The sequence below is a fragment of the Hemicordylus capensis genome, chromosome 1, assembly GCF_027244095.1.
Source record: "Hemicordylus capensis ecotype Gifberg chromosome 1, rHemCap1.1.pri, whole genome shotgun sequence".
Lineage (NCBI taxonomy): Eukaryota > Metazoa > Chordata > Lepidosauria > Squamata > Cordylidae > Hemicordylus > Hemicordylus capensis.
The window spans coordinates 145,875,000-145,995,312 of record NC_069657.1 but is presented as its reverse complement, the minus strand read 5'-3'; the positions used below and the strand labels follow the sequence as shown (position 1 = coordinate 145,995,312).

The following is a 120,313-nucleotide window of genomic DNA, read 5'->3' as shown; positions in this document are numbered from 1 at the left end:
ACATGGCCAATTTTGGGTTTTGTATGCAGGCCTCCTGCAGGGGTTCTCCACTGTATGACCTCTCTCCTCCTCTGCAGCACTCACATCACTACTCCTTATGAACTCTCAGTGGCTATGATCTCAAAAAGCCAATACTATTTTGGGGCTTTCACTGTAGTAGCTCTCAGCAACAACAGTAAATTAAAAACTCCTTGTGTAACTCCTCCTGAGCATACAAAGCAGTCTGTTGCTGTGAGCTGCAGTTAAGGAAAGAATTGGTTGTCTTCGCAGCAATAGTGCCAGAGGATTTGGGGGTTGCAACTGAGCCTAGTGGCCAGATATGCACACCAAGCGGCAATTCATTTTTTAGCATGTGTGTGTATGTGAAGATCAAGTAAGTTTAGGAAGGGGCTGAATAGGATAACATTTGAGACTCATTGCTGTGAGTATCACCCGACTGTACCAGAGGAATGGCATAAGGAACTAGTTGCGCTCTAGCAGCTCATACATGCAACAACATGCCCCAGTAGGTAATGGACTATTATCCGTGACATTTTTCAGTGTTACCTGATGCATGATGAGATGTAACATGATGAGATATTGGCTGCCACCTGCTTTCACAGATGATAAATAGATACTGGAAGAGTTAGTAACTGGGGGAAGTCCAGGTGGAAGCTGCTTTTCTGTGATGTGATCCCACACGGCTGGGGTCTGCATGTGAATGATACAACCATATGGGTGGTGGATGACCTGAGTTGGGAATGCCCAAGGTTGCAGAGAGGTGACTTGGGATCTACGGCAATATATATAGTTTTGGGTCCCTCCTCCTGCACCGCACCCCCCAAATTTGGGCTATGAATCAATACACTGGAAGCATTCAGCTTTGTGGGATTCCAGGGCAATTTGCCCCCCTTCACTCCTTGTGCCAGTTGTTAGGGGGGAAAGACCTATGCAATCTGCCCTGCCCACATGGCTGTAGTCCCCTGCTGTGTGGAATCATGCCATAGAAAAGTGGCTCCCATGCAACTGCGTGAAGGGCACCACAACAAACAGGGATTCTGTCAACAATATCAACTCCCCTTATGTCTGTTGCCGTTTGTGCAAAGTGGTAATAAGCATGATTGCTTACATGATCAGAAATAAATGAATTCTATTCTCATGATATCTCCAGAGAGATTCAAGTCCCAGCAACACTCCCCCATGCACCACAGCATTGCTATCATCACTGCATTGCTTATTAGAGCTGTACATGGGTGCAACAAGAAAAGGATGCAATGTCCCTGGTTCAGTCTAGGGCAAGACAGTGTCAGGAAAGAAATGAAGAGCTGTGGCTGCCTTCCAGGCAACCAGTTCTTTGGAGACAGACGGATCTTCATTAACGGTAAGCCCCCTCCCACCTTCCAATAATATTCAATGCAATGCTGATATGATGCGGCATTGCATCAAATCTATTAATAGATTTTATTCATTATCAAAATGGCGGACAGTTTTCACTGGAATTGTTTCTGTTGAAAAATGCCCCAAGGCTTAAATTGCATCAGAACTGATTATTGATTTGATGCAAAGTGATGCACAGCCGTGTTGCTTATGGCTGCTTGGTGACAGAGAGGGATTCTTTGAAAAGAGAAATGTTCTTACTGTTAAAAAAAAAATTAAATCACTGAAAAGTAGGGCTGGGGGGAGCGGGGGTCGATTGGCCCCTGCAAGCTCCAGCATGCCCTGCACGAACGTGCAGGGCATGCTGGTGAGAGCACCAGAGCCGGGAGGCGGCTTTTCTCCTCCCCTCTGGGGGTCTCCTTGTGAGTAGCCGCACCGCGGAGCCGCGCCTACTCACGATCAGATAGCCCGGGTTTGCAGAGCGCTCACTCGACAAACCCAGGCTAATGGGAGGGGTACTTGAGCGGGTTAACCGCTTGAGAACCACCGGGCTCACAGCCGAGCCCGGTGGTTCTTACGATTGGCAAAAATTGGGCTAGGCTCTCCTAGCCCGATTTTTGCCGATCGTCAGAATAGCCCCAATGCCAGACAGAGCAGCCACATTCCAAATACATAGTTTGGGGTAAATGGCCTATAGGTTGCCTCACTCAAATCTTAAAAGAAAATCCTAATGGCACTCTGGCAAGTTCTGTTGATTCCAGTAAGGCATCCAGTTAAGGATTTAGGATTGTCATCTAAGACTCGATATCTGGACTGGACTGCTTTAAATACATACTGAAATAGCCTCAGGAACATATTGAAATAATAAGAGAGAATAACTGGGGGTGCAGAATTAGCAGTTTTTTCTCAACTCAGATCATACTTAGCAGATGTACTTCAAGCCTAAGTATCTCTAGGAATACAACTTATCCTGGGTAACAGTAGAAAGGGTTTCCCTTATTACCCAAATCTGCTTTATTGTGAAGTGATCAAATTGCTTTTTATCCCACCAGTAGGATCCCTGATAAACTTGTTCTCAACCTTCTTTATGACTGTTTTTTAGATGCATGAAGATTATAACTCACCCCCAATCCCCTTTCATCTGAACTAAACCTTTATGGATGAAGCATCATTCTTCCACTCTTTCCAGTTGCGTTTCCACCCTGGTGATCAGACACAGATGGCTGTAGTAGCCTTGGTGGTGGAGTCAAGGTCCTGGTGGCCAACAGGTAGAATAGCATTCTGTTGGTCTTGTTGAACTTTTCTGTGACTTTTGATACTGTGGAGCATACCATTCTTTTGAAATGATACAAAGGCCTACCCAGTGGTTTTACTTTTTTTTTTTGTTCATCCTCATTCAAAGGTCAGTCATTGGTAATGCTAGGTTGGCCAATGGAAATGTGCATGTGGCATTCTACAGAACTTGATGTTCTCACCAATGCTTTTAAACATCCACGTGAAAATTGATCTCTCCATCTGGGAGAGATCATCCAGAGTTTGGGGTTGGGTGTCATCAATATGTTGATGACACTCTGCTCTATTGTTCACTAAGCATCCGTGAGCTGCTGCCTCAGACCTAAACCAGGGTCAGTAGATGAAGGTGAACAAACTGAATCGGAGGTGATGCTGGTGAAGGATTGTCAGGCCTTCAAGATGGTTAGGATGCTGTGATAGGGGGTAGGGTGGAAGTATCCTCATCTGAACAATTTTGGTCTGGGGTACTCTTGAATTCAACTTTGCTCCTGGGCGCTTTCCAGATTACACCCTGCAACTGGGTCACAACGAGTGCTTCCACACTTCCTGTGTTGTGACACTGCAGTCCCTACACCGACAGCAGGGTGCCGTTCATATTTCCAATGACTGGTTACGAATTTAGTTGCTGCAATATAGTGCTATGATGTCATCTATCTGGCGTTAAAAAGTTGTTTTTTCGGGTTGCTAGTTTTCATGAGACTGCTCTCCCTGCTGTTTAGGTTTTGAAAGCAATTTGCCTGAATGGAACCATTTTGCTGCTGTTGAGCGGCTAGCCTGGAAAGCGACCTGGATAAGTAAGTAGTGGTAGACTGGGGTATTTTACCAGAAGCATCTGCTACTTAGGCTCTGCTTCTTGCTGGAGGGTAGGGACCTCACTATACATATGGATAATTCTGTAGCCTCTTGGAGTGACTTCTGAAATGTGCTATATCAGCTGTCTTTACTGCAGTTGCACCAAGTCTTTAGAGCAGGGCTGCACAACATCCGCCCTCCTGCAGATGTTGTACAACTCATATCACTTTATTGGCCACTACAGCTGGAGATGAAGGGAGTTGTAGTCCAAAAATATGCTGGGGGGGGCAAAGTTGAGCAGGCCTGCTTTAGAGTAACCTCACAGTTATGATCAAAGGATGTCCCTCTTCCTGTTTTTAAAAAAGCTGTGAGGTGTCTTTGGGCTAGCACTTAGCAGTCAACTGGTGGCTTTATTAGCAGCCTGTGATTTCTTTAGCTAGTGGCTAAAGAAAGTTTTTGATTGCTCACTTGATTGTTATAAATTTATTGTTAATTTTATTTTAAATGTCTTTTACCATTTGTATGCCACTCTCTGTGCAGGAAAAGTGGCATATAATGCTTCAAATAAACAAACACAACCATTTCCTGCAGTCATATTTTCCATATCCTTTAAGAACTTTGCTCGCCAGTTTGTTGATTTGATTGTAGCTACAGTAAGTAGTAGTACGAAGGCTCACTAGAGGGGGATAGGTTTAGTCCCCATGCCACACATACTTTCACAGTCCCCCAGATAAATGAATGGATGCCATTCATTTCTATGGAGTAAAGCCCTCTATGTGGGGGTGCTCCAGGGAGGCCTGTGGCCTCCTCCCAAGGTCTGCATGCAATGTGAAACCACTTTGAGAGAGGAACCCTTTCTGCACTACCTGCCCCACTCAACGTCTCTGCTTGCTGTAATTATGCACATTTCAAGTATTTTCTGCACTTTTTCTGTCCGAATGACTGTACGTGGCTGAGCACGAATTTTCAACTCCCAAATTTCCAACTCATGTCATGCTGCATTAGCAGCTGACCTCCCAGCTGCTTCATTTTGAGAAGGAAGCATCTCTGCTGCTGCTTCTTGCCAGATGGATGTAACAACTGTTTACCCCTGAAAGGGAAACCTCTCCCGAGCCCAGTTCTGCCTTCCTGGTGATGCTCTGAGGATCAAATGGGTGCCCCCCCGCCCTTTGCCACTAAATGAATCTCCTGGGACAACTGGGCTCAGGGGATGATGGTGGCAAGCTGCATTCTCTCCCTGATCCCAAGACACTCCAGCTCCCGCCGTGTTTTTAAGGCTGCTCTCCCCTGAAGACATCACAGAAGCTTGTGCTAAACTGAAGGGAAGCAAGCAGTAGGGTGCTTTTCTTCTTCAGTCATCCAAACTCTCAAGCCAGGGCTAGTATATGCACAGAGCTCTCCGACATCAGGAATATGCAGATTGTACAACTGTTTGCATGCACAAAATTACATCCCCATCTGTTTCTGGGTGGCCTATTTTTCAGCACAAGTAGGGGTTCTCTATCACTGGCACAGAGCACCTTCTATTCTATGGGACTCTCTGTGATGAAGCGCTCCATGTGGACACAGAATTTTGCTAATTCATAGTGCCTATTATCTTATTTTCTTCATAGACATAGCTTGCTGGTTTGAAACCCCCAAGATTTCCCCCCAGTTCTAATGCTACAAGGTGACTTCTAAGTAGGGATCAGCAACTAGAGGCCCCTGGCCAAATCCTGTCCCTTGAGAGGTACCACTGATCCCTTCAGATGCTGACCTGGCAGAAAAGAGCTGTCGGGGGAAACGTATCTATGAAAACAGATCTTGCTGGCTGGTCATTCTAGGGGTGGATCACTGGCCCAATATCCCTTATATAGTAGCTCTCTGAGTATATTGAGTCGCTTTGTCAGGGAATTATAGCAGCCACAGTGTGATCTGAGAGATACTGGGCAGCTGCAGGCTCAAGAGGTATTGGAACCCCAGAATTCCCTAACCAAGATAAGAACACTCGGATCGTACATTTTTTGCCCAATGGTGGGTTAGCTCATAGATAGGTTTGTGGCAGCAAAAATTCCAAGATAAGGACTGATTTAAAATGGTTTCCCCTTATTTCTGTCTCATGTATGTGATCCTAGAGTCTGGGTGAATTTAATAAGCTCAGCCCGGGTCTTATCACAGCCCAATGTCCAGATTCTGTAGTTGAAACTCTCTATAAAAGGAATATATAGAGCCTGACTGTTAAAATGACACCCAGATTGTTCCTATCCACTGTGTCAGCAAATGCTCAACAGCTGTGGCACTTCTGTTGAGGATGGGAATGGCTTGAATCTTAAAGTCTAGAACCCCATGAATTCAGAGATTTCCCAAGAAATCAAGATAATAGCCTGTTAAGCACCTGGGCTCTTGAAATCTCCATGGCTAAACAGAAATAACTTGGCAATTCTCTCCTCTCCCTTTCCCCAGTATCCATTCCTTCTGCCAACATGCGCCGCTTTTAGGACTGCCACCCCTTTATCCTCCAAAAGTTTCTTGCTCAAGTGTTTTTCTCACACTACCTAGCAACACCAATCACTGCCAAAATGTTGACAATTCCATGACAACATTATGGAGTTGCTTCAGAAACAGAAGTAATGCAAATTAAGAAAGTTTGCCTAATTGCCTTCAACCTGCCTAATGCATTCTGGTCACATAATTTCAGTTTCTCGTTGTACATTTTGTATGTTTAGCATTCAGGGACACTCTGGTCTTAGCACAAGGATTGTTTTGTGGAAAGAAGCAGGAAACGTGGTGTACGTCCAGTGAATGAAGTTTCGATTCTGACGACAAGACCTGAAGGCACCAGGCCTCATGCAAAGAAGCCAAGGATTCATCTCAGGAGATCGCTGGTTGCTATGCAAGCGATGCAAGAGGGTTCGAGGTCAGAGCCCAGAAAGGACAGCTACTCCTACCTTAGCTTCCATGCTGCATAATGTCTGAACCCCGTCATTTGGCTAAAGAGAATACTTGAAGTGAATGGAAATGACTGAGCTTCCAGAATGCTTAAGACAAAAGTTGTGAATGGGAAAGCTGCACTCCTTTTCCCCTTAGAAAATTGGGGGAGGGGAATACCTTCTAGTCCAACTGCTCTAAAATCCTCAGAATATCCTATGAAGGTGAGTGCCCAAGAGAGCAGAGAAAGGCTTGTGCTATAAGTGCTAAAGGAAGGCAGTTTCGTTATTTCGATAAGATAGTGGGCAGCACAGTCAGACACTATTTCTTCCTCAGGAACAGCTACAGATGGCGGCGCCTGGAGGCCGCCTTCCTGAAATGAACAGATCCCCCACCAGCTTTGGGAAGGGTCTTCTCCGCACAGGGTCTTCTCCTCCAAAAGCCATTTGTTTCGCGGTGAGTCTTTTCCACCAGGTTTTCTTTCACCTATCAATAAGCAATGGGGTGCCAGAGGCTGAACGGTGGGGCAGGTGCAAATAACACCTCTGCAGTCTGAATATTTTTGCACGGCATTTTATTGGGAGAGGGACTACTATGCCTGCCTCATTACAGAAGTGGTGGAAGGATAGGCAGGAAGGAAGGCAGGGTCACCAGCCCATGCTAGGAGGGGCACACTTAACTAATGGCCCTGCTATTAGTCACCCAATCATGGGTGCCAAAGAGTTCCCAATTCCTGCCTCCCCTCTCCCCAAATGGGATCAAGAGGTCTGTCATTTTAAGCCTCACAGGCTCTGGAATGTCCTCCCAGGCCTTTCAGCTGGCCCATCCTGCATCTTCTCTTCCCTTTGTCACGGAAGCAGCAGGAAGCCCATGAGCGAGCTATTAAAAAGACAGAGACTTATTCCACCATGCTGGTTGGAACTCTCATTTTGCTTTTCTCTTTATGCTGGTTATAAGCATTTTTAAAGGATGCTGGTACTAAAGGCAACATTACATATTTTGGGGTGCTAGGACTATGCGCAGAACTTTGCTGCTTTATCGTAATTTGGAGTGGTGGCAAGGTTGTGGCTTGTTATTGCAGACACACTCAGGAATGCTGGCACTATGGTTTCTTAGTGTAGGGTCTTAAGGGGCATTGGGGTTCCGTTGGAAGGCTTATTCTTTTAAGGTGAGTCAGGAGTGCTGGTGCTGCGATCTGTCAGTGAGAACTGGCGCATCAATTTGGTTGTAGGGTGCTTGGAGGTGATGTCACAGTGATGTACTACGATAGGGTCTCTTGGGGCATTGCAGGGTGGGGAGATGGTTACAGCATGTTCTCTGATGAGCACTGAGAATCCATGGGGTGGTTTCACCTGGCACTAGGCATGCACGCCAGGGATCACCACGGTTACTCTATTGATCTATGAGCAGAGAGTTGGGTGTGCTCATTAGCTCCTAAAAGGATCACGCGCCACTAGGATGTCACTGGAGAGTTTGCAAGTACTGAGCAAGCAGAACTAGCTTGTTAATTGTCTTATATTCTACTGCTCTGTAAACAACGGTTACTGTAGGCTTGCATGTGGTCCTTTTGCTACTTTAGGTTTGCTGAGGAGTCGGCTGGGGAGCTTGCCTGTTAACTGGATTCTTACCAAGGAGCATGGAGTTTGCATACAGGGGTTCAGTACGGGAAGAACTAGTGCTCAGAGTTGGCAGCGACTACGTTGTTATTGTAGGATCACTGGTGAAGCACTGGCTACTAGAGGCTGCAAAAGATCTGACCCAGGCCCTCTCCTCCACTGGTTCTGGAAGCATGAGGTAGGTTCTCTCCAGGGACTGCCTGGCCAGAAACCAACAGCCTTTTCCCCAGTGGAAGAAAGAGACGGTGAAGAGGCAGGAATATGCCTCTTTTTTATGGTGGTGGTGAGGAATAATTCAGGAACCAAGATGGAAGGGGGATTAATTAGAACTGCAAGTCAAAGAAAAAGAGATTACTCCACAGACAGCGCAGAAGAAAGAGGTGAAGCTCTGCAGTTAATAGACTCCCTCTCCTGCAAAGGAAGAGGTGAGCCCAGACAAGGATGTGGGTGATGTGGGCGTGGCACTTACCAGAGATGGCATCAGATGGTGCCACACTCCTTCCTGAGGGACACAGCAGCCACTTGAGAAAGACTGTAGGAAATAGGGTGTTTGTGTAGTGCAAACCCCAGAGGTGAGTTGGGAGTAAGGGAAGGATAATTTAGGAGGGATAAGCAAGGCTCCCTCTCCAGAGCTGGCCCAAACTCAGCTCCAGACGGAGGGGGCCAGATCTCCAAGGCTATTTGAAGTGAGAGAGGAAGTGGGTGACGGGGTAGTGTGGGGAGTCGATGCCCAGGACCTGGCAGATGCCTAGCAGCTTGAGGCAGGCCTCACGGCGGCTAGAACTGGCACAGGCCACATTGCAATAGGGCTCCTCGTACTCGCTGGACACTAGCTCGTCATCAAGCAGGTTGAGGCGGATGACCCCACGCTCATGCAGGGCCTGGAGCGTCTCCAGGCTGGCTGTGGACTTGAGGGCCTGCAGGTGCTGCGACACCAGGCACATCACTCCCACCAGGTGAGTGCGGGGGCGAGAACGGGCAGGCAGCAACGGGGCCACCCCACAGGCAACCATGACCGAGGCCAGCATGATGTCTGCGCCGTAGATCTCCTGAATCCAATCGCGCAGGTAGAAGCCGCCCATGCGGGGGTTGATTTCGATGAGCTTGGGGCCGGCTGCTGTCAGCTTGAGCTCCACATTGAAGACGCCGTCGGTTAGGCCGCAGCCTAAGCAGCACTGGTAGGCCGCACGGATGAGTTGCGCCTCACGGTCATGGGGCAGACAAGTGGGCATGCAGGCTGCCGTCTCGGTGAAGTTGGGCACCCGGGTGGGCCCGTTGTCAGACACAAATGCCCCCAGCATACGCCCTTCGTACACCACCAGATCCACGTCGTGCTCAGTGCCAGAGACATACTCCATCAAGAGCATGGCATTGCCCCAGCCTAACCCTATGCCTGGGTGGTCAGAGTCCTCCTGCAGGTCCCTGGAGATCTTGTCAAAGTGTAGGTGACACTGCTGCGCATCTTCCACCAGCTTGACTCCCACAGCCCCTGCCCCATACTCTAGCTTCATGACCCCAGGAAAGCTGAGGTGGCTTGCGGCTCGCTCCACATCAGCATGGCTCTCCAGGTGACAGCAGGGCACGGCATAGAGGGCCGCGGAGGGCCAGCGAGCCCCCTCCTTGCGCCGCCGCAGCAGGTGCAGGTGCGTGCGGCTCTTCTGCTTAGCCACGCGCATGGCGGTGGGGGAGCTGCAGCGCAGGCCCAGCCCCTCGCACACTAGTGCCGTTAGGACCATGCAGTCATCCCAGTAGGACAGGCAGCCGTCCAGGTGCAGGCCCCGCTCCTGCACAAGTGCCAGCAGCCGCTGGGCATGCTCCTCGTCCCTCTTGTGGTCCGTGGTGTCATAGTGGATGAAGGTCTGCACCAGCTGGGAGGCAAAGTGGTTGGGATCGGAGTCCACCAGGTGGATCTGAGGATGGGAAAGAGGAGAAGAGAGAAAGAGAGCAAGAGGGAGAGAGAGAGAGAGAAGTGGGAGAGGAAGCAGGTTGGGGGAGAGGGAAGGGCAGACACAGAAGGGCAGAGATGCAGAGAAGGTGGGAGAAAAATCAGAGATGCATCACTACTGACAATATCAGAGAAGGCAAACTCCTCGGGACCAGACACAGCATAGCAGCCCCCCTCCTCTCCACCACATGCTGTGTATGGGGGTAGCTGTCTGGCCAGCCATTCTTCAGTCATAGACATAGAGGGAGGGGGGATCTGAGCTTTCTCTAGATGGGAATGGGGCCATAGCTCAGTGGCAGAACATATGCTTTGCATGCAGAAGGTCCCAGGTTCAATCTCTGGCATCTCCAGGTGGGGCTGGGAAAGACTCCTGCCTGAACCCTTGGAGAGCCGCTGCCAGTCAGTGTAGACAATATTGAGCTAGATGGACTCATGGTCTGACTCAGTTTGAGGCAGCTTCTTATGCTCCCATCCCTGTTTATGCAGCCACTGAGGAAGGAGGAAGTCCGCTGGCCTCTGAGTCTGGGTGGGAGGAGCGGAGTGACCCAGGCTGGGGAGAAAAGGATCAATGTCTTGAGAGACAACAGCCGAGCCAGTTCGTGGCCTGGAGGGTACACAAGTAAGTCACAGGTCCATTCTCCATCTGGTCTGTGCCTCTTTATCTGGATTCAGCTTGGGTCAGGGAGGTGCCCCTATTCAGCTCTCTGGGCTTTGTGAAACATAAGCCAGGAGTGGAGGGGTCGGGCGGCCTTAAGTCTTTTGCTGCTGATGCTTTGGGCAGGAACATCCAGCAACCCCATGATGTGGAGACTGCCAAGCAGATCACCACCCCTTCTTTATATTAACAAGAGCCAAGCCATTTTCCAAGAGGAGCTTGGGTAAAGCCCTCGGGCTGTCCCATTGTGAAGACTGCAGCTGTTGACATAGGCTATGTGTGCCAGAGTCAATGTGCTTCGTTCAGAGCTGAAGAAGGGAGGCAAGACTTCCAGTGGGGGCAAACTCAACCCCTAGCCCCATAGGTGTAAGCTGACACCAGGACATTTGTAACATTTTCAAGGACAATGGTATGAGACACTGCTGGTCAAGCCACCGTCTGGTTTCTTCTACCCAATTAATTCTCATCTTATTCCAATAACACCACCACCCTCTACATATTATATATTCTCTGGACCAGAGAATATTCTCAGAGAGACCCACATTGATATGCTCAGCTGCTGGGGCCCGGGTAACCTAGAAATCCCTGACACGAGGTCTAGAAGCTAAAAGGCTCAAGACAGCTTGTTCTTGAAATTTCACCGGATTCCCACCTCCTTGAAAGGAAGAGACCATCAGCGCAGCAATTCCTCTGCACTGAGAAGGGGGCAGTGTTTGTATCCCGAGTTGGGGGGGAAACCAAAAATATGGTGCTTTTATGGAGTCTGCTGGGAAGGGTGGCTGGATGAGGAAAGAGACGTTACTGAATAAGCTGTTGGGAGCTTCCTGGGCTGCCTTGGCTGCAGGACCTCCACCCTAGTTTCTGGCAGGGCTCCTGCACTTTCAAAGAACTGCATGACTTGTTGGAGATGCAGTGATGAAAACACCACAGTCAATATGGTGTAGGGGTTAGAGTGCCAGAATAGGAACGGGGAGACCCAAGTTCAAATCCCCACTCAGCCATGCAACTCACGGGGTGACTCTGGGTTAGTCAGCCTAACCCAACTCACAGGATTGTTGTGAGGATAGTCTAACCATGTACACTGCTCTGGGCTCCTTGGAGGAAGAGAGGGATATACATGAAGTAAATAAATATACTGCTGCTGGCCATCTCACTATTCAAAGCCAGAAAACATGTCAGAAGCTGGCAGCAATGCTACGTGGCAGTGGCAGTTTCCTCCCAGAATGGCTGGGTTGGGAGGCAGGCTGGGATCCTGGAAACTTGAACACCTGCACAGTGAATTCAGTGGTCCTGTGTCCTGTTTGTTTCCTGTCTCTGTTTATGGACACAGGATGTGACAGGAGGTAAGAACTGACCAGAACTCATCTCCACCCCCAGCGACTCTTCTGGGCTGGGCCTTGCTTTGCCCAAGGGACTAGCCCCCAGAACAGCTGCAATACACGAATGGGGAGGAGCCAAAGCCAGAAACGGGACAGGCAGGCTTCAATTATAAGTGCACGGTGAAACGGATGCGCCTTTTTTGATTGGTCGGGGGGGCAGTCTGTGATTCTCTCCCCTCTCTGTCCTTAGATTGCACCCATAACGTTTATGTACTATGGACAGGGGCTGCAGGGGTGCTGCTGCTCTAGCTATAGTCCATCCTGCAGCCTGTGGGGGGCTGCATGGGTCTGGTTTCCGCATCTTACTTTTAGCCCGTAGTCCCTGGCTGCCTCCCAGACGAACTTTTTGCTGACTCCGCCGGCCCCAATCACCAACACGTGTTTGCCCTCCATCAGGTGGCACTGCGCACGACGCAGCATCGTCTCCACCAGGGGGCGTGCCGCCTCGCCCGCTGGTGCCCCCACCACCCGGCCCATGGACTCAAAGACTGAGCAGGTTTCCAGGCACAGCTGCGAGTTCATCTCCAGGGCTACCAGCTGCAGCACCTGATCCTCAGAGCTCAGGAGGAAATCCACACCTGAAGGAAGCGGAAACCAAGAGTATTGTCAGTCTCCAAGCCAGAAACACCAGCAAAGCCTCACTGAAGATCACAGAAATGCTGGAGAAGTCCTAGAACCAACTCCCACAGGATTCCCAAAAACCAGTGGATAAATAAATAACCTGCCTGAAGTGCAGCTGCCAGCTAGAATCCATATTCATCATAAGTGGCCAACAAGTTACCTCCAGTAAATAGTCAAGTAGTCCTGGCTAACACCCAAATCTATCTATGGTCAACTTCATCAGGAAATGGCACAACTTCCCTAAATGCCTGCCTGCAGGCAGTAATGGGCTGGATGAGGGATAATAGACTGAGGTTGAATCCAAATAAGACAGAGGTTCTCATTGTAGGGGACCATAATTAAGGAGATGGGGGTAGATCTGCCTGTTCTAGATGGGGTTAGGATCAGGTATGCAGCTTGAGAGTACTTCTGGATCCCATAGTCTCCCTGATACCTCAGGTGGAGGCAGTGACCAGGAGTGCTTTTTATGTTTCGGCTGATACGCCAACCGCACCCTTTCCTAGAAGAGGATGACCTTAAAAGAGTGGCCCACATGCTGATAACTTCCAGGCATGACTACTGGGTGCACTCTATGATGGGCTGCCTTTGTACATAGTCCAGAAACTGCAGTTGGTGCAGAATGCTGCTGCCAGATTGGTCTCCATTTTACTCCTGTTCTGAAAGAACTACACTGGCTGCCAATGGGTTTCCGGCAAAATACAAAGTGCTGGCTATTACCCATAAAGCACTTTTAACGGCTTGGCCCAGGGTATTTAAGAGAACGCCTTCTTTGTTATGAACCCTGCTGCCTATTAAGATTGTCAAAGGAAGTTCATCTGAGGGTGCCACCAGTTTGCCTCGTGGTGACTCAAAGGCAAGCTTTCTATATAGCTGTCCCAGGGCTGTGGAACACACTTATTGTTGAAATTAGCTGCTCCATCCCTGGTGGCTTTTAGGAAACAAAGATGCACCTGTTCAGCCAGGCTTTTAGTTGCATTTTTACTGATCCATTACTTTAAATTGAATTCTGTATATGTTTTAATGTTTGGCTGTTTTTATTTGTTTGTTAATTGAGTTGAGACTTTTGTAAGGATACAGGTGGTCTAGTATCCATGGTCCCAGCACCCGCGGTTTCGCATATCTACGGTCAGGCAATATAGACCCAACCTCATTCTCTGCGGTTTTAAAAATAAGCAACATTCACCTATTCATAATTCCTGGGTGGCTGGAAATGACTTCCAATGTCATTTGGAAGTCATGTGAGCCATTTTGGAAGGGTGGTATACAAATCAAATAAATAAATCAAATAAATTTGCAGCCATCATTTTGCAGCACAGAACCATTTTGTAGCTCTTTTAAAAAAACATTCCCAAGAATTTGCGGGGGGGTGGGATTGGAAGATTTGCAGGTTTTGGTGTGCCTTTCTGGAGAGTTGGGAGGCCTGGAGAGCAAGGTACTATGTTTTATTTCTACTTTTTTGGCCCTTTTTTAGGCTCATGGAACTTAACCCCCTCCAACAGACTCAAGGTCTCGTTATTCACAGGGTTTTTTATCCGTGGTTGTAGGCTGGAACGGAACCTCATGTATTAAATAAATAAATAAATAAATAGGCGAGAGGGCAACCTGCTTCTATTTATTTATTTATTTATCATATTTTTACACTGCCCAAAACTTATGTCTCTGGGCAGTTTACAACAAGATTAAAAAGTAAAACATTAATTAAACAAAAATAAAACAAAACAAAACAAAAAAATTTAAAAGCAAGAAATTTAAAACACAATTTAAAATCTTAAAACAATATTCTAAAAACAACATTCAAAACAATCAAAACAATATCAGTTAAAAGCCTGGGTGAAGAAATGTGTCTTTAAGGACTTTTTAAAGGATGTCAGAGATGGGGAGGCTCTTATTTCACTAGGGAGCACATTCCAAAGCCTCGGGGCGGTGGGGTTCATTACGAAGAAGCCGTTCTCTTAAAAACCCAGGGCCCAAGCTGTTTAGGGCTTTATAGGTTATGACCAACACCTTGTATTTTGTTAATTTAGGCATCATGGCTGATAGCCACCGATAGAGCTGTCCTCCATGAACTTGTCAAATCCTTTTTGTAAACCATGGAATCTAGCAGCCTTCACCACATCTTGAGGCAGTGAATTCTATGCACTAATTCTTCACTGCATGCAGACGTACTTTCTTTGATTCACCCTGCATCTGTTGACAGAACGTCTGATTGGGTTGACCCCAGTTCTCGTATGATGGGAGGGAGAAAATACTCTCTATCCACTTCCTTGATACCATGCATATTTTTATAAACTTCTATGGTATGTCTCATTGGTCATTTTTCTTCTTCTTTCCAAACAGAAAAGTCCCAAATGCTAAAATCTTTCATTGCAGGAAAGGTGCGCCAGCGCTCTGATCATCCTGGTTGCCTATCTGTCTGTCTGTCTATCCTCATATTTATATACTGCCTGATATCTCTCTCTCTCTAGGCAGTGTCTTTTCTGCACCTTTTCCAGCTTTCTGATATCCTTCTGAAACGGGGCAACCAGAACTCTACATAATATTCCAAATGCAGCCACTCCCTACATTTGTATAACGGCATTATGATACTAGCAGTTTTGTTTGCAGTGTCTTTCCTGATAAGCACAGCATGGAATCAGTCTTCTTCACCACTGTACCCTGAAGACCACAAGACTGAGAAAGGACACAGCCGCTGTGCCTTCCACTCTGCTGCCCTTCAAGATTCTCCTCCCTTGCCTGCTATGAGGCCAAATCTGTTACAGCTGGTGGGGGAAAGAGGGCCGGCAAAGGAGCCAGGGAAGAAATAGGAGGCACAGCAGCTGCAGCCTCTCTTGGTGCTTCTGGCTGACAGCTGGCAACCCTACTCCCAGGAGCAGCTGGACCAGCCTATCACTCTGGAAAAGCTGAAGGGTTAGTCACTGAGAACAGCATCTCTCACCAAGGTCAAGCACCAGGGCCCAAGTGAGCCTTAAGGACAAGGTAAGAAGGGACAAAAGAGGGAGGAGACCTCAAAAGGTGCACTGAGAACACTGTATGAGGAGGACCCAGTGCATTTGGGGTTGCAAGACTCCTTTTTGTGGGCAACTGACCCAATTTCTCCAAGGAAAAGCTAACGCAATCTGAATGGTGGACTCAGTGGCTGGCATGAGGTGTAGCCCTCTGTCGCTGGAAGGAGGACTTAGGAGAATTGTAGGTGCACAAGGAGACTCCCTGTCTCTACGCTGAAGGCGTCTTTGCACAGCTGAGTGGATGCAGAGGGGGAAGCCATTTTTGCATCACCCCCACCCCACAGAAGCCCTTTCTGCTTTCTACTGAGAGTCTCACGGGAACAGATTTGGAGGGAGCGGAGTGATGCAAAAATGGCTTCCCCCTCCATGCCCGTTTGGCTGCTCAGAGGCACTGAAGGCTTCTTGCACACTGGTGATGGAGGGGTGAGCATCATGCCAGCCACGGAGGCTAACGCCCTATTAAGACATCTTGTTCCACATGTGTACAAGTGTCTGTACTAGTGTATGTGCTTTGGTGTGATTAACTGTACAGGTGAAACTCAGAAAATTAGAATATTATTTAAAAGTCCATTAATTTCAGTAATGCAAATTAAAAGGTGAAACTGATATATGAGACAGACGCATTACATGCAAAGCGAGATAAGTCAAGCCTTAATTTGTTATAATTGTGATGATCATGGCATACAGCTCATGAAAACCCCAAATCCACAATCTCAGAAAATTAGAATATTACATGGAACCAAGAAGACAAGGATTGAAGAATAGAACAATATCGGACCTCTGAAAAGTATACAGTATACTGTGCTTGATTGGCCATCAAACTCGCCTGACCTGACCCCATAGAGAATCTATGGGGCATTGCCAAGAGAAGGATGGCAGACATGAGACCAAACAATGCAGAATTGCTGAAGGCCGCTAATGAAGCATCCTGGTCTTCCATAATACCTCATCGGTGCCACAGGCTGATAGCATCCATGCCACGCCGCATTGAGGCAGTAATTGCTGCAAAAGGGGCCCAAACCAAGTACAGAATACATATGCATGCTTATACTTTTCAGAGGTCCGATATTGTTCTATTCTACAATCCTTGTCTTATTGGTTCCATGTAATATTCTAATTTTCTGAGATTGTGGATTTGGGGTTTTCATGAGCTGTACGCCATGATCATCACAATTATAACAAATTAAGGCTTGACTTATCTCGCTTTGCATGTAATGCGTCTGTCTCATATATCAGTTTCACCTTTTAATTTGCATTACTGAAATTAATGGACTTTTGCACAATATTCTAATTTTCCGAGTTTCACCTGTACATATTCCCCTCAAATGCTAGAAACAGATAGGAAGTACACTTACTACTGTAAGTGTGTTGAACATAATGTGTGCATACAGAGCTGTACATGAAAACACTGTGCATTTGTGTTGAACGTCATGTGAATCTATGGTTTAATTTCCCTTTTGTTTCAGAATACTGGGCTGAACACTGAGGCTGTGCTCTATATGATGATCCATCCATTCATTCAAAAGATGGGGAAAGAGCAAAGCAGGCACTAATGGCAGCAGCCCCTGAATGACCAGTCTGGGGCAGGAGAAGAAATCTTCCCCTCGAGCTGAGCCCAAAAGCCCACAGCAGTACTGTATTTTTTCCTTAAACTGGTCCTCATGAATCTGTTCACTTGCAAGCTAAGCAATAGCACAGACTGCTGTACCCAGGCGGAAATTCTACTGCATGGAATTGAAGTGGGAGGAGAAGGTTTTGTGCCCCATAGGTCAATGCCACCTGGCAGTGAGTAAGAGGGGATGGGACCAGTTTTCACAGTGATCCAGTGGAAAATAAATCAAATTAGTGGATAAGGAAAAGCAAATTGGGAGTTTCTGATACAGTGGAACAGTTCAACATATAATTAATGGGTGGCAACTGGGTTTGTTTGCTTTTCTGTTTGTTTTAGGAAAAACAAATGCTCAAGGAGTTCACTGATGGAAAGAATTCAGGAAGGCATTTCTAGCAGCAATTTCCAGAATGGTGAGTCAGGACCCATTAGCAGGTTGTAGAAACCTCATGGATGAGTCACAACCAGAATCATGTGTTGAAGGTGAAGGCCAGCAAGGAGTCTACATCAGAGGCACTTCAAAAGACAGAAGTCCACTGAGGGATGAGGGTCCCAACTTGCCACTGACTCAAAGGGGGCTGAGAGCCCCATGGTTACAGCAGCCAGTGTCTAATGTAAGCATAACGTCATGCGGGTGCCTGAAACTGGCAGCCACCAAGGGTCAGTTGTCATGTAAGCAGCTGCTAAGACAAGGCAGACGTAACAGGACACTGTGAGCCTCTTTTTAGAACATGGAAACTGGAAAAGATGGTTCCAAATGAATTTATAGTACTTTATAGCCTACTTTCCTTAAGGAACGTAAGCTTATGAGGCCACCCGGCATGTATGTATGTCTGTGTGTGTGTCCTCCCCTGCCCTCTGCCCCCGCATCTACTTCGCAATGCCTTGAGCAATATGAACCAAATTGGGTACAGTTGTAGGGACCCATAGGGTCACTTCAACAGTGTAGTTTGTGGTGATGTCACCCACCCCAATTCAAGATGGTGGACACGTGAACATTTGAGGCGCAAATGGGCTAACTTGTGAACCACTTAACTGATTTGAACCAAATATGGAACAGTTGTAGAGACACATAGGGAAACCTCAATGGCATAGTTCAATTCAAGGTGGCAGACACGTGAATGTTTGAGGCACAAGTGGGAACCGATTTGGACCAAATTTGTTACAATTGTAGGGACACATAGAGATATCTCAAATGCATAGTTTGTGATGTCATCTACCCCAATTCAAGATGGCAGACATATGAACATTTGAGGCACAAGTGGGCTAACTTGTGAACTGCCTAACCGATTCGGACCAAATTTAGTCCAATTGTGGGGATAGGGAAAGGAAAGTAGACAGATTAGTTCTTACCAGAACTACTTGTTTTGTTTTTGGCTGCTAGTGAACTCTTTCTACCCAGTGCAGTTGCTTCAGACTGCTGCCACACAGGGATTGAGCTGCCCTGCCATTTGTGCAAAAAAGGCTCTGTAATGATAATGACTGACAGGAAAGCTCACCAATCATATCAGTTTGTGCGCGGCGACCACCTCTTTGCTCAGTTGACAGATCGGCCTCCATCTCCATGAAGGCTTTCATGGCTGCCTCAGCCTTCTCTTTTATCTGCGCATGGATGGCTGCAGTCTGGGCCTCGTCCTTCAGCCCCCATTGCTGCAGGCTGCTCTCCAGCGTCTGGGGCACTGTGGCCTGATGCTTCAAGGGCTTATCTGACCGGCCCACACCACACACTACCTGGAAAGAACCAAGAAGTGTCAGATCTTTTTCAGCTGCTGGCATCCAGCTGGTCCACCTACTCACCAGAGTCTGAACACTTCCATTTTACAAGTCTCTGTTGTACTTTCTTTTGCACTTTCTATTGTACTGGTTACTTTCTGCTCAGAAGGCAGGCTATGCTTTGTGCACGTGCAAAAAGACTTCCATTCTGTCTTGAATTATGCTGAGGTACAGCTGAAGTACTCCCTCCTCAGGAGAAGATTAGAGATGGTAACGAGTCTGGCAGTTGCTGATATACATAGCCTATTTCCAAGCCAAAATGTCACTGTGATCTGCAAGCACCAACCAGATTTTGCTGATTTGTGCCTGTTCCCCACAAAACAGTTCAAAATTGTAGGGAAGGTCCTTGATATGCCAGAGAGCTAAGTCCTATCCAGACATTATGTTGAACACTCATACAATGAGTGTACGCAGATACAGTTATTCACACTGTATGCTGAACACAGGTCCAGCAGTACACATCCTATCTGTACCCATGTCTGTGACCAGGTTCACTTTTTACAATGAACATGGGTACGGCCATTCACACAAAAACATGTAGAAGTGTTCCGACATCAGCACACTTGAACACCGTCGTGACTGAATATGGCTCTAGTGTAGGCCAAGGGACTGAGCTGCAAAGCAGGTCTTCCCCAGGTCAAATCTTGCCTCTGCCGTGAACTCATCAAATGGCCTTAGATAAGCTACTCTGTCTCAATCTCAACTCCCCAGCTGCAATATTGATATAATAATATTTACCTCACAGGGTCATTGTAAGGATTACATCAAGATATTAAATGAGAAGTGCTTTGAACCCTCACAAGTGCTATACAAATGCTCAATATTATTGTCTCCACTCTTATCAACCAGCCAATTCCCTCACCTGACTGTGGACAGAGGGAAAGACTTTGGTGTCCCCACTGACCTGTTTAGAAGCACTATGCTTTTTGTGCCAGTGATGGCTCCCTGGGCTTTCTTCCCCTCATTTCCAACTGAGCTCATGGGTCCTGTTACCTTGCTCAGTAGAGGATGGTCCTTTCGAGATCTGCAGACAACAGCACATATTCGGACTGCCAGATTGGACCGCGGAGATGTGTTGCCTGGGAATCAGAGATGTAGGGCAGGGGAGCGAAAGAGAAGAGGGACAGAATATATCAGAAAGGCGAACTGATGGGAGTGGGCCACATGGAGAAGAATGAAACGGTTAGGATCAGAGAGCAAGAATATGTATTTCTAACTTGCCTTTCTTCCATCACAGAACTCAAGGCGACATACATGGGGATCTCTGATGATCACCCATCCAGGCATTGGCCAGACCTAGTCTGGCTTAGCTTCAGGAAGAGGGTTCTTCGACGTGGTCTCTGTCTTCTACACGGGCGATGCGCCTGCGCAGAGACCTCGTCGGAATCTAACAAGCTCAATTCTCCTCCTTTGGGCAGGAACCCCGACCCCAGCCACATGTGTGTTTTAATTGTTTTATGTTAACCGCCCAGAGATGAAAGTTTGGGTGGTATATACGTTTTCCAAAAATTTAAACAAACAAAGAAATAAATATGGGGCTGCGCCACTCCTCATGCCCTCAGTCTTTCGTCGTCATTGCTTCAGTAAATATTGTGGAGTCTGCAGCTCAACAGCAAGTAGGATTTTCTATATCCCCTTGTTTTCTCTCTGCTTTCATTTCTTCCTTAAGAGTTTCCTGAAAGGTCTGACACATTTGTTCCCTGATGATCCTGTCATGTCCCCTACCTGGGACTTGTCAGTGGTATGGCCTGTTACAACCACCGTTCGAGCCTTTGGCCTCCATTGATCCTCGTCTTCTCACCTGGAAGGTCGCCTTTTTGGTGGCCATTACCTCTGTCAGGAGGGTCAGTGAGTTGAGAGCCCTGAGGGTTGACCAGCTGTATCTTCAGTTCCGTAAGGACAAGGTCATTCTTCAACCAGATGTCCAGTTTTTGCCCAAGGTGGTATCTGTTTCACTGCTCATCACCGCTTACTTTGCCCATGTTTTTTCCAGATCCTTCCATGGATGTGGAGAGGAGGTTACATGGTCTGGACATTAGAAGAGCACTCTCCTTCTATGTTCAGAGATCTGCTGAGAGGCAGAAGTCCTCTGCTTTGTTTGTTCTATACGATGGGCCGCATAAAGGCTACAAGTGTCAGCTCAATCTATGTCTAGATGGATTGTGTCTACGATTGAACTGTGTTACCAGCTGGCTCATAAACAGTTGCCTACAACAGTTAAGGCTCATTCTGTTAGATCTGTGGCAGCCTCAGTGGCCTTTGATCGTGTGGTCCCGTTGGATGCGATATGTCAGGCTGGTACCTGGGCCTCACCACATTTGTTTATATGTCATTATGCAATTGATGTCAGAGCAGGACATCATGCAGTGTTTGGCAGGAGTGTCCTGCAGTCCATTCAGCTAGTATGCTTGTGTTTGAAATAAAAACTTCTGGCAGATTACATATTGCTTCAGTTTCTTCCCTTCTCCTTGGGTGCTAGCTTGTTATACGCCCATTTGTGTAGAAGACAGAGACCACGTTGAAGAACTACAGGTTACTCACCTGTAACGTTGGTTGTTCTAGTGGTCATCTGTACTTCTACATGCCCTCCCGTCTTCCCCGCAGGGTTCACTGAAGCTTGAGTCCATAACTGAGGGGATGAGGAGTGGCGCAGCCGCATATAGTGGCTGGGGGCGAGGTTCCCGCCCAAAGCGGGATAATTGAGCTTGTTAGATTCTGATGAGATTTCTGCGCAGGCGCATAGCCTATTTGTGTAGAAATACAGATGACCACTAGAAGAACCAACGTTACAGGTGAGTAACCTGTAGCTGTATCTCATGTGCCCTCGGACTATGCCCTGGGATGGAAGAATCTGTTGGTCTGGAGTCAAGTCAGCAAAATAACCCTGGAGGATTCTGAGATTACAATATGGTAACCTGCCCACCCTATCAATGCCACCAGTTGTCCAGCTTTTCCCATTCAACAGATTGCTAGTGCAAAGCATCCCTTTCAAACTCTCAAGGTCAAGAGTGAGCAAGATGTGTCCTGAGATGAAGCAAAGCAAGTGAAAGGGACAATTGGTCTCTCTAAGGGTCAGTGGTCAGAATTACGACTTTTGAGCTGGAGGGTGGTTCACTGTGTGAGCTGACCTTACTGGGAAGTGGCTAAAAGATATACTTACATGGGGAACTGTTTGTCTCAGGAGGTCCAGGCTGGACCATCCGAGCAGTGGGAACAAAGGCCTCCAGCAGGATACTCTCTTCCTCCTCCAGGGTCTCCAACAGTGTAAGAACAGCTTGTAGGACACAACCCTGTTCTGACTTAGCATGGAACGACACAGCTTGGGCTCCACTCCAGCGCCAACCTGAAGGTTTCACCACTACCTGTAGGAAGCATAACAGAGACAAGCTTAGGCACAGACAAAAATCTTACATTCCTCCCCAAAAGTTGTCTTTTCTATTCCTAAACGACCTGTGTGCTCACTGCCCCTCACAGCCATTGCTGTGTCTTTGCATACAGGGTGTGGGCCACTCTAGCTCTACAATAGACTCTTCTCAGTTTCTTGCCTCTTCCATCACTAGCTCAGGGCTTCTCACCTGACTGTAGGACTCCATGGCACCACCTTGTAAGAAGGCCGCAATTTCTTCCTGCAGCAGGTTATCTTGCCCCTCACGGCCACTCAGCTCTACCATGCGGACACGCTGCTCCTCTGTCACACTACGCAGGGGCAATGGGCGCTTGAAGGTGAAGGCCAGGGTGGGGGGCACCGCTACCCCTGCCTGCTGGTCCATGAGCTGACGTGTCAGCAGCTTGTCTTCCAATAGGCGTGCCAACTCTCCTGAGCCCCCTGTTGGGCAGTCAAGGTCTCGGGCTAGTTCCGCTGCTGATTGGCCCTGTACCTTGCACGGCCCAAAGCAGCCTGTGAAGTAGCTGACACGACGTGGGGGTGAAAATTCTTCCAGCGTTGTACGGCCACCGAGTTCAAAGGTCACAGCCTTGAAGACCAGCAAAGATGACTCTCCCGGGTGCAACTCCGATGGTGCTTTGGAGAGCCAGGCTGGTGACAAGCACAGCAGCATGTTCCCTGGGTTGAGGGAGAAGGAAGACATGAAATGCAGCCCATGGGTGTGTAGGAGAGATAGACACAGACTACAGACACGCTTGCCTTGAGCTGACTAGGGTAGCAAAAATGTACCTTCTGCTAAAGTTTTGGGAGGTGCTGCCAACATTTGGTGGCCTGTACAACACTCGTGTCAGAGTAATTAGCAGCAGCTGGGAGATTTGGCACCCTGTGTGCTTTCAGTGCTAACACCCAGATTATCTGCCCTGACAACTGCCTTGGAGCCAGCAGGGCAGGAATGGGTCCTATTCTTGTTCGCTGGAAAGTGTTACTCTGTCACACTTTTCTATTGGACACCACTGAATTGAGAGAGACTGAGCAGGGAAGGGGAAATGCAATAATCTGTCATGGCATCATTTGTACCTCTTCAGCATTTTAGACAGTAGTCAATAGTTCTGATGCACTTAGTCAATCAATCAATCAATCAAAGCCAGGCTGCCCATAGTTTGGATGGGAAGCTTGGAGAGTTTATCCAGACACTAAGTCCAAACTTGCAATTTTGTTGTTGAGGGTTAGTCTCACAAGTCTTAAAACAGTCAATAATGCCATAGCCAGTCCGTAGTGGAAGAGAGAGAGAGAGAGAGAGAGAGAAGGGCAGCTCCCAAACAGAGAAGTACAAACAAATTTTTATGCAGAATTTTTTCCATTATGACCAATATATCTGTAATTTAAAATTTCTGTTATGGCCATATTTAGGTTTTCCTGATTGGAAGGCTGCCTTTTCATACTATGGGTCTCAAAAACTAACCCCCTTCAATATCAGGAGGGGATCTGGGAAACTACAGGCTGGTCTGCTTAACTTCTGTGCTGAGTAAATTGTTGGAAAGCATACTTAAGGACAACATTGTTAAACATATAGAAGTACAGGCCTTGCTGAAGGTGAACCAGCATGGCTTCTACAAGGGCAAGTATTGCCTCACTAACCTTTTGGAGTTCTTTGAGAGTGTCAACAGGCATGTGGATAAAGGTGATCCAGTTGACATAGTATACTTGGACTTCCAAAAAGCTTTTGTCAAAGTTCCCCACCAAAGACTCTTAAGGAAACTTAGCAGTCATGGGATAAAGGTGACAGGATCATGTGTGGAATGGTAACTGGTTGAAGGACAAGTAACAGAGGGTAGGAATAAGTGGACAGTTTTCACAATGGAGTGAAGTAAGAAGTGGGGTTCCCCAAGGATCAGTAACGACCAGTGCTCTTTAACTTGTTCATAAATGATCTAGAAGTTGGGGTAAGCAGCGAAGTGGCCAGATTTGCAGATGACACTAAACTATTTAGGATAGTGAAATCCAAAGCAGACTGTGAGGAGTTCCAAAAGGATATCTCCAAACTGTGTGAGTGGGTGACAAAATGGCAAATGTGGTTCAATGTAAGCAAGTATAAAGTGATGCATATTGGGGCTAAACCCCCCCCCCACAACTTCACATATACACTGATGGGGTCTGAGCTGTCAGTGACTGTCCAGGAGAGAGATCTTGGGGTCGTGGTGGACAGCTTGTTGAAAATGTCGACTCAATGCGTGGCAGCTGTGAAAAAGGCAAATTCCATGCTAGAGATCATTAGGACAGGAATTGAAAATAAAAATGCTAATATTATAATACCCTTATACAAATCTATGGTGCAGCCGCATGTGGAGTACTGTGTAAAGTTCTGGTCACCATATCTTATGGACACTGTAGAACTGAAAAAGGTGCAGAAGAGAGCAACCAAGATGATCAGAGACCTGGAGCACCTTCCTTGTAGGCAAGGCTACAGCACCTGGGCCTTTTTAGTTTGGAAAAGAGGCGACTACTGGGGGACATGATTGAGGTGTAGAAAATTATGGAGTAGAGAAAGTGGACAGAGATAATTTTTTCTCCCTCTCACACACTCATACCAGGGGTCATCCCATGAAACTGAAGGCCAGGAAGTTTAGGACTGAAAAAAGGAAGAATTCCAATCCATGGAATTCTCTGTCACAAGATGTGGTGATGGGCACTAGCTTGGATGACTTTAAAGGGGGCATAGACAAATTCATGGAGGACAGGTCTATCAATGGCTACTAGTCCAGTGGCTACAGGGTACCTCCAGTCTCAGAGGCAAGCTGCCTCTGAATACCAGTTGCAGGGGAGCAACATCAGGAGAAAGGGCGTGCTTTCGCCTCTTGCCTGTGGCCTTCTTACAGGCAGCTGTCTGGCCACTGTGGGAAACAAGATGCTGGACTAGATAAGCCTTGGGCTTGATCTGCAGGGCTGTTCTTATTTAGTGCATGAGCAATGGGTGCAGAAGTAAACTTGCTCCAAGAGAATCATGTTTGCCACACAAATTAAACTAGAGAGAGAGAGATACACACGCCAAGGAACAAAAGATACCAAAAAGAGATGGAACTGTAATAAATAAATATAAATGCCAAAGGCTTCACAACAGCATGGCATACTGATATGCTGTGTATCTGGGGATTGAGATTGGTGAGGCTAACAGCACTGACAGAGGCTCATCTCTGTCCCCTGCGCCTAGGGCTGGCACTCTCTGCTCATGGGATGAGAAAGGCCCCGCTCTGCCCCCACTTTCCCTCCCAGTCACATCCCTTCAGCTGTGTGACTGAGGTGGGGTTTTTTTTTCAAGCTCTTGAGAAATGAGCGCTGTGGAAGATGGAGGGAAGAAAACACTGCTCCTCTTCCAAGCCCCTCCAACCCACTTTTCCTCCTAGAGGGCTGAGGCTGGAGCAGGGCCACCAAATTATCCACTTGGAATGCTCAATTCAGAGCCTCAAGATTTTTCTTTAACAACAACTACTCTACAGGGTGGGGGAAACTGGGACAATCTCTGCCAAAGCATCCTCCTGCTTCTCCTTGGCTTTCTCTCACTGCCAGCCACTTCACTTTAAGAAAGTGCCTGGAAGGAACACCACTGCCCCAGTTTCCTCAAAAACATCTCACCTCTGACAGCAGTGACCCCAGACCTACCCACTCTCCCTCATACCACACCTAATTTAAAGGCATATAGAGCTCTCTTTCCTGCTCTTTTGCAAAAGACCTTCATCCTTTGCTACTCTACTTCCCCAGTGGTGCAGGCCTCAATTTTCCTAGGCATCAACCCTTTTCACATTCACCATTTGAGCCTGGTCTCAAGTTATTCTTTCTGTGAATGTGGGGATGGGGAGTGAGACCCTGCCCACTGGCCCTGCCTCTGGCACCCCTTTGGCCTCATCTATGAGGGTTGTGCCTGTTGAGCCATGCCCACAGTGGTTGTGTGTTTAGTGCTCTTATGCAAGGGGCTGGGATCACCCAGGGCTCCAACTTCCATGGTGCAGGCAGGTATGTCCCTTTGCATAAGAATACTGAATGTGCAGCTGCTGGGGGCAAGGCCAATAGGCACCTCAGCTGCTGGAGATTGCAGCTGCTGAATGTGCAGCTGCTGGAGTGTGAAGCCAGTGGGCACCATCCCACTTAACCTGTTCAGTTACTGCAGAAAGATTAACTTGAGAACAGGGCTATGGCGTGCTGTCCCTGCTCTGGACCTCTATGCATTCAGTAGACTGCACAAGCAGGGTCCCAGTAGTGAGCTGAGACATATGTGCATACAGTGCGCATAAGTTCTATAGGAACATAGGAGGCTCTCTTATACCAAGTCAGACCTTTGGTCCATTTAGCGGAGTATGGTCTACACTGACTGGCAGGGGCTGCCCAAGGTTTCCGACAGAGGTCTCTCCTAGTCTGCTAATTTGGCAAAGAGGCACCTTTTAATGTGGTGATTATCTTTATTGAGCAGGGGGAGAGTAACTGGCCCTATCCACGCCCAGCACAGTACCTCCAGTGACTGTTGCTGGTGTCTATCTTATGTTTCTTTTTAGACTGTGAGCCCTATGGGGACAGGGAGCCATTTTATTTATTTATTATTTCTCTGTGTAAACTGCCCAAGCTATTTTTGGAAGGACAGTATAGAAATCGAATTAATAATAATAATAAATAATAGTCCTACCTGGAGATGGCAGGGAGTGAACCCGGGACCTTCTGCATGCCAGATGCTCTACCACTTAGCTACGGTCCCATCCCTGAAGGGAAAACTCTTGCAGTAGATGGTGCACACATGTAGACACCCATGCAAACCAGGGTGAACCCTGCTTAGCAAAGGGGGAAATTCATGCTCACTACCACAAGACCAGTTCTCCACCCTGTCTCTCCCATGCGGGCAGGAGCAGAGACAGCACAGGGGATCTTGCTCTCCTGCTCCACAAGTTCAATGTCATATGTGCAAAGATAAACTAAGAGGGGAGGAAGCCCTTTCTGCCACACTTTGCTGCTTTCCCTACACATGCTGCTGCTGGAGGAGGGAGGGCACATACAGAACACACACCCTGCCTCTTTGGCAGCTGGGACAACAATAGCAATGGAGAAGGAAAAACTGTCTCTGCTCCAGCCGTTCCCTGCCATTCACATTGACCTCAGACTTATCAGCTGCACTCAGAACTGCTATCCCAATGCCCTCCCAAAAATAGTTGATACAAAACTAGAGCTTCACTGGGCACATCTGAATGTGGGTATGAGGGTGCAAAAGGCCTTGGACTTGCATAGACACCCCCACATTCTCATACGTATACAAGAATTCTTGTATGTTTATGGCACTGGAAGCTCTGTATGCTTCAGGCAGGGAAGTGTGTGAGGGAAGGACAAATTCTCTCACAAGAGGATAACTGGTGAGGCTCTGGGCATTAAGTGAAGCCACAGTGCCAGAAGCCCTTCACCTGCAAATCTCTCTTCAGGTCCACTTTCTTTCATCTTGGAAATTTCCCCCTGCCTCAGATGCCCATATACCTATTGTTTGGAGCTACAATGTCAAATGTCATTTATTGTAACTAATGTTTTAACTTTTTCTGTTTGTTTGTTTGATTGCTTGTTGTAAACCACCCAGAGACATGAGTTTTGGGCGGTATAGAAATATGTTAAATAAAATAAAATAAAAGTGACGAGACAGAGGAAACTATTCATGAGACCGTTGTTGGGGACAGCTATCTGGAACAGTTTAATTCTGAAAATGCTAATTCTAAAAATGCTAATGTGCTGGGTCACACATTACCTCCAGAAAACTACAGCACTTTTGGGGCACTTTTTAGAATAAAAAAGATTGTTCAGATAAGCTCTAAATCAAAAGACATGTTCACAAGAACATATGCCTAAGAGGCACATGTGTCTAAGCAGAAGCACTTCTTCTGTGCAAAAACCAGCTGTGGAGCAGGGGGCAATCACAATTTGGATGGGATTATGTGGGGAGGGGGAGGTTAAGTCTCTCACACCATTTCCCCACTGAAAATCACCCCCAAGTGGAAATTTGCCCCCAAAGTGAAATAGCCACTTCTAGGGTAAATTACCACTTTAGAAAATGATGTGACAGGAAAGAGTTAACCTCCTTCTCTCTCCTTATGTGCCACCGTCCTGACCAAGACCACCCCCACCCACCCCCGCTGTAAATATCTGGCTGTTGGGCAAAAAAAGAGGCATTTCTGGTAGAGGGAAAAACACCTCTTTGGCAGGTGATCCCATGAATGTATGTTTGGCCACACCTTTGGTTTTATTGTCCCCATAGATGGGGCTATTTTCACACACACCCCAGTGTGTCTTGAAACACAAGAGCTTATTTTTTGACAAAATGTACCCCCTTTTAAATGGCAACATATAAACATGGTGCAGTCTGTTGTGAATGCAATGTGTGCTCTTTAATGGCTAAGTTTCCTTACACTAAACCTTCCTCACACTAGTAGTAGCAGTACTAAACACAGAAATGGGGCCTAATTCCTGCCCAATAGCTGCTTCTGTGTTTATTGTTGAGGAAAGGAAACCCAGCAGTCTAACATGTTTGTCTATTCACAACTGAGGGCCGATTTGGATGATACTTTGTCTGCTGGCTGGCCGGCCACATAGGATCAGGGCGTGTGCAAGCCATGAGCATGTACAATCTTTCCCTCTCTCATGGCGTGCCAGGGCACCTCTCCCTAAACTTGTTGTGGGGGTAGTTTTTCCAATATGGGCTGAATGTAGAGGATCTGTCCCCTCATATGATTAGGGAAAGGCACCCTGACATGTGGGAAGTTGGTGGGGTGGGAGGACATGAGCACTCACAGCACACACTATCTCATATGGCTAGCCAGTGGACAAAGCACTGTTTAAACCAGCCCTGATAATAGCCCTATTCAGACGTTGCATTGTACATATGTACAAGTGTCAGGCATTGAACAAGGATGGTATGTTTCTCAGATTATGGGAAACACCTATATTGGGCAGCAGCGATATAGGAAGATGCTGAAAGGCATCATCTCATACTGTGAGGGAGGAGGCAATGGTAAACCCCTCCTGTATTCTACCAAAAGACAACCAAAGGGCTCTGAGGGTGCCAGGAGTCTACATCAACTTGACAGCACACTTTAGTTAAAATTAAACAGCAGTTAAAGCATCATGGATGATCGATTTTATATATGTTTATTTTAAAAGTGTACCTGCGTACAGGGCCCCTCAAATGCAGGAGACATTGGGAAGTGTACTACTATATGGGCGGTGAACATAATGCGTGAATAACTGTAAGAGCAGGGCCAATCAGATGGGAGGCCAGGAGGGCTATTTGGCTGGGGCCTCAAGCTTAAAGAGGGCCTCAGATTTATACATGTGTTAATTTTTTGGCATTTGATAAGTTTCACAACTTGTCTGTATGCGCATCCCTATTGGACGAAAATGTGACACACTTTCTCCGCCTTTTTGGTGCCTTATTTTGTTTTCATGTGTCATCATATTTTTTTTATTATTATGGCTAGGGCTTCAAAAGGTGGAAGTGGCCCAGGCCTCTCTCGACTTCTGAGAGGGCCTGTGTTTGACCGTACAGATCTGAATGTATGTACACTCTGCAGAGATTACATGTGTGTTGAACATGTCTGAATAGGGCTAATATATATTTTATCACTGAAACCTCAGGCACTTTGTATGCCCAAGTAAAGTGTGAGCTAAGAGTCCTGGCAGAAGAGCTACGAGGGCGTTTATTGATTTGGACAAAGAGTTCAGCGTGGGGGATTGTGCCTTATGCATAAGGCTAGAGAAAGTTGACCTTCTGCTTCATTCCAGCCCTTTGCTTTTATATGCACCTCAGCCAGAGGGAAATCTGAGCAGCTCAGCTGCCACAAGAGCTCTGGTTACCACCAGCCCCATCTCGGCCTTTGAGAAGAGGCGGGAAGAATGCCAGGAATATGGAACAGCAGCTGCCCAAGAGGGTCTGCAGGATGCCAGATATCTTGGTCCAGACAGGATTGTAACTAGAGAGAATGTACTGATGAATTACAGGTACCAAGGTTAGAACACAGCAGTGTGTTATAATATGAATACAGAAAGAGCACCACAGTTAACTGAATTCTAAATAGTTCATGGCCCTAATGCATCTAGAGCTATCCATGGCTGTCCCATTTAGTTGGATTAGGGCCAAGGGCAGTAGCTTTTTTTGAAGCTACGTACGTGTGTGTGTGTGTGTGTGTGTGTAAATAAAACATATTACAATACTGAATTCCCATCCTTTAAAGAGGAAACAGTCTGTGATTTATGCAAGCTTAAAAAAAAAAAGGCAAGATTAGAGGCTCACTATTTATTATGGATTATAGTTTGTAAAGCTTCACTTGTCCTTCCCTGTATAATTGGGTATAAACAGTATTTGGCAAAGAATAATTCATTCCACATATGTAAATGATGGCACTACATTTAAACAGTGATGACATCAGGGCTTAAGTATCAGTCCCTATCCTTAGGCAAACTGTGGGAGTTGCTATGACACCTGCAGAACCTGCACAGGGGAAGCGACAGAATCTACAATGCTCCTCTCACTCAGGTCCTGCAGTAAGGACATACGAGAGAGGAGTTACGATCATTTGTTACTGCAAGAAAAACAAAGGCAGAAGCAGACAAGGAGGCTGTTCTTACGTAGCCGAGCCTGGGCTTGCCTGCCCATGAGAACCGCCAGGATCCACGTGGAGCCTGGTGGCGCCAAAACTAGCGCCAAAGCCCAGCTCTTAGTTTGGGTTAACGGAATGAGTGCACTGTTAACCCAGGTTCCAGGATTGTGTGTCAGCGCGGGCTGCTTGCAAGTCGTACTGACTCACGAGACGAGCACCTGGAGAGCCAGCCTCCCGAGGGGGGAATCCCCCAGTGCACCGCACTTGTCTCACAGTGCACTGTCGGATTCCCCCAGCCTCTGGAATGCTGTGCCGGTAGCCGCCATGGTGACCATGTGTGCGGTGGCACGGCCGGGGCCAGTCCAGATCATCTGCGGGGAAGGAAGGCTTAACCCTGCCTTCCTCATACCTGCCCATCCACACAATTGTGTGAAAAGCCCCAATAATTTTTAAGAGAGTTGAAACTGATCTGAGAGCTTCACTTCCCACATATTTTTCTTTTGTCTCTAGTCACACTGGTTTTTCAAGTATTTGAACTATAAAAATATCTGCCAAATTAATCAAACTATAGTTAGTTAACAACCCAGGTTATCAAACCACAGGTCACTCCTGGTTTGTTTTAAGTAACCATAGTTCCCTGAGAGCAGACATAATGGGCAACTGGCTAGTTAAAAAATGAAAGCAGGGGCATTTAGCTGCCTGTTCTCACACACAAAACGGGAGGGAGGAGGACCATGTGAGCCCAAGGCTCACTTGCTCCTTGTAGGCTAAACCATTATTTCGCATTCAGTCCAAACTGGGCCAGCATCCCAGCCAGGAACAGGTTAAGACTTCAGGAGGATTCAAGCAGCCTCTTTAGACACCCTAGGGATTCAGCTTCTGCCTCTCAGAGTGTTCTGCAGAACAGGCAATTAAACCATTCCTGCTTGTTCAAAAACAATTCCACTTAACTACCTCTTATCATGAGTAAAATGTACACAATAATGAATAATTAAGATGTCATGGGTGTGTCAGTTTTGCAGGTCCACTGAAGCTGAAAATTCTGGCTCCAGCTACTAGTTGTACGCCTAGGAGGTATGCAGACTCACCTCAGAACAACGTCTCCACTGGCTTCTTAGACAGTCTGGCAATGTAGCAGCAAGCTTGCCTCTTCCATGTGTTTCTCCCTATTCTCCTGGTCTACCTAGATTAAAGCTCTACTCACTTGTTCATATTAAAGTGGGGGGAAGTAAGTCTAGCAGCTTTTTTTCTGGCAGCAAGATGCTGTACTAGGTAACATCGTTTTGAAAGCTAATTTCCTGTGGGAGGTTTGGTCTAGCAATCCTATCAGTTGAATTGATACACAAGAGGATTCCTTCACCAGCTGTCAACAAATGGTAAGGATGGATGAATGACCCAGTTGGGTGGAGGTGAAGGGATGTGACCTAAACTTTTTGGGCATGACTTTAGGATACAACTCACCAGGACACTGGTTGCCACCTTCCAGAAGCACAGACAGGTATGAAGTGGGGGAGCCCAAGACACAGATGGTTATGTCTGATGGCCCAAACCCTGGAAAAGACAAGAATAGAATCCATGGCCTGTTCCTTATCCTTGAACTGGGAATCCTGACATCCCTCCTCTGTAAATCCATCTTCTGGGATTTGAAGGTATGATAACTGAATCTGCCCTTGTAGCCACAGCCCACATCTCAGCAGGATTCTACAGCTGCTGGATTCAGGTGAGGCAGTGATGCCACCATGTTTTTCTGCCAAACTTTACTTGGGTATTCTCTGCTGTATCACAGACTAATGGCGAAACTGCAGGTCATTCACTCCTGTAAGGGCAGGTAAACCAAGAGGTGGTACCATGACAGAATGCTCAGAAAATGGACACCATGCCCCCACCCCATTCTCATATGCTTTGCTCTTTGGTGGCTTCACTACTTCAGTCACCACCCTGAATCCACCCTACACATTATTTTGTCAAATGTTCTCTATTAAGACAGCCCAAAATTCAATGTTTCAAGTTGTTAATTGCTTTGTGGAGGTGTCATGTACTGGCTATACACAAGTGGTCCCCCAATATAGGACACTGCTGTTACCATCCTTTCACTGAATAACTAAGCAATGTAGAGCAGGGATGGCCAGCTAGAGGCTCTTCAGCTGTTGATGAGCTACAACTCACATCATCCCCAGCAGCAATTACAGCTGAGGATGATGGGAGTCGTAGTCCAACAGCAGCTGGAGAGCCTCAGGTTGGCCACCCCACTTTGGAAAACTCAAAGTGCTCCACATACATTATCTTGTGATAATCCTCACAACAACCCTGTACGGTAGGTTTGTATCATTATCCCCATATGCAGATGGTAAGATAGAGTAGTTTGCCTAAGGCTACCTAGCAAGTTCATGGCAGTGGCAAGATTACAACCAATAAGGCACTTATCTGTAGCTCAGTCTCTTAGCGGCTACACTGCACCAGCTGTCAAATGCTTCTCATTCTCCCTGCCCACTAAGGGGTGCCATGCTAGTGAGCTTTTTGAGAATAGTTTTAATACAAATGGTTGCACAGCTCTGTTTCTCACAAGCTGGTCATTCTGCAAAGCCCCAGAGAAGAGCAATGCCACCATAACACCAACACCACAGAAGCCTACAAGAGATGTGCAGAAACATTTTGTTCCAAAACGACACTTAAAATCCCAGCATGTTTTAGGCAATGCAGTCTTTCTACGGGGGAACATCTTGCAAAATACGATGAATAACATATGATGAATAACGTGCATTTTAAATTAACAACTCCTGGAAGTAACATCACAATACAATGACTCCTAGACTTCAAAGAGTTGTTGGAGAGGAGCTGGAAGTGAGCCACAGGGCCCTCCAGTCAAAGGCAGGCTCACCTGTTCGGGGCTCCTTGGTGAGGTCAACAGTCTCTGGTAGTCCCTCCTGCTGCAAGGTGCACTGCAGCAGGTCATAGTAGTAGGCAGTCCAGGCCCGTGCCTGGGCATCCTCAGGGCAGATCTTGCAGTCCAGGGCCACATCCCGGCGCCAGGCACAGCGCAGAGGGCTCAGGGGTGGCAGAAACCCCTGTTCTGCCCAGTCCAGTTCCTTGGGTGTTGGGGGTGGCTCTGTGTGGATCTGGTCCAGAGACAGCTGTGCACAGAGAAAGGCAAGGGATTGGGAAGTGTTCTCAGGGCCAGAGAAATGATTAAGCTGTGGAGTGGATCCCACAAGAGGAAGGCAGGGGAGAAGGCAATTCTAAGTAGTAAGCACTGAAGGTTTCATGGGTGTGTGTGTGGGAAGAATCCCGTTGCTTCTGTGTAGCAATGGCTAGTTGAGCTGCAGTGACCCAGAGGCCCAAGGAGGCTAGGAACTCACTGGGACTAGAGGACTCTCAAGAAGAAAGGCAGGAGATAATATTAACTGAGTTCTGCTGTAGCTTGCCCTGCACTATTGATAATGACCAGCATACCTCCATTTTCCAGCAGGTTGGAATGGACTGTTAACAGGATTCCAAGCAGGTGAATGGATGTAGTGCCTAGAAGCAGCAGCAGAGGTAAGCAAGGGCTGAGACTGTAGGAAACCAAGCTGTGGGCCTCACGGTCACTTGAAAGGACACTTCACCACCACTGCCAATATTTATATACTGCTTGTCAACCAACATTCTCAAAGTGGTTTACATAGGAAAATAAATAAGAAATAAGATGGTTCCCTGTCTCCAAAGGGCCCACAATCTAAAAAGAAACATAAGGTAGACACTAGTAACAGCCACTGGAGGAATGCTGTGCTAGGGGTGGATAGCAACAGTTGCTCTCCCCGCTTACTAAATATAAGAGAATCGCCACTTTAGAAGGTGCCTCTTTACTGAGTTAGCAGAGAGCAAACTGAGATATGCAGATATCTAAGCAAGTGGATGTTTGTTGGCCAGAACAAGGGGAAGCATACAAGGCAGGGGGAGAGAATAGCCAAAAGCAGGACTGGACTCACCATCATTCAGGGTGGAGACGCTGCAAGAGAAGGGGGAAAAACATGGTAAGTGAAGTTATTTTGTGCAGCTCATTACTTACATTGTCGTCCCATCTCCAACCCTGTCAGGTTCCTGGATGAACATATGCACTTTATGAATGACACAAGTGCCAGTAAAAGGTTACCATGGAGCTGCCCTGCCTGGCCTACTGACCTTTCTAAGTCTTTGAGCAAGCAGATACCTGGCTTTTCATTCGCCATCTTGAAATCTTTCTGAATTAATTTATACTGAAAAGAAAAACTTACATACAGTAACATGCAACCGTTATTTCTCAGAAAACTCTATTCACTGCTGTTTGCTTTTGTAAATGTAACATTAAACGTTCTCTGCTAAAGGTGATTTAAAATAACTGGTCAGACATAAAAGATTATTTTCATATCAGTAATAATATGACTTTTGCTGCCCATTTTGCAGCCCAGCCCAGGTTGTGGCCAAGGTAGCCTATTATTACTCCACCATAGCAACACTGCTGGAAGAGACCTTGCAGAAAAGAAACTGGTGAATGAGGGAAGACATTTAAAAGCATGAATAGCCACCACCAGGGGTGTGTTTGGGAGCTTTACAGTTCTGTCCCCATTCCACTGAGAAAGATGGTGCTGTGAGGGTAGTAAGAAAATACTTCTAGTGGATATTCGAGCTTCTGGATGAGTTTTGGTGCCAGGCAAGTGCCCTGTTTTGTGTATTCAGGCCAGGCTGTTTGCTGAGCAGTTCCCTGGGGATCAGTGAACTGTGAAATTCCCAGTTATTCGAGAAGATTAGGATAAAAAAATGAGGTTAGGATTAAACTAACACGCTTCCTCACTCACCCACCCTTCTCAGTCTACTACTGCTGGCTCAGAAGGTTCATGCAAGGCTCCCATTTCTCTGCTCAGTCAATGGCTTTCCTGTCCCACTAGATAACATTTGCCCTGGGCCCCAAGGGATTGCTGGGGGGATGCCAGCAATGGCAGCCAGAGATGTAAGTGCCCAAACACCCTGAAATCTTTAACAGTCATAATTGCTTGTGAAGTGCACACTCACCTCGTTACCTTCTCTGGCCAGAGGTTTTTTGTAGCATTTTAAAAATATATCTGCAAAACCTGTTTGACCAGGGATGACAGTGGAACAAAAGGAATGAGTGTGTGTACACTGCAGGCAACGACAGTGCTTTTATTGCACCAATTTCAGCTCTTACAAAACTATGACATTTCTTTTTTCTTTTAAAGCCTATTACTGTTTTATATAAGTATAGTATAATAAATATGTTTTATTGTAGTGTTGTTTTTATTTCTTTGTATGCTATTTTTAAATTTGTTTGAACTTTTTCTGTTTGAATTTTGTAGTTTTTTGGACCTAATAAAGTAAAAGGTAAAGTGTGCCGTCAAGTTGACTTCAACTCCTGGCGCCCACAGAGCCCTGTGGTTTTCTTTTGTAGAATACAGGAGGGGTTTACCATTGTCTCCTCCAATGCAGTATGAGATGATGCCTTTCAGCATCTTCCTATATCGCTGCTGCCCAATATAGTACCAGTGGGGATTCGAACTGGCAACCTTCTGCTTGTTAGTCAAGTATTTCCCCACTGCGCCTCTTAAGGTGACTATTTTGGACCTACTAGGCATAATAAATTTTGATGATGATGATACGTCCTCCACCTAAGGGACTATGGATTTACTTCTGCTTAAATATTGGGTAGTGTCCAAAGGTCAGGATGTTTGGAAATGCTGAGACTCTGATCATGTCATGGAGCATGGATTGCAGCTTAAAAAGTAGAATCTGGCCATGCTTACAGAATCCTGATATTTTTCTTTTTGGTCAGAAAGCACTTTTCTAGTCTGCATGGCTGCAGAGAAAGATCCAAAGCAAATAGTTTTTATTAACCACTTATGAACTACTAGAAACAGGATTCCACTTGTCTATGTGATGCTTCTTCACATAGCACAGGATCTAGCGGCTCCTTATGGGCTACAGTCCCTGCCCATGGCATGGGTATAGATACTTGTTATCTATAACTGTTTTTTTGACTTCTAACCCACCTTTCCTAATCTGGCAAAAGCAGAAACAAAATGCAAAAGGCTGCAAAAAACAAACAAACCCCACACTGTAAATCTAAATTGTGCAACCAACATTAAGTGTGAAAAGGAAGCTAATATACGCAAGTTTCTCCATTTACCCAATGTATGCTAATAGCAAAATTTGGGACTGCAGGCTTTACCCCTATGTCTACCTTTCCTACCGGGCATGACGCTGCCCTGCAAGATTGTATCATGATGCCAGCTCATCCGGTTCTTTTCTTGGGACAGACACAATAATCTCATCCTTCACGTTTACTAACATACTGCATCAACCCTAGAGGTGGTGCATTCAATATGTTACAATTCCTGTACCTTTAATAATTGTGCAGAAAAGATATTTTAGCAAGTAGAGCTTCTCCCACTGCAGTACTGTTTTGTTGGGAGGTACTGCCACAGTCAAAAAGTCTACCTTATAGAAAGACATAAAAATTAAAGAAACAAGAGTTTCACAATGCTGATTGTCTTCAGAGAGAAAACCAGCCTATGAAATATCTTCATTCTGATGCTCTTAATTGTGAATATGATTTTTTCCACCCTCATTCCTGCCTGTAACATGTACAATCCCAGTAATTAAAGACCAGCTGTGTATCTTAGACCATCCAATCCACTGAAAAGTGGCATTGAGTGGCAGAGCAGTGCAGTGGCTAGTTTATTTAGATGTAGGTAACTTGGGTTTGAGGATACCATGGACAGCCAGGAAAACAAACAAATGGATCATAGAACAAATTAATCCAGAATTTTCACTCGAGGCACAAATGACCAGGCTCAAACTATCATACTTGGGACACATTATGCAAAAACTCAGCTCCCCTGAGAAGTCCACAATGCTGGGAAAAGTTGAAGAAAAGAGAAGAAGAGGTTGACCAGCAACAAGGTGGATGGACTCAATTACGACAACAATGAATGCACCACTGAGAGACCTTAAAAGCCAAATTGAAGACAGATCATCCTGGAGATAATCTATCTACGTTGTCGCTAAGAGTCGACACCAACCTGACAGCACTTAATCAATCAACCAATCAAACTTTGGCTTAAATCCCTTCTGGCCATTGGAAAGTCACTGTCTCTCAGCCTAACCTACCTCACAGAGTTGCTGTGCAGCTAAATTGCTGTTCTCTGTTAAGCAACAGCACCCCCAATATAGGGGTCAACTTTCTGGGCCTGATTCGTAGCAAAGAAGGGTGCCGGGAATCGCACTGTGATGTGCCGAGCAGCAGGAATTTACTGGGGAGCAGAACTTCTGTGTCTCCTGGCTCTGGAAAGTTACAGATAAGGTAACTGAAGCATGCAACTCAGCCACACCCATTCGAGACAACATGGTAATTCAAATAAAACGTAGCTCTGTTTATTTGCAATATAATTTGCATTCATCATTGCCAGATGATTCCAAAATGACCTGGTGAAGCAATATTCGTATTAACTGCATGGAGCCCGGTGATCCACCATTCCCTTTCTGGGCCTCTTGAAGCAACATGAGAACCACTGAAGGTGTGAGCTAAAACCGTGTGCCAGAGAAGTGCCTGCTGGCTCTTTGCCTGCTGGACTTTTCTTTGGCCTGCAAAGGCATCACTTTCTCTCTTCATCCCACCTGCTATTGGTTACTTCTCTCATATATTAGGATAAGTACCCAGGAAACAGTCAGAATCTGGAATCATGTTACAAACATGTAGAGCTATTTCCACCTATAAAACACTGGCTTTAGCTACAAGGTCAGATTCCTGTTAGTTAGAGACAATTGTATCTCAGTACCTAAGAGGGGTTGCACCCGTTCACATAAACATATGAATTGCAATCCTGCTCACAAGCTGCTAAAATTACACTGACTACAATTTTGTTTCTTTAGTTATTTATTCAATTTTTATACCGACCTTCCGAAATGGCTTAGGGTGGTTTACAATGGGATTTAAGCAGCAAAACTGTGCACAGGTTATGCTGCTTAAATCCCATTGCAGTCAGTGGAATTTTAACAGCCTGTGAGCAGGATCGCAGCCATGTCATTCCATGGATGTGGATGCATCTCTGCATCTGGGACACAAATCCAGGTTGTACCTGTAATACATCACGGCCTGGTACCTTGGAATTGATTGAATAAACGTTATGAGTCTAGTGTTAGCAGAAAAGTGCACCTTTAATGCTTTCTTCATCATAATTATGATATGATACATATGATTTCATTATTGTATATAAATGGCTTAAAAATAAATAAGCTCAAGATCCGCCACTATTGGAGAAGATTGAAATATTAAAAAACACATTTACACTGATTTCAACTTACTACTATCTGATTCAGTTGCCTATGCAAGGAAAACTGTGCACTAGCTTTGGCTACAAAATGGAAGAAACGGGCATCTTTAAATTCCTTCTTTATCAAGCTTGAGAAAGGAATCAGCACATCTGAATAGCCTAGTCGGCAGCAATACTTTTAAGTCCCAAGTTTCAGAGATTTTGCTTTTTTGTGAGCCCTGCTGATTAATCAGGGATAAAGTTTTAATCTGTGAGTATGGCTTTAGTTGATTAATCTTGCCAATTAATCAATCAAAGCCTGAAGCTCTGCTATTTAGTGCAGTCAAAATCTTGTTTTAGTATAGCTAGAGTAGAAAGCATTAATTGAGTCATCTGTATAACTCATTCATTAAATCTTTTTTGAAAACTAGGACATTTTAGTAAGATTTAAATCTGTACTTTGTGAACAAGGTATTTGGAACTGTTGTGGTCCATGTACACATGCTGAAGTTAATCTTCTAAACAAAAAATATTTTGCCTGGATTATTTGGTCAAGAGAAACTGCTGTCTAGTGCAAGATAGCTCAAGTCTGAGTTAAGATAATGTTGCATCTCTTTAATGGGCAACTGAATACACTTGGCCAGAGTGTTAAATTCCAGTTCACTATGTACCTCAATCAGTCAGGACATAGCAGAGAGGAGGTAAAGAATAATTGCTTTAATGTTACCAGGAAAGAGAGCTACCCTTTAGTGTTTGGGGAAGCACTGGCTACATTTGTGTAAGCACTGTCTAGGCGTTTTGCTGCTGCAGGGATTTACCATGAGAAGCATCCTGCAGATTTCACACTCCCCAAGCAGAAGTTTGGTGTTAAATCCTGTTTATTTCCCACATTCAGTTTCTGCAGTAGTCCCCCCCCCCCCCCAGTTCAAATTGCAGACTGTTCTGGGACTGAGTTTAATGACTTGCTTCCCTTTGAAAAGCAATGGGATAGTCCCCTTTCCCAACAGAGTATCCCAGGCAAACTTCCACTCATGCCAAGGGATCGTGTTTAGGATGTATGCACTGGCACTTTATAAATGCGGTGAATGACACAAAAAGTGCATTACACCACGTTCTGTTCTTGAGCAAGGCACACTGAAATGGATGGGTTACAAATACTAATGGGGGAGGGATGCCAACTTTTTACCAGCCCTGTGCTCTTGACATTAGCAGGTGATAATGCTTATCTCCATGGCATGAAAAGCTTCACCAGATTTTGACAGCTCAAGTTGCTGTTAAGAGCATAAGAACAGGTGAGACCAGTTTTGTTTTTTTAAATCAGTTGGCAACTGTAAATGGGAGAGGGAGATATGGGTCATGCCATATATATTGCTCACTTTACTAACTAATGTGAGCCATAAATTCTTGATGTTACCAAATTGTTCTACTCTACTGTTAATACAAAATGCCAAGGAAAATGGAAATGAAGTCAAGAGTCCTCCAAACAACCAGCATGTGGATCTGTTGTTACAGCTGAGAATGTCTGCATGAGAAATTTGCAGATATGCTTGCTATTTCATTGTTATGGAATCTTAATTCATAAACTGTTGTTTGGGAATTTGGGATTGCATTAATTTGTTTATGCAACTTGGTGGTTGGCGGCAAGTCTGTCACATCTGCAAGGGAGTGGAAACAAAGGGTTTGCTTCAAGTCTAATGAATTCTAAATAAAATTGGATTCCAAGGGGGAAAGTGAGGAATGAATGCCTAACACCTGACCCCACATTTTTGCAGCCAGATCCTATGCAGGTTTACTCAGAAGGAATCCCCTCCCGCAAGTTCACTGCAGCCTATTCTTAAGTAAGTAAAGGTAAAGCGTGCTGTCAAGTCAATTTCGACTCCTGGCGCCCACAGAGCCCTGTGGTTGTCTTTGATAGAATACAGGAGGGGTTTACCATTGCCTCCTTCCATGCAGTCTGAGATGATGCCTTTCAGCATCTTCCTATATCGCTGCTGCCCGATACAGTACCAGCGGGGATTCAAACCGGCAACTTTCTGCTTGTTAGTCAAGCATTTCCCCGCTGCACCACTTAAATGGCATCTCATATTTTACATCCTTAAAATAACTACGAAGCAAGAAGGTTTGCATGCATCCTGAATGCTGAGAGTAAAGGTTGTATAGGATACTTTACTTGGGAAAAGAGCTCTGTATGACATCTTTATATTTGCCCTGTGGGAAAGAGAAAAGATTTTTAATTGCTCTCCTCCACCACAGCCGCTCTGATTTGATTTGGATCCTCCCAACTGGTGTTTTTATCTTTTCTTAATTTAAAAGTGCCTTACTTAAATTAGAAAAGATTCAGATGATCCATTCTTATCATGTCTAGTCTCACTGCTTATTCATACATTACATTATACATGTGTACAGGTATCTGTGCACATCTTTGTGAGAATACATGCATTGATTTTCATAGTGGGCCTGGGTACAACGCAGGGTGAACTCTCAAATGCAGGGAACAGATAGGAAGTATACTACCCTACGTGTGTTGAACATAATGTGTAAATAACTGTAATGCGCATATATTATACAGACTTAGAATGTACAGAGATTAAATTTGCTTTGAGCATGTGTATTTATTTATTATTTCTCTGTGTAAACTGCCCTGAGCCATTTTTGAGAGGTTGGTATAGAAATCGAATCAAACCAAATGAACAGAGCTTCACTCTGTCAATTTTGCTGGTAAAGGTAAAGTGTGCCGATGAGTCGGTGTCGACTCCTGGCAACCACAGGGCCCGGTGGTTGTCTTTGGTAGAATACAGGAGGGGTTTACCATTGCCATCTCCTGCACAGTGTGAGATGATGCCTTTCAGCATCTTCCTATATAGTTGCTATATTAGGTGTTTCCCATAGTCTGGGAAACATACCAGCGGGTATTCAAACTGGCAACCCCTAGCTTGCTAGTCAAGTAATTTCCCTGCTGCACCATTAAGCAAATAATTGGTCTGGACAAAAGCAGCAAAATCAATGTGAACACCTGTAGACATTCTCCCTGGGGAGAACAGTCAGGAGTCAACAACCAATGAATTTGAAGATGAATGTTCACAAGTTGGTTTATGTGACAGCCTTGCACGTAAATGTGCAAAAGTTAATAGTCCATAAACTTTTTACTAGTACACTTATCCACAAAGAGCTGAATGGGAAGGGTCCGCAGCTCTGTGGAAGAGCCTTTGTATGCATATGGGCCCCCTGTTTAGTCTCCCGCATTTCCAGTTAAAGGCTCTCAGCTTACCAGAGCACCACTGTGATTCTTAGCAGACTGTACTATTAGATGGACCAGTGGTCTGTCTCAGTATAAGGCAGCTTCATGTGTCCACTTTACATATCTGTGTGAAGCTGTGAGAACCGACTCTGTTGGAATTTCCAAAAGTGACTCTGGAGGCCATTGCCACAGTGGCAATTGGCAATCAGAGAGGCTGTTCTCAAGGACACGAGTTGCCTAGCGAAGGGCTCATCGCTACTCCAGAAGAGGCTAGCCCAACCTTTTTACCCGACATTTTAGCAAGGTAAAATGAAACTGTGGCACTTGTGTGAACCACCACTCCTGGGGTAAAAAGGCTTCTGCCCGGCCCACTGCCATTTGTGGCAGTGAACTGAGGGGGGAAGAGCGGCTGCTAAAGAGCAGCCTTTGCTGTGCCACCACTCGCGTGGGCGTGTAGTGGTATGGCAAAGACAAAGATGACCATGATCCTCTGCTGGGGAAGGCAGGCCAGCTCCAGCCTTCCCGCAGACCTCTCCAGCGTGAGAACGACCTCACTGACTCATAAGCTCTTTAACTTGCTCCATTGTTTGGTTGTCACCTAAAGTGATAACAGGAAATGACATATTGGAGAGTGCCTTCTTCTGCATGATCTCCACCACCCGTTAATGTCATCTGAGGAGGTCCGTCTCCAGTAGCCACCAGTTTATCTGGTGGCGACTCAAAGGCGGGCCTTCTCTGTAGCTGCTCCTGGGCTGTGGAATGCACTCCTGGCAGAAATCCGTAATTCGAGATCAGTACTGTCCTTCAGGAGAGCCCTTAAAACCTATCTGTTTGGCCTGGCCTTTCAGAGTTTTTAAATTGTTGTAAATTGTTTTTAAATGTTTGCCCTGGTTTTCCAGGGTTTTTAAATTGTTGTAAATTGTTTTTAAATGTTTTAAATGTTTGCCCTGGTTTTCCAGGGTTTTTAACTGTTTGACTGTTTAATTGGTTTTATTCTGTTTTTATATTTGATTTTAATTGTTAGCTGGTTTTAATTGTTTTTATTTTGTTGTAAACCGCCCTGAGCCATTTTTGGAAGGGCGGTATATAAATCAAATCAATCAATCAATAATTGTTTGAGATGTTCAGGGAATTACTGGTGGTGACTCCAGTTATCAAGTGACAAGTAATGTGAATTCACTCTAAATCCTAGTCTTTATTACAGGAAAGGATAGCACCGGATGCAAGCATGGGAAAGACTAGTCATTGTTCCAGCTCCAGTTGCAAGGCAGTGCATGCTTTAAGCCTGCATCATTTTTTTAATTTCAGGAGTAGCAGTACCCTTTCACAATGAGAGTCCATTTACATATCGTGTGGAAGATTCAGGTGCCTTTTGACATTGTGCTGTGGGAAGGTACCACCATCAGAAGACAAAAATACCTGTCTGCCACTACTGCCCACTTCAGGGCCCCATCTGAAAGCCATGCTCTAGCAAGTCTGGTGCTACAAAGGCAATGTCACATGCGTGGTAGAATTCTGTACCACTTTAGACTGCAGATGGAGAATAGGTTGGGCGACATTTTTTTTTTAATGTCCCTCAAAGCCTTTCTTGCATGTAGTTAAGAGAAAGGTTCAGCCTAGCCTTCTTTCTGACACACTAGTTTACTACCTTCAGGGTACATGTTATGTGAAGAGCATTTTTTAAAATCCCCCCCCACCAAAAAAAATCACTCGCTCCACGTACACACCTGAAGTGTACTTTCTGATATGCAGTCCGGAATTATAACACCTCATTCTGCAAAATGTGTAGAGTGGATGGGACAGCCAACTGATTACATACTAACAGTAGAACAAGTCACTGGCAGTAGCAAAGATAACAAGTTAACTCATCATTCCCCAACTTGTGCATCTGCTCTAACTTCTTTCTCCAAAAGCCAGTCCTTTCTTAACTCTTTCTGCTATACTGCCCCTAACATCCACTGCCAGCATCCAGGGGCTTTTACTCACAGCAGGTTTTACCGCAAGTTTACGGGGAGGCTTTGCTGCGAACTCGAAGTAGTCCCCAAAACCTGACACAAATAGTGGATTTTTTTTTTACCCTGGATATAAATCACGTCACACTCTTAATGTACAGTGAAAAACCCGAATTGTGTGCGAACTGCTCCCTGATAAATCGCAGGGACTTCGGCATAAATCTAGCCGTTATGTGAACATAACCCCCTCTATTCTGGAGGAGATGCGAGTTAAAGGGCTTCAAAAGCCCCGTGTGAAAAGCCTCCTCCCTTGGGTTGGTCCTGCCATTCGGAAGTCAGAATCAAACGACAGATCATTATCTGAACTTGGTGGAAGAATATTGGGCAATAGTTATGGTGAGGGATATGAAGAGAAATATTTGTGCACAACCCAAAACTCTGAATATGACCGGGCTAGGCTTGCCAACTCTGATTGAAGCTGTTCCTAGAGAGTTTTCCTTCCCTTCACAATATCAAGCAATTAACATCTTCAGGATTGATTTCAAGAGTGACCTGAAGATTGATAGTGATTCTTGGAGACTCCAGGCCATTCCTGGAAATTTTGGAGCTTAGCAAGGGCCTTCATAAAGCTTGAACTGCAGCAGCATACTATGTCTTCACTGTGCTCATCTGTGGGATCAGATGGCCCTGCAGTGTTTCTGACCCCCAAAGTAGTCTCCTCTTAACTTTCCCAAACCTTAACCCAAAGTCCTTGTATGGGGGGCGGGGGAGAGGCAGGTTTCACCATTCACTGGTACCCTTCGCCTACTCACATCTTGACTGTGCAATCCTTGTGAGCAGTGCAGAAAGCCTGGCCGCTAGCTTTCTATTGTGGGTCCAGGGAGACGATTTCCTTTGCAAAAAGTGCATTATAGTGCCCAGTGAATGCAGAAAGCTGCCGGGCAACATCCTTTAAATTACTCAGCAGCACCACCCCTTTTGTCAACACTCACGCAAAGAGGGGAGAATGAAAGTAGGCATGTTTATGTGTGGGAGGAGTGGTGATTCCAAAGGAAGGCGAGGACAGAATTGTGTATGCGCGTGTTTCAGGCGCCTTCTTCTAGGGTAAAAGAGAGACGATGATGTTGGGGTGGCCTTCACAGCGTCGGACGTTCGTAGGTTCCACTCCAAGCAGTGCCTAGTTGCATCAGCCAGAGAGCCTAGTGTGACCCATCCATTTTTGTCCATCGGAACTTGGTGCTTTTATTCCCCAGCCGGTTCTCTGAGAAAGGGGGAGGGGGCAGAGCAGGGGGATTGGCTGAGGCAGCCCGTGTGGGCGTGGCTTCGGGTCAAGCAGGGACCCCGCAAGCAGCTTGAGAAGCCCCTTTCCCTGCCCCCACAGCACGCAGAGCTGCCTTCCCGCACGTCCCCGAGCTTTGTGCTCCCCTCCCCGCCCCGCCGCGCCAGGAGGATGATCGGAGAGGCCCTCGGCAGAGTTCTGCTACGGCGGCGGCGCTGCAGCAACTTGTAGGCGCGCACATAACAGGTTGCAGTCCAGGTCCGTTACAAGCCCTGGGAGTTTTGCCGTGGACTTTAACGAGACGGGAATGTCACTCCCTCCATCCTCGTCAGGCACACAGCAACAATTCCTCCAGGGCGCGCGCGGGCGCGCGCACACACATACACGCACGTGGTCGCGCCCTCCCCCGACCCTCTTTCTCTCCCAGCCTTTGAGCAACAGGCTTGTGTTCGCAGTCCCCCGACTCCAGCTCTGTTTCCCCCTCCCCCAAGCACTGATCTGGGCCCCAGTCCGGCAGGAAGCCGGACGGGTGCAGCAGAGCAGGGGAAGGATCACGACCCCCCGCCCTCATCCGCTCCCCCTCCCCTTACCTTGTTGCGACGCAGCAGCAACAGCTCTAGAAAACCTCTGAATGATGCCGAGGACAAGCAGCGCGATCCGGTACAATCCGAGAGGGCGGGGTGGAAGGAGCCGGGGAATGTCCAGGGATTAACTCAGACGGGTTTTATATAGAACCGGGGCGGGCATGCCCAGTGAGGCCGGGCAGCTTATCAACCGTCGGGGCAAGGCGGGCAGTCGCCAGAGACACCCACAGCCATTGACCGAGGAGGGAGAGACCCGCGCCGACGTGCTGGGAGCGAGAGCGTGTGGATGCGCGGGAGCGTAATTGTGCACGAGGGGGCTGGGATTGTTGTGAGGGATGGAGCCGCAGCAGCGGTATGCAAAGGGTCGGTGGGAGGGATTCCTTCTGCCACCACAGTGACTGCGGGCGGGGGAGGGCGAGCGTGAGAGCCGAGGAATTTCCTATTGGAAGGACCCTTCCGCTCCCGGGGATATGCCGCAAATGCTTGTCCATCGCTCCACAGACCTCTTTTAAGGCATGCGAGGTCCTTTCCCGTGGCGATTTCATTCATTCTCACAACAACCCTGTGGGGTTGAGGTTCATATTCCCATTTTACAGGTTGGAAGAGGAGGAAGACAGCCCAAGCCTTCTACCCTGTACAAGATAGCCCTTTGTTTATGTTTAACTTTTGAATCCTGCCCTGCCTCCCTCCAGGGGCTCCCAGAACCTTAGTACCGGCCCCATCCCCCAAATCACAATTCTCTGACCTTCCCAAGGAGCTTCATAGCTGAGGGGATTAGAAAGAAACTGGACTTTCCTGTGCCAAACCCAGCATTTTCTCAAAACTACTACAGTGGCTTAACATTGTTTAGGTGTTTATATTCAAAACCAGCTCCTGGGGGCATTGGCCTCTCTCCAGCACTTAGCACCATGCACTGTTAAGGTTAAGTTAGGTGCCACACTTGTGGAAAGTTGTTCAAGCATTGCCGAGAAATGTCACACAGAAATGTCACAGTACCTATGGCATGTGCTTTTGGCCCCACTGTTTACAAGTGCTCCCCTCTGTAGCAGCCATGTACATATGTCTGTCATCTGAGAGGAACACTTGTGCATTGGATGAAGTGGCTTGTAGCCTGAGAAAGCTTGTGCCATGCTGAAGAGCCTTTAAGGGCCACAGGGCTCTTAGTGAGATGCCAGTTACCCGCATATTTATAACTGATAAGCTTATACCAGAGCTTGGTATCAAGCTCTGGCTTGATACCATTGGCTGCTTGAGGCAAACAACCACCTCCCTTATCCCTCACTGGCCGTGCCTGCTCGGTCATAGCTGGCGCTACTACCACACCCTCTCACTGTCCCAGCCCTGTCTCATGGCCCAGGCGCTGTCCTCTTCCCCTTCAACTCTGGCCTTCTGGGGTGTGCTGCTGTTGCACTTTCATACAGCTATGGCAGTAGAGGTGATTCCTTCATCAACTGACCTCTTGTCACCACCGGCTGTGCAGGCACCGTTGCTTGCCCCCACCCTGCCCCTCCAGCACCAATGAGTTTGATGCTGGAGGGAGGGAGAGAGAGCACACAGCCTGGTGCTTGCATACTATTGCAGCTGGCAGAAATGAGGACCACTGCTGCTGGATGCATGCTCCATTATTTATTTATTTATTTATTTATTTACACCGCCAGACAGGTGTTATTGACTGGTTTGTTTTATCCAGCCATCGAGTCCTTCCCAAGGACCAGAATTTTATTGTCGATGTTGTTGCTGTTGTTATAGATATCGTCGCAGAATATAGGCTGTTCCCAGTAAAGTTGCTTTTTGTAATTGGCTGATGATGATTCTGTGGCCCCTATGGTGTTATTATTATTATTATTTTGCATTTATATCCCGCTCTTCCTCCAAGGAGCCCAGAGCGGTGTACTACATACTTAAGTTTCTCCTCACAACAACAACCTTGTGAAGTAGGTTAGGCTGAGAGAGAAGTGACTGGCCCAGAGTCACCCAGCAAGTCTCATGGCTGAATGGGGATTTGAACTCGGGTCTCCCCAGTCCTAGTCCAGCACTCTAGCCACTACACCATGTTGCCTCACCAGTGTTGCAGCAGCAATGCATCAGCTCTGCAATGTTGCTCCAGCTCCAGCTCCAGCTCTGTGTGCTCTCTGGGGAGAGCCAGTACCAAACTTGCTGGTGCTGGAAGGGAGAGAGAGAGAGAAAGCAAGTGTGAGAGCGTGTGTTGGTGCTTGCACAGCATTGCAGTGGGTGGTGATGAGTGGCCAGCTGGTGAAGGAGCTGCCGCTACTGCTGGAGGATGCCGCAGAACACTGGTGCTGAGGTGGAAGAGGGCAGCATCTGGGAGGCAGGGGTGGGCCCGTGTGGAAGTGGGAAGGCAGGGGTGTGGTAACTGAGAGGGTCGGGAAAGCCTGTAGTCTAGAGCAGTGGCAGTGGAGAAGGAGAGGTGGGGATAGCTGATGTCCAGGGTCAGAGTGTGGGGAAGGATTGCCCACACTCAATGCCCTGTGGCACACTCATTGCCTCACCTTGCCTCATGGGGGAACTGCCTTTGACTGCTAGCAATGTATGGGTTTCAAACCTCCTAGTCCACCAGAGAGAATCTAGCAGTGGACCTAGCAAGGAAATATTACACTTCATTCATCTGTTGAATGAAGGTTGGTGTAAATCGTCCTATGCCATTTTTGGAAGGGCGGTCAATCAATCAATCAATCAGTTAAACAAATAAATAAATAAATTGCACACTCTTGGTGTCCATGAATAAAGTGGTGCAATGATTCCCATTATGTTGGGGCTGGAGCCTGTGTTTCCATATTGCATTGCCTGCAGGTCCCCTTCTTTCTCAAGACCAGGGGTGTAACTATAATAGGGCAAGGGGAGACAGTTGTCTGGGGGCCCACTGCCTTGGGGGAGGGCCTCCCAGAGGCAAGTCACATGACTGACTCCCCCAGCCATGCACCCACCCGGGCTTCCTTCAGTTGTATTCATCCTCTGAAATTGATGTGCGTCTTAAGACCTGGAGCTACCAGAACAGCATGTCTTTCTCTAGTTCCATTAAATGACTTGCATTGTCCACAATTTACAAAACCTTTTTAAAACTAATTTAGGATGATGTTCTATTGTGGCATATGCTTTTTGTTATCACTATTCAGCCTCATTTAAGATTTCTTTACTTCATGATCTGAACTTCAGTGAGGGGGGGGCATTTTAAAATCTTGCCTTTGGGCCCACTCCCACCTTGCTATGCCCTTGCTCAAGACACACCCAATTTAAAATGTGTCTGCAACTCCTTGCTGTGACCTTTGAACAGCAGAAAGGTGCGGTTTGAAAGCTGAAAACATGCTTCGTAACATCACAGGGGAAATGCTGGATTCCAAAGCCGTACAACCTGTCTCTGGAGCCGGGACCTGGAGCTCTTACGGAGAGGGACAGTTCTGTAGCAAACGTGTGCAGCTGAGGAAGGGCAGGGGCAGCTGAACTGAGGTGTTACTGGATGTGACGAGATGGGGGTTACTCTCTGCTTTCTTGGGATCTACCCTTAGTAGAGAGGTTGCTCTGATCCCAATCTAGGAGCATGTCTCTCCTTTGAGGTAGGCTGCCACCAGTTGAAGACTGATCTCAAGCCACTGACCAGGCTTAGACACGGCTTCAACAATCTAGAACTGTCCGACTTGGGGCTTACAGGCACTGTACAGCCGGAGCCCACACAACCCAGCTCAAGACAACAATATATTATTCTGAAGACAACTCAACAGTCGCACATAACCTTACGAGGCACATGGGGAGACGTTTTGCAAGTAACCTTCCAGAACCTTTTAAACCAGGCTGAAGCCACTTCTAAGTGGCTTAATAAACAAGAACTTTATTAATAAATATAATAATATATATTATATTATAAATATGATTTAATATAATAATATAAATATGATATAATAAAAATATAATTATTATTTTACATTTTGTATTCCGCTCTTCCTCCAAGGAGCCCAGAGCAGTGTACTACATACTTAGGTTGCTCCTCACAACAACCCTGTGATGTAGGTTAGGCTGAGAGAGAAGTGACTGGCCCAGAGTCACCCAGCTAGTATCACGGCTGAATGGGGATTTGAACTCAGGTCTCCCTGGTCCTAGTCCAGCATTCTAGCCACTATACTACGCTGGCTCTCAGGTTTTTTTTTAACATTTTATATCCTGCTCTTCCTCCAAGGAGCCCAGAGCGGTGTACTACATACATACATTTCTCCTCACAACAACCCTGTGAAGTAGGTTAGGCTGAGAGAGAAGTGACAGGCCCAGAGTCACCCAGCAGGTATCATGGCTGAATGGGGATTTGAACTCAGGTTTTCCCGGTCCTAGTCCAGCACTCTAACCACTACACCACGCTGAAATATGAATTTTATTAAGAAACAAGGGTTGCACACAGAATAAGGAACTGGGAGAAATAGGAGGAACTGGAAGTAAAGGAAGGCACACAGGAATTCAAAAGAAAATACAAAAACATTAACTAACTAATTAGCACTGAGTTTTACCTTAGCCTAGCAGTAGGCAGGTCCTTGGCTGAGAGAGCATTAATTTCTACAGTTTCTTCCCTGGAACACCCGTTAGAAGATGGGAAATGGTGAACCCTGGCCAGGCCCTCTATTTGTATAGCCATTACAGAGGAAGAAGGCTGTCCTCCTGTTCCCAGGACAGACAGCTCTTGGATCCAGTGAGAAGGCCTGGCACATCTCTGATGTCATGCTGGTTGGGGGCCAGTTGAGATTTGAGATTTTCCATCCAAACCGGTGGGAAACACCACTATCCAGCTCCTAAATTTTTAGACTGACTCCTAGTTCCAATGACAATTTGTCAAGGCCTGACTTAACTTCATAAAGTTTATCACAGGGGTCAATGTATTCCAGTGTAGTACTTGCCCCAGAATAGTAGCCTGCATTCCCACCCCGCTTTATGCTCCCTGTTTGCCATTCTTGTTGCAAGACAGTTGGTAATTCATAGGCTTCAAGGACATTCATAGGCTTCAAGGACATCAGGATCTTCTCCATTGTATGCCCCATTTAAAGAAATGTGGCATACAATGTGTGACGAGATGGGGATTACTCTATGCTTTCTTTACTGTGCCCAATGGGGCTTGCACTGTAGACATTAGGAATGGACTGTATGCTATCTTTGCCCCTGAGCAGTTTAGCCAAAGCTACCAATTTCTCAGGAAAAAGCTATGAATATGATTGAGCACTATTCAAAATGAAAGGATATTCTTTCATACTTTTATTACTTCATCAGCTTAGGTATGGTTCCCTTTTCAAAGTTCACCTCCACAACTATTTTTAAAATACAGGAATAAGAAGTTAAAAGAAAGGGAGACATCTATCACATAGACTCAAACTGGCTGTCCATCCTGTTAACCATAGTAGCCAGTACTAAATGTTAAGGAGCACAGTAAGAGAGTTCTATGGAACTCTTCTAGTTACAGAGAATTTTGAAACATCCTTAGCATCAACATCATATGCTGATAAAGAAGAAGCCCTTAACAGTCCCCCCCCCCACTTTCTTTCCATTTCATAAAGGTTCTTGACACAAGCCCTATTCACACATTGTGTTGTGCATACGTACATATATCTGTACACATGTGTACATGCTGTGTGAAGGACTGTACATGAGTTCACTTCAAAAGTGAACCTGGGTATAGGCCCCCTCAAATTCAAGGTATGGATTGGAAGTGTACTGCTGTGCATGCACTGAACACAGTGTGTGAATAATTACATCTGTATACACTGTGCACAAATTTTATGTACATTGAACATAACGTGAATAGGGTTATAGACTCTCATGTACAATATATTGCTAATTGTGCAATCCTGTGCACTCTTGCTTGCGTGTAAATCCCTTTATTCAGTAAATCTTACTTTACATAAGGTCTGCATTATGCCAGGTAGCTTCTCAGATGCACTCCATGGACATAGCAGGTTAGGCTTTCTACAACAGACTGGCAACATCCCTAACACCCTGTAAATGCTACAAGCCTAAGCCACTTTAACTGTAATGTCAGGCAGGGGACTGACATTAAAGAACACTAGAAATTGAAGTTCTCTGAGAGAGGGCTGGGGAACTTTGCTTTAGCACCTAGATACAAGTATAATCCACAGAATTCTTTCAGGGCAGCAGCCTATATCCTCCTCCTAATATGTTTGACATCACACATAATTGTGCCAAATATAAGTGGTAGACATCATAAGCAGTAGCTTTAATCATTGCCATATATGGACATTTGTGACTGCTTTTGTTTAGTATAAGCAGATGCCCACAATAGGTACAGGTGATAAGTAGAGTGCTCTGTTCTGCCTCTGTTTAATAAGGTGGATAATATGACATCAGATCCATTCCTTTGTTTACAGTTGGAAACCTACTGCTTATATGATTTGCAAAATGTTCTGAACTATTTTTGTCTTCCTTAATGAATACCACTCTTTGAAAAGAATGTGGAATCTTTGTGTGTAGAGTGGCAATAATTATATTATCAAAAAGGATTCATTTCCATCATTTCATTTTTGTATCTTGTAAAATACTTTTGAGTTAGGAAACTTAATCATATTTGTAAACAACTAAGCCCTTTTGCTGGATTCAGCAGCACCACCATGAAAACAAAAACAGAAACCTTAAATCTTGCAACTACAGTTACTTTACTCCACCATCTTTGTCAAATGCTAAGCAAAAAGAACTAGTTCAAGGCCAAAGTTGTCCTCTTGCACAATTAGTCTTTATGAGAACATAAATGTAGTATCTTGCTAGATGATCCCAAAAGTTCATCTAGTCTCGAACACTAGTTAAAATAGGCCAGTCATTTAGGAGAACCACATGACTGGCTGAGTCAAATAGGAGGTCCTAGAGCACCTTTCTTATGAGGCAAGACTACAACACCTGGGGCTTTTTAGTTTAGAAAAAAGACGACTGCGGGGAGACATGATAGAGGTCTATTAAATCATGCATGGTGTGGAGAAAGTGGGGAGAGAGAGATTCTTTTCCCTCTCACACAACACTAGAACCAGGGGTCGCTTCATGAAATTGATTGCCAGGAGGTCTAGGACCAACAAACGGAAGTACTTTTTCACACAACGCGTGATCCACTTGTGGAACTCTCTGCCACAGGACGTGGTGACAGCCAACAACCTGGATGGCTTTAAGAGGGGTTTGGATGACTTCATAGAGGAGAGGTCTTTCAATGGCTACTAGTCGGAGGGCTGTGGGCCACCTCCAGCATCAAGGGCAGGGTGCCTCTGAGTACCAGTTGCAGGGGAGTAATGGCAGGAGAGAGGGCACGCCCTCAACTCCTGTCTGTGGCTTCCAGCGGCATCTGGTGGGCCACTGTGCGAAACAGGATGCTGGACTAGATGGGCCTTGGGCCTGATCCAGCAGGGCTGTTCTTATGAGGATGCCTCTGATACTGCATGAGGACCTGCTGTTCCAAAAGAAAATATAAAGAAATGTCACTCATGAGTCATATAAGACATTTTCTGGATTGTGGCCTGTGTGTCAACTGTAGTTGCCAGCTAGATACCTCTGAAAGGCTCTCAGGCAGGACATGATGAAGGAAGCTACCCTCTGTTGTTGTCCCCAACACCTGGTAATTGCTGGTATACTTCATCTGAAAAAGAGTCTCGGAGACACGTGCGCATCAGCTAGGACTCATTTGGCTTTAAGGATGAGCAACCTCTCCTGATGCCTGCACATCACTGGTTCACTTTCATGTACATAATGATTATTCAAGAGTTACGACACCAATAGTATACCACTAATGTGTTAAACTCTTGTCAGGAGTGTATTCATGGAATAAGAACTTAAGAAAAGCTCTGCTGTATCAGATCGTTTGGTTCAACTGTCTGTTTCCAATGCTTGCCAGCCAGATGCTTCTAAGAAACCTAGAGGATGTGCACACTTTAAATGGGGTGGGGAGGGTACCTATCTTCTCCGATGATCTGGTGTGGTTCTGAGGCCACACTGTGTTCTGAAGGATGGGGAAACGCAGCCTGGTCTCCAAAAATCCCACAATGCACCATGCAAGGAGTGTCATGCATTGGGGGATTTCCGCATAAGCCAGACACTCTAGGAGTCCAGCTCTGTGTCTGCTCGGGGATCACATGATCAGAGACTGAGGTAAGAGGATGTGCACATGCCCTCTTACCTCAATAAAAGCCTGGCAGGGGGCGGCGGAATAGCCGGCTACCAAGCATGGCAGCACCAGAATCGGCCTCGATCCTGGCAGTTCTTATGAGCAACCCTATCCAGGAAGGGCTGTGCATGCCTGGGTAGGGCTGCTCATGTGGACACCTTCTAGTTGAAGAAACCAACTGAGAAAATTCTCCAACATTCCTCCTTGGGAGGAACCCTGACATTCAGATAGAATTCCCACTTCAGAGAAATTACTCCGTATCCCTAGCTCCCTTGGTTGTCCCCAGTTCCTAGCATTCAGGTACATTACCTCTGAACATGAATACATTGCATTTAGCAGTCATGGCTAATGATCTATCCTCCATGAATTTGTGCAATTCTTTTTTAAAGCTGTCTTAACTAGTGGTCACCACATCTTGTAATAGCGAGTTCCATAAGCTAGGTAAGCATTGCATGAAGCATTTTTGTTTGTCTGCCCTAAATCTCCTGCCAATCATCATCATTATTATTATTTGGTTGGCCCAAACTCTGGTATTAACAAGCACCATGATAGTTATAAGCAGAAATTTTAATGGCTGTGGTGCACATGAGATCATTTCCATGATCAAACCTCACATGCTTTTTTACCAGTAGTAAAAAACAAAACTGCACTATGTAATAACCCTGATGTTATTACCCTGATGTTACAGCAGTTCTTTGAAAAGGAATGTGCCCACAAGCAGTATCTCTGATGATCATGAGTGGTATCCTTACTAGTACTACTACTACTACTACTACTACTATTATTATTATTATTACATTTATATCCTGCTTTTCCTCCAAGGAGCCCAGAGTGGTGTACTACAACATACTTGCGTTTTCTCCTCACAACAACCCTGTGAAGTAGGTGAGGCTATAAGTAGGTTATCTATTGTGTGATAGATAGGGTTCTCAAACAAAACACATGACCAGTAAATAAAACTCTTCCCTTCATGATATTTGAACATATATATGGACTATTGCTTCCCTACATACACATTTTCTATTACCTATCTGTCTCCCTTTCAAGTACAGATTTAGACACCGAGCATGCACAGACTCAATTTCCAGTGTTTTTGACATGCTTATATATCAACCGCTCACTGATACACAGAAAAGGACAACAGAAGTGATGGTATTTGTGCATCAGCTTCTGCGTGGGGAAGATAGAGGAGTTCAGAGCTTCACCTGGCTTATAAAAAGAGTTGAATGAGAAGGATCAGGGATCATAAATGATATGAAAAAAGGGAACTGATATGAACAGGGAAATGAGACATATATTCAGATAATAAAAAAGGGTAGGAGATACCTAGTGCAAGCAACAGATTTGAAACCGAAAAATTATTGTCCCATAAATGTCACCACAAAGGTCAACAATATAAGAACATTTCATCATAGGTGCAAATCTGTGCATTGGTTTAAAATATAGCTGTGCCCCTTTGCACAACCAAATCACTCCTGAGGTTGGTTGAATATGTGAATTCTGAAATTGTTACCAGACAGCCTCTCCTCTCCTCTTTGGGAAACTCTGGCTTTCTGTAGTAGGAAAGGAAGCAGAGCATTGACTAGTATTTGGTGTCAGGAGGGAAAACCTGACTTCTGATTGAATCAGGTAGCTGTGTCATGCAGAAACTGAACCAGTGCAAAAGCTGCCTAGCAAAACGTGATGCGTGCACCACACCTCCAGTGAATTCCATGCATTCTTTATGAAGCTAGATTTCTGGACACAGCAAAGGAGTCTATTAGCTTAAAGAATCCCCTGAGAAACAAGGAAAAATACTCCAGAATGCAACCAAATTTAAAGTACTATTGCAGTTCAATGCAATAGAGCCCTTTTGTTCCATGTGTTCTCTGAATAGCCACCACCAGAACCACACCCTCTTCAAGTCATTAGCTGGAATTCCCCTTTTGTCTACCTGGTAAACTAAAGCTTTCCAGGTATTAGAACTCTGTAGTAGGGAGAACCCTATAAAAGGTTCCCCCCCTAATGAGAAGGAGAGCTGGTTTTACGGTACATGTGAGCACTGTCTGCTGTAAGATATTATCCATAGGGAATGGGGCTGTAGCTCATCTGCTTGCATACAGAAGGTCCCAGGTTCACTTCCTGGCATCTGCAGGGCTGGGAGAGACTCCTACCTGAACCTTGGAGAGCTCCTGCCAGTCAGTGTAGACAGTACTGAGCTAGATGGACCAATGGTCTGACTCAGTATGAGGCAGCTTCCTATGTTCCCTTCTTCTTCATTCCCAGGCTGATTCTGAGGACTGGCAGAATTGACCTGGACTGTCATAGTGGTATGTGGACGGCCAGATGAAGTGTGTAGCAATAGCCTTGTGCTGCTGCACATTTCCACTGTAATACCAAAGATTGGCCACTGCCAAAGACAGAATATTGGGTCAGATGAACCAGAGTGGCAGTCCTCACTGTTTAAAATAGTCAGAATTGCCACAAATGCCCATTATATAACTCCCTTGGGCACTTAGAAGAGTCACATTGACCATGGGAATAAGGCTTAGGGATTTGCAGTGCTTTGGGAGTTGCATTCTGCCTCTGCGTAAAGTTGGAGGCTCTCCAGGCCAACCAGCACATTTATCCGCACTTGCTTTAGGGCTCATTCACAACACAAGAATCTGAACAAACACTAAGACAGTAATCACAAAAGCCACGAGAATGGAAAATTTTGAGGCCAATGTTTTCGCAAGGCAGGATGTGATCCCATTTAAGACAAAAATATCTTTGGACAAAAGACCTCAAAATGGCTGACTGATGTAAACAGCACAGAGACAGTCAGGCTTGCGTGGCTTTGGGAAGAAAGCAGGGAAGAAAGAACTAAGCACAGTGCTTGGGTCTTACAGATACTGGGTCTACAAGGGGAGCTGGATTCTGTTGATGCTAGGGCAAAGTGGTAGATCTGCATTCCTAGTAAATACAGAATGGCCAGCAGCTTTTTCAGCTCCATTCTTGATAGGTAGGAGTATCTTTGGTAACAGAGGATGCATGCTTGATTTTATATCAGCTGGCCTTGAAATTTGTGGTACTGAGGGGAAAGACAACCGGACTCCCCTGATATAGAGAACAGCAGGAATGGAGCAAAATATATTACAACTTGCATTGGGAAACGTTCAAGCTCTGAGACGTTGTCCCATTAGAAATAAAGGCCATAGAAATAAAGGCAGGAGAGAAGTGTACACAGCTGGAAAGTTTCAATTTTCATTGCCATGATACTGGTCGCTGCTGAACAAGCAAACTTATGTACAGTAAGTGGTTAAAATGCCATTGTGGTGGATGAGGACTGCAGAGATCCAGGTCCCAATCCCCTCTGTCCTGATAGCTGGCCACTACCTTGCAGCTGTACCTGTCTCCCAGGATAATTGCCCCTTAGACCACCCTGAACTCCTCAGAGGAAGGGTTGGGTTGGATATAAATGGAAATAAGAAGGAAAAGTGGCTGTTCCGATCAGCTGTAAAGAAAACTATTGTAGAGGAAATACCCCCAGGCTTTATGCACTGCCATCTCTCCCCTGTCCTTGCACATAGCTGTCTTGCATTGTGGCCGAACACTGCCTGTGTTTTCAGATTTGTTGTGTTGTGCACAATTCCTTTCCCAGCCAATGCTGATACTATACTCCTTGCCATGTCATAGGGTTGGGAACTGAGTTAGAATGGAGTAGCCAGTGGCATGTAGAGAATAAGTGTGCCCAAATATGTTGTTAAATCGCACCCCCTGCCTCAATTTCATGTCCTACTGCATTATTGTGTTATTTGATGGGGTTTTGGTTGTTTTGCACATTTGCTTCCTGTATTAATTGACTGTTGGAGGTGTGCAGATCGACAAGCCCATTTGGAAATGCTGCTGGCATTTACATAAGTCAAAATGTTGGCTAAGATACCCAGTCAGGCTCCCTGGGAAGCCTGGAATACGAGTGGGCTGGAGATCAGGTGTCATCTTGGGTGCAGACAAAAGGGATTGTCACCATCAGAAGCACCACTCCTCATCATAAATCTGGGTGTTCCAAGATTTCAGCATTCACAAGTAATACTGCTGGGGACTGAACTGGACCTAGAGATTGGAGGTGGGGAGGAGCAGGAGACAGAGAGGAAGAGCACAGGGCTCTCAGATTCACGGACTAAGAGACATTCCAATCCAAGCCTCCTTTGCTCTGTTCTTGGTGTGGGGGTGTGATAGAAGTTGACTCTATTAGTCAGAGGTGGTCTGAGAGGAATTCAGATCTCTGTTTCAAGATCTGGCAAGGAGACTAGACTCTTTTTCTGTCTCTGCCTGTGTGGCAGCTTTGAACAAGTATTTCAACCAGTTTCCGAACAATGGTATACTGTATACTATGAGTCATTGTGGCCCAATTTATTTATTGCATTTTTATACTGCCCTTCCAATTTGGCCTAGGGCGATTCCAATGGAGAAACTTTAGGCTGGCAACCCTGAAGACCTACAGTCTCATTCATTCCATTACCTCAAGCCTGTGTCCCATCATTCTGTTCTGCGTCTGAAAAAACATGAGAGTAATGGAGATCTGACACATAGGACTGCTGTTGGAAAAATGAGATGAGGATCATTAAACATGCTGCATATTAAAAGTGCCAAAGAAGTGATAAATCAATCACTTGTCCAAGCAGAGAAGTCAAGGATTAAAAGTAATCTTCCATACCTAAATCAAAATCGCCCAATTCAGCAGACCCTAATACACACAGAGAAGCACTGTCCTTTTACCCTTTTCACACACACAAAATAAATGCCAGCTTAGGGAATATTTTTTGTATTTAGTTCTGAGAGTTTTTTAGTGGGTTTTTAGTGGGTTGATGGGAGGGGGGCGTATGGGTATATGTTTAGATTATTCTTGTTAGGTCCTGTAGTAGTGGTTGTAGATTCTTTTCAATCTCGTTGTTCTGCACAGGACAATGACAATAAAGATTTATCTATCTATCTAATATAGGATATGATGATACCATGTGGTCACCAGCCTTTCCTCCCCTCTGGCAGGGCTCCTAACATAGCCAACAAGAAACTCAACCGATGTAGATTTCCTGTCAGCATGGAGGTACCGTGGTGGGGAAAATGTATTTGGTTGGGAACATTCACATGGATAGGTTGCTTTTTGCAGAAACTGAGAATTATTTTAGAGAACCTCACCGCTCCCCTTTAAAGAACTGCCACACACAGGCTGCCTTGACTGGCAGCCCTGGCACTGAAACAAGCCTAGCACTGGTTGAACTGTGTGGTGTAAATATGCCCAGTATTGGATTAACTGAAGAGCAGGAGTGGCTTTATCTAGTTAGGAGGAATCTTCATTGTCTCAGTAGTAGTAATACAAGTTATTATTACTAATATTATTTGTAAAGCGCTTCAGCTGTACAGTCACTACAGCTACCTTCTGCTCAAACTTGGAGAAGGGAGCTCCAGGAGAAGCAAAAAGAGGAAGGGATGGTCCTTCCATGAGACAGGATGAGGCAGTCACTAAAGGTTCAGGTGGGGGAAGCACAGAGGGCAGTGAGTGCTAGACACCACCACCACCACCACCACCACAGACACCCTTTCTTACCCCACTGGGGCATACTTCTTCCTCCCCACTCTGCCTGACTTGAGCTAGGCATGGCCCTGCCGCCACTGACTGACTTGGTGATATAGTCTGAGAGTGCTCATATGCCTCTCAATACCAGTTGCAGGAGCAGCAACATAGGAGAGGGGGCACACCTTCATCTCTTGCCTGTGGGCTTCCCAGAGGATCTGGTGGGCTGCTCTGGGAAACAGGATGCTGTACTAGATGGGCCATGTTTGGCCTGATCCAGCAGGGATGTTCTTATATGTTGCCACTGCTGCCCTGACAGTATGGCCTGAGAATGCTGAGCACCTAGCTGCAGGTGTGTGTGTGTGTGTGTGTATGAGAGAGAGAGAGAGAGAGAGAGAGAGAGAGAGAGAGAGAGAGAGAGATTGCCTTTCATCTCAGGGAGCAAAATGTCTTGGACCACCCCTGTAAAGAGCTGTGAAACAGAGGATGTACTTGTGGTAGCAAGCATGAATTCTTCTCTTTGATAAGCAGGGTCTGCCCTGGTTGCATATGAATGGGAGACTGCATGTGAGCACCGTAAGATATTCCCGACAGGGGATGGGGCCACTCTAGGCAGAGCACCTACATGCTTGCATGCAGAAGGTTCCAAGTCGCCTCCCTGGCATCTCCAAGATAGGACTGAGAGAGATTCCTGCCTGCAACCTTGGAGAAGCCGCTGCCAGTCTGTGTAGACAATACTGAGCTAGATGGATCAGTGGTCTGACCTGGTATATGGCAGCTTCCTATGTTCCTATGTTAGGTAAGAGGAAAGTATTAGCAGAACATTAGAGTGGGCAAACAAAGAGAGAGAAGACAAGTCAGAGAAGGCCAAAGAGGGAAGAGATATAGAAACCAGAAGTAGAATTTTAACCTTGACCTGATGCTTGGCTTGCTCTTAGCCTTAATGTTTCCTCAGAAATTAATTATTATTAGAGTATACTAATATACATAGGTCACAAATTTGTATTGGTTTTATACCAGTTAAACTGACATAGCTTCCCCCCCCCAAAAAAATAATAGGAAATTAATTTTTGTTTAGTGAGGGAAATGAAAATTCTCTGTTACAGCTCCATAATTTCCCTTACATAACTATAGTTCCAAGGGTTTCCCAGGAAAGATAATTCTTATTACACTTCTCTAAGTCTATGTTGTAGGTATGTCCAAGACAAGCATTACCTAAGACTATTTGAATTTTCCTTCTTCTTGCTAGCTTTCAGTTCTGTTGATAAACATGAACCGTGCAGTAGTGGCTGGTAGAATAGATAACACCTCTCAAGCAGGCACAGTTTTGAAAGTTACAAATTTCTTCTCTGTGGGGGAAACCCACCTTATACTTGTATATAACAAAACTGAAAAGACTGCAAAATTGAATAAATATCCATAATTATTTGATAAATACAAAACAATTCCAAAAATAGTTGCATTACCAGGCTAACATCTTAGTACCATCCACAGCCTCCCCCTTATGTATCCATTATTACCTACCAATTCCTTCCGAAAATATTTTTTGGAGTCAACTTTATCCTCCTACATCTCACCGGAAGGACAAAACATTCAATGATTGATCGGCTCCTAGAGCTCAACAATATATTGAATTGTTATAATATAATGGAATTGTTTTGTATTTATCTTGTATGTTTAGAAGCTTTGGAGCTCTGAGGAAGAATGATCGAAATGGGTTTGAAAATTTCCCGGGCCAGCCCATCAGCTCTGTCGTATACAGATACTCTGCACAGATCTGCTCACTAGCAATTATATTACACCTTCATTCTCAACATTCCTGCATTTTATCTCAAAACAACAAGCTCCTCTTATTTCTATTTATCACCTGGAGCTCAAGGACTGGTTATCTCAATGCAATGTTTGCAATTGTTATTTTAGTTATGTTAGAATTCAGGTGATTTGTGACTCTTGTGATTTACACAAGTAGATCTATGTGATTAACACATGAAAATTATATGAGGTCATGTGATTGTATATATTCAAATAATTATGGATATTTATTCAATTTTGCAGTCTTTTCAGTTTTGTTATATACAAGTATAAGGTGGGTTTCCCCCACAGAGAAGAAATTTGTAACTTTCAAAACTGTGCCTGCTTGAGAGGTGTTATCTATTCTACCAGCCACTACTGCACGGTTCATGTTTATCTATCACTAGCTGGTCGTGCAGTCCCGCATTTTTGCCTTCAGTTCTGTTGAGGCAGGACCTGGGCATGTCCCAGTACCATTTCCAACTAGGTTCTGACCCTCTCATACTATGAGGCTATTCACATGGTCTGCAAAAACCATTTCCAACTAGGTTCTGACCCTCTCATACTATGAGGCTATTCACATGGTCTGCAAAAATCGGGCTAAGGGAGCCTAGCCCGATTTTTGCATACCGTGTGAACCACCAGGCTCGGCTGCGAGCCCGGTGGTTCCTGAGTGGGTAACCCGCTCAAGTAACCCTCCCCTTAAACCAGGTTTGCTCATGAGTTGCTGTGGTGCGGCTTCGCGCCATGGCTACTCACGAGTAGACCCCTGGCCGGGAGGCTTAAAAACAGCCTCCCGGCTTGGGGGTCTCTCCAGCATGCCCTGTGCGCTGAAGCAGGGCATGCTGGAGCTTCCGGGGGCCACACGGCCCCCGAACTCCTCAGCCCCAGCTGGCTCCATCACAGAGCCGGCAGTCGTGTGGGCGGCTGATCCGGCTGCCCCGGCAGGGCTTCCCCGATTGTCTGCGGAGAGAGCGGGCTTAGCCCACTCTCCTTGCTAACCTGGACAAAGCGGGTCTCACTGATCGTGAGACCCGCCTCTATGAATCTGTGAGATTACTACATATAGTATCATGAACATTCCTAAGAAAAGCAAACCACCTGGTTCAAAACAAATTCCTTTCTTTAACTAAAAACACAGCATAATTTTTGCCTTTATGGAAGCAGACCTAAACATTACTAGCAGCACAACTGTACACAGAACACAATCCACCATTGCAATCGTCGTTATTCAGCTTTAAGAGGAAGGAATTTAGACATGGGATGCTTGCAAGTTGTGCTTTTCTTGAACCTGTATTTGTTTCAGTGTTCTCTCTATTTGCTTTCAGGGATGGAGCCATTCAGGAGCAGTGATTCTAAAGTACCTGCTTACTTTTGAACTCTGCCACAATGGGCAGAAAGTATTATCAAAAGAAAAAAATAAACAAATTGTATCAATATTGCAACACCATTATACCTTATCTCCCTATTTGTTTGAGAATGGATTATTAAGTACAATTTATGCAGCGCTGTTTTTCTGAGTTGTGCACAAACATCACACTAATGAGACATCACAGTGGGCCTGTGGGATATGGAAAATGTCATTCTTGTTTCCTGAAAGGGATGTAAGCCTGGTGAAATAGCTTTGCATAATTTAATGAAGGGAAGCAACAGTCACATTGGCTTTTGCACATTTCAAAGTAGCTCTAGCGGTAAGCAGCAGCTACTTCAGGCTAAGGCTGCTATCTTATGCACACTTCCTTAAGAGTAAGCCCCACTCAATGCATTTGGATATCCTTTTGAGTAAAGGTGCTTAGCTTGGGATTGTCTTTTCTCTGGAAGGGCCCTTGTCTTTAACAGCTGCATGGGAAACAACAATTCAATAGGTGCAGCATCCCCTCCATATGTCTCATACATAGCTGAATCTCTGTCCCACTGCTATAAAGACACAAGTCCTGCCAGAAAAACATGGCAACCCTAGAGATGTTGTAGCCTTAGAAACAGCGTCATGGCAAGCAGCAAATGCCGTTAGCAACTTCAGTGCCACAGCTTGCCTACAAGTGTAATGAGCTCCCATAGGCATTCCTGTGCATAGGGAGAGAGGGAAGAATCTATGAGCACCATGAAGAAATAGATACTGCCAAGAAGTGACAAGGTGGATGACTGGGGCACAAGTGGAGACTAGAATCCAACAGATTACAACATAGAGCACATTTGAAGATCTATGCTCAGGCAATACATGTGGCAAAGAAGCTATTCTTTTCTGCCTGTATTGCATCTGCAAGCTCACACCCAGCAGAGTTGTTTAGGGTTGTGAGAGGGCTAGTATGTGCCCCTCCACCCTTGAATCAGAATCTGGAGCCATCAATTACCCATTTTGATGATTTTAATGAGCTTTTTGTGGAATATATCATATTTGGACCAACTTAGACTCAGACCCCACAATTATTGCAGAGTCTAATGTGGAGGTATCCAACAACTCCTCTTGTGTGCTTGGGCTTGATCAGTTTCAGTTTGTGATGATGTGGACAAACTGCTTGGAGCAGTGTGGCCTACCACCTGTTCTCTTGACCTTTGTCCTACATGGCTTATACTATCTGGCAGTTGGGGGGATGTTGTAGAAGTCCTGGTAGATATTATAAAGGCTTCTTTGAGGGGTGGCCTCCTTGCCTTAAGGAGACAATTAGATCTCTTCTGAAGAAGCCTCACTTGGGTGCCAGAGTTAAGCAACTATAGGCCTGTTTCTAACCTTCCATGGCTGGGCAAGGTAATTGAGAGGGTGGTGGCCTCCCAGCTCCAGACAGTCATGGAGGAGACTGATTATCTAGACCCATTTCAAACTGGTTTTTGAGTGGGCTATGGGAGAGATTCTGCCTTGGTTGGCCTGATGGATGATCTCCAATAAGGAGTTGGCAGAGGTTGTGTGATTCTGTTGGTGCTTTTGGATCTCTCGGTGGCTTTCAGTACTATCGGTCATAGTATACTTCTGGACCATCTGAGAAGGTTGGGAGTGGAAGGCATTGCTTTGCAGTGGTTCCACTCCTACCTCTTGGGCAGATTCCAGATGGTGTTGCTTGGGGACTGTTCTTCAAAACATGACCTTTTATATGGCATCCTCCAGGGTTTGATATTGTCTCCAATGATTTTCAATATCTACATGAAGCCACTGGAAGGAATAATCAGATTTGGTGCAGGGTATTCTCAGTATGCTAATGACACTCAAATCTATTTCTCCATGTCAACATCATCATCAGAAGAAGGTATAACCTTTCCTAAATGTCTGCCTAGAGGCAGTGATGTGCTGGATGAAGGATAACAAACTGAGACGGAATCTGGATAAGACGGAGGTACTTATTGTACCTAGAGGGATCAGGTACGCAGTCTCAGAGTGCTTCTGGATCCAAACCTTCCTGGTGTCTCAGGTTGAGGCAGTGGTCAGAGGTGTTTTCTATCAGCTTTGGCTGATATGCCAGCTGCGTCCATTTCTTTAGATAAACGACCTCAGAACAGTGGTACATATGCTAGTAACCTCCAGACTTGACTACTGCAAAAGACTTTGTAGTACTTTTGGGGGCTGCCTTCATACATAGTCTGCAGTTGCCACCAGCTCACCAGGTGGCTACACCGGGATGGGCCTTCTCTGTTGCCACCCCAAAACTCTGGAACGTGCTTCTGCTGAAATAAGAGCCTCCCCATCTCCGACAACCTTTTAAAGGTCTTTAAGGACACATTTATTCACCCAAGCTTTTTAACTACACTTGTGGTTTTAAATTGTTTTAAGGTTTTAATTTATGTTTTGATTGCTTTTATGTTGCTGTAAACTGCCCAGAGATGGAAGTTTGGGGCAGTGTACAAGTATGATTTTTAAAATAAAATAAACTGTACTCCATGCCTAGAAGGTGCACTCTGGGTTTCCTTACTCTGAGGAAGTGCTATAAGGGCCAACCCATGAAAATTCAAGTGTTGTTACATTAGAGGCCCTGACTGGTCCAAGGCCATCCAGTGAGCTCCATGGCTGAGAAATGAATTGAGCTCAGGTCTCCCAGGCCCTAGTCTGACACGCTAACTACTACACTACACTGGCTTTCACTGCCACTTGCCTGAAAGCTTGCAGAGTTGCTGCTCCAGTAGTTGATAATACAGTACTTTGAGAAGTAGTCTGATTCAGTTGGGTTGTTCACATGGTGGTAAACTGCTTTGGGGTTGTGCCCGTTCCTGATTTTTGGTCTCTCAGCAAAAACCTAGGTAGGAAAAGAGGAAAGAGATCATGTGGGAGGCAGGTGCACCCTCCGATAGCACCATCCTACCCAGCACTTTTACCCAGCATATTTTTGAGGGTGGAGGAAATGCAGTCAGAGCCTGCACCCACCTCCTACACAATCACTTCCCCTTGCCCTAGCAAAAATCGAGAGCAAACACAGCTCCCAAAACTGAGTAGGAACATCATGTGAACTGGAATGAGCCCTGGAATGAGACACCTACTGACATTTTTTGCCATCAGATCATGAGAGTGGTTAACCCTTCGTTCTTGTTAGCCGAGAGGAGTAACTTTGCAGTTCTCTTGCTGTGACTATCTCTTTTCCTTGTATTCAGTCCTGTTTATTCATATTCAAACCCGCCCCCCCCCGCCCCGAATTCCCAGTGACAATTGCTTTTGTGTACATGAGCAGGGAAATAAGATTGGCAAACACAAGAAGGGGAGGGATGCAGGGAGACCTGGTAACAAGATTTCCTTGGGTTGAGCTATGTGTTCTTGATTAATAACAATAATCCCACATCTGGGGATGAAGTTAACTCAGCGCACAGTGGAGAACCCATGTGACTGATCTAGAAGAGTGGAGATGAAGACAAGCCCATGCAACTGTAGGGAATTGCCTCACACTGCTTGCCAGATGGAAGTTTTGGCGATGGAGGCAGCCTTCGGCCTCTGCCAGAAAGTGACTCAGATCACACAGGAACTGGAGCCAGTCACAAAATAGTGGCTTGGGGAGGCAGAGGTAGTCACGAAATGGCAGCTTGTACAAATATTTACATTGTGCCAGTTCAGGTTATCACCACCCTCTACACGCAACGAGGATGGAGACATGCTGAGAGTGCACCTGTCCTGACATCACTAAAGGACATCCCAGTGCACTGCCAGGATGTCCTTTAATTGCATGAGAGGGGTGGTAATCTGAATCACCCCTCTACATGCATTCAAAAACCCCAGAGGGTCAAATTGTAGGGGTGTGGTCATTCGGATGACCGCCCTTTTCACATGATTAAAGGATGTTCCAGCAGTATGTCAGAACAACTCTTAGTGCTATCAGGGCAGGTGCATTCTCACCTTGCCCCTGCTCTTAACAAGTGATCTGGCCTGGTGGGTGTTCATCCAAATCAGCTCATTGATAGAAAAAGGGATTTTAACATCAAACCCGTGAATTACAGGATAATTTTGATGCCGGGCAAGGGAGCAAGAGAAGCTGCTTTGTGTGGAAATCACACAAAGTTTGATTATCAAACTTTATTTCAGCCATCAACCAGCAAAAAGAAAATACACCAATACTGTACCTGTTTACATAGTTGTGACAACTGTTCAAAACAGAACAACAGTATCATCCTAATTATCCTTAGAAACCAGGAAAAACAAACAAACATCTATACTTCAAATATATTATTACATTTCAATTCAGCAAGAATTTTGGATAATCCCACAATGGACTCTGTTTGTCACTGTACAAAATCTGGCAACATTATAGGTGATGATTTGATTCTAGTCCAATAGAAGAAAATAAACATAACATTCTTTAGAATGACCTGGAGACTTTGATATAGAAGTGAAGGTTTAATCTTCACGTTATTCCTTATAAAATAAGCAGTATGATAAAACATGCTTTACTGTCTCAACTTCTCCCAAATTGCAGGGACACAAATGCTCCAGGTAAGGAATTTTAAGAAACCTACCACACCGACTTGATGGCACAACTTTACCTTTTTACCATCTAGTACCATTTAATGGTGCAATGGGGAAATGACTTGACTAGCAAGCCAGAGGTTGCTGGTTCAAATCCCCGCTGGTATGTTTCCCAGACTATGGTAAACACCTATATCAGGCAGCAGCGATATAGGAAGATGTTGAAAGGCATCATCTCATACTGTGCAGGAGATGGCAATGGTCAACCCCTCCTATATTCTACCAAAGAAAACCACCGGACTCTGTGGTCACCAGGAGTCGACACCAACTTGACGGCACACTTTACCTTTACTGCAGAGGGAAGTGCATCAAAATGAGCCAGGGAGAACATCCTCTGGTGTTTTAATACCGTCAGCAAGTTAAAATAATCCAATGACCTACCATTACAAACTAGTCTTTTATAGATAGTGTGGCCAGAAATGGAACCCACATCATTTTGTCATTCTACAGCTAGAATGCATTGTTCTAAGAACAACCTAGCTTTCTCATACCCCAAGGGAATCAGAGATTCTATAGAAAACCCGCATGCTTGAAGTTTATGCGGCAAGGCTTTCTTCCATTTGGATTGGAAGTTATCAGCAAGGGTAAGTGGGGCCAAAGCTTTGTGTGGGAAGAAACTGGTGATAAATTAATGGAAGAGAAAGTAAAAGCAACTCTGAGCACCTGGGCAAAGAGAGCAAAAGAGAGATATTAAAATGGTGCAGCCATGCATCCACTCAGCCAGCCAATCATATTTGCAGCATTGTCTAGAAGGAAAAGAGAGGCTGCTAGACCAATCACTTGGAGAGCTATTTCAAATAAGCTCAGGAGGAGCTACTAGTATTTCCCAAGCTTAAGCATAATCTGGGAGCATATCTAATTTCATGGCAAAGTTAGTGATATGATTACACAGATTGCTTTGTTTGATTCAAAAAGCATTCTAGATGAATCTGTATGGTGTTACTCTTACATGTGTAGTGCACCTCCGTGATCATCATCACTACAGATGGACTCCACCTCATTATCTCAGTAACTATTGGACCAGTGTTGTTGGGTAATGTTGCTGGCAACATGAGAATGTTGCTACAGACATTGTCTCCGTTCTGTGTATGGGGCATGCTTGTCTATATATGAAAGTAACTATGTACTGGCTTAAAAGCCACCTAATGGTGCAGCGGGGAAGTAACTTGCCTAGGGAGCAAGAGGATGCTGGTTTGGATCCTCATTGGTATGTTTCCCAGACTATGGGAAACACCTATATCAGGCAGCAGCAATATAGAAAGATGCTGAAAGCCATCATCTCATACTGCGTGGGAGATGGCAATAGTAAACCACTCCTGAATTCTACCAAAGAAAACCACAGGCCTCTGTGGTCGCCAGGAGTCAACACCAACTTGATGGCACAACTTTACTTTTATGTACTGGTTTGGGTGTGGAGTTTGGGATTGTCTGCCTATTTGCTGTCCTAAATTCAAAGTGAGAGGCTCTCCCTCTCTCTGCATAAGAGACTGTTAGTATGTTGTTGTTTTTCCTTAGCCTATGTTTTAGTTAGTAATAAATATAAAACTCTTGTTTCTCATTTAAAGGTGGCTGGCTTCCTGTTCAATTACTTATATAGCAATTTATCTGCAACAAATGTGTCACTGGAAAGTTATTTTCATAAGCTGTTTAAAAAAAAAAAGGACATGATGATTTCTGAAGATTCCCCCTGCCTCCTTTTTACAGGCAGAACACCATGGGGTGGAGTTGGGGGGGAGGGGGTGAATTGTTAACACCATTTTTGAATCTGTTATGAAATGGTAACTATTTCACTATGCAAGTAACAATACATTTGTTGTACGTTCTTTTGTTGTACTTTTGTTGTACTTTCCCTCCCCACAAGTAATTGAAAGAGTATATGCTTGACAATTTTTCACAAAAAATATTATATATATAACAATTTATTTCAAACAGTCAAAAATGTACCAGAAACTGTGATGTCATGGATGCAGCGATATTGAGTGGGCCCTGAAACAAAAATGAAGCTAGCCCCCTGCCCCACTTCCCTCCCTCCTTCTTCAAAGAGGCGGGAGGGGGAGAGTGAAAAGCAAGCTGTCACCCAGGTGCCCAGGGACATCCCCCACCCCGCATTTAATCGATTATAGCTATGCCTCTGGACTCTGGTCATCACAGAGGTGCACTACACATGTGAGAGTGGCACCATGGAAATTTTTTATGTAGAGAGGTTTTTGAATCAAACAAAGTAATCCGTATAAACTTGTCCATAGCTTACCACTAAACATGTTTTAACACACTATGCTCCCTGATTATAATGCCAGCCCCTCCTGTAGGTGACAACCCTGACTTAAGGGCGGTGACTGACACCCAGCAGCTTCAGAGAAACTGAGAGGAGGCTGGCTGAAAAGCAAGGTCTTCAAAAGGAGGCCCATGTTCTCTCTATTAACGAATTGTTTTATTGGTTAGTTCACCTTCTGTTCATAGTCATTGATAGCATATTTGGGGGATTGTTATCTGTAATGTGTGTTGCTAATCTGTTCTTTAACAAGCAATTGTTACTCTTAAATGTACCTTACATGCCAGGGCTTGAAAAATACAAAAACCCAAGCTCAGCAGACAAGAGCTGTGTGTGCTTCTTCTATGGGCAAGAAGTTGAACTGTGTATGCCTGCATATGTCCTGGGTCCTTTAGAGGCCAGGCTCCCTGCGTGGCTCACTTCTGTCTCTGGTTCTTCTTGGGATGCATGTGTTGCCACTCGCTCGCAGCAGGCTGTGTGGTGCGCGGGGGCACCTGAGGCCCTCCATACAAAGGCAGCTCTGTGGGCCCCCTTGGCTGGGAACGGCCTTTATCCTTTGTTTGAAGGAACACTTGTCATTTGTTTCTTTACACATCAGGCCCCGCTCTGAGGGCCTGTGTTCCTTCCCCACTCCCTTGTCTTTTTTGTGCTCTCTCTTTCCTCTCACTTTGTAAACAAGCAAGTGGATTAAAGAAAACCTTTACTGGGGATGGCCCCATCATCTAGACCCCATGAAAGAGAACCACCTCACCGTCCACACACACACAAAGGCATAATCCTGTTGAAGACAGTAGACCAACGAAAACTTTAGTTGGTGTAAAATAATAAAAACAATAAAACAGGATTTAGATAGTGTTCAGTGTGCTTCACTGTAATGACCTGACTTGGCTGACTGCCCAGCAGCTGCAAAAACCACTCTTTTTGGAGGAGAAAGGAGAGACAAGAATGGAAAGCCCGACGTAAACAGGACTCAGCACCAGAGGACGGACGACTGGAGAGTCACAAATGTTGCCAGAGGTCTAAACTGGGAAGTCCACAGGATCTGGAGTACACACAAAACAATCAAGGTTGCTCACAGTAGGGCTGGTCACTATGGAAGTTGTTTCCAACACAGACCCAGCATCCAGGCTGCTCTAAATAGGCAGAGTGCTGAGAGCCCCACCCATCACTGCAGCTGGGTCTTATCAAGGAGATATGGCTGGGCCAGAGAAGGATACCTGTTCCTTCTGGCTAGCCTCTCTAACCTACGGTGTTCCTCCCTCTGAGCCTGTACTCTGGCCAGACATCGCTGTCAGGGATCTGGGACAGGCACCTCGCTTTCAACAGCCTCAGGCTTCATCAGGAGGAAGGAGGGAAGGAGGCAGAGGGGCCTGCAAGCTGGTCAACTCTGGCTCTGTTGAGCTGGCTGGAGCTTCAGCCTGCCCCGCCCCCCACCCTGCTCTGGGTCTTCATCTGAAGAATCCTCCTCCACAGCCCTCATGGGAGTCATCAGATTCACATACATTAGCTCAGTAATCCTTACAACAGTCCTATAAGGTAGGACCCATATTATCCCCATATTGCACATGGGGGTTTGGCTATGACTGAAAGAGAGTGGTTTACCTAGAACATAGCAGAGAAGTTCAAACAAGAATCTTTCTGATTCACTATACTCTTACACACACACATACACACAGCTGCTGCCAGAACTGGTAAAATGTTCATTGCACAACAACAAAAACATAGAATTATGAGGGACTAAGAACCCATCTAGTTTAAGCCTTGTCCAGAGGAAGGTCGATCTACCAGCTCCTCCTTCCTTCACAAACAAATTGCTGCTTCTTTCTCAAACATAAAGTAATCTTATATAGATTTAGCAAGGAGTTTATTCAGAAACAACTCTATTTTCTCCTTCTCCTTTCCCTCCGTTTTCCTTTTGGACTCCATCCGCCACGCTCTCTACAGGATCCCCACTGGGACAAACCTTTAAACAACAAAACATAAAAGATACTGGATAGAATACAAAACTCCAGTCTCCCATATGACACTGGGACACAAGAGATGCCGTCTGAGGGCAGATAATGCTATGGCATTGTAAGGCAGGCTGCATCTGATCACATGTTTTAAGGATAACACAAAACTGTACAAGGTCCTTAGCCAGTCCTTACCTGAAGAAAGTTTGCATAATAGGAAGAGAGAGCTTGCTGGTTCAAATTAGTATTCCTCCATTCATTTAAAAGCCAGCCATCTGAAATGATCTTAAACTCTATATCTAGAACAGCCACAGTTTTGTGCTGGCTTTTGCCTATAATCCATTGTTTTGTTGCAAAGGAGGAATGCACTGGCTTTATTTTTTTTTTTAATGTGAATAATAAAGTCAGGAAGCAAAGGAAAACTCAAAGAAAATAGCTTTGTCTATAAGCCACAATCTGATTCTTCTGATCCAATTTCAGGCTTTTCAATAGGGTTAAAGAAAACCAAACTGGTTGTGTAACTTGCCATTATTCCCCCTCCTGCTGCTTCTGCCTCAGCAAATACAGTATAAAAGGTTTAAAACCACAGGGCTTGATTAGAGGAATACAGAAGCCTTAAACTACAAAGCAGTTGTGCCTGAAGCGGGAGTGGCAGGGGGGAGAGGGAGCCAACACCCAGAGCAAGCCACACGTTTATTCCCATACTTCAATTGGTTTGGTATAGGAAGGCTTTAACCTGTTCAGCCCAAGTGCTGGGAAACAGTTTCGACACCACCTCAGCCCAAGGGCTAGGTCAATATGGGAGGAAGAACAGGCAGACAGAAGAACAAGGAAGATTGGACCCGCATGCTTTTAGTCATCCCCCTGAGGGTATAGCTGAAACCCACTCTGGATGCTGGACTGGTAATTAGGGACCTGACAGGGGAGACACCTTGATCATGAAGGAGGTGTTCAGAAAGGGGAGACCCTTTCAGGCCTCCACCTGAAATCTGGCAGAGCTGCTGCCTCTCAGTGTAGATAATATGGATCTAGATAGGACCAAGAGTCTGACTTGGATCCTTTCAGGGGTGAGGTTATCACCTTGGGGGGCAGGTTATTGGGGTGCCATCAGGGTGGCAAGGTGCCCCCGGCCCGGCCCTCAGAGCAGCTCTTTTGGACTGATCTGACACTCTCCTCGCACTCTTTGCAAAGTTTCCAAGAAACATGAGAAGAGAAAAAAGAGGCTGCCGCTGGCAACTTTCCCTCCTCCCCAGCCTCCATGCCACTTTCAAAGCGTGCAAGGGTCAGTTTTGAAGGAGGCTGGGCCTTCAAAGGGGTCTAGGGTCAAGACAGCATTGGCATCTCGCCTCAGACACTGCCATGCCTCCGGCTAGGGCTACCCCTGCTCAATATAAAGCAGCTTCATATGTTTGAGATTGAAACACTAGAAGGGAGTCAAGCCCATAGAACTCAGTTGGTTTAGGCAAACCCCAACACTTGCAAGTTTAGTGCTTGATTCGCATAATACCACTCTAGAGATGACTCAGTTTTGGGTTGCTTCCACATTAGTCCTTTTCTCTGGAATGGCCATCCTTTGTTCATTCACTTTTTATGGAGAATCTTGATGATGCTGTTGCCAAATCTTTGCATTTCAGGTTTTCTGTATTGTGTCCTCCTATATTTTTTCAGATCTGATTTGTGGCTTTAAAACACACACACACACACACACACGCAGTGCCAGCTTGTCAAGTATAGACAAAACTGCTATTAAGACTTCTATGGATTACTGTGCCTTTAATTAAAAACTTCTTCCTTACAATTCTGTCCCTTGTTATTGCTTCCTGTTAAGTGCAACCTGGGGGATTAATTAGGAATTGCACCTTACTCAATAAACTTTTGTTCATGCAGGTAGGTTTTAATTACTGGGCTCCTTTAATTCTTTTATAGCATACTTATGAGTAAAGATTTTAGGAGCATCTTGGCCACTGGAAAAGAGCATTGTTGGATTATATCACATTACAGAGAAACTTCTTGACTCCCAAATAAGTATGCATAGATCTGGGTTTAGATATTGTTTCAGTCAGCCTGGTAGGTCATCAAAGTATGCATTGGAAAGGGTCAAACAGAGGTGAAGTTCTAATTTTATTCCTCCTGTTGTTTCATGGGCCTCATTTTGCACGGTATTTGTTTTTTGTTTTTTGTTTTTTAATCCTGCCTCAGGATTGGGGTTGATGATTGCATTTTGAGATTGTATGTTTTTTCTCAATTCCACTTTTTATCTATTTAAGGGCAATTGCTGATGGTCAGAGAGTCAAACACTTCCTTGAAGTCAGTGAAGCAAGCAAATATTTTGCCCTGGAGCCCAAATATGCTTAAACTTTTTATAATATACAGATATGGTCAAGTGGCTTCTTTTCAAGTGTGGAAGCCAGTTTGGTTTGCATAGATTAAATTGTAAGTAATGTGTTAACTTGATTGTCCATGCTACTTTGATTATCTTCAGTAAGTAAATAGCCCTCCCCTTTATTAAATACCTAATTGTTTAGGTATTTAAATACGGAGAAAATCTATATGAAAATATGAGGATTTCTGCCATATTAAATATATGGATAAAAGTGTTCTCATGTCAATACCATCAGGAGAAGGCATAACCTCCTTAAATGCCTGCCTAGAGGCAATGATGGGCTGAATGAGGGATAACAAACTTGAGACTGAATCCAGAGAAGACGGAGATACTTATTGTGCAGGATCGGAACTCGGGAGACTATTTTGATCTGCTGATTCTGGATAGAGTCACACTTCCACAGATGGAACAGGTATGCAGTCTGGGAGTGCTTCTGGATCCAGACCTCTCCCTGGTGTCCCAGGTTGAGGCAGTGGTCAGAGGTGTTTTCTATCAGCTTTGGCTGATACGCCAGCTATGTCCATTTCTTGAGATAAACAACTCAGTGTACGACAGTGGTACATATGCTGGTAACTTCCAGACTTGACTACTGCAATGCACTCTATGTGGGACTGCCTTTGTACGTAGTCTGGAAACTGCAGTTGGTGCAGAATGTGGCACCCAGGTTGGTCTCTGGCAGTGGCGTAGCATCCATTATGTGATCAAGTTAGAAGAAACTGGGCCACCACGCCCCAGAGGTTGCACCTGTCTCCCCAGTCATGCCCCCGTGTCTGATGTCAGATTCAGGGGGCATGGCAATGATAGCAAACAGGGTTGTGTGCCCCATTTTGAAGTAAAATTCAGCAAGCACTGGGCTCCCAGTGTGACTGGGATCAGAGGCGTAACTAGGGAAAACGGCGCCTAGGGCAAACACTGAAATTGCGCCCCCGTGCCCCCCCGAAAACATCTGACACGCATGTTATTATTGCTATTACAATGAATGAATGAATGTACCTTTAATTCTTTAAAATACCGGAGCTGTGGGCTTGCTTTGGTTCGAGAGCTGGCTGGCTTGTTATTTGCTGGGGCTGCCGGGGGGTGTCTCGGGCTAGCGGGGGGTGGCAGCAGCCGGGGGTTCTCCTTCCACCCCGCTGGCGGCGGGTGGCGGACATATGACTGGAGCGACGCCGAGGCCTGCCGTCCGGCCCGGCGTCGCTTCTGAACTGCGCAGGCATGCCTCGCAGTTGAGAAGTGACGCCGGGCCGGACGGCAGGCCTTGGCATCGCTCCAGTCATATGTCCGCCGCCTGCCATGCCCGCTGCCGCCGGGGTGGAAGGAGGACCCCTGGCCTGCTCACCCACCCCCCGGCTGCCTGCCCACCCCCACAGCCATCAAGTGACTTGAGATTAGAAGAAAGCGACGCCGGGCCAGACACGGCAGGCCTCGGCGTTGCTCTGGGATCCGCCGCCGCCGCACTGGTGCGGGTGGAATTTTGGGGAAGGACCACCAGCAAAGGGCAGCAGCCAGCAGGACTCAGGAGGGGGGGAAGGGGGGAGGCCGCTGGAGTGTTGAGGGTGCACCGAGGCCAGGCAGACCAATGACCCACTGGGGGGAAAGGGCAGGAGGAGGGGGAGGGAGAGGCCGCGCCGCTCTCTGTCCGCCGCCCAGGCACAGTGGCAGCGTGGCCCATGATGCCGCGGCCCGCCGCTTTTTTCAACTCGGGGTGGGGAGGCCGCCCACCCCGCACCTGCGCCACCCACCCTCCAGCTGCCCAGCCGCTGCCACCCCCCGCCGGCCCGAGACACCCCCCGGCAGTCCCAGCAAATAACAAGCCAGCCAGCTCTCGAACCAAAGCAAGCCCACAGCTCCGGTATTTTAAAGAATTAAAGATACATTTATTCATTCATTGTAATAGTAATAATAAAAAATTAAAAAAAAACCACACACACACACCTGAGCCTCCTGTGTGGAAAACTTTATTGATGATGGTGGTGGTGGTGATGTTGTTGTTGTGCTGACCACCAAAGCAGATCCTCTTCCTTCCTCTCCACGGCGGGACTCGGAGCAGCAGCAACAGGCAATACTCGTTGTCCTCCTAGCTCTCTCGTCGCTTCTCAATACAGCACATGCGTGCTAGGAGAGATCAACTCGAGCATGCGCGTGAGTGGTGGGCGGGGACGGGAGGACTCAGGAGGACTAACAATGCCGCGCAGGCAGTGAAGAACGCCCAGCCGGAGCCAGGTGGGGGGGGGGCTGCACTGGCGCGGCTGCCTGGAAAGTTAATCGGGTGGGGGTGGGGTGAACAGACTCGTGGGCAGCGAGGCGCCCAGGCCAGCCAGAGCCAAGAGCTCGCAGGGGAGGGGGCGCCGCATCGGCGCTGCTGCCTGATTGAAAAATACATTGAGTTGGGTGGAGGCGGGGGGGGGTCATGGCACCTTGGTGCGCACCCTCCCAAAGTGGTGCCCAGGGCACGTGCCCTGCCTGCCCTACCGTAGTTACGCCCCTGACTGGGATGGCTTCTCTTTGCTTGCAAAGGCAGGGAGAGGCATTCCCGGCCAGATTGGGAGCTCAGTGCTTGCTGAAACCTCACAAAAATGGAGCTGTGCGGCTCTGTTTTTAGGGGGGTTTCAGCCAGCGCTGAGCTCCCAGCCTGGCCAGGAATGTGTTCACTCTCAGTCTGTCTGGGAACTACCCTGCTGGCTCCCTTTGTAAGCGGGGAGAAGCCATCCATCCCAGCCACGCTGGGAGCCCAGCGCTCACTGAATTTTACTTCAAAATGGGGTATGCAGCCCTGTTTGCTATCGTTGCTATGTCCCTTAGCAATAGCAATAGCACTTACATTTATATACCGCTTTATAGCCGGCGCTCTCTAAGCGGTTTACAATGATTTAGCATATTGCCCCCAACATTCTGGGTACTCATTTTACCGACCTCGGAAGGATGGAAGGCTGAGTCAACCTTGAGCCCCTGGTCAGGATCGAACTTGTAACCTTCTGATTACAGGGCGGCAGTTTTACCACTGCGCCACCAGGGGCTCATCTGATGTCAGATGCAAGGGGTGTGGCTGAGATGGCAGAGGCCACTGGTGGCAGCCAGGACAAGAGCCACTGGCATCCTCACTACGCCACTGGTCTCTGGGTCATATCACTCCCGTACTAAAACAGTATTCAGATAAAAGTCGCTTACGTCCCTGCTGATCTGGACTCCAGGTTTTTGGCAGTTCTGAAAGCCATGACTTAGGTACCATGTGGTCGTATTATGATGGATTATTTTCGGTTAGTGCAGCCTGTGGGTGTGGACAAGATCGTGACCAGTGTGTGGGTGAGATCATGCGCTCTTGCCCCTTGCCCCTCATGGCTAATAAAATCTGCCAGGGAGGGTACAGATAGATGGTTGGAGGCTATAATCAATGCTTCTTTAAGGGAGGGCAGGATACCACCATGGCTCAAGGAGGCAATGGTAAGACCATTATGCCCTCCATTGATCCCTCCAACCTTGATAACTATAGACCTGTTTCTAACCTTCCCTTTTTGTGCAAAGAGATTTAGAGGGTTTGGGATGATACCAATTATCAAGACCCTTTTCAACCTGGCTTCTGTCCTGGATATGCAACTGAAACTGCCTTGGTCGTTCTGGTGGATGACCTATTCTAGGAGCTAGACAGAGGGAGTGTGTCCCTGTTGGTTCTACTGGCTCTCTCAGCAGCATTCAGTACCATCAATCATGGTATCATTCTGGACTGATTCTTGAGTATGAGGATTGGAGGCACTGCTTTGGAGTGGCTTCGGTCCTTTCTCAGGGGGAAGGTACAGAAGGTGGTGCTTGGGGACTACTGCTCAGCTCCTTGGCCATTGGCCTGTGGGTTCCTGCAGGGTTTGGTTTTGTCCCCCATGCAGTTTAACATCTACATGAAACTGCTGGGAGAGGTCATCCAAGCACTTGGACTGAGTTGTCAGCAATATGCAGATGACACTCAGCTCTATCAATCCTTGTCACCTGACCTTAGGGAGGCAGTGGATATCCTGAATCGGGGGCTGGAGGCAGTGATGGGTTGGATGTAGGCTAATAAACTGAGATTGAACTTGGGCAAAATGGAGATGCTGTTGGTCAGTAGACAAGCCAATTGGGATGAGGGGATTTGACCAGGTGGGCTTGCACTCATCTTGAAAGAGCAGGTGCACAGCTTGGGGGTATCGCTAGACCCAGCTCTGTTTTCGGAGGCTCAGGTGGAGGCTGGGGGTGTCAAAGGTGCACGCTCCCACAATAAATCAAAGCAACAGCTGGAATGTGTTGGATTAGAGTTTTTACTAGCAGCAAAGTGGAAGCAAGTGTACGTAGAACAAAGTCAATAGAAATTGTCACATTTGAATCATCAGTCCATAAATCATAGTCGAATGCCAAGTCCAACATGGGTCAATGCCAGGAGAGGGGTCGGTTGCCAATTCCGTAGTCCAGGGGGCTCTGAAAAGAGTCACACGTTGATAGCCAGGCACAGGGTCAAGATCCCAGGAGCAAACAGGTGCAAAGTACTCAAGAGCAGGGAGCTGGAACTGCATGCCAAAGCGATCAGTTGAAACCAGTGCGGTGCAGAGTGAGAAGTCTGAATTTATACCCCTTCAAGTCTAAATGCCAAGTGAAGTCAATTAAGGCCCTGCCTGCCTTTGGGGCTACAGATTCAGATGCCTCCTCGATCAGACTTTGCAGCCAAATGGCTGCTTCTTCTCTGCAGGAGAGGAGAGCTGGTCTTGTGGTAGCAAGCATGATTTGTCCCCTTAGCTAAGCAGGGTCTGCCCTGGTTGCATAAGAATGGGAGACTTGATGTGTGAGCTGCTCTGGGAAGAGCAGAAGGCTTCAAGGTCCCTCCCTGGCTTCTCCAAGGTAGGGCTGAGAGAGTTTCCTGCCTGCAACCTTGGAGAAGCTGCTGCAGTCTGTGAAGACAAAACTGAGCTAGATAGACCAATGGTCTGACTCAGTATGTATATGGCAGCTTCCTGTGTTCCTATGCACAAAATGCTGCTCCTTTTTGTGGTCATGCTGACACTCCACATAGCTCACCGGTCTGCTGCTTGGTCTGGACTCCTCCCCATCTGAAGAGGGCAATGGCTCTCCGGCAGTCTTCTGCTGTTCCACAATAGGTAAGCTCTCCATCCATGGGGTTTCCTCCTCAGCATCCTGCACCAAGACCAAATCAGGCGGATATGGGTCAGACAATTCCTCCTCAGAATCTTCTGAATCAGAATACTGCCTGACAGGGGTGCCTTTGCACGGCTCCGGCTAGTGCGCCAGCTGCATCCCTTTCTCAAGAAGGCAGATCTGGCCACAGTTACCCGTGCCTTAATCATGTCATGGCTGGATTCCCGTAACACGCTCTACGTAGGCTGCCCTTGAAGAACATTCTGAAACTGCAGCTCGTGCAAAATGCGGCAGCTAGGATTTTATCCAGTGCTGCCCGCTGGATCATATTACACCCATTTTGAAAGAACTACATCGGCTGCCAATTTGTTTCTTGGTCCAATTCAAGGTGCTGGTTTGGACCTTTAAAGCCCTTAATGCTTTGGGCCTTGGATACCTGAGGGACCACCTGACAAGGTTATCCGAGGGGGCTCTACTCTGCATGCCGACAATGAGGGAGGCATGCACATGGGACAGGGCCTTCTCAGTTGTTGCCCCCAGACTTTGGAATGCTCTCCTGGTGGGCATCTGCTCCTCAGTCTCCATCACAGTTTTTAGAAAACGAGTAAAATCTTGGCTTTTTACCCAGGCTTTTAGATGAGTGGTGTTCTTTGTTGCTGCTGCTTTATATTTTATGGTTATATTGTGTATGTTTTTAAACTTAGATTTGTATTTTTATATTCCATTTTAATATTTTGGTGTAATTTTTATTGTCTTGTAGTGTGTTAAATGTTTTGCAAACCTCCTTGAGATTGTTTTAAATGAAAGGCAGTACAGAAATCTAACAATAAAACAAACAAATAGAAGAGCTACACTGGCTACCAAAATAGGTTTCCAGGCAAAATACAAGGTCCTGGTTATAACCTATAATGCCCTAAACAGCTAGCTAGCTATATTAGTTAGCTAAATAAATACTTCCTGTTGCAGGAGTTTTGACAAGGGATCCCACTCCTAATGCAGTTTGATTAGCATTTCCAGTTGAATGCAGCTGTTTGGGAGGTGACCAACTTCAGGCAAATAAGGCTTGCCCCATAGAAATGTGGGAACAGAACAGCTCCCCTTATCTGTGTTGTGGTCCTGCCTCTAACATGGCAGCTTTCTTATGGGAGCAGCTGGTGCTTTGATTTATTTATTTTAAGCTCTGTGGTGTTGGGCTACTGTCACTGTAGCACGCCTCACCCAGTGTGGTGATTCCGCTGCTCCATGTGGACTAACCGCAATCAGAATGGCGGCTACGCCTTCTTCCCTATCTAAACACATGCTTTGAGTCCCTAGTAACGCCACCATTATCCACCAATCAAAAAGTTGCACACTGACACGATCACATTATCCATGTAAATATGAAAGGCACACTCGATGCATGGCAATGACAAAACAATTGCATAACATCACCTAGCCTAATGCACACACCCCTTCCACACACAATGAGTAACCAGGCAGTCCAAAAGAGATCAGAGCACCACCACTTGCCATGGTGCTGTGTACAGGAGGCCGGCATGGAGAACTGTGAGGCTTCCCAGGGGCTGAGACAGAACCCCACTGTGGGAACAATGCAACACACAGGCAACTACTGTTTTGCATATCATCCGTTTGTGTTGTGTTGAGGGGAACCAGCATTGCAGGGGAGAAGGATGGGGTCCAAAGGCACAGAGAGGAAGAGAAGCTGCAGCAGAAAGGTTATGCCAGGTAGTACTGTGAGCTGTCTGGCAGCTCAATGGGAAAGGGCAATACAAAGAGAAGTAGGAGATGTGGGTTCAAATCCACCCTGGGGAGACCATTTTATTTATGTACTTTGCTTTGTCAAGCGCTTTGTGAACTTGTTGAAGAGTGGTATATTAATGTTCATAGTAGTAGTAGATGTGAAGATGACCTCCACAGGATGCATTTGGGGGTCCTACCAGCAACAAGTTTAGGCAGCAAAAGGGAGAGGCATCACCAAGACCACAACCGCAGAGCAACACTAACCACTACAGCCATTGGGCTGAGCCTCTAGCACACACGGTCCTCATGATTCTCCCCCCTGTCTTATGCACAGAAGGGGTTCCAGCCATATAGCCTAGTACCAAAGGGGCCCCATGGAGCTGTAGCTCAGTGGGAAAGTATATCCTCCACAGACAGGTCCCAGATCAAATCCCTGGCGATTACAGTATGTCCCAGGCAGAAGGGCGAGGAGGGCACACATGCATGCATGCACCTGGGAGTGCAGTGGGATAGCCAAGCAGCATGACTGATGCCTGGCGCTATAGAGCCTCACCCTACTAACTGTCTGGCTTGTTCTGGGGTGCCTTTCATTTCGCCAGCTTCCTTCATCCCACACAGACATCCAGACACACTTAATTCAGACGATTGCCAGTGCCTGCTGTTTATCACCCGAGGACACCTGGCTATCAGTCTCCTCCACTCCCCTGCCCTGCTTAAGCCAACAGCTGGTTTTATCGCAAAAAGCAGTAAGCAGGGAAGGGCTTTAGAAGGACACAGAGCTCTTGGAACCACCTCACCCCTTTGCCAGTGACAAGGCCATGCATAAGAGGTAGACTCTCAGCCACAGCAGGGGTGGTGGTGGTGGTGGTGCTGAAGAAGACTCAATGGCTAGTCGTCATGATGGCTGCCTGCTACATTTAAGTTCAGAGGCAGTATGCTGCTGAATACTGTTGCAGGAGAGCAACAGCCCGAGAAGAGCATGCCTTCACCTCCTGCTGGTGGGCTTCCCAGGGGTATCCAGTTGGCCACTGTGGGAAACATGACGCTGGAATCTTAGACAGGTCTTGGGCCGGATCTTATGTTCTCACTTAACCCATTGCATCTCCCTTCCCAGTCTGCATGCTCTGCATAGGGGGAAGAAATGAAGTGTGGGGGTCAGAATTTGGGCCATGCTCTCCTGATCCCCAGAGATCCCCTTGCTGTTTATCTGTGTGGACATAGCAACATAGGAAGCTGCCTTCTACTGAGTCAGACCCTTGGTCCATCTAGTTCAGTATTGTCTGCACTGACTGGCAGTGGCTCCCCAAAGTTTCAGCAGGAAGCTCTCTCAGCCCTACCTGGAGATGTCAGGGAGGGAACCTGGGACCTTCTGCATGCAAGCATGCAGATGCTGTTTTACTGAGCAATCGCCCCATCCCTAAGGGGAATATCTTACAGTGCTCACATGTAGCCACCCACTCACATGTAAGCCAAGGCAGACCCTGCTTAGCAAAGAGGACATTTTATGCTCGCTCCCACAAGACCTGTTCTCTTTGCAGCCCAAGTTTCAGGAGTGCAATTGAGATTCCTGGTGTCTGAAGGTATTTGGAATCCTGAGGCAGGGTCCCTTTAAGGCTTTTGAGAAGCACATACTCGTCTTTCCTCCATTTCTCGAGGTTTTCCCTAGCTCTCAAGTGTTTGTTAGTGCTCCCTCTGTGCAAAGTTCCTGTCACCAAAGTCCCCACTGATGTGCTCATATGGTCTAGATATGGGGCCCGACCAGCATGCAGCCCCACCCAACACACCTTCATATGCGGGATCTGGTGTGGCATGCTGTGATGAGCTGCAGAGTTAGTCCAGTTCTGTTGTTATTGTACCCAGGTGTGAGGGAAATGAGAGTGTGTTGGGGAGCCCCACCCTCCCTGCCAGCACGCTTCATAGCCATGCCCCCAGCTCTCCCCAATTACAGTGTCTGCAGAGGTGAGCAAAGAGAGTTCCTCCCTATGAGCTGGAATACTGGCCTCTTAGTGTTCGAGTTAGAGATCACAGGGGGAAACTCTCCCCAACAGAGCATTTGCCTCTGCAGACAAACACACATCATACTTGGGGAGAGCTGGGGTAGGTAGCTATGGTGTGTATTGGTACAGGGCAGGGCTAGCTGGCACGTTCCTGTTCCCCCTATATCTGGGTACAATCACGACTAAACATGACTGTAGCTGAATTGTCTCCAATGGAAATCTTTTTGCCTTTTTTGTCAGGTATAGCACTATACCACTATAGTCAGAAGCGGGACTGACCACCGAGTGAGTATAAGATTCCACCTAAGGAAGCTGCTCTTCCTCCACTCTTCCCCAACTCCATCCAGTTTCCCCTTATGTTGGTGAGTACCATCTGGCACAATGGTCTTGCCAGAGGTTGCTTCAAGGACAGAGGTGTACCTGGGCAATTTTGGAGCCTGGACCTACAGGCCTTTGGAGGCCCCTCCCTGCTTGCTGGAGCCCCCCTTCCCCATTGCAAGTTAAGCATCATCCCCCTACACACACACACACACACACACACACACACACACACACACACACACACACACACACTCTCACAGTATTTTTAACATGTGGGTTCTTGAGGAAACAAACAGCAACTGAACTCACAAGAGTTCTCACAAGAATGTAAGAATATTAAACATGTATATTTATGCAAACATGCACTAACAGAAACATCTCAACATGTAACATATTCCCATCCCACATATTTCTTTCCCCACTCCCCACTCTGTCTCTAAAGCACCCGGCACACGTCATAATCACAATCGGCTGCCCGGTGCAGTATGGGCCAGTGGCGACCACACCATGCAGGACAGACTAAGGATTTGGGGAGCCCCAGAGGGTGTGGAGGCCCCAACGTCCAGGGGTAAGAGCACCACTGCTCAAGGATATCACTCTACCAGTGTCATTCCCCCCTGCCCTCCAGAGTACTGCTGTGTTCTTCCAACCCAGGAGTATTCTTCCAGCAAGAGTATCTTTCTACAAGAGTATTTAGGAGCAATCCTATCCTGCTAACCTGGTAAAACTCTGTACGTTTTTATTTTGTTTAGTTACAGTTTGGTTAATTGTTTGGGAATAAAGATCAACATGTTCTTTTCTGCCTTAACTGGCCCTATCCACCCCCAGCACAGTACCTCCAGTAACTGTTGCTGTTGTCTATCTTACATTTCTTTTAGATTGTGAGGCCTTTGGGGACAGGGATCTATCTTATTTATTTATTATTTCTCTATGTAAACCGCTTTGGAAATGTTTGTTGAAAAGTGGTATATAAATTGTTGTTGTTGTTGTTAACCCCATTATTTCACTCTTTAGATCCACTGTTGTGGACACTCTGACTCCAATATTAAACCCAGAGTTACCAATCCAGAATTATATGGAATCCAGGCCTGTGTCTGATTCAATTTTATTAAGGAAGCAATTAATGCATGAACTCAGATGAACTGACCAGTACATGACACCCAGGTCTCATGAATTGCCTCTGGGACAGATGGTAATTGCCTTGTGAAGGAAGGGGCAATCCAGCATTGTTTCTCAGTGTTTGCGAAATGGGTAATCAAGAGACACAATGGCCAGGCTTGGCTTCCTGTCTCACACATATCCAAATGCTATCACTGTGGAATGTCTTTACCAATGCATAGCAAGAAGATTTACACACACTAGCAATTTGGATATGTTGGTGCCCAGCTCATTCATGTTGAATGAGAAGAACTCATAGCCCAGCAGACCAGGTTGAGTTCTGATCTTTGCCAGTACTACTGAACTCCTTGCAACAGGAATTCAAAGGAAGCAAAATGATTAAACTCCTAAAATTTGCCTGAGCTTGCTTTCAGGTAATGTCTTTGGGGGAAGCTAGGAACTGAGCTTGCATTTCCTCTTACAAAAAGTCTACTTTAATCATTGGTGATTGTTCTGCTTTGCCCAAAGGGAATAATCTTGTCTTTCTCTGAGAGATATTTGCTCAGTAGAATTAGAAGCATTGTTATACTCCATTGCTGTCTTTAGAATTCCACCCTAGGTAGATGCACACAAAAGAAAATGATTTAACTGCTTTCTCACACCTATAGATTTGAATTTTCCTTCCTAACACCTTTTTAACACTCTCGGGAGACCAGGAGCCAGAAAATCTGGGGACAAAAGAAGATGCCCATTTGTAAGCTCAAGAGATGCAGATTTACGTTGGGAATGTCAATAGAATAATCCTCTACCCAAACAGGATATAGGGCCCAGATCCTGTTTACCCTGGACTGACCTAATATCCTGAGCCAATATCAATAATAATTAGGAGACAGGATCTGGAGGGTAACAGCAATTAACACCTTTTGTGATCCAGGAAGGATGATGATATTTTGAATAGACTCTATGGAGATCAAATGATGGAACAACTATAAGAAGGGGTCTCTGGACATGGCAAATCAGCAAGCCTTGCCTAACCAGCAGATCTTTGCTCATGTGCACATCCCAAGTGCCGGCTGCCTAGCTGTGTAGCTAGGCAGAGACCTGAAACCTGCAGACAAGAAGCTGCTCAGTGATTCTTGCTGCGGGGTGAAGAATCAAGGGCTGACTGTCTGTGAAATCCAGCACCAGCCTTTTCCATATGACGCCTACATTGCTTCCAAGCCCCAGCAATGAACAAGTCCTTTGAAGCCTTTTTCGTGAACCTGGTGAGATGCCTATTCAATGCACAACCCAGCCTGCTCCCCAACCTTCCCTCCTCCCTACTAATCACTGCCATCCCTTTCCTAAGCCCTCCCTTCCTTCTCTCTCTGTTTCTCTCTAAATGTTTTGTTAGGATTTATTAGACAGCTGTAATTATTGATTGCAGACACATGTGATAGCTAGGCACATTGCACTACACCTTGAATAGGAAACATGTTTAATTTGGATGACCTGTTTGAATTTTATTCTGATGAGCAACTTTCTATAATAAAGCCCATTGAATTATTTGGAAGTATTTTGGGTCTTCTTTCTACCTTCATGCCCAGACTATACATGGTCATCGTATAGAACTGGTCACTTTGTGACACTGGTGAAACAAGCCTAATTTCTACTATACAAATCAGCATATTATTATTACATCTATATCCCGCTCTTCCTCCAAGGAGCCCAGAGCGGTGTACTACATACTTGAGTTTCTCTTTCACAACAACCCTGTGAAGTAGGTTAGGCTGAGAGAGAAGTGACTGACCCAGAGTCACCCAGCAAGTCTCATGGCTGAATGGGGATTTGAACTCAGATCTCTCCGGTCCTAGTCCAGCACTCTAACCACTACACCACGCTGGCTCTCTATATCTATATCTATATCTATATCTATATCTATATCTATATCTATATCTAGTATACAAATCAGACTTGGTTCACAACACCATTCCAAATATAATTCTATACTAGGAATGTGCACAGAACCACAGCGGGGTGGTTCAAAGGTGGCGGGGGTGGTGCTTTAAGAGTGGGGGGAAGGTGCACTTACCCCTCCCGCCGCTTTCCCCCCGGCATCAGGTGTTTTTTTAAAAAAAGCCCATCGGAGCCGCAGCGTACCTCCCTGCCGCCCCGTTGCCTTCGTCTTCCGGATATGACAAGAAGCCGCCGACGCACCTGTGCGCACCTGTGCGGTGCATGCAAGTGCACTGGCGACTTCCAGTCATATCCAGAAGACGAGGTCAATGGGGCGGCAGGGAGGTACGCTGCCGCCCTGATGGGTTTTGTTTAAAAAACTGATGTCAGTGGGGGGAAAGCAGCAAGGGTGTGTGTGTAAATGCACCCTCCCCCACTTTTAAAGCAGCACCCCCGCCACCTTTGAACCATCACCCGCCACCTTCGAACCAACGGAACCGCTGTTTCTTTGAATCGGTTCGGAGGCCCATAAAGGCCTCCGAACCAGTTCTGTGTACATCCCTATTCTATACCATTCCCAGCCAGAATTGTGACTGAGAATGATGGGCACTAGAGTCCAACCACCACTGGAGAGCTTCAGGATAATGATAACAGCAACTTTATAAAGTTGTCCCATAACCAATTGTTCTCTGGGTGGCCACTGGCCACCCCTGCTTTAGATCAATAGCTACACTTCATCAGCCTGAAGACCAGCATGATGCTCCTACCGCCTCCTCCTTCCCCATCAGCTAAACGATTTAAAACTATGCCTGAGAAAGACAGACTGTCAACACAGGACTGCTCTCTGTAGCTGCTGCTCTCAACACCCTGTCCTGCCGTCTGATCTTTCTCTCCTCGAGGTGGTTTATCCCAGGGAAATTACATAGAAGCAGCACAGATATGACAGCATATAGTCCATGTATAAGAAACAGTAAATGCCACCACCATAAAAAATGTACCACACAGGTGGGAGCTTTGCTTTTTGCTCTGCTCTCATCAGCTTCCCTAGCAATGTTCGCCCAAGTTGTAAGCTTAACAGTCAGACAGATGAGCTGACACTTTAACAACCCTCTCAGCCTTCCGATTCCCTTACCTTGACTGTTTCCCCTTTTAAAACCTGGCTCTGCTGGCCTCCCTGGAATTGGAACAGCTCTTCTCTCCCCCTGCTCCTGCCCTTCTCATCCATCACCCTGAATTCTGGTTGTCTTTACCTATCTCAGCTGACTCCACAGACACTCCCAGGTTGGGGACTGGTAAATGTCAGTTCTGAATATCCACTTTCGTTTTGGAAATGGAGAAGATTTTCCAGAGAGGCTGCCAGTTTGGCGGTGTGGGGTGTGTGGGGTGTTTAAGGACTCCTCCTAGTTATTGTGCCAGAAATAAATAAATTGGCACTCCCACATAACAGCTTTATTATTTTCTTTCTTTAGCAGTGCATTATAGTGAAGTCATCTGGAAAAGGTCCTTGGATCACCATCCTTCCCTGTAATAAAAATGGACAGCCTTGTGCTGAAGCCAAGTAGTGCAATATCCTTTCTCCACATAGATGGTGGGGTGGGGGCAGAAAGTGAAGCCTTGATGCAAAGGAGACTGTTTTCCTGTAAACGGGGGTGGGGTTGTGGATAGCCCATTTTTAATGTTTTTCCTAACAGGAAAGATCTGCACCCAACACTAGAGAGGGGCAGCGTATAGCCTAGAAGTAATAAAGAAAGAGAATAAGCTTCATATAATGCTGCTAGCTCGCTCACTCGTCCCTTCTCCACCACTCGCTCACTCACCCCCTCCCTGCTCACTCACTCACCCCCTAACCACTCCTCTTCCCTATCTGCATATGGAATCCCCACTGCCCAATCACCATGGTGCTTCTGCTCTGCTATTTCCGATTGGTAAAGCACTGTGTGGGTGGGGCTTGCCATTTACGACCTTAGCATATTACCTATATACTAGCTTACCCGCATAGAGTATCTGCGTGCTAGTACTTGATTGTTCCCTTCACCCCAGAGCCCCCCTCACTCACAGCCCCCCTCACCTCAGAGATCTCTCCATCCTCACCCGAGAGCTCTCCACTCTCCACCCTCATTCCTGCTTGTCCTCCACCATCTCGTTGCTTCCACACACACACACACACCCCTCTTGATCACTCCTCCATCCCTTTATTCCATCCCCCTCACACCTCTTGGTTACAGCTGCAGCATTGCTGGCACCTATTGGCCAAGTTGCAGCCCCCTATCCCCAGAGACCTCCCCACCCTCACCCGAGACCTGCTTCTCCCCACAGGAGGTGCAGCAGCAGCAGCAGCAGCTGTTGACCGGGCCCTCCCTCACTGTTGCCACCGCCATGGCTGCTCGTTCCCCTCAGGCCACTGACAGACCCGTCCCTTGCCTGCCTGCCTGCCTGCCTGCCTCCGCCAATGGCCTCAGTAGCCCCAAACAGCAGCAGTGGTTGACTGCGCCCTTCCTTGCTGCCAATAGGCCGCTCGTTCCCCTCAGGCCACTGACAGGCTTGGGTTCGTCTCTCGCCCTTCCTTCTTTCTCTCTTCCCCCCTTCTTTTTCTCTCTCCTCCACTCGCTCTTCCCCTCTGTCTTTCTCCTCCTCCTTTCTCTCTCTCTTTCTCTCTTCCTTCCTGAGTTAACTGATCCTATTCATCTTGTTTCCTCATCTAATTTACACAATGGCAGCCTCCTTCTCTTGAAGGGGCTCTTTCCTCTCTCACAACCTCTCTTTGCAGACCCCCTGCCCACTATCCATAGATAGGTAGATAGATAGATTCCTCCCCTCTACAGTCAAGAACATCTTCCGACCAGTAACAGTTTCATTCCAACGGTCCTTAACCATTACAGGCTCCTCCTCCCTATCTGCATATGGAATCCCCACTGCCCAATCACCATGGTGCTTCTGCTCTCACAGGCTCCTCCTCCCTATCTGCATATGGAATCCCCACTGCCCAATCAGGTGCTTCTGCTTGTGAACTCTCGTGAGAGCTGCCACACATGGGATTAGCCACAGGTATGACTTAAATAATTTAATATATACTAGCTGGACCAGGCGCAGAGCATCTTTGCCTCTAGTTACCACAGCCATTTTCTCTCCCCTTCCCCTGCTTATTTTTCATGGCTGGCTGGCCAACCAGCCATCTGGCTGTCCACCCTCCCTCTGGCAAGTGGGCAAGTGGGGGAGAAAATGGAGGCGGTGGGTGAGGCAAGAAAATGGTGGCAGCGGGCAGGGGAAGAAAGCGGTGGTGGGTGGGCTGGGAAAGAAATTGGCAGCGGGCGAGCGAGGGAAACTAGGAGGTGCAGATGCTCTTTACCCAGCCCAGCTAGTATATATAGGGTTTTTAAAAATGTATGTTTTTAAATGTTTACAAAATGGCAAAGGAGATCAAGGGACATATGCCACTCATTGATGTTACAGGCACTACCCAATAGGTGTTCAAGAAATTTGCATTCTCATATTCCACACAGTACTGTGAGTCACAAAAGGTGTGCTCACTCTGGAGCAGGTGGATGTAAATATATTTCCTGTGACAAAATCTTGTTTGAACATTGAGAAAATGTGACTCCTGCCAAAGATGATCTTGGACGGAAAGTCTTTGGGTCTCCTGCAAAAATTGCATAAAATTGTCAGTTGGAATGATTTCTATGTAACAACAGAGCTGAAAAGGGGTACCTGTTGACATTTTATAACTGTAGAATCCAAGGGGAGGAAAGTTGTGGCATGCAAGGACAAGGCAGTGGAGTGGAATCAGGAATATTAATAGTTCAGTGAAATAGATATTATGTACAGAGAGGCAAATGTGGACTGCTTTTTCAGGCTCTTGCTGCTGGCTATTTGTTAGCCCCACCTCCACCAGGATTGGAATACAAGTAACCAAAGCCCCATGCAAAAGCTGACCTGGATCAAGCAATGGATTAATTTTTTTAAAACCCACAATAATAACAGTGCATAATTAAGTGTTGGAATTCCTTGCCATGCAATGTGGTGATGGCCACCAGTTTGGATGGCTTCAAAAGGGGCTTAGACAGATTCTATCAACGGACAGGTCTATCAGTGGACAAGTCTATCAATGGCTACTAGTCTGGTAGCTGTGGGCCATCTCCAGCTTCAGAGGCATGATGCCTCTCAATACCAGTTGCAGGGGAACAACAGCAGGAGAGAGGGCAGGGCATGCACATACCTCTTGCCTGTGGGCTCCCCAGAGGCATCTGGTGGGCCACTGTGTGAAACAGGATGCTGGACTAGATGGGCCTTGTGCCTGATCCAGCAGGGCTGTTCTTATGTTTCTGTGTTCTTAACTTGCTTCTGTCTTTAGGTGAGTCCTGAGGGAATGCATTCAAAAGTGGGTGGGAAAAGGAGCTTGGGAACTTGATCCCTCAAAACATCTGGCATTCTATTTGTACCATTGACCCAGCTTCATTCCTTTGTATTAATCTTTAAGAGAGCCACTATAATATATATGTTTGGTATATGAACTCTGTCCATTTATCCAAATTTTATAGCAATGCAAGTCATACTTTTTGGAGATGTGCCCAGCCAGGTGCTGACTTTTTCCACACTTCTTGGTGAGCCTATTCAAAAAGAAGGCTGTTCTGGAGAAAGATCCTTATGTGATTTAACTGGTGAATGACTTTTGCCATGATCTTAAATCCCTTACTCATTTTACTGGGCTATATAGATGGTTTTCTAGCTATGAAATATTATGGAATTATTTGGAATTTGTTAACAGCTGCGGAGTTCCTCATAACTGGAAAATGGATTAGTAGTGAACCCCCCTGAAGCTTTGTCCAAAACCAGAATTACAGAATGGCTAAGATAGCAGAAAATAAGTAAACTTCTAAGAGATGGCAGAAAAAAAGTGGAAGCTTTTCCTGATGCTTAATCTCCCTACCTTAAATGTATATTTCATATAAATGTAAATATTTAAAACCATTAACATACAACCGTATTTAATATAATATTTCATGTAAAATGTATGAGTACATTTAATATAAATGTGAATATATACAAACCATTTATTCGAACCTGAGTCTTCTTTGGATGATGTCGCAAGGTGTTTGTGCATGCCATTGACTGGAATCCTCACCTTTGGTAGAATCTGGAAGCTGCTTCAGTGAAAGGAAGGGCCCTTTCATTGGCTCCTTCCACAACTTGCTGGCCTGGGGGCAATGAAGGATGGCTTAGAGTGGGTCCAGGGGGTGATGTGTGAGGTACCCCAACACTTCAGGATCCTTTTGATACTTTGGTAGAGAACTGGAACAGCAAACTCACCAGGACAGTAGACAGCTCCGAAGTGGAGTGAGGCTGTCGAGCGAGTGCTCCACCACAAGGCCCCGTCCAAGAGCAGGGCCCAGGGCAATCGCACCGGTCACCCCACCCTAAGGACGGGCCAGCTCCTAAGCATCCTCTCTGACCAGCTTTAAAACTGGCCCCTTGGTATAGGGAAGAACTATGGGGACTGAAGTGGCAAGGTAGACAACTAGAACGCAAGTGGAGAAAGACTTGACTCAAATCTGATGGATTACAACATAGAGTGCACTTGAAGACCTGTGCTCAGGCAATATGTGTGGCAAAGAAGCTATTTTTTTCTATATTGCATCCAAAAGCTCACCTCCAGTGGCTGTTGTGCATTGTGAGAGGGCTAGTACATGCCCCTTTCCCATTGAATCAGAATTTGGAACCATCAATTACCCGCTGGGATGATGTTAATGAGTTCTTTGTGGATAAAGTATCTTGTATTCTGTCCGACTTAGACTCAGACCCCACAATTACTTCAGTGACTGATGCAGAGGTGTCCAGCAACGCCTCATGTGGTTAGGCTGGATCAGTTTGAGTTTGTGACTCTTGAGGATGTGGACAAACTGCTTGGAACGGTGTTCTCTCATCCCTTGTCTGACATGGTCTATATTATCTGGCAGGGGGGTTGTTGTAGAAGGCCTGGTAGATATTATAAATGCTTCTCTGAGGGAGGGCAGGATACCTCTTTAAGGCTATCATTAGACCTCTCCTGAAGAAGCCTGCATCAGATCCCACAGAGTTAAGCAACTATAGGGCTGTTTCCAACCTTCTGTAGTTGGGTAAGGTAATTGAGAGGGTGGTGGCCTCCCAGCTCCAGGCAGTCTCAGAGGAAACGGATTCTCTAGACCCATTTCAAACTGGCATTCACGCGGCTATGGGCTGAAGACTGCCTTGGTCTGATGATCTCCAATTAGGAAGACAGAAGGAGTGTGAATCTGTTGGTCCTTTTGGATCTCTCAGCAGCTTTTGACACTATTGACCATAGTATCCTTCTGGAGCATATGAGAGAGTTGGGGGTGGGAAGCACTGCTGTGCAGTGGTCCTGTTCCTACCTCTTGGGCAGATTCCAGATGGTGTCCCTTGGAGACTGCTGTTCTTCAAAACCTGAACTATTATATGGTGTCCCACAGGGCTCCATATTGCCTCCAATACTTTTTAACATCTACATGAAATGCCTGGCAGAAATAATCAGACCAGGGGATTTGGTGCAGGGTGTTATCAGTATGCTGATGACACTCAAACCAATTTCTCCATGTCGGCATCATCAGGAGAAAGGCATAACGCCCCATAAGTGCCTGCCTAGAGGCGGTGATGGACTGGATGAGGGATAACAAAACTGATAATGTGGATCTAAACAAGATAACACAATGACTTTGTAACCATAATCCATTCAATATTCTCAGAAGTCTGTCAAAGGGTTTGCATTATCTTATTTGGAGATGACATTAACAATGATAAAGCAGAATAAGAGGTATAGTATGTATGAAGGTAGACAACATTCTTATTCCCTTTGTTATGGAAACTGCTCTATGAACTTTTGTTGTTGTTCTTGAAAAGCAGTATATAAATATTCTAAACTAGCTGGGCAGGGCACAGAGCATCTGTGCCTCTGCCGGCCCACTTCTCCCCCCGCCCGCTCGCTTCTCCGCCTCCCGCTCGCTTCTTCCCCCTGCCCACTCGCTCACTTGCTTCTCCCCCCCACCTGCCCCCAGTTTCTGGCTGGCGGACCAGCCAGAAAGCCAGCCCGCCACCTCCTCCCACCCGCCTGCCAATTCCTGGCAGTTGGCCTGCCCCGCCATCACCTGCTGCTCCCAGTGGTCAGTCAGCCCACCACCACCTTCTGGCGGTGGCCAGGCAGCCGGCCCGCCACCTGCTCCTGGCAACCTGCCGTCGGCCAGCATCCCTATTTTCTCCCCCGCCTCCATTGCTAATCAGCAGCTGCTCGCAAACTCTTGCGAGTGCTGCCATGCATGAGATTAGCAATGGGTATGCCTAGGAGAAATAAATATATAGATAATAATAATCAGGATGTGTGATGTAAAATTATTAAAGGGTGATCAAATGAAACTGTTCAAAAGGGTGTCCAAGATGGTCATACAATCCTTCATTTGGGCACTGCCACTCAATTCTGGGCACTGATTATCATTGCCAAAGAGAAATGGAAACACTGCTGGGAGGACTATTTCAAGTCTGAACTCATATGTGAATCAGGCGTTCTATTCAAGGACTCTTACATGCAATAAACTTGACATAGCAAGTTTAGTTACAGTATTTCTCTACAACAAACTATCAGCTTTTAGATTTGCCTACACAGAGTAATAGAAAAAGAAAGGAATAGTGGCAACTGAACTCCAGTCTTAGCAACTGATCAGGACTTGATTTCTCCTCATTTTTGGCCTATGTACGGTAGGTAGTCACATCAATGTCTGAACAGAGCAGAGAGAAGACTGCAAGATTAGCCTGATCCTGTGACACATGGCCAATAGCATCTTTTTAAACCTATGTAAAATACTTCCACAAGTCCCTTTTAAATGGCAAGAGGGTAATATCCTATCAACATATAGTGGATGCAAGGAGAGAGAGCTTCAGTGTGGGTGACAGCCTGGCTGTGCAGGATTGTTGTGCAGCTGTAATCTCCACCCTTGGCCCCCAAATACACTTCAGCATAGCGCAGGAGGAATGCACAGCCACCCAGGAATTTGTTAAGTGTAAAAGAAAATGTCCCAAAGGATTCAGCATTACTATAGCACAAATGAAAATGTATCCTGGTGTTCACAGCTTTACGCTATGGCTAGGAGGACATTTGCAGGCTGGAGCTGTATTGTGAGAGAGTGACTGTGTAACCATCAAAGAGCAGCAGGAATAAGATTGTGTGTGTGTGTGTGTTGGGGTGTGAAATTGTGAGAAATATATACAAGAGGTGTCTATGACTCTTACGCAACCATATTTCACCACCAACTGCAAACCATTTGGGGGCATTTTCACAGAAAGTCTCAGAGGTCATTCTCATGGCCAGACCTACCCAGGTAGGGGAGCTGTACCAGAGGTGCACCTATGTAATTTTGGGGCCTGGACCTAAAGGACTTGGGAGCCGCCACCCCCGGCAACTGGAGAGACCCCTCTGCAAGTTAAGCATTATCCCCCTACACCTACACACAGACAGACAGACACAGAGTGTATTTTTAACACGTGGGTTTTTGAGGGCACAAACAGCAACTGAACTCACAAGAACGTAAGAATATATAACCGGTATATTGATGCAAATATGCATTAGCAGAAACATTTTAACATGCAGAGCCGCCCTCTGTCTCTAAAGCACCCGGCACAGGTCACAGTCACACTCAGCCACCTTGTACATCACCTAGGACAGACTAAAGAGGATTTGGGGGCCCCTAGGGGTGTGGAGGCCTTGGGCTACAGCACCTCTGGCTGAAGCCTGGGTAGGGCTGGTTGTGAGAACTGCTGGGATCACTCCAGATCCTCTGCTGGGTAGCCTGGGCTTAAAATCTGGGCTAGAAGTGAGGTAGGAGGATGTGCGTGTGCCTCTGGCCTCACCATCTGGTCATGCAGAAGCTTGGGCTGCCAGCAGTCCAAGCTTCCATAGAGGCAGGAGAAGCAGCCAAAGGAGCACCTTGCCCCTTGCATTGTGGTATACAGGAGGAAGCAGCCTGCTTTCCCTCCAACCCTCCACTGCTCTGGGATCACGTGTGTGCCGGTTGTGTGGGCGTGTGTGGCACGGCAGAGCCAGGGAGTGGTGAGGATCATGTGGGGGAGAAGGCAGGACACTACCTATCTTCTCCCCACTCCCGGTGCGAATGGTTGTGTGAATGAATGAATGAATGAAAGACTCTGCACAACAAATGAGAACAAATGCACATTTATTTCACTATAAAGCACTTGTGCAGCAAGTTGGCTGCTGACCAAATGTCAATTTCTGGATACCAAGCAGCCACTGAAGAGTCCCTTTGAAAAAAAGAATGGTCTTCTCCCATATTCTGTTGCCTTGGGTCTCATGTGCAAATGTTCTTACCAAATTTTGCCCAAAACTGGATCCAGTAGGCTGAGTCATGCAGTGCAGCCTTAACTCCACTGAGTTCACACTCAAATACTCTGAGTCACAAAGTGGATCCCTGCCTATTCAACAAGATCCTATTCTGAGGTTAACATCTTCCATCAGAGCAGTATTCAGCACTTGAAATATTTTAAGCTGGTGTTTGGACAAGAGATTATCCCCACTCAACAGATGAAGATCTAACCTGATGCCTATTGACACATATGTGACCGCTCCAAGGTTGCGCAGGGAATTTGTAACACAGGCAGAAACAGCAGTGGAGGCACTGGGTGCCAGTCCCGTTGTAGTCTGTCTCCTACTCACAGTAAAGTAAATTGGTGCTGTCGGGCTTGTGTTGACTCCTGGCAACCACAGAGCCATGTGGTTGTTTTGGGTAGAGTGCAGGAGGGGTTTACCATTGCCATCTCCTGCAACCTCTTGCTCCCTAGGCAAGTTATTTCCCCTCTGCACCATTAGATAGCTCTGAAGACTCCTACTCACAGAGGAAGGCCCAGTTCAGAGATATTGTAGCCACATGTCCCCTTGGCAGCTTTATTTGTTTGTTTGTTCGTTTGTTTGTTTAACAGATTTGTATACTGCCCAAAATGCAAGTCTCTGGGCAGTTTACAACAAAACAATAAAAACAACAAATAAAAAGTTTAAAATATTACAACAATTTAAAATTTAAAACAATGTTAAAACTATTAAAAACAACCAAACTATTAAAACAGTATCTAATGAAAAGCCTGGGTGAACAAATGCGTCTTGAATGCCTTTTTAAAAGTTGTAAGAGATGGGGAGGCTCTTATTTCAGCAGGAAGTGTGTTCCAAAGCCTCGGGGCAGCAATGGAGAAGGCCCGTCCCTGAGTAGCCACCTGACGAGCCATGATCTCAATGGGCGATGTGGTTCATAGTGAAGATGACGTTCTCTTAAATACCCAGGGCCCAAGCGGTTTAGGGCTTTATAGGCTATAACGAAGACCTTGTATTTTGTCCGGAAACCTATCGGCAACCAGTGTAGATCTTATACATATAGCGAACAACTACTGAGAGATACAAAGGGAGACAACTGGTGTTCCACAAATTTCTGTGTTCCACTAATTTCCATATTCCACAAGTTGTAATATATTCTACAAGTTTCTCACAACTGAGCTTCTAGTGGTTTGGAAGAAATAGCCAAGCTATTTCCTCTTTTCCTGGGGAGAAGAAAGCACACCTCCTCACATGAGTGAAAGAGGGTCAAAGAACCTTCTTTCTCCCTGCTCTTCAGCTAAGACTAGAACAGTGGTTTTCAAAATTTATTCTGCAGATCTCGGACGTTCCTCAAAGAGAAGATCAGTAATGGTGTAATAACAGTTCCTGTGCCATTAACTTTCAATGCACAAATTCAGTGGGGAAAGTGGCATGCATTCTAAGGCTGACTTCGCAGGGGAGTAGTGTAGTCGACTACGCTTTGGTTTCTTGCTCCCTGCTCCCCCAGGTTACATCTTTTGAGGTGGGCGAGCAAATCTTTAGTGACCATCTCCCGATGCTCACTTGTCTTGAATTACCTTAGGTGAGGGGGGATACCCCTTTCCCTTGTCTGTATGAGCAAAGATCAGCTAAGCTGGACTGTAAAATCAAGTCGTCAAAGAAAGTTGAAAATGAGTTGAATACCTTATATGATTCCCCTGAGGGAAGTAATTTGTATAACTTAATTGTACTAGATCAACCGGGTCCACAAGCAATTGTTGCATATGAGGACCTAGAAGGTATGTTGATTCAAAAGATTTCGCCCTCTAGCTACCCACACCCTTCTTGTGTGCATAATGGGAAACGACCTAATAACTGGTATGACTTGCATTGCAGGAGGCTGCGTGATCAGTTGAAAGGCATACATAGAGATTATAGATTGAGTTCAGATCACAATCTTCCACCAACATATTTTTTGATAAAGAAGGCCTACAAAAGGAGCCTTAGATCTGCCAAGACTCAGGCATTAAAAAATACCTGGGGTAAGTTAATATTGGCTACAAACCAAAAAGACAGTCATGCTTTTTGGAAAATTGTTTCGGTGACAAACCATCCTAATATGTTGTGTAGGATTCCAGCTAAAACATGGGAATCCCACTTTTATGCTCTTTATAATGATGCTCAACCCACGCAGCTTTCTGCGTCACCTTCATTTGAGGTGTTACCCTTATGGCCCCCGGTTGGGTCAGATGAAATAGTTGATTTGCTTAGCCGTCTCAAAACTGGTAAAGCCCCAGGTCCTGATGCTATTCTTCCTGAGGTTTTGCTAGCCAATGTGGAATGGTGGGCCCCCGTCTTAGCTAATCTGTTTACGTCAGTAAACAGTACCGGTATCTTCCCTGCTAAGTGGAGAATAGCAATAGTGGTTCCGATTTTTAAACGGGGTTCTCATCTTGACCCGTTTAACTACAGACCCATTAGCCTGCTTTCGGTAGTGGGCAAAGTATATGCCCTCTACCTGTTATCCAAACTTGAAACATGGATTTCTGACCAGCAGATCCTAGGGATCGAACAGGCAGGCTTCAGAGCTGGTCGTTCTACACTTGATCACTGCATGATTTTGAACCATCTTGCTTGTAAATATTCTAGTGCTCCCAAGGGTAGACTTTTTGCAGCTTTCATGGATTTAAAAGCTGCTTTTGACCTTATTCCTAGGGAATTATTATGGTCTAAGCTTGGGAAGTCTTCGATGGACAAAAGACTGTTGTTTTTGATTATGCAGCTCCATGTCGATTCCTCTATCTGAGTCAGATATGCTCCTAATGGGGCATTAACTGATCCAATTCCCATCACTCGCGGGGTCAGGCAGGGTTGTGTTCTGGCCCCTACCTTGTTTAATCTTTTTATCAATGATTTAGCACAGTGCTTAGAAAAGATAGATTAACACGCCCCAAAATTGGCTGACATTCGTGTGCCAGTGTTGCTGTACGCGGATGATGCGGTGCTATTGTCCCAGACTCGACTCGGTCTTCTTAGATTGCTGACAGCCTTTGCCCAATACTGCAATGACAACAACTTATCTATTAACTATGAGAAATCTAAGGTCCTGGTTTTTACTAAAGCTAGGAAACTTTACAAGTGGGCGATAAATAAGGAAAATACCGAGCAGGTTTACAAATTTAAATATCTTGGTATACATTTCCAACATAATCTTAACTGGAAATCCCAAAGATTGTATTCTATCTCCATTGCCCGTAAAACCCTTAACGCTTTTTTGCGATTTTACTATTCTAAAGGAGGCCAGTATATGCCTATGGCCCTCCAAGTTTTTCGAGCAAATATTGTAGCCCAATTACTCTATGGTGTCCCACTCTGGATCCAGGGAGTAACACCAGAGATGGAAACGGTTCAGTCACTATTTCTTAGGGCTATCTTTGGGGTACCCAGGTGTGTTTCCTACTCTGCATTATGTTTGGAATCTGGACTTTTTACTATTCTCTCTAAAGCATGGGAACTTACTTTTGGATGGATCAAACTTTGCTTGGATATTCAGGAGCCCTCCTATTTTCTGTTTCTATGGAGAGACTCCTTTCCCAGTCCTTGGCTGTCATGTGTTAACAACAAAATAATGCAAATGGGTCTATCTCCCTCTGAAATCCTACTCATGGGAAATGAGAAGGCGAAGGTTACACTCATACAACGCCTTCATGACATTGAGCACCAGAATCTAGTTTCTAGGGGAAATAGGATCTGTTCCCCCCTATTTTTTGGTATCATGCCCCCCTTGGGGAATAGCGTTGCTAAATATTTAGCTTTCCTACACTTTCCAAAGTTTAGGATAGCTTTTACTAGGGCTCGCATGAATGTGTTGCCTTCAGCCCTTCTGGAAAAAAGATTTAACAAGGGATCGTCAGATTATGGCCTATGCCCCTGTGGTGCAGGCCTCCCTGAAACAGTTTTACATGTGCTGCTTCATTGTTCCCTGTACTCTGATACCAGGAAAGAGCTCATATTCCCCCTATTAGAGCATCTCCCAGGAAGAGCTGACCCCTTTTATTTGAATTTCTGTCTCGAGAATCGAGATAACAAGATTACTAAGGTGGTGGCGAAATTCTTCTATGTTGCTATTAGATTAAGATCCTGCTTAAGATCCAAATTTTAGGAGCTACTGTTTATTATTATGTACCATACTATTGTTGGTATATTTTGTTTTTAATCTTTCTTATTTTGTATGTTTTCTGTATGGCCTACGGCCGCAATAAATTGAATTGAATCTAAGGCTGACTCTCATTTTAGGTAGGGTGGCAGGCCCAACAGACCTAACTATCATCCTTCATGAATTGTGAATGTACCCATAATCCTCTGTGGCATGTGTGGTGTTTTTGGTTAATCCATTCCTTGATCCAGGCCAGCTTTTGAATGGGGCTTTAGTTACTTGTATTCATGTCCTGGAGTAGAGGCAGCAGGGCTAACAAACAGGCAGCAGCAAGGGCACGGAAAAGCAGTCTGCACTTGCCTCTCTGTAAATAATATCTTTTCATTAAACTATTTGTATTCCTGATTCCACCCCTTTGCCTTGTCCTTACATACCACAGCTCTTTTCCTTGGATTCTACAGCAGGCAGATATTCCACAGCAGACACACAGGGGTTACATATTAATATGAAAAAGGTTTCTTGTAGGTAATGGTTTGAAACTACGAGACTAGAAGAACCATCAGCCTATCTAGTGCCAATATTCCAGGTCAAGGTTTTTTCTTATTTGCTGGTTGATATAAACTTACTAGAAAAAAACTTCCAAACAAGTGATCCTAAAAATAAAATAAGAGCCTTGCTAGATCAAAGCAAAGGTTTCTCACAGTGGCCAATCAAAGGCTTCTGGAAACCCACCACAGGGTACAAAGGTAATAGACTGATCCTTCTGTTGCATCCCAGCAAATGGTATTCAGTCGCGAACTACCTCTGAATATCTTAGAAGCATTTTTTTTTGTTTATTTGTTTATTTATTTAATCAATCTTCCTTTTTAAAAATACTGCCCAAAACTTATGTCTCTGGGAGATTTACAATAAAATACAAATTAAAACAAAATCAAAACATTAAAACATTAAAAACATTTAAAATTTAACACAGTTAAAAACTGTAAATCTGGTTGAAAGCCTGGGTGAACAAAAGTGTCTTAACTGCCTTTTAAAAAGTTGTCAGAGATAGGGAGGCTCTTATTTCAGCAAGGAGCGCATTCCAAAGCCTCGGGGCAGCAATAGAGAAGGCCGTCCCTGAGAAGTCACCAGACGAGCCGGTGGTAGCTGCAGACAAACCTCTCCAGAGGATCTCAGTGGGTGGTGGGGCTACTGGCGAAGAAGAAGACGTTCTCTTAAATACCCAGAGCCTAAGCTGTGTAGGGCTTGATATCATAAGATTGTCTTCCACAAATTTGTCTAACCCTTTTTGAAGTCACCTAGGTTAGTGGCCACTACCACCCCTGGTAGCGGCAGGGAATCCGATACATTAGTCACATGCCAAGCCCTTCCTCACGATCAGTGAGAAAGGGCTCCAGTCTGCAGGGGAGTAAGCCTTAACATGTTTAGATGACTGAGGGCTCCTTCCTGGGTGGGCGGATCGCCTGCCCAGACGATTGCTGGCTCCTGCCAGCAGTGTGGAGGGTCAGGGGCTGAGATGCGCCTTCACAGCCCCCAGAACTCCTCTCATGCACCATGCAAGAGTGTTATCGGGATCCTCCTGGCACTGGCTGGGAGGCTCTTTGCACGTAGGTGCTGTGTGGAGCTGCATGGCACTGACACACAAGCATTAAGTCCAGTTTAAGGGTGCCCTCACACTCCAAACCCAGGCTAAGTGGTGGGTTCCCTGAGTGGGTTTGCCACAGTGCTACTGGCAGTTCACATGCGCCAGCAAAACTGAGTTGGGCTTCCTTAGCCTGGCTTTGTTTGTGTGTGTGAATAGCCCCACTGTGTGAATAAGTGCTTCCCTAAATCGCCTGCCAAACAGTTTCACTGGAGGAATAGATTCTAGTGTTCTGGGAGTGGAAGAAAAACCTCTCTCAGGCGTTTCCCAGATTACATGTTGCAACAGTTCCACAACGTGTCCGCTAAGTGCCCTTCCGCATTTCCCTTGTTTTGACATCGTGGTCGCTGCGCTGTCACCAGGGTGCCGGTCATATTTCCGATGCCTTGGTTCGGGTTTCATCGATGCGTTTTGGCACTACAACACTGTAAAACTGTTGCAGGAAAGTGCTGTGTTTTTCCGTTGTATGGAGGCTTGTCTCGGGTTTGATGGGGTGCAGTGTGGTGTGGTCTGGATGGTTATTTTCAATCATTAAATAATTTTTATTTGACTGGGGGGAAGAAGGGAGGGGGGCAGTGGGCGCTGCTTACAGTGGGGAGGGTGAGAGGCTCCCACCCCCCCATGAGAAATCCTGAACCAAGGAGTGGGCAGCAGCTCCCTCTGAGGGTGAGACCTGAGTTGGCATGAAATCTGCCCCTTGATGAGACGCCAGTCAGTGGCTGGGTCAAGATGAGGAGGGGGCAACAGCCCTCAAGTATGGTAAACAGGGGGTGGGGAAGAGAAGGGGCAAGAGCCCTCTGGCACCAGGCACTGCCTTTCCCCTTGAAGATCCCTGCTCTTGGCACGGCTGCCCAAAGGCCAGCAGCAGGGAGTGTGGGAACATAGCCCAGACTCATGGGACCAGGGGAGAAAGGAGCCGGGGGTAGGGGGTGGGGGCTGGATTCACAGAGGTGGCCAGCAGCAGCAGAAGAGATGATGATGATGATGATGATGATGATGATGATGATGGAGGAGGAGGAGGAACCAGGGAGCAGCAAACTGGTGTTGGGAGGAGGAGGTGCAGGGCAAGGAGCCCCCCCCTCCACCCCATCCAGCTGTAGCCCGCAGGGAGGCTTGTTCAGGTTTGAGAGCAACCCCCACTCCCTCATCCATCACATCTCCAGACTGCTTCTGCAAAGGGCTGGCCTGTTGGACATTCCCAAAAGGAGAGGGGCAAAGCGAGTGTCAGGGCTCCTCCTCCCATGTGGAGAAGCCTCTGGCAAGTTTGGGGTGCTAGACACAAGTGACACATGAAGTGTTCCAGAGGAGAAGCGACATGAGTTTTGGGGCCAGATTCACCTCTGCGAAGAGACCACTTGCGCTCCCCCCTGCTGGTGCATTTGCGCAAGAACATCGATAAATCATTAAAAAGAGAGAGAGAGAGTTTGTTGTGTCAGCCCCCCTCTCCGCGACCCCCTTGGCAAGAAATGGAGGAGTGGGGGGGCAGTGAATGCGATGCAGGTGGAATATGGACACTCCCTGACTGGAAAATCCTCTAGAGTGGCTGGCAATACGGACGGCCAAAGCCCTGTAACGATTCATTAAAAAACGCTTGAGAAGAACTGCTGCACTCAAGGTTTGAAACATCTTCCTCATTCCGTTGCAGTTTGCAACCCCCTAATCGGTGCAAATCTCATAGTCCGGAAAACACTATCCACTTACTCCACACCATAATGTTGTAAACCTCCATTTAGCCTTTTTTGCTAAACTAAAATGCCCAAATACAGAATTCTTTCCTCAAATTAGGTGCTACACCCCCCTCCATATCCGATTACAGATGATAGCAACTGCCCTGAGTGGAGCATTTCTCATCAGGAAGAAAACTCCTCACATGTAAAGTGATCTGCCATACAGTGGCAGTAGGCTTTTTCCTGGTGCGTAATGTGAGACTTTGGGTCTCAACTGACGTGGGCTCCAATATGCAGCAGTGTGAGGAGCAAGCTGGAAGTATCATTATATACTTTTCTCATTCGGCACCAAAGTATGATGGCATCGCTGTAGAGAGTGGAGAAGAGAGGCCAGATCACAGTAAGGTGCAGAAAGCCCTTGTAAGGGAAAGAGCTACAGACTGAAGAAAAGGGTCCCACCCAAATCAAACTAGAACATGCTTCATTTTTATACAGCACAGAGACACCTTGTGGTTGATTCATGTATTGCAAAATAGTTTGCATGCCCCTCTCTTTCTGACCTTCAAGACACCTATTCCAGCCATCAGCCACCACTACTTCCAGACCCCCAACCCTCAATCACACCAAGGTGTTGCCTTGAAGAATTTTTTAAAACTGTAAGGCAGCATTGGAAGCACCATATCTTCTAAAAAGGAAAGTCCATCTGCAGCAATTCCTTGCCACAAAAGTGCCTCCTGTGAGCCTTTTTCCTGTGTCACTGCCCAGTACAGAATTTTCCAAACCCTGACTAGCAGACGAACCATGAAACCTCCCTGCTCACTGCAGATCATCTGATTCCTACCAACTCATTCTGGCACACATAGACTAGGCTCCAGAATACACCTGTATTAATTATTCTCTTTTCTCTACAATGTGAAGTTTCCTTCAGTAATGTTGGCTTGCACAGTTGCATTATGATTTAACTACTACAATTTACCAATTATTTGCTCCAGTCCTAATGTGTTCTTAATTCTGTCGAAAAAATGTCGCTTTCACGTTTGTCATTTTTACATTTGTAAAAATGTCGCTTACACTGATACTGTAACTGTCTTGTTTCAATTTCATTGGATACACTTTGAACAAACATCACACGTGGCTGTTTTTACTGCATATCATGCAGCTGCTGTCGTGATTTTTTCAATTCTATCTCCTAATAAGCATACTTTTCTCAGTTATCAAGGCCTTTTCCCCCTTATCCATATATAATGGATTTATATATGCCTATTTTGCCCGGGTGGTTTCCAGACAGCGAGCTTCACACCGCCAAAAGTGGTGTAAACTGTGATGTTTTGTGGTGCCGATTTAAAACTGCAGTTGAAATCCATTGCCTCCTACAATGGACAAATATCGCTTTCTTTTTCTTACTTTTTTTTTTTTTTGCAACTCAGATGCAACGTTACAAGGCTGTAACGCAGCAATAAAACGTGAAAGAAGGCATTGGAAATGGAAACGGCACCTTGCTGACAGTGTGGGGACTGCAATGTCGAGACACAGGCAATACGGAAGGACACTTAAGGGACACATCGTGACACTGTGGTGGCGTGCAATCTGGACAGAGAGCCCTGTAACGTACCTGCAAAATCCAAGCTCAAATGTTCAAAGCACAATATCCTGCCAGTACTTTTGTGGTCATAGATCAAAACTTCAAAAGTATAAACAGTTCTCTCAAGAACAAATGTGAAAAAACAGACAGATATTTTTCCCCCACGTGTGCAGTTTCCACATACTGTAGAATGTGGAACAATGCAGTTTCCACAGACTAGTAGGGGAGGCCTGTCATTGATGGGGCCAAGTTGTTTTGTATAGATTACACTGCTAGGAAAGTTCAAGAACTGAAATCCAGGAGGCCCTCTAATATTGTGGGGGGTAGCATTTGTGGAAACCGTGAGACTGAAGTGCTTGACCTAACCCACCAAATGGAGTTGGGTTCCTTAGCTAAACAATCCACCCTCATGGCAAGAGTGGATGAAGCTGCCAGTGCAGGGAGAGTGGCTATTTGAAATTTCAACCACCCTGTGCATCAGCTGAGAAGCGTGTGGAGGTGTAAAGTTTAAGCAACCACTCTCTCCACTTCTCCGCTGACACACAGGGAAGTTTAAAGAAGTGGTACAACAGGTAAGAGTGGATGGAGCAGCCCGAGCCTTTCTCGCCACTTCTTTAAATCCCGCCATGTGCCAGCTGAGAAGCAAGGAGAGTGGCCATTTAAACTGGATACCAATTTAGTTGCTTAGAAAATTACCCCCACCCTAACTAAATTGGTCTGCTGGGTTGTGCCTGAGAATGGGCGAAACCACTATCTGAGGGCCACCTGTATATGTCATAGAATATTGTATTAATGTGCTTGCAAAAGGGAAGTAAAAGAACACTTTGGAATTTGTAGGATTTCAACTGCAAACCTTATTCATTTTATTGAATAATTGCCATATATGGTAAATTTGAATCGTAGCACTGTAAATTTGAACCTGACAAAGGTCTTCTGCTTCTCTTGGGTATGATGTCATTTTGAAGTTATTGATCTGATTATTGAGTGTTTAAAATCTGTTCAATAACAGTTAAAATATGATGCGTATATTCAGAATTTCTTCTAAAAATGCAAATAATAATAATTAAACCTTTCCTCAAGTGTCTTCTGTTATAAAAAATAGTGCATTCAGCTAATTTAAGTGGCAGGAGTGTTCATGCAAAATTTGGTATCTGTAGATAACCAGGAATTATGATAGTCAGAATTTCTTCTTTAAAAAATACCCACCCACCCCACATTTTTCTAAAATTTCCCCTTGCATGTTTCAGTATAAAAAATTGTGTATTCAACTAATTTCAGTGGCAGGATTGTGTTTGCAAAATTTGGTATGACTTTATTTCTCTCAAACAAGCCAACTGACAAACCAATTCATTCATATATATATGTATATATATATATATATATATATATATATATATATATATATATATATATATATATATTCATGGGTAGAAGCAAAATATCTTTATTGCTCCCAAGTCAAACTGAATTTAAATATATCTCATATTCTATAATGAAATTAGGACATAGGTAGGTACAGTTGGATTTAAATAAAATAAATGCAGTAAATTGAGTAAACCAATATACTGCAGGAACCTTTTGTACTAGCATAAGCACATTCCAAGAAGCAAATACAATAGCAAAAGCAGAACAGCTACATCTCCAGCAATAAAATCCAAGATCTACAGGGCCTGGGTATGCTGAACATAATGTAATTTCAGCCAGCATTACTCAAATAAGCCAAGCACCCAACGAAGTTTAACTGATTTAATTAACTTCTGACATGAAAGATAACTCACGTATCAGTGATGCTATTTCATGGAGTGTGGAATGAAGTCTGTTGAACTGGAGTAGGTAGTGAGGCTTGGAGATTGGTGATGAACTCTTTCGGACTGATGAAAGCTGGAGCTTTTACTCGTTAGCACTGGAGCTTAAACCTGCTAGAAAAAAAGATAATTGTTCAGCTGGAGAGTGAAGGTCTCTTTCTCAGAGAGGGTACCCCCCCACCCCCAACTCCATTGCTACAGGTAGGCTCTCCGACTGAGCCAGACCTGGGTGCTTTCTAGACTGCAAGAGGAAGTGGCGTAAAATCCCATGGCTTTTACTCTAACCTTTTGAAGCCACTGACAGATTTAACACCACTTCCTCCCCAGAGCGTGAGAGAAAGAGAGAGAGAAGAGGAGAGTGCGGGTGACTGACAGCTTCCCCTTATCTCCTTTCCCTCAGTGAATTTGCACACCACCAACTTCCTTGCCACTCTCTTCCCTTGACTAAGGGGCTCACTGTCCACCATGACTCCTGGCTGCAGCTAGGCATGGGCAGGGAGGGACCCCCTCGCCTTGCCAGTCACTCCCCACAGCCAGGTTGCTGGGTGGACCCCACCAACCCCCCCCCCGCCCCCCGCCATTTGTGCAGGTCAGGACGCAGTACCATGATTTGTGTAAGAGCATCAGGTTAGGGTTAAAAAAAAAAAAGTGGAAAATAGTGTGCCTCTGTGCAAGCCACACTTCTGCAGCTGCAATCCTAGGCACTCTTACTTGGGAGGAAGCCCACTGAACTGAATCATTTACTTCTGAGTAAACCCAGCAAGCTTGTAAATTGTTTTCAAAACTAAAAGAAATCAGATACTTTTTTTGATCCCAAAGCAGGCTGTGCCTATACAAATGGCACCTTGCTGTTCCCATATGCAAGACAGTGTCAAAACAGGATCATAGAAACGCACACCAAGCCTATACATTGTAAAGCAACTTTAAGTCACCATCTGGAAAGCAACCTGGTGGAACTGTTCCCTCTACGTTGATTCCAAATCGCCTCTATTTATTTATTTATTTCATTTTATATCCCGCTCTTCCTCCAAGGAGCCCAGAGCAGTGTACTACATTCTTAAGTTTCTCCTCACAACAACCCTGTGAAGTAGGTTAGGCTGAGAGAGAAGTGACTGGCCCAGAGTCACCCAGCAAGTCTCATGGCTGAATGGGGATTTGAACGCGGGTCTCCCCGGTCCTAGTCCAGCACTCTAACCACTACATCACGCTAGCAATTCGGTGCTTACATAATCAGCATGGCTTCTAGTTATTTCAGTGATGGAGACTTGGAGTTACAGAAACCAACAGGAAGACTAACAGTATTAACCTAGCTTGCTACTTTGCATGCATACTAAACCCGTGATTCTGCTGAGGGCGTACACGGGGTAAATAAAAAATTTTTGCTTGGGGCCCCAAAGGATACTGGTTCTGCACCAGGCAAACCTCCTTAGTGAAAGAGATCCAAAGCTGGGATGCCAAAGTCAAAAAGACTCTAACCCTGGTCATCACCTGCCTCACTTCTGAGGACAGGGAGACATGGAGAAAGGCCTCAGAGGATGATCGCAACACCAGGCAGATTCATGAAACAGTCCTTAAGGGTCCTGAGTCAGTTAGGGATTCAAAAGTTAAAAACAACACAATGAATGATACTTGGAAAATCTATAAATGTAGGATCTGTTCAGCAAGTTGGGGATTCCAAGGAGTTCATATATGCAGAACCTGTATTTGGGCAGATATGCTGAATATGCATGAGAAAGTGGGAGAGAAAGCAGGCATAATCCAGCTTCCCCTTCTACTTGTGTTCACTCTGCTATGCAGTTAGAATGTTTGTGACTCGACAATGATTTTATTTATTTTATTTATCTATTTAGTGCATTTTTATACTGCCCTAACCCAAGGTCTCAGGGCGGTTCACAACAATAAAAACAAAACTTAAAATCAATTAAATATTAAAAATAGCTTAAAACAAATCAATAAATAATCCAAAATTTAAAAAGTTACAAAGTTAAAAAGCTAAAAGGCCTGGGTAAAAAGATAAGTCTTTAGACCCTTTTAAAAAGCTGCTAGAGATGGGGAGACTCTTATTCCCACGGGAAGCGTGTTCCAAAGTCTCAGGGTGACAACAGAGAAGGCCCGTCCCTGGGTGGCCACCAGACGACATGAAGGTAGCCACAGACGAGCCTCCCCTGATGTACGCAGTGGACGATGGGGATCATGCAGAAGAAGACGCTCTCTTAAGTATCATGGGCCTAAGCTGTTTAGGGCTTTATAGGTTATAACCAGCACTTTGTATTTTGCCCGGAAACTTATTGGCAGCCAGTGCAACTCCTGTAGTATAGGAGTAATGTGGTCTCTTTGAGATGACCTGGAGAGCAACCTCGCTGCCGCATTTTGCAGTTTCTGGACTACGTACAAAGGCAGCCCCACATAAAGCGCATTGCAGTAATCAAGTCAGGAGGTTACCAACAAGTGTACTACTGTTTTGAGATCATGAACCTCAAGAAACGGATGCAGCTGGCGTATCAACTGAACCTGATAGAAAGCACTTCTGGTCACTGCCTCAACCTGGGGAACCAGGGAAAGGTGTGGATCCAGAAGCACTCCCAAACTGCGTACCTGTTCCTTCTGAGGAAGTGTGACCCCATCTAGAACAGGTAGTGATGACCCCGCACAATAAGTACTTCCGTCTTGTCTGGATTCAGTCTCAGTTTGTTATCTATCATCCAGTCCATCACCGCCTCTAGGCAGGCACTTATGGGGCGTTATGCCTTCTCCTGATGATGTTGACATGGAGAAATAGATTTGGGTATCAACAGCATACTAATAACACCCAGCTCCAAATCTCTGGATGATCTCTCCCAACGGTTTCATGTAGATGTTAAAAAGCATTGGAGACAATATGGAGCCTTGAGGGACACCATACTTAAGCTCAGATTTTGAAGAGCAACAGTCTCCAAGCGACACCATCTGGGATCTGCCAGAAAGGTAGGAGCGGAACTACTGCAAAGCAGTGCCTCCCACCCCCAACTCCCTCAGACGTTCCAGAAGGATACTATGATTGATAGTATCGAAAGCTGCCAAGAGATCCAAAAGGACCAACAAAGTCACACTTCCTCTGTCAAGTCCTAATTGGAGATCATCCATCAGGCCGACCAGGACAGTCTCCACTCCATAGTCCATCCGAAAACCAGTTTGAAATGGGTCTAGATAGTCAGTTTCCTCCAAGACCACCTGAAGCTGGGAGGCCATCACCCTCTCACCTTGCCCAACCATGGGAAGTTGGAGACAGGCCTGCAGCTACTAAACTCCAAGGGGTCCAAGGCAGGCTTCTTAAGAATAGGTCTAATAATTGCCTCCTTTAAACAAGGAGGCATCCTGCCCTCTCTCAGAGAGGTATTTATAATTGCCACCAGGCTCTCCACAACAACCCCCTTGCCAGATAGTATGAGCCACGTTGGGCAAGGATCAAGCAGAGAGGTGGTAGGATGCACTGTTCTGAGCAGCTTGTCCACATCCTCGGGAGTCACAAACTGAAATTGATCCAGCCTAACCACACAAGAGGAGTTGCTGGATACCTCTGCATCTAACACTGCGATAACTGTGGAGTCTAAATCTAGATCTAGATCTAGATCAACCTGAAAACGAGAGATTTTGTCCACAAAAAACTCATTAAAAGCGTCACAGCGGGCAACTGATGGTTCCAAATTCGAATTCAAGGGAGCAGGGGGCCGTACTAGCCCCCTCCCAACCCTGAATAGCTCTGCTGGTTGAGAGTCTACAGAAGCAATACGGGCAGAAAAGAAACACTTCTTTGGGGCACGTATAGCCAGAGCATAGATCTTTAAATGTGCTCTGTGTCGCAATCTGTTGGATTCGAGTCTTCCTCCATTTGCGCTCCAGTTGTCTACCTTGCTGTTTCAGCTCCCGCAGATCTTCCATATGCCAAGGAGCCATTTTTAAGCGGGTCGGAGAGGACGCTTAGGAGCGATCATGTCTACTGCCCTGGTGAGATGATTATTCCAATTCTCCAGCAGGGCATCAACCGGATCGCCGGCAGGGTCAACATTAAATCCTTCCAAGGCTTCTTGGAATCCTATTGGATCCAATAACCTTTTTGAACAAACCATTCTAATAGGTCCCTCACCCCTGCAGAGGTGGGACACAACTGTGAGTCCGACTTTAACCAGATGGTGGTCCGTTCATGACAATGGGGACATCACAGGAGTCCCCACCCATGGAACACCACCCTGGTCAGAATGAAAGATCAGATCAAGAGTATGACCAGCAACATGTGTCAGTCCAGAGACCACTTGGGATAGGCCCATAGTTGTCATGGCCGCTATGAACTCCTGAGCTGCACCAGACAACCTGGTCCCGAAGTGGATATTGAAGTCCCCCAGCACCATAAGCCTGGGGGACTCCAGCAACAAACCCGAGAACAAGTCCTCAAGCTCAGTTAGGGACTCTGCTGGGCAGCGGGGTGATCGGTACACCAACAGAAGTCCCAATCTATCCCTGGTCCCCAAACGTACGTACACACATTCAATATGATCAGCCACTCTGATAGGGATCCTGGTAAGGGAAATAGTATCTTTAAAGACCACAGCTACCCCACCTCCCCGCCCACATTCCCTTACCTGCTCCTCTACAGAGTACCCTGGAGGGAGAAGCCGGGCCCAAAATGGGCCCCCAGCCTCCCCCAACTAAGTCTCTGTGATACACACCAGGTCAGCCCCTTCATCCCTGATCAAATCATGGATTATTTCAGATTTGTTTTGGACTGACCTGGTGTTACAAAGGGGCAAGGCAAGGTTCTGTGGGTTGTTGGCATTTTAAAGAATGTTTAAATGGGTTTCAGCCACCTAATGGCGCAGTGGGGAAATGATTTGACTAGCAAGCCAGAGGTTGTCGTTTCGAATCCCCTCTGGTATGTTTCCCAACACCCATATCAGGCAGCAGCGATATAGGAAGATGCTGAAAGGCATCATCTCATACTGCCTGGGAGGAGGCAATGGTAAACCCCTCCTGTATTCTACCAAAGACAACCACAGGGCTCTGTGGTCACCAGGAGTCGACACTGACTTGATGGCACACTAAATGGGTTTGACATTTAAATGGTTTGGCATGTGTGCCTCTCATAGTATACACATACATTTCATCTCACACTGTCACCTATAGTCCAACAGATCCTCCCCCCCATTTAAACCCTAGAAAACTCTGCAAATACTATTTGACAGAGGTGAAATTGGGATGAAGACACACATCCATGCCATGAGCAGCAACAATCATTTCAAGTTTCAGATTGCTTTCAATTCTCTGGAAAAACTATCCTGAAAAGTCCTAGAAAGCATTTGAGAGCTGTTCTGGTTTGGGGAAGCAGCAAGGCCCATTAGCATCTGGGGTTCCCTTCACATGGTACATGGTTGTGTGATTTTACTTCAGATTTGAGCAGCTTGGGGCCTAGTCCACCATGTTACTCTTGTTTACACACAAAACCGAAGTGGCGTATGGACCGGAGCACACTTCTCTTTCACCCTGCAGGCTGTTCCACTCTGGCCTGCTTTGGCACAGGCAGATATTTGCAAGCTTCATATAATTTGTAGGCCAGACTTAATCCTGTTTGCTGTCTGGGTGCTGAACAGGTGCAGGTGTCAAGCCAGCCTGAGGAAGGATTAGACAAGATGACATCAGGGGCGTAGCAAGGTTGGAGTGGGCCCAGAGACAAGATTTTAAAATGGGCCCCCCCACCAAAGTCCAGGGCCTCCGCACACCCCAGGCCCCCAAGGATTTAAGTCTGATATTCCAAAATAAGTATGCTGCCTGCAAATACATTTCACTGAATACACACACACACGTCACAATATATAGTGATATACATTGAGTACTATACATTTGTATTACTTTTAATGCCTAGAACACACTACAAAGATGAATGATTAAAATGGGCCCCTCGCTGCAGATTAGCAAAGGAGACTTTCAACCATGCAGGGTGAACCTATGTTTGTTTTCTCAGAATTCTGAACAAATTCAGTCAAGTTTGATTGCAGGAGGTTTTTCACAGGAGGCTTTTAAAGCCCTTTAAGACACATCTCCTCTGGAATGGAGGTGCTGCATTCACATGTTGGCCAGATTTACCCTGAAGTCCCTGCAAGTTATTGGGGAGCAGTTCACACACAAGAAAAATAAAATAAAAGCACCACACATGCTTCACAGTTCTCACTCAGACCTTCTGGGTTGCAAAACAACTTGAACATAAGTGCATTTATAAATGAATGAATGAATGAATAAAATTAATAAAATACTGTTCCAGAAGTTTTTGCAATTTTCTGCCATGAAACAAGCCACTTATAGGACTTCTTAGATAGTTTTTTTAAGTCAGCAAATTTTCCAAGCTGTTTCAAAATAAATATTCAGAGACTTCTTGGTCCCTCCTCCCCCACCCCCATATCCAAGCCCTATGGCAAGCAGATCCCTATATATGGGGGTGGGGGGCGGGAAAGGTAACCACAAAAAGGAGTTCACACTCTACCTGGCAAATGCTGGTCTGGGTTGAGCAGGGCAGCAAGGGGTCTTCTGCTGCAGAGAACACTCTGGCTGCCTCCTCCTTCCTGGCTTGCTTGGGCCCTACTCGAGTTCAGGCTTCACTGCGGCCTACACGGAGGCCTCCGTGGAAGCCCCGCCCACCCGCCGATCAGCTGAGAGGCGGGAGAAAAGGAGCTCTTTGCAGCTTGCCTGCTGCTTCGATTGTGGGCCAGCAGAACAAGCAGGAGAGACGGCGAAGAGGGCAAGTGGCTGAGAGGCTATGGGGCTGGGCAGGGGGCAATGGGGAGTCACATGAGGTGCCTCTGGGGTGCCCCTCCAGGCAGTGGGGCCCCCAGACAACTGTCTCCCCTTGCCCTATCATTGTTACGCGCCTGGATGACATCCCTGCAGGTGCTCTGTTGCCTTTGTTTGCATAATCTGATGAAGGGCTAAACCAGTTACTGAAAGCAAGACATTAACATTTCTTTAAAGAGAAAATCACCCATGGTATCACACGCTTCTCCCTTGTGCTGTCTTTACTGGGTGTTGTGGGCTGGGTGGAGGGAGAGGAGAGATTGCTACTGCTTACCAGAGGGATTCTATCCTCGTGCTCCACCCACTGGGGGTTATACATTTTTAAAGAGTGTGAGAGACTGGCATGAACAACAGATGCAGTGTTTTCCAGCTTCTTGAACATGGCTCACCTTGCTTAATGGTATACTGTTTTTCAGGACTCACATCCTCCCCAGTCCTGTGTTTGATGCTTGAGTGGAGAAAATTTGCACATGTGCATCCTGCTAGTGGGAACGAGAATCTGCACATCAGGATGAATTTATTTATTTATATATTTAAAATATGTATACCCCGCCCCTCCAGTACACTACTGCTTTATTAATGAACATTAGTAAAATAGATACAATGTAAAATAAAAGATGAATAAAGTCAAACAAGTTAAAAGACCCAGCTAAAATCACATTTAAAATTACATTTTTTAAAAAGTTTCAAATTAAAAGTTATTAATAAAAAGCTAAAAATGGAGCATTATAAAAACCGAAGAACCTACAAGATTGCAGCAGCAGATAAAACATTTAAAAGCCTAATTTTAAAAGATGTGTTTTTAATTATTTTTTAAAAACACTGCGGGAGGGAGCATGGTGAAGCTCTTCAGGGAGAGTGTTCCAAAGCCGAGAGGCCACAACCAAAAAGGCCCTGAATCTAGTCCCTGCCAACTGGATTTCTTTTATTGGCGGAGCCATGAGCAATGCCTGAGATGATGAGCAAACTGCCCTGGCAGGTTCATATGGGCAAATGCGATCCGACAGGTACCCCGGCCCCAAGCCGTATAGAGCTTTAAAGGTCAAGACCAGCATCTTGAATCTAGCTTGAAAGTGACCGATGAAGCTGCCACAGGATGAATGTAACAATCATGAAGCAACTTGCACCCACAAGCATCCTTACAGCAGCTATCTGGACCAGCTGAAGCTTCTGAACCATCTTCAAGGGCTGCCCCATATAGAGCACATTGCAGTAGTCCAATCTGGATGCTACCAAAGCATGTGTGACTGAGGCCAGGTCTGACTTCTCAAAGTAGGGTAGCAGCTGGAGTATCAGCTGTAGCTGGTAAAAAGCACCTTTGCACACCGTCGCCACCTGTGCCTCTCAGGATAGTGTCGGGTCCAGAAACCCCCCAAGCTACAGACTGTCTTTTTCAGAGGGAATGTGACCTCATCCAAGAGATTTACCTCACTACTCAGATGATCGGTTTTACCAACCCAGAGTACTTCCATCTTATCTGGATTAAGTATCAGCTTGTTTGCCCCCATCAGGCACAGAGCCAGCCAAACGGCGGCCTGGGTCTGGCCCCACTTGGCGGCCCCTCTAGCAACATCCTGTGCATGTGACATCATGCACATGGGGCATGGCTGGGGCTCCAGAAGAGCCCCAAGAGAACTCCTCCCCTGCCCACGCCCGGACTACGGAGAGTCCTGAGCGAGTGCTCCCCTGTCCTTTTCAGGCAGTGTTTTCTGCCTGAAAGCATCTAGTTCCCTCCAGCAAGGGAGAGAAAGGGAACTAGATGCTTTCAGGAAGCAGGCGCTGCCTGAAATGACAGGGGAGAACTTGCTCAGGCTCTCTGGAACTTGAGGCCACACCCCCTTTGTGTGTAGCAGCCCCTTTTGAACCCATTCGCACAATGGTGGTAGGGATGTGCACGAAACCGGCTGGCCCAGTTTGATTTGAATCTGAACCAGACTTGAATGTGACCAGGCCAGTTATGTCCGGCACCATTTGGTTTGGTTCAGGGAGTATTCGCGAACGTTTTTCAACTCTGTCTATCTATCTATCTATCTTACTCCCTTCCGGAGAGTTGCTAGAGGCAGGGGGGGTCTGCGGAGGTTCCCCCTCCACCCTCTGGCTTTCCTTATGCCCCACTCCAGCCGGTTCGGCCGGCTGTTTGGCCATTTGGCTGGTTTTTGGCCTTCTCTGCTCAGCGTGGCGGGCATTTTGGAGACCATGAGCCTGCACGATTGGCCTCCGCATGGCACAGGCATAAGGAAAGTTGGCAGGGAGCGGGTTTCCCCGTAGACACCCCCCCCCCGGCCACCTCCAGCAACTCCCCGGAATGGAGTAAGGTTTTTAAAAAAATTTCTTTACGCCGAAAAACATTTGCAAACCTCCCGAACTTTCGGGGGGTGTTTGGTCCGGGGTCAGATTGAACAGGGGGTGGTTCGTTTGACCCGGGCCCAAACCATTGAACCGAACCAGTTCAATGTCGAACTGGCTTGACGTCGAGCTGGTTTTCATATCCCTAAATGGTGGCTGTGGCTCCGCCCCTGGCCCCCATCTAGTCCAGAACAGCCTCCAAACCCCAGTTCAGATCATCCACTGCCTCCCTGGTGTCTGCCTCCCTGGTGTCTCTCTGGTACTATATTGGGCAGCAGCAATGTAGGAAGACGCTGCAAGGCATCATCTCACACTGCACGGGAGGAGGCAATAGTAAACCCCTCCTGTATTCTGCCAAAGACAACCAAAGGGCTCTGTGGGCGCCAGGAGTCGAAATTGACTTGACAGCACACTTTACTACCTCCTGCTCTTCAGTCACATAACCTTCACTTTCTTGTCCAGCAGTAGGACACATGTGGTTGCCCCCATCCCCACTTGGGCCCATAGTCCTACCCACACGATGGCAGCGCCCGTGATGGCACCAATTAGATGGAAGCTATTGCTGGCTGAGGGCAGGGCAATGTCTCTCAGAATGGCATCTGGGTTCTGGGAAGCCAGCCCTTATTGTCTCCCCTCGCTGCCTTGGCGTTATGACTTGCAGCATGGTTGGTGGCACTGTGGCAGCCTCTCTCTTTCTCTCATCTGCTTGTCCTTCTTCCATTTACTGTTCTGCAACACCATCCTTCTCCAGCACCACCTGATCTGAAACAGTATCCTTTGGCTAGCTCTGCCATTATGTTATTTATTTTATTAAAAACAATCTGTGTGCTTTATGTGTAGTGGTGAGCATCTTCACTGGACTATAGGATTGCCCCGGGTCTCTGAAAAGAGAATCTCAAAAGAAGATTCAAGAGTATGCCAAAATAAGATACAGGAATATAAAACATTGGCTTTTTGTGTGTGTTGCTATTTATTTATTTTCACATTTATATTCCACTCTTCCTCTAAGGAGCCCAGAGTGGGGTACATAGTTATGTTTCTCCTCACAACAACCCTATGAGGTAGGGAGGTAGGTTAGAAACTAACAGATTTATCGTGGCATAGGCTTTTGTGGACCAGAGCCCAGTTCATCAAAAGGAAATGTAGTAATTTGTTTGTTTGTTTGTTTGTTTGTTTGTTTGTTTGTTCGATTTTTAGACCACCCTTACAAATAGCTCCGGGCAGTTCACAAACATCAAAGGCCCTTTAAAACAATGTAAGAGCACTGGAAGGCCAGGCCGAACAGGAAGGTCTTTAGGGCTCTCCTAAATTCCAATAAATAATGCAAATTACGGATGTCTGCAGGGAGCGCCTTCCACAGTCCAGGAGCAGCTACAGAGAAGGCCTGCCTTTGGGTCTTAATTGACAATAAGACAAATAATACTAGGTTGGGGCTTCTAGGAAAAGCTGGACCAGAGCTCCTTGTTGCTGAGGCTGAGAGCCAGCTCCGCTTTAAATGTTTCCTATTCAAGTATTTCACCTTTTGCTAAGCAGGGTCTGCCCTGGTTTGCATTTGAATGGGAGACTACATGTATGAGCACTTAAGATATTCCCCACAGGGGATGGGGCTGCTCTGGGAAGAACACCTGCATGCTTGTCTGCAGAAGGTTCCTAGTTCCCTCCTTGGCATCTCCAAATAGGGCTGAGAGAGACTCTCACCTGCAATCTTGGAGAAGCCACTGCCAGCCTGTGTACAGACAATACTGAGCTAGATGGACTAATGGTCTGACTTGGTATATGGCAGCTTCCTATGTTCCTATGTAAGGAAGCAGGGAGAAAATGCTCAGAGATGTGAGTCTTGGCAAGACCGGATTGACCTATGTACGCAACTGGCAAAGCTCCTAAAGCTGGCCTGCCAGTTGATTGTGTCAGAATTGCATTTAGACCATTCAGTTATTACAAATACTCTGGCTTCAACTATTCTCTCCTAAAGCTATAAGGGGGGAAATGAATATTAGGACTTGGTCCAAGGTGGTTTGTTATAGGTAATCTGAGAAGAGGGGATCAGCAAGAGGAAATGTAACAAAATATGATGAAGTTTGAATACTACTTTCTTCCTGCTCTAGCTTTGTTTTTTCCAGATCTTTAGGTTCTTTGTATTTGCATTTTTTATAGAACGAGCCCGATGCTTTGGGAAGTTAATTAAATTCTCCTTTTCAGTAAAGTGTGTGAGAAGAGAGTTTGTTCATAAAAGATGAAATTACCAGTGGTACAATGCAAAGATAGACGATTCAATGTGGTGTAGTGCAACGTTACAAATAATTCTACAAAATTTACTTGTCTACATTAATACGGGTTTCTTATGGGTGTTTGTGGCATGTCAATCTATCTAAAAGTGGAAAAAGAAAAGAAGGTGGTTCTCTTCCAGTTTGAAGAAACTTTGAAGCATGGTTGCCTGGAAGATATTTTTAGGTGCCACATTTCAAAGGCAAGTGACTGTTTATAAGCCTGGCAGGTAGAGAGAGTGTGTTTTGGACAGGCCAGGAAGACAAATGTTCAAATCTCCACTTAGCCACAGGAACATAAGAAGCTGCCTGCCTTATACCAAGTCAGACCCAGACTGGCAGCAGCTTCCCCAAGGTTGCAGGCAGTCTCTCCCAGACTATCTGGAGATGCCAGGGAGGGAACTTGGAACCTCCTGCATGCAAGCAGGCAGATGCCCTTCCCAGAGTTTCCCCATCCCATAAGGGGAACATCTTACAGTGCCCACACGTGTCTCCCATTCAAATGCAAACCAGGGTGGACCCTGCATAAGAAAGGGGGCAATTCATTCTTCTACCACAAGCCCAGCTCTCCTCCCATGAAGCTTGCTGGGTCACTGTGGGCCATTCTCTTCTCTAAGCCTGACCTACTTTACAGAGGGTTGTTGTGAGAATAAAATGGGAATATTCCCATGTGCATCACTACCTAATATCCTTGAAGACAGGGACAGGTTTTGGAGTGTGGGGGGATGATACATGTTGTAAGAATGGTTGAAGTATACAGGAGGACCAGACAACCAAATATTTTGTTTTGTTTTATATTAAGGATAAAACTTTGAGCACTGCTCTTGCTTATCCTCAAGGTCTGAACTATTCCCGTTTGGGTTTGGGAAGGAATTTCTTACAGGACAGGCTGCCTTGATGGCACTGGCAGGGGTGCCTCAGGTGCAGCTATGGGAAGAGGTGGTGCAGGGGTGGGAAGTGCTGGGCCCTCTCCACCATCATGGGTGCTACCCCACTCTCCACCACCACCACCACCCATCCTCACTCCCCTGTGGCACACTTTTCATTTTCACTTCCTCGCCCTGCTGGGGCACACCTCTTCTTCTTCCGCACCCAGCTTGCAGCTAGGAATGCCCTGCCACCACTGCCTAGTTTGGTGGCACCGTCTCAAAGCACTTTATGCGTCACCATTGCTGCCTCAGCAGCAGCATGGCTTGGAAATGCTGAGCACCCACCTGCAGATGGGGTCTGTGGGAAAGGTTGTCCTTCACCTCAGGCAGCCCAATGTCCTGGAGCAATGTCCCTTTGCCTCAGATTCCAGACGTCATGACTGGCTCTGAAATTAATGCTCTGGGAACCTCTGTTCACCATAGTCAGCAGAATGCGTACACAGCAAGAACAAAACATTGTGGGCAGAAGAAAGGTGGGCAGTAACCCCTCATCCTTGTGAACCAAATGGCAAGAGGCTGGTTCTGCTCAACTTCCCTCCTTCCTCAAAGCATTGCATTGGGCGGGGGCGGGCGGGGTGTGGGGGAGACTTGACTTGGACCAAGCATGTCCTTCTGAGCAAAACCACCCCCACCCCCACCCCGATCCGTAATTTCTGGGCTGCAGTAGAGGTTCATCCCTCCCAACATAACTGGGCAGCAGGAAGGAGCAGATATGGTCCAAGCTCAACTCTCTGCCCCATCAGGCAGAGTGCCCTTTGCTGACTGGGACACAATGGGGGAGAAAAAGAGGGCCTGTGTGCAATCCTAATCTCTGATAAATGGGTTTTGAGGGAGGGCAGTTGTTTCAACCCCTCCCTACACACCCTGGAAGTAAATTACCACGGGCAAGAGAGATCTCCAACCCTGCAGGAGCTCCTCCTTACCATGTTTATGCCTGCAATTCAACAACTCTGATTTCTGATCGTGTGTCTGTGTGTGGAAGAGGAAGAGGCGATGGCTGCCCTTGACTGCTTCTAGCCACACCTTCCTCAGCATCACACATACAGGCAGCTGAGTCATAAAGTGAACAGGGTGCTACTTGTGGTGTGTGTGTGTCTTTTTTTTTTTTGTCAAGGGCTCCTCAGCCATTACCAGCAATAAAACACACAGAAATTCAGTGGATGCTGCTTCCCCCCAGCACAGAGGGCAAAAACGTTCTGTGGAACCTTGAGTCTGTCACAGAGCTCTTAAAGGCATGGGGATCCTCCTGACAGAAAAAAAGGTGACAACCCTAGAAG

The 120,313-nt window shown here is 46.2% G+C and overlaps 1 protein-coding gene and 3 long non-coding RNA genes across 4 annotated transcripts; 2 read left to right on the top strand and 2 right to left on the bottom strand.

Moving 5' to 3' along the window:
* The first annotated feature begins 1,227 nt into the window (after positions 1–1,227).
* Positions 1,228–6,806, top strand: LOC128341140 (uncharacterized). Its single transcript, XR_008314226.1, has 5 exons — positions 1,228–1,360; positions 2,459–2,624; positions 3,369–3,443; positions 6,147–6,572; positions 6,685–6,806. It is a non-coding gene; the product is annotated as an uncharacterized LOC128341140 (long non-coding RNA).
* A 99-nt stretch (positions 6,807–6,905) lies between these two features.
* CARNS1 (carnosine synthase 1) lies at positions 6,906–46,618 on the bottom strand. The gene is made up of 10 exons (XM_053287239.1): positions 46,287–46,618; positions 34,914–34,933; positions 33,827–34,079; positions 32,410–32,499; positions 22,527–23,014; positions 22,112–22,313; positions 19,945–20,030; positions 18,678–18,909; positions 12,250–12,521; positions 6,906–9,874 (listed from the first exon to the last, which is right to left on the bottom strand). Exons 2-10 carry the CDS (start codon positions 34,917–34,919, stop codon positions 8,642–8,644), a joined length of 2,862 nt encoding a protein of 953 aa, XP_053143214.1. The 5' UTR covers positions 34,920–34,933; positions 46,287–46,618; the 3' UTR covers positions 6,906–8,641.
* LOC128341142 (uncharacterized) lies at positions 46,141–63,203 on the top strand. The gene is made up of 3 exons (XR_008314228.1): positions 46,141–46,356; positions 59,390–59,494; positions 63,082–63,203. It is a non-coding gene; the product is annotated as an uncharacterized LOC128341142 (long non-coding RNA).
* A 15,485-nt stretch (positions 63,204–78,688) lies between these two features.
* Positions 78,689–87,707, bottom strand: LOC128340447 (uncharacterized). Its single transcript, XR_008313722.1, has 3 exons — positions 87,628–87,707; positions 79,327–79,443; positions 78,689–78,821 (listed from the first exon to the last, which is right to left on the bottom strand). It is a non-coding gene; the product is annotated as an uncharacterized LOC128340447 (long non-coding RNA).
* Positions 87,708–120,313: the final 32,606 nt, after the last annotated feature.

Excerpts from the sequence above, each read along its gene's own strand:
- CARNS1 (XM_053287239.1), bottom strand. Across the intron at positions 32,500-33,826 it reads CACCAAGGAGCCCCGAACAG|GGTTTGGGCCATCAGACATA; the intron begins GTGAGCCTGCCT and ends TGTCTTTTCCAG. Across the intron at positions 23,015-32,409 it reads AGGTGGCAACCAGTGTCCTG|GGAACATGCTGCTGTGCTTG; the intron begins GTGAGTTGTATC and ends CCCTCAACCCAG.